The sequence below is a fragment of the Neofelis nebulosa genome, chromosome 10, assembly GCF_028018385.1.
Source record: "Neofelis nebulosa isolate mNeoNeb1 chromosome 10, mNeoNeb1.pri, whole genome shotgun sequence".
NCBI lineage: Eukaryota > Metazoa > Chordata > Mammalia > Carnivora > Felidae > Neofelis > Neofelis nebulosa.
The window spans coordinates 81,748,832-81,893,010 of record NC_080791.1 but is presented as its reverse complement, the minus strand read 5'-3'; the positions used below and the strand labels follow the sequence as shown (position 1 = coordinate 81,893,010).

Genomic DNA, 144,179 nt, shown 5'->3' with positions numbered 1-144,179 from the left:
ATATTCAATAAATTTTCCCAAAGGGATCTATCTCTCCCCTGCATTATTTATCTCCCATACTATGATGGTGTTGTTTTCTATGTACAGCTGGAAACTCCAAATTTCTTTAAATCCTGCTGGCTTTGGATAGGCCCATCATGTTCTATTTGAGGCTAATCTAGTAAGGGAAAGAATGTTAGATTATCCAGGGCCATTGGTTCAGCCTCCGATGGAGTGATCATAGGTCTTGGCTGAGATGAAGGGAATTGATGATCCTGTCCTGGCTGGAATTATTGATGGAGGACTTGAGTTGCCCAAGCTGACCCTTTGGCCTTCAAATCTGGTGTAACATAGAAAGCCACTCCGAGAGCCGTCGTTCTTCATGGCAGTGTCAGGAGCCTTCTGTTTGAACATCTGACTTGTTTGGAGCCCTACAAGAGAGACAAGGCGTACTCTGAGAGAGATGATGTTTACCATGAGTGTGAAAGAAGATTGATGGAAAGTCCCAGCTTATCTAAAACACAGGGGCAAGGCCTTGAGATAACAATGTACTGTTTCAAAAGCATCTATGTCCAGAAAGAGGAATTTGCAAGGCACCAAAGCATGGCCATTGTGGCATGAATAGGGTCTTCCTAACCACTGCCTAACCGTGGAATGTCTATTTTGGAAAGTCTAACTATACTTCTAGGAAAGGAATTTATATAGTACTTATGAGCCTAAAATCTTAACAATTGGTAATAGCAAAGCGAGATAGTCTTGGTTTGGGAGAAAATGAGGTAAAATATAAAGGGGGAGATTTACTTATGAATACCCCCTCCCCGCTTGCTAATAATAAGTATCAACTTAAGGGCTTACTGTTTGAAATGCTTTCATATAGACTTAACAACAACCTTGATTTTATCATCCCCTTTCACAGATAAGGAAACTGAGGGCTAGAAAAGCTAAATAACTTGCCTACAACCCAGAGGTGCTCGCACTAGTTCTCATACATATACAGGTGAAGGAGATCTTGACTGAGTAAGATCGATGAACGTGCGTGTTAACTGAGAACCTCTCTCTATACTGTTAAGAGCAAGAGGCCAATTCGTAGTCTGCTAGGTAAATAGCATAATTTCTCTCAAAAGTGCAATACCAATAATAGCAAATAGCCAATCCTGGTGAATTTTGTGAAAACACTAAAGATTCATTTCTGTATGTTTTTCATCTTCACCCACTACCCTGAACAGTAGTAACTGGTGAAGTTGTTACTGGTGAAAAACAATGCCAACGCTCTATCAGATTTTCAGTTTACAAAGTATTACTGTCAATTTTGCTAACTTTGACTTCCAGAGCACCACAGTAGATGCATACTTTCAGGAAAGACTTTCAACTGAAAACAAAGGAAAAACTTGTTTTGCTTATTCCTCAGTTCACCCAGGACATTCCAGTTCATTAAGGTTTCTCTGTATTATGTTGATACATTTCAAGGAACAGAAAGGACAGTGTGGCCGGGCAAAGTGAGTGCCAGGAGAGTGGCAGATGAGGCTGGAGAGGTGTCATTACCAGGTCATAGTGTGCTTTGTGAGCCTTGCAAAGGATCTGGGGTTTTCTTACAATTCAAAGCGATTAGAGCCAGAGAGTGACAGGAGCTGATGTATAATTTTAAAGAATAACCCTGGCTGCTTTTTGTAATTAATATTTGTATAGTTAATGCATTGGGAGGGACCTGAAGAGGCCATGGCATCTTAGACTTGGGTGGGTGGCAATGGTGATGTAGAAAAGTGAATGGATTTTAGAAATATTTTGGAATTATGGGATTTGGTGATGGATTGGATGTGGGACGGTGAGGGAGAAATAAGAGTCAAGGATGACTCAGGTTTCCTGGCTTGAGCAACTGGATAGATAATGGTGACATTTGTTGAAATAGAGAAGACTGCCAGAGTAGAAGCTTGAAGAAGATAATCAAGTGTTTAATATGGATACATTAAGCAGAAATCCAAGCACAGGCATACAATAAGCAGCTAGAGGAATGGATTAGGGGGTCAAAAGAGCTATCTGAAATGGAGATATAAATATGAGAATCATTGGCATATGGATGGTCTTTGAAGCTTTGGGAATGAATAAAAGCCCTTGTGATTAAAATGTCAAACGGGAAGAAAAAGACTCACCACTGTGCTTTGAGGACTCCAATACTACCAGTCTAGTGGAGGAGGCAGAACCAATAAAGGAAACTGAGACGAAGCTACCAGAATGGAAACTAAAGGAAAAATGTATCAAAAAGGAGGGAGTGGCCAGTTACATCAGTTTGGATGAAGTAAGGTGAAATATGCATTTACCAGGGAAAACCATATGCCATGAGTAGTCTCAAGATGAGAGAACTTGGGAAGGTCGCAGGACATATATTGGGCAAATCTTTAGAGTTTTCTGTTAGCTTGTAGAGCATAAAAGCTGTTTTACATTCCTTTTTAAAATGGCTGGTGGGGGGGGATGCCTGGGTGGCTCAGTTGGTTAAGCATCTAATTTCGACTCAGGTCATGATCTCAGTTTGTGGGTTTGAGCCCCACATCCGGCTCTGTGCTGACAGCTCAGAGCCTGGAGCCTGCTTCAGAGTCTGTGTCTCCTTCTCTCTCTGCTCCTCTCCCACTTGCGGTCAGTCTCTCTCACTCTCAAAAATAAATAAACATTTGGGGCGCCTGGGTGGCGCAGTCGGTTAAGCGTCCGACTTCAGCCAGGTCACGATCTCGCGGTCCGTGAGTTCGAGCCCCGCGTCAGGCTCTGAGCTGATGGCTCAGAGCCTGGAGCCTGTTTCCGATTCTGTGTCTCCCTCTCTCTCTGCCCCTCCCCCGTTCATGCTCTGTCTCTCTCTGTCCCAAAAATAAATAAAAAACGTTGAAAAAAAATTAAAAAAAAAAAATAAATAAATAAATAAATAAACATTAAAAAAATAAAAAATAATAAAATGGCTAGGTTATTAATATGGTGGGGGTAGGACTTGAAGAAGTCAGAATTCCTTATCCAATTGAAATCTAGTTGACAACTCATACAGAATACAAATTTCTTAGTAGCAACATGCATCATAGTTAAGGAAGGGAGTTAATTGAGGGAACATTCTTTGCAGGACCTAAAGCAGTGCAGACAGGGCAGAATAGATTGTCTTTATGGTCACAACAGAATTATTAGGCACTTTTTTCATTGTCAGTTAATAGACTCTTTTGAAAACAGATCTAAAAGGGGAATTTAGAGAAAAACGAAAGGTTGTATTAAGCTTTAAAGGCCAGATTGTGCTTTTGGGATTCAGACCAGGAACTGAGATTCTCTTTAAGAACAAGGGAAGGAGAGTATCATCTTCTTATGTGATTGATACCAAGATTTCCCTTCAGGTGAATTTGAAAATAGGCTGAGCAAACCTGCTTTACCCAATTTAGGCTTTCTTTGAGGTTGAAAAAAAAAATCTGAAGACTGAAATAGAACAGGAGATTGTATCCAAAGGAGATTAAGAGATCTTTGGCAATCACTGCAGCGCATCAGAGGAATGCATGTTGGAGTTGGAGAGACAGAGAGAATAGGGGACAGCTCACAGAGAGAGAGAGAGCATAGCACTGGAGTTAAGTGAATGAGACCACATGCTGGAACTTTCCCTGTAGAGTAGCTTTATTTATGGAGGACAACATAGTTTCTCTGATTAGGTCCCAGACTTTTCCCCAGCATCCTTCAAGTCAAGAAAATAAGACACATGGGAAGGAAAAGAGTTAAGGACGTGGGTGGTTTTATTTGTTGTGCAGAGCATTCAAAGAGAACTTCTCGTCAGTTCAGGGTGAAGTTAACATCTCCCTCAGGAGATAAGAGTATAAGTACCAATCAGAACCCTTCCATTGCAACATAAGAAAATAAGAAAATGTAGCTTTTATGAGCATCCAAGACAGGCCTGGATGTTGGATTCTGGTGCCACCATTTACATCAAGACATTCAACAACATTAAATTAATTCATTTGTTCAACAAATCTTTATTGAGTGTCTACCATATGCCAGGCATTATGCTGAATGCTAGAGACACAGGTTAGAGTGAAGCAGAGTCCCTGACCTCATTGTGTATACATCCTAGAAGAAAGCACAGAAAATGAACAAGCAAACAGAAAATGATATAATTTCAGTTAGTGATAAGAGATGGGAAGAAAAACATAGCAGAATTATGTGATAGAGAATGCCTTGTCAGGGAAGAATGCCTGTATATGGAATCGATGGAATTTTACTGTGCAATCAAAAAAGATCTCTCTGAGAAGATGATATTTGTAGTGAGATAAGGAGGCAACCATACAGATCTGGGGAGGGAACATACCAGGCTCACAAAGCTGCAACTACAAAGACCTCAGCAAGTTTGAGGAAGGAAAAGAAAGTCCATGTGGCTGGAGCTTAGTGAGGGGAAAGAGAACACGGTAGACAACATGTTTAGAGAAATAAGCAGGGACTAGATTGATCAGAGGCTTGAAGGCCAATGATAAAGGTCTTAGATTTTGTTCTAAGTGCAATGGGAAGCCATTGAGGGGTTAGAGCAAAGGAGTATCATGGTTTAGATTAAAAGAACATACTGAGGAGAATAAGGAGAATGGATTGAGGTACACAGAGCAAGGACATGGAACTCTATTAGGAAGCTATTGCTGTAGAGATCCAGGCAAGAAAGAAGGTATGGTAGCTTGAACTAGGGAGGAGCTGAAGTAGAGCATCTGATCTGGCAAAGGCTTAGTGTCCAGTCTTTTCAACATAGAATGTATAAAGCCATAGAGTTCAGATGAAGGAGAGAAGGGCTGGTCAGGGACAGCAGAGGACTGGACAGGTAGAAATCTATACCTCTCTGGCCTTCCTTTCAACCAGGGCTTGATCAAGGTCTGGGACATCCTGGACAGGCTGATAATGTTGCATTCCTTTAAAGAGAGTATCTTTACATTTTTGTTCACCATTTAGAGGTGAAAGAGAGCCTTGCCTTTTGGATAATATAGGAGGTAATGATAGTTAGCCTCTTTTCTGTTGTTACAAGAAATTCAGCTCTGACCCCAAACTTACAAAGTGGCTAGTCAAATAAAACCCAATGTCACAGGCCCTATACAGCTTAGGAAGTAGTTTAGCAATTTTAAACCCTTAATTAATTAATTAATTAATTAATTTTATAAGCTAATCAATTTTATTTTTTTATTTTTCAAATTTTTATTTAACTTCTAGGTAGCTAACATATAGTGTAATATTGTTTTCAGGAGCAGAATTTAGTGATTCATCACTTACATATAGCATCCAGTGCTCAACACAAATGTCCTCCTTAATGCCCATCACCCATTTAACCCACTCCCCCACCCACTTTCCTCCATCAACCCTCAGTTTGTTCTCTATCATCAAGAGTCTCTTATGGTTTGTTTTCCTCTCTCTCTCTCTTTTTCCCTTCCCATATGTTCATCTGTTTTGTTTCTTAAATTCCACATATGAATGAAATCATATGGTATTTGTCTTTCTCTGACTAACTGATTTTGCTTAGCATAATACACTCTAGCTCCATTCATGCCATTGCAAATGACAAGATTTCATTCTTTTTGGATGGCTGAGTAATATTCCATTGTATATATTTACCGCATTTCCTTTATCCATTCATCAGTTGATGAACATTTGGTTTCTCTCCATAGTTTGGCTATTGTTGATAATGCTGCTATAAACATCGGGGTGCATGTACCCCTTTGAATCTGTATTTTTGTATCTTTTGGTAAATACCTAGTAGTGCAATTGCTGGATCATAGAGTAGTTTATTTTTCACTTTTTGAGGAACCTCCACACTGTTTCTCAGAGTGGCTACGCCAGATTGCATTCCCACCAACAGTGCAAGAGGGCTTCCCTTTCTCTGCATCCTCACCTACACCTATTGTTTCTTGTGTTGTTAATTTTAGCCATTCTAACAGGTGTGAAGTGCTCTCTCAATGTGGTTTTGATTTGTATTTCCCTGATGATGAGTAATATTGAGCATCTTTTTATGCATCTGTTAGCCATCTGGATATCTTCTTTGGAAAAGTGTCTATTCATGTCTTCTGCTCATTTCTTAACTGGATTATTTGTTTTTTGGGTGTTGAGTCTGATAAGTTCTTTATAGATTTTGGATACTAATCCTTTAACAGATATGTCACTTGCAAATATCTTCTCTCATTCTCTAGGCTGCCTTTTAGCTTTGTTGATTGATTCCTTTGCTGTGCAGAAGCCTTTATCTTGATGAAGTCCCAAAAGTTCATTTTTGCTATCGTTTCCCTTGCCTCTAGTGACGTGTCTAGTAAGAAGTTGCTCCAGCCAAGGTCAAAGAGGTTGCTGCCTGTGTTCTCCTCTAGGATTTCGATAGTTTCCTGTCTCGCATTTAGGTCTTTCATCCATTTTGAATTTATTTTTGTGTTGAAACCCTTAATTTAAGGGAAGTACACCTTGTGGTGGGGGAGGGAGGTCTCACTCCCATCTCTTGTGTTTTCCATATTGTTTCTTCCAATAACATGCCGTATTGCCAGAAAGAATTCTGGAAAACAGTTTTTGCATCTGGTTACATTTCTAGTGTTTACAATCATCCTTTTAGATTCTCTTTCCTCCCCTCAAATGGAAAACCCTTTAATTCAATTTTACCTTTAGCCATGGTACCCCCCACCCCCCTACACTCATCTCTCTTATATATTGGAATTGGACCCAAGGTTGAATATTACTTAAAAGGGTTTCAATGCCAAAAATCATTGGGAAATCGTTAATCTAATTTAGTCTAATCACACCTGAAAGCTAAGAAAATTGAAGCTGAGAAAATTGAGGCTTGGAGACAGAAAGTGACTTCCCCAAGATTGTACATGGAGTTAGTGTCTAAGCTAGAGAATCTCCTCTGTGCTAGATATTCTTCCTGCTAACATACAGACGTTTGAATAAGCTCCCTTCAAAACAAACAAACAAACAAACAGACAAACACACCACTATTGGAGTATGGCCCAGATTTATTTTGAGAAGAGTATAGGAATTTCACAAATAACCACCTCCTCTTCTGAGGTAATAATCCCAAGCTCCTAGGCATAATTCATCATGGTACTAACAGAGCTAAAGGAAGCAAAGTCCAGGGAAGAATTCTATAGTAAGGCCCCTCCTTATAAGTAGACACACAGAAAACACAGGGCTTGAAAGCTGGGTGCTACTTTCTCCAGGGAAAAATATGGCTCTCTTTTGTTCCCTGAAGGGACTAAGGTTGGCTAGAAACCCATACACTGCCTTGGACTTGGGATTGTCCCAGGGACAGAGATAATCACTGGGGATTTGGTAACCCAGGGTCACAACTGAGTAGAGTTGCAGTGCTTTCAGCGGTGTGTTGGTAAACGATTAACACTTGGCTCTGGGTGGGAGGGAGAAGCCTGGAGTTTAGTGTTTACCAATTGTGTGCTGCAAATTCTCCCACAGTGGTCAATTTCATGCTGCCAAGGTAATGTCACTGAATGCAAGTGGGGAAAAGTTGTGCAAAGTTAGCTCTTGAGAGCCTGTGCTACTGACTCCAGCATACCACTCAGCACTTTCCTCAATTCCATCTCTGCTTCTGGCTTCTACTACAAACCACTGAGAACTGACAGCTGGAGCTGTAGGCTCAATTGTCACAGCCTCTTCTGCAGTCACAAGAGAGCATGTGGAGAGCTGGGCCTCCCTCCTTACAAGTAGGCAGCAGCCTCTACTTTTTCTGAGGTGGGTCTGGCTGAACCCTCTTGACATATCCCCAGTGTCTCCATCCATGCCTAGGGTTCTGACATTTATAAATAAATTTTTCCTTCTCTTCCTAGAGTCCTCTAAGAAAGCAGGATTTCTTAGATTTTGAGTGGTAAGTCTCTAGCACTTTGGCAGGAGCATATTTGCCAGAATGGAGAGAGATGCTGAACTTGAAGGGTGTAGAGAGGAACCAAAGAGCTAAAAAGGTCATGGGAAAGTTCCAGAGATGGTCTGGAATCAGTGTTCTCATTCCTCACAGTATGCTGATTTAATGAGGCCTCCAACTGAGTAGGGGAGGAGGCTACTTAAATTCTTCTTACCCTAAAGTCCTCAGGTAAAGCCCATGGTTAAAAGACTTTCCCTGTCCTAAGGGAAGGCATTTTTGATTGCCTTGGAAAAAGGAGGCTATAGGACAGTTCTGAAAGATTCCATAACACCTATACCAGAGACCAAATAAATTCCAGATGACATTAAATGTAAAAAAGCAAAACCTTCAAATGTTTACAAGAAAACATAGGACATAGGGGAGAAAAGGATTTCTTAAATAAATAAGATTCAAAAAGTACTTAAGGAAAAAGAAAAGAGATACATTCTACCACATTAAAATTAACTTACGTTCTTCAAAGGACCCATTAAAAAAAGATAGACTTCTAATTGGGAAAAGATATTTGTGACATAGTAAACTATCAAAGGATTCATACAGAAAATAACCTCTGCAAAGCTATATCACAAATGCAAACAAATAGTTAAAAGAGAAATGGGCAAATTACATGAACAAGCAATTCATAGAAGAGGAAACAAATGACCAACAGTCATACTCAATCTCATTAATAGTCAATATTGTATGCTGTCTATTGTATTCCAACTAGATTGGCCAATATTTTAAAAAATGTGACTACCAAGTGTTGCATAAGGTGTGGAGTAGTGAGGGGTGCCTGGGTGGCTCAGTGAGTTGAACCTCAGACTCTTGACTTCAGCTCAGGTCATGATCCCAGGGTTGTGGGATCAAGCCCTGTGTTGGGCTCTGCACTGAGTGTGGAACCTGCTTAAGATTCTCTCTCTCTCTCTCTCTCTGTCTCTCTCTCTCTCTCTCTCTCTCTCTCTCTGTCTCTCTCTCTCCCTGTTTCCCTCTCCCCTACTTGTGCTCTCTTTCTTAAATAAAAGTGGACTAATGAGACATAAAAACTGCTGATTGGTGGAGAAATTGGTGCAATTGCTTTAGTGAACAATCTGATGCTATCTTGAAACTTAAAGATAAACACAATTATAGTTCAGCAACTTCACTTTAAGTATACCCTCTAGAACAGGCTTTTTTTTCAACTTTGGTATTAATAACATTTGGGGCCGGATGATTTTTATTTTTGTTCAGAGCTGTACTGTGCATTTTAGGCTGTTTATTGGCATTCTTAACTCCTATCCACTAGCCAGTATCAGCTTTCTGTCTTATACCCATTCCCCTGGTTGTGACAACAACAAAAAAAGGTATCCAGAGATTGACAAATGTCACCTAAGGGGCAAACTTGCCCTGATTGAGAATTACCACTCTAGAGAAATTGTTGTATGCTTGTAGCAGGAAATATGCAAAAAATGTTCATGGTGGAATTATTGTCAACAACAACAATGAAATTATTCAGTGAAATGAATATCTGGAGATTATTATTAATCAACAATAGAATGGATAAATAATTGTGGTACATCCACACAATGGAATACTGTATAGTAGTGAAGATGAGTGGACTACAACTTTGGAAATCATTAAAATATAATTTGGGGTAAAAAAAATCAAACTGCAGAAGAATAAAAACTGATGATTCCATTTGCATAGCACTTAAAAACAAGTGAAACAATAACAAAAAAATGCAATGTCCAAGGATATATACATATACAGTAAAGCTCTGAAGAGAAACAAAGGGAATGAGAGAAAAAGCAAAATTGAAGATAGTAGATTATTCTCAGCAGGGAAAGAGAGAGGCATCATGAGAGAGGGCACACAAGTAACTTCTGTTTCTTAAATTAGGGGTAGATTATGGATGTTTATCATATTTTAAGCATTGCTAATTGTGTGTATTGCATATATTCTTTTATAGGTAGCAATAAGTGCACAAGAACAAACTGAAAAAAGAAGAAATCATGGGATATTTTTAGAAGGAGAGACCTACTGTGCCAGAATATCTAGCTGAACCAGCCAGGAGAACCAACCAGGTAGGGGAACCAGCCACAGCTTTCAGAACACAAAGCATGCGGATGCTTGTCTTCTGTCCACTCACCACTGCTGGATTGATTTGTGTCAAGGCTTCCATGATCTGAAAACTTACTCCTTGTCACTTAGCTGAATGACTTTGACCAGGTCCTCTTCCTTCTGTCAGCTTTAGTTTCCCCAAAGAGAAAAAAAAAGTGAGGACTGGATTGCAAATCAGAGTTCGTGAGTACCTATATATCTTATTCCATTCTGTGCCCATGGAAAACATGAATAATCACAACACTCATTTTAAGTTAGGAAGAGACCTCCCAATTGCTTTCAATATAACTGTCATCAATTGGCCACATGTAGCAATAGAGAGGAAATCTCTACTTTTAATATTTTATTTTGAAAGTTCCTTCATTGTTTGTCATTCTCTGCATCCCTTCCCTCCCATTCCATATTTAGTCACCCTAATTAGTTTGGGAGCTCTTTAAAGGATGGGACTATGTCTCATTTCCCTGGTACTCCCCTATACCTTGTGTTTAGTGGACACTAGAGTTTCAGTAAAAACTGGATGGCTGGAAGGCATCGTTCTTCCATCTTTTGCACCATTCATATCCCAGATCAAGAAAGAAGCAGATCATTTAGAGCCCAGTAAACGGATTCTGGCTGTTGATGAACTAAATCCACTCAACATACTAGGTCACATTCAAAAGGACCAGCATGTACTTTCTGCTGGAGATTTGTGAAAAAGACAAAGGAAGTTGGAGAAGCCATGTGCAGGAATAGGAGAAAAGATGGGTTCAAAACTGAGCTGAGAGGTTGTGGTATGAGTGGGGCTAATATTAAAGGGGGGAAAAGATAATAGAAATGGCCTCAGGCTGAGTAAGTAAAATTCTCTGTTGACTTTGCCAATTCATATAATCTCTTGGAGCTGCACTTCATCTGTTAACTCTACCAAACAAAGGAGATGGTTTCCTTAATTCTCTGATTCCAATTTGATTGAAATTGAAGTGGTGAGCCAGAGAGCCAAAAACCCAGGAGGATATTTTACAACCAAACACTGCACGCCCTCCAGTGGTAGAAGACCAATAACTCAGTGAAAACGGAGACCTGAATTTTTGCTTAAAATTGATTTTGGAAGTATTACATAAGGCTTTTCTTTTGGTCTCAACTGGATACTTAGGATTCTATACAGATTTTTCAAAAATGCTATAATGCTGTGGAAGAGTGTTATTGTAATGTTATCAATAACCAGAATATCATAACTGAAATTAATCATAAAAATAATTTATCCAAGTTTTCATTACACCTAAGAAATTAAGTTCAAGAGGTAAAGGGACAGGTCTGTATCGTGGCCTCTATCTTCTGACTCCCCGTTCAGTGCTTGTACAACTCTACTTCTTGTGTTCCCTATAGCAGTAGTTTTTGAACATTTGTCATGGGCATGACACTGTGTTGGGCATTATTGGGGATAATGATAACAGTGTTCAATTACTGAGCCTTACTCTTTGCGGAGCACTATTCTAAGTGCGTCCCATTTATTTCTTATTAATTCTCACAACAACCTTATGAGATCATATAATTATCCTTATTGTGTAGATGAGGAAACTGAGGCTCAAAGGATATTAAGGTGTTACTAAAAGAAGTAAATGATACGTCTCTGCCCTCAAGCCATTTACAGCCTAGGTGGAAAGACAAGCTTGCTTATCTGTGCTGGAAGGAAAGATACATCTATAATTAGCTGTGGCTAATTTGTCTAGGACACAGAGTTTTGCAGCTAGGACACTAAGGCCTGAGACAGGAGGTGGGTTTTCTCAGTGGATTTCTTTGTAATGTTGATGGATGGGACTCACATTGGCACTTAAGCTCAAGGGTGACCAACAGGTGTCAGCTCACATAATTATTCCTGTGGAGTAGCATCTGCCCTGCATAGTGCTATATCCCGTGGTTGTATCTCAACTCAGGAGGAATATATGTCCGAACAACTAGTGATCTCTGCTATGGATAAGGGATGAGGGCAGTTGATGTGATGTCACATAATTGCCATAATTGCTCCAAATGAGCTAAATTCTACAAAGCTTACACGTTCTACAGTATTGTCTGCAGTCACAGAAGCAAGGGCATCACTTGGGAGCTTTATAGAAATGCAGAAACTCAGGCCCCATTCCAGACCTATTGAAAGAGAATCTTCATCGTAATCAAAGCCTGAGGTAACTTGTATGCTGCTATAAAGCTTGTTTACACAAACATTTGTAAATGTGGCATTTCAGGTGACAGGGCCTGCATTCTGCTGCATTGATTCCATGACGTTATGTGTTTCTTTTCTCCCCTTTTAAAAATTGTATTTTCAAATGATCATACAGTAAAATGGACTTATTTTTGCTGTACAGTCCTATGAACTTTAACACATGTACAGATTTATGAACTACCATCACAGGATGCAATACCATTCAATCATCATAAAAAACTTTCTCATGCTGTTTCTCTACAGGCACACTCTGCCCCTAATCCTGAATCCCTGGTGATCACTGATGTATTCTCTGTCATCTTCTAGATGGTTCCCAATTTATGATGCTTTGATTTAGAATTTTTAACCTTATGATATGAGAAAGCAACACATTCAGTGGAAACTGTACTTTGAATTTTGAATTTGGAACTTTTGCTGGGCTAGTGGTATGGGGTACGATCCTCTCTGGTGATGCTGGGCTGGGCCGTGAGCCTCAGCAACTGGTCAGCCACGTGACCATCAATTTACTTACAACCATCCAGTACCCATACAACTTTTCTGTTTTTCACTTTAAGTATAGTATTCAATAAATTACCTGAGATATTCCACACTTTATTATAAAATAGGCTTTGTACCAGATGACCGCGCCCAACTACAGGCTAACTTAAGTGTTCCGAACATGTTAAAGTTAGACTAGTCGAAGCTATGATGTTTGGTAGGGTAGGTGCATTAAAGTGCATTGTTCAACTTACAATGGGTTTATCAGGAAGTAACCCCATCCTGAGTCAAGGAAGGTCTGTAGTTTGTGTTTTTGGGAATGTCACATAAATGGAACCATACTGTGTGTCACTTTTGAGACTGGTTTCTTTCATTCGGTGTGCCTTTCATAATTGGGTTTTAGTAGCTTTTTTTTCTTTCTTTGTTTCCCAGCTGTAAAGACAATATTAAATTCTGTGAGTCCATAGAAAAGGCGATTTCTCATGTAAATGTTAAGATTCTCAATTACTCTAGGAATATATAAATATATTCATGTCTATGCTCTTTCAAGTGTGATACTGTGTACTGAGCTTACTTCCTAGACACTCAATCTGATGTCTTGAGTTAAATTATCACTTGGTGTGTGCTCTACTTCATGTAATGCATACTCATATTCCCTTTATGAGGCTAACATTTCCTTCATTTTTCTTTTTAAAATAATATTTTTAAAGAATGGTATTCCTTAACTGTCTTTGTAAATCACGTTTTGGATGGAACTCTTAAGTATCTATCTGCCCCATCCCACCAGACATTACAAAAGGGAACAAAATCAAACAATATGTTTTAAAAACCATGTTTTGAAACAAAGTATGTTTTGAAACAAAGGGCTCTAAAGGCTTCTCCTTATAAGGAGAAACACAACAATGACAACAACGGTGAAACTTTTGAAACTCTTCCCTAGAATGGAATCTTCTCCATCATACTCATGCTTCGTGCTGGCAAATGAGTCTCCCATCCATCCTTTGTTAGAAATCACCAGCCCTGGAAGAAGTCAGGCCAGGTGTTGTTACTATCTTTGTGCGGATAAAGAAGGTGAAGAAGACTGGACAGGCAGGGGAGTAGTCCAAGGTTACACAGCTGGCTGGGCTGGAGCCAGAATCAGAATCCAGAACTTTGGGTTCTTCTATGCTCATGAGGCATCTGGTATTGCAGGCTTTTGTTCTATTAGGTACTCACAAAAACCTCGTTAGATCAATTACGTGCCCCAAACAGGAGCAATCTCTTCTCTTATGACAGTGAAAGTTTTTTGTTTATGGTAATCTTCTAAAACTTCATGAATATTTTGATAGTGATTCTATTCCATCATGTTTTGTTAGATTCTAGCCACACAGAGCAATCTGGTTTGAGGATGTAATTCCTTTGCAGTTACAATCACACAAGTAGACACTTCTATTTCCAGAGAGTAAAACTAGGAAGACCAAAGTCATTTTCTAGTTCAATTCTCCTGCTTCCCATTTTAGAGCTTCCAAGGACAGAGCCTTATGAAGCAAAATTTCTTAGAAAATGAGATAGCCTTCTTTTCTCCCTTAGAACTGCCTCTTGACACCTTTCTGATCAGGTTTATTGGGACACCTTAAAATCCAGGAAATGAATATTTCAGTGGAAGTGGCTATAATTTTAGCTCACATCTTCAGGGACACTTTGTATGGCATTTAATCTGAAATGTGCTGTACATCTGTAATTTGGGAGCCAGTTTTTTTTCTGAGTCACAGAAACCAAAGCTGAGGGCCTCTTTGAACTTGATTAGTGAGTACCAGAATGGAAGCAGCCAATGATTAGCCCTCATGCCTATATCTTGCTTTCTATTCTCTCAGCCACCTTTCTACCCATCCTCACAGCATTCTCTGCTATACCTCTAATTAACAGTGCCCAGATGCAATGGGGCACTCCTGCAGGATAACCTGTCACCATGTCATGCTGCAGAAGCCTATCCAGTGTGAGCAGCAGCTCAGAATTCCTTAATTAACAAGGCTGATGTGGGGTTGTAAACACAGCTGTGGGCTGCTGGCTCCACAGACCTGCCTGTGTACAGCAAGTAAGGCAATGTCAGGTGGTAACATGGCTTCATTGTCCTGGGCCTCCTTAACTGAACTTGACAGAATATCCTTGGCAGGGGAGCCAACAGCAACATACCAGTCTCTCCAGAGGTACCCAGAGGCAGGGCTCTTTTTGCTTGGAGTTTCTATCCTTAGAGACAATCTAATGATGAAAGAGAGTCTTGGAGAAGAGGGGGGAAAGAGCAACAGCTTATTTACAAAAGGGAATATTTTCCAGTCATTAAGCTTTTATTTTTAGTGAATCCCCCAAGAGGGGACTTCGATACTGACCTCTTCTTCCCAGCTCTGTTAGTAGTGATTACTTACCTTTCACCCCAAACTGGGCTATGACAACTTTCTCTGTGGAAGAGACACCCTCGTCCCTTTAGCAGACAAAGTTGTTTGACATATGAGAACGACAGCACCTTATTCTCCAGAGAGCCAGAGTGTACAAAATACTTCCATACCTGCCTTTTCAGAAGAACCCATTTAAGCCTCACCAGTCCCAGTTTACCGATGAAGAAACTGAGGTTTGGAGAAGTTAAGCAACTTGCACAAGGTTGTGTAAGAAGCCAGTGACTGGGCTAAAACTAGAATGGAATCTTTAGTCTCCACACTCTGTGCCCTTTCCACTGCCTCCTAGAAGCCCTGCCAGATCTTCTGAGAGAGGCAGCAACTCATAATGAAGTCTGACTGTTGGCCTGAGGGGTTGGAATCCCTCAGCCTGCCTCGGGAACCCAGGCCCAGCCTTGATGGCCAGCACTTCCTGTGTCAGTGTTCGGACCAACACTCAGAGCTCACGGACTGTGCGTTCCAGTAACAGAAAAGGGAAAAACATGTGAGGCAGCTTGTTTGTAATTAAAAAAGAGAAGAAAACAGGAAAATAAGTGAACTCACAAGCAGGCCAAAGATGAGTTCCTTCCTGATGAGTTCCTTCTTGCTCCTGGCAGAGAGTTTTCCGTTTATGAGGCCCGCGAGATGTCCATTGCTGCTAGAATTTCTAATACTGGGTTCTTTAACAATTCAACCTGACCACCAGTCCATGTACTGGTCAAGCAGCACACAGACACACACACAATTGTCCTTTGCAAACAACAGATGCACTATTCTAATATGTATCATTATACTAATTATATATATGGTAATATAAATGGTTCTTCTGATCAGGTCTGTTGGGACATTATAGGGCTCCCAAACTGTAATATGTGCAGCCACGGTTTGCAAAGCACAGCGGTAGAGGTTAAAGGGTATCAGAAATGACTAAACCAGGCTCCTTGCTTTTGACTTGCTTCCAGTCTTGTGGGAAAGTCTGAACTGTTGCAAACAACGTTTTGAAATACGAGGCAGAATGAAGTAAGAGCTATAACTGAATGAAACATTAAGTGCTATATGAGCCGGAGGAGGGAGAACTTTTTCCAATAGGATAATGGAAGACTTCAGGTAGAGAAGGGATTTGTGGTCGGCTTTGAAGGACAGTAGGATTGAGACAGAAAAAAGGCAGGAAAGGCATTCTGGGCTCAGGGCTCAGGGGAGCATAGGCTGGGAAGTCCACAAAGTTCTGTTTCACCAGAGGATGAGTATAAGGTGAAGGACCTGTGAACGGCTAGAAGCAGAGGAAAGGGACCAGGCATAAAAAAGGGTTATAAATTGAGGTGGGATTTTTAATTTTTTTTACGTTTTTATTTTTATTTTTTTATTTTTGAGAGAAAGAGCAAGGTGGGGAGGGGCAGAGAGAGAAGGGAGAGAGAGAATCCCAAGCAGGCTCCGCACTGTCCGCGCAGAGCCCAATGTGGGGCTTGAACTCAAGAACCGTGAGATCGTGACCTGAGCTGAAACCAATAGTCAGATGCTTAACTGACTGAGCTGCCCAGGTGCCCTGCGGTGGGATGTTTAATGGTTTTATGTCCAGGGGCCTGGAAAAATTTAGATCTGCTCTACCAGTCATTCCTCCTCCCAATCGATTTTCCAGTGGAAATAGAGTCAAGGAGGAATTACAGCGAAATGGGAATCTAATTAGCCCTGAAAGTACCCAATAATCCTCCATGTGGAGTTTTGGGGAAAGCGCTGACTTTAGCTTGAAGCCTAAGTTGGGCTTTAAGTTTCAAAGAGTTGAGTCTGAATCCTTCTGACCAGCTCTATTATATAGAATGACAAGGGCCAGCATGCTTAGGCATGCATATGGAGATACAGTCTCCCAACCACACGGAGAAGGTAATGGGTTTGTACCTTAAACATACAGTAATCTGATCCCACAGAAAATGTGACATGAAAAATGACCTAGAATTTTGATCAGTCAGATTAGTAACTCTTCCTCTCTTGAAAGGTGAGGGAAGTAGCTAGAAAGGGGTGACAGAGGTTTTCATGGTATGAGGAGAGGGGCGGGAACAATCCTTCTTCTACAGGCGGGGAAGTGGATGAAGCTCCATGAACCAGGAGGACACAGGTTCTGGTTGGCAGAGCAAAATGGGAGGGCTCTGGTCCTAGCAAACAGTCAGGAACTGGTAAAATTGATGGAGTGCATGAGCCAGAAAAAAGGTGATGGTTAGAGGACCAAGGGATTGATAGGAAATGAGGAGCAGGGCAAGACAAGTAGGAGAAGGCACAAATGATATTAACAACAAAGCACATGGAAACAGTGTTGGCCAAATGCTCTGTTAGCATTTTGAGATCAAGTCCCTGGTGAACTCAAGCAATGATGACTACAAATAGTCAACTTGGTAGTAATGGAGTGGGGGGGTTTGGAGAGACCTTGTCTATGTCAGTGGGAGGTAGAGACTTCAGCCCCTCACAAGGGGCTTCAGCTCTCTCACAAGAGCTCATCTGCCATATCACATACTCGTGTGTTGCATTAAATGCTGTTTTTCCCAAAGAGGGATTTCCATGCTTTGCAGTGTTTGGAAACTATTGGCATGGCAACAAATATTGGATTGGAATTAATTCAGCAAACAAGGGTTTTCGTCCCAATTCTGCTATTTCAGCTTGATGGCTTTGAACAATAATAAAAACTATAATAATGACCGGATGGTCACTAACTGAGAGTGGGCTAAGCTGTGGGTTAGGGACTGTATGTCGTAAGTACCTTACATGTTCTCCTTCACTGAATCCTCACAATAATTCTGTGCCATAGGAATATTATTCCAATTTCACAGTTGAGGAAAGTGAGATGCAGAAAGGTAACTTGCTCAAAGAGATACATAGCTGGTGCCAAACCCAGGCCTCAAACCCAGGTCTGTCTGATATCAAGGACAATGATCTTACAGGACTCATGCTACCACTCTGTATGTCTTTCACTCCCACCTATAACAGGTAAATGAGGTTCCCTGTCTATCCCCACAGAGTATGGCCAAGGATCAAATGGATGAATCTGGGTGAAGAAAACAAAGTGAACTATAGGTGCTTTATTTTATTTATTAAAAATATTTTTTAATGTTTATTTTTGAGAGAAAGAGACAGAGTGCGAGTGGGGGAGGGGCAGAGAGAGAGGGAAACACAAAACTGAAGCAGGCTCCAGGCTCCAAGCTGTCAGCACGGAGCCTAACGCGGGGCTTGAACTCACAGGCCTTGAGTTCATGACCTCAGCTGAAGTTGGACACTTGACCAACTGAGCCATGCAGGTGTCCCAAAAGTGCTTTAAAAGGAAGTAGTACCCTATTCAAAGTCTGGTGCCTTTAAATATTTATTGAATGAATACATCTTAATTGGGAATGAAATTTCTCTGTATCTCTATCCACCTATTAAAAAATTTCTTTTTTGGTCCTAATTGTGTGAACAAGAGGTATTTCCTAAGCCACAGGAAAACTATCTTTTAGAAAATCTTTTAGTGGAAGAGCTTCCTCCCCAAGTTTGATTGGTTTTAGAGGATCAGAAAATGATTGACCTGAGGCTGCTCTTCATGAAAGGAGTCACAAAAGAGCTGTGTCTCATTGAGCATAATGTATGCTAAGCATTATTGTTATCTCAAATCCTCACATGTGGACATTATTATTTTCGTTTTATAGGTGAGGGAACTCAGCCTTCATGAGGTTGAGAGATTCACCCAAATTTATCCAGCTCAAAGGGCAATCATGAAGCCTGAAAATATTGGATACCTTGGAATAGAAATACAGCTTTGGAGCCACAGCTTGAAAATGACTTTCACTCCCTACAAAAAAAAAAAAAAAGAAAAAGAAAAAGAAAAAGAAAATGGGTACCACTGCCTATTAGAAAAGCATTTCCCAAAAGTGTGGATGAATATGAATAGTTTTAGCAGCCCTGTGACCCTGAAGAGTGAGGGCTGGTTACTCCCTGGAGCCCGGGTATCGTCTCCAGCTTGTCTCAGTAGCCCATGGCACTCACACCCTCCTGGCGAGGATCTTGTTTTCCTCCCCAACACAGGCGGGCTGGAGCTTTTCTGATAGTGTTTAACTTCAGCAAGTCTGCACGCGCCTCTGATCTAGTGTTGAAACAAAGCACCAGTGAGGGAGGCCTAGTTTAGAATGAGTCAGTCTGATGCCCTGTTTCTTGTTAAGCACTATTCCCCCCTCCGGGTATGTACTTTTCCCCACCCGTCAAACTCGGTCAACACAAGTCTGGGCTTTCCTCTCCCCACGAAGGCAAACATTGACAAGAGCAGGAAGGGAAAAAAAGTCCATGGCTGGAATTAAAACTCTGTGCTTTTAGGAGGAGGATCAAGAGCCCTTCACCTTGCCAAACATTATTTGAATTTTGTAGAACAAACACTGGAGTTTAAGTTACATCCTCGAATTCAATATTTGGCATAGGATAGTAATCGTTGGTGATTTCTCCCACTTGGTGTAGCGGTTAATTGCTTTGAGATAAAGTGACAGACCCTATCAGAGGATTTTAAGCATTCATTTGCTTTGCATCACCCTTTTTTAACTAGTGAAGAAACGGATTAATTTCTTCACCCAGGACTTTATAGCTACACGAAGAGTCGGCTGTGTCAAACTGAGGGGCTCCTATTTTGTGTTAGAGTGCCTTTGCAACTACGTTAGACCTAACCATTTTTGTTGGTATCAGTAGCCACTGAAATAAAGCTATGTGTCTTGGGTCAGCTTGCAAACACATTCTTAAACATCGATCTGCTAGGAACTAATAGTTTTTACTGTTGCTAAATATTCTGCTTCATTTCACCACCACTTCTAATGCTTTGGATAGTCCTCTGGAGTCTGCTTGGGTTTGTATCTGGGCTGTGCCACATACTCGCTCTATTATCTTAGGAAATTGTATTGACCACTCTGCATCTCAATTTCCCTCTCCATAAAATGAGGCTACTAGTAACACCCACCTAACAGAGTTATTGACAGAGTCAGGTGAGACTATACATATACTGAGGTCAGAACAGTTGCCGGGCACATAGTAAAAGCCCAATAAATATCAGGTGTCACTATTTCATGAGGGCTTAGGAAATTTAAGGTTTGGTTAGGTCACTAACCAGCCTCTTACTCTCTGTGCCTCAGTTTACCCATCTGTGAGATAAAATTCTTGTTGCTTTGCCATTCCAAATTGAACGAATTTACTTACATGCTGAGCAATATAGACACTTACTCATTTGCTAATTTATTCACTGATGAATATTCATGTAGGGCCAACTATGGCAGGTAAAGTGAGTAAGACAAAGGAGTTCCCTGTTTTCAAGGAGTTTTTAGCCTGTGGAGGACACAAAAAATTATACAAGCAGTCACAATAAGGATGATAATTACTAGGAGAGTTGCATATGGGCTGCTGGGGGTGTGTACAGCAGGGGTAACTCAATAGTTTGAGGGTGGAAGGGGTTAAGGAAGACTTCTTAGAAATGATAATAAGCTAAAACCCAGGGGAGGAATAGGAGTTAACCAGGCAAAGAGAGAAAGAGTGTTCTAGAGAGTGAGAGCAGGACACGTGAATGCCCAGAGATCAGAGACAGCAAGAGAATAAAGTGTCTCTACTGTATCTCATCTACTTGGAGACCCGTTGATTTTAAGATAAGCCCTTATTTTATATACTCCCAAGAACAAGAAAAACCTACCAGTTAAATATGGCATAAGGTTTTCTTATAACTTAGGGTTTAAATACTATTTGAAAGAGACTTTTAAAAAAATTCTTAGGACCCTTCTACTCTGCCATCTTCACAGGCTCTGCATTTTTAAAATTCTTAACTGGACATATATTTTATCAAATAGCACTCTATCAAATAGAGCAAAATAATATATATGTAAAATAATTTACTTTCAGCCTTCCTAAAACTTTTAGAGTCAGATTCTTTTGAAAGGTATTTTTTTTAATGTTTATTTATTTTTGAGAGAGAGAGATACAGAGTGTGAATGGGGAGGGGCAAAGAGAGAGGGAGACACAGAATCTGAAACAGGCTCCAGGCTCTGAGCTGTCAGCATAGTGCCCAACGCGGGTGGGCACCAACCACAATTTCATGACCTGAGCTGAAGTTGGACGCTTAATCCACTGAGCCACCCAGGCGTCCCTTGAAAGGTATTTTTAAATCAGATGTATTGATGTGAAGCATTTCCACACAATAAGGTCAAGACAATTGGTGATGCAGCATTTCTTAAAAGAATTCATGGAAGAACTGAGAGGCACTGGGGGTGGGGTCTTAGGTTGGGATTGCATATCTGGAAGTAGCCTACTTCTGAGTCTCCTTGGGTAATGTTGCTAAATGCTTCAGATTCACCACCTCCCCCACAATCTCCTCGTAACACTTGGTACCTAGGAGTTAAAAGGGTGGTCCACTGTTGCTTCTGGGATTTTCTTCCAAACGAACACAAGTTCAGATGGTTTTGAAGCTGGTACTTTTCATGTTTGTGCATGCAAGGCCAGAACCATTAGTTAACAACTGTTGCCTGTTCTACAATGATTTTCAGATATATCCCAATCTCGGGGGGCTGCTGTGATGTGAAATGTGCATCTCCAAGGATTATGAAATATGGCTGAAGCAGAGAGAAAGAGAGAGAGAGAGAGAGAGAGAGAGAGAGAGAGAGAGTTGTGTGTTGCAGGGAGCACGGTGAGGTGAGCAAGTGATAGCCTGTGGCCAGTCCAAACATCTTAAGGCATTTTGACTTTATCTTAGTCTTAGTTAAGCTAATAAGGATATCAAGCAGAAGAATGATAACCTTTGCTGCCAAGCGTAAAATAGATTGGACAGGAGCAGATCCAAGGAAGAGGCTGTAGAGGACTCTGGCTCCTGCTACGTGGGAGAACTTGGCAACTTTTGGTGGGGGCTTCAGCCACAGAGACTGCTAATCCAGGATGGCCAGCTCTTCCCCAATTCCCCAGGAAAAAGTTGTGTCCCAGGGAGAAGTTCAAACACAGAAAGACCCTTAGCTTTTGACTTTGAATGAATATCCTAGCTAGCTGAAACTGATCCCTTTAGGAACTGAATTCTCTTTTAGATGAGAAACTCTTTCAATTCAATATAAATTTGGGGCGCCTGGGTGGCGCAGTCGGTTAAGCGTCCGACTTCAGCCAGGTCACGATCTCGCGGTCCGTGAGTTCGAGCCCCGCGTCAGGCTCTGGGCTGATGGCTCGGAGCCTGGAGCCTGTTTCCGATTCTGTGTCTCCCTCTCTCTCTGCCCCTCCCCCGGTCATGCTCTGTCTCTCTCTGTCCCAAAAATAAATAAAAAGCGTTGGAAAAAAAAAAAAAATAAAAAAAAAAAATATATAAATTTAGACATCTTTATTCCGGGGCCTAAAAATATAATCTAATCTTTTTCAACTGAGTGCTATCACTAAGGATACCAATATTCTTTGAACAACAACAAAAAGAATATCAATATTAATTAATGAATGGAGTAGCAATGTCATGAGTTCTAAAAGGCTATTGAGTTGTATAAAGCAATTTTCCCCTGTATGTTTTCCCAATGATAACACCTAAGACTTCTTCTTCTTGCTATGGTTTTCGAAGGCTGTTTGCATCCATGATCTCACTGATCCTCACAGCATTCTGTGTGTCAAGTCAGGTCCTCCTGGGAGCAGATGGCAAGATGAAATTAGAAGTGTGAGAGATTTACTGAGGGACATGCATGTGAACAATGAAGGGGAAAGAGAGCAGGGGTGGGCAGGGAGAGCCTTCATGTACAATACAGGTCTGACATCCCTGGAAGAACCAGAGGAGGAAGGAGACAGGTGGGAAGAGGCTCAGACTGCAATATAGCTCTGGGTATGTCTCTACTGGGCTGATGGGGAGCTCCTGAACAGAGTGCTTGCTAGAAAAATCCTGTGACAAAGCAGAAAATGTGTAGTTCTAGTTCCACTACCATACTCAGTCACTGGCTAGGAGCAGCCTGGAGAGGGTGTGGTCCTGGCATAAATGCTATCATAGATGGTCAAAATGTGGCATCTGGAAGCTGCTAGCTAACTGTACTCCTCCTGGCAGTTTTCCTCTTTAGTAAGAGAGATCTTCGCAGCAATCGTCCATGGCTACCACAACCTATGAAGCAGGCAAATTATGTACCATTAACCCTGTTTTAATGAAGTTTCAGATAGTTAAACATGTTCAGTGTGATAGTGACAGATTCTGAGGATTCCTGGTTGTCTTGTTGAGGATATTTGTAAAGTATTTTTGAAAACCCTGGCGTGGTAGATGGTCTTCAAAGATGACCACCATCTATTACTTCTATTCTTGTAGGTCAATCTGCCTCTCATATCCAGAGGTGGAATCTCTTGCCTTTCCCCTTGAATCTTGCTGGCTCTCTGCCTCGCTTTGACCAATAGAATCTGAAGTGTTGTTCTGCAGTCTTTCAGAGGACAAGCAGCTTCTTCTCTTCCTTCTTAGAAGCCAGATACCATGTAAGTAGTTTGACTATAACCTCATTCCAATTATAGAACTGGAGAAAACACCATTTAGAACCAAACTGAGAAGTGTTCTACTAAATAACTGGCTAGTACTTCTCCAAAGTGTCAAGACCATGAAAGACAGGGCTGATGAACTGTTATAGGTTAGAAGAGAATAAGAGGAAACAACTACACAATGTGGAATCCTGGCTAGGATCTTGGGATAGAAAAAGATCATTAGTAGATCACCTGGTGAAGTTCGATAATGTCTGCCATTTAGTTAATAGTATCATACCATGTTAGCCTTGATGATGTATTAAGGATGTGTAGGAAGTTAACGTTAGTGGAACCAGATAATGGGTATATAGGAACTCTCCATACTGTTTTTGTTACACAAATTTTCAGGGTGATGCGTAAGGCATCAGTAGATACCTGGAACATCAGAATGGAGGCAGCAGCTCAGATAATCCCCACAGAGTTCCTCTTAAGTTGAGACTGTTAGAAAAAAAGGACTGATCTCAAGACTGAGGAGCTGGTGTCTTTTTCTGTGATGTTATCTGAGGGGGATGAATGACCTTTGACTTCCAAACAACCTCTCCATTTGTCTATCTTGAAGCTGAAATTCTTCTGGTAATTCATTAATTTAAGGCAACTACCATAAAAGATATCTTGTGTAACAGCAATTCTTGGAGATCAACCATGAAAGAAGAACATTTGGTAAAATGTATGGGAAACAATTGCACAGTTTATCTACTTCTTGAAGATTATCTATGAACCTTAATAAATGAAAAGTTTTGAGAAATTCTCCAGTAAAGAAATTTATGTAACTTTATTTAGCCTAGCATTTATTCCTCAAATTTATTCAGTCACAGAATCCTAAATGTGTGCATGCAAAAATTTTCCTGCAAAAGAGCCTTTAGGGAATGCCAGATGAAGGCATCATAAACTGCAAAGGATTTTAAGTGGCAAAAATGAACCCCCTTTCCCTAGAAGGAATAAAAAGGAGGCTGAATGTCAAAATTACTGTAAAAAGTTCTCTCACATTAGGAGATAGTTCAAACTCAATAACCTATAAATATTCTCTCCTACTTCACAGATCTGTCAGGTAGTAGAAGGATGTGTGTTAGTCAACATTCTTAATTATAAATAACAAAATCCACTCTAGGAAAGGGATTTATTATGGGACATGAATAAGTTTATTAAACTTAAGTGAGGGCCAGGGAACATGTTTTGATGCTATGCAGCTAGAAGACTATGGCAAGTGGAAGCCCCCAACTGATATATAAAGTCAACTAGAAGAAATCCTATTGCCAGAGATGTCCAGCTCTTATCACCTATGATGCCAGAAACTTACTCATAGCTACCCAGAAGAGCTGAGTGCCCCAGAAGACCCTGTCTTGTGGAGTGTACATCATGTGGTGTCTTGTGTCATCTTGTCATCTTGTGTCACGTGTGCTTTCCTGGGATTGAGAGGATGTGTTTCTTCACAGAGTGTAAGTCTTGAATATCCCAGCTGCAAATGATTCTGGGAAATGTAGTTTTTCCCATTTTCTAGAAGTTCTAGTACAGGAAGGCACACAAAAAGAGTTTTTGAACAGGTGTTGAGTAAACCAATTTGCAGCATTAGCCACAGCATGCTACATTTACTCATTTTTCATTTGGCATTTGCAAACATGAGATTGTTTTAAAATCATGATTGTCACTCTTTTTCCATCTCTACCCAGGCCATTAAACTATTATGTAAACATGAAACATGGCAGCAATGATAAAACCTAGAACTGTAATAATGATAATTATACATAATAATATCATCATAAAATAATAATAAAATCCATTATTAAAAATATGTACAATATAGTATTAATTTTTTAAACATTTATTCATTTTTTGAGAGACAGAGAAAGACAGAGCATGAGCAGGGGAGGGGCAGAGAGAGAGGGAGACACAGAATCTGAAGCAGGCTCCAGGTTCTGAGCTGTCAGCACAGAGCCCAATGTGGGGCTTGAACTCATGAACTGTGAGCTCATGACCTGCACCGAAGTTGGACACTTAGCCAACTGAGCCACCCAGGTCCTCCACATACAATATAGTATTAATGACCAGTCAAGTATTGTAGTTACACTAAACTTCAAAACTGTGGCAGTGGAACTCAATGCTGATGAAATTCATCATCAGAGTAAAACAAAAATTCAGTATTATAATGGCAATACAACTTAATATTCTAAATAGCCTGAATAATATGGGTTGAACCTCAATATTTGAAATTTGTTCTTTTTCTCTTAGCAGTTAAGAACTTGCGTTCTAGAATCTGAGTGTCTGGTTCTACCCTGAGTTTCTGACATTATGTTAGTTACTTAAGCAATTTAGTTCTCATTCTCATTATGAATTGGAGATAATAGTGGTTATCTCCCTCATAGGGATGGTGTGAGAATTAAATGGGAAAAATCAGGAGAGTGCCCTGCTCACAGTAAGCAACATATAAACATTAGGTTATAGTTAGGGGAGAGTGGGGGAATGTCAATGAAACTCATTCTCTACTTTCCTTGAGATAGGAAGCCTGTGTCTATAATCTAGTAATCTATGATAGATTCTCTGACATCTCTCTACTTAGCTATTTTCTGATGAGCTACCCATCACTACTTAGTGAGATGGCCACCCACTTTGAGTTTGGGATTGGTCCCACTTACATGCATGGAGTTTGGGAACTACATTCTGTCATAGAGCCATGAGGTCCTTTCTGGCTCTCTGGTTTTAAGGACTAAACTTCTCCAGAGCTCAGGGGTCTGCCAATACCTTTAACTACCCTTCCTTGATTGTGGTTTTACAAAGAGAGACAAGGGCTTTGGGACCAGTCACAGTTGGATCCAAATACAATATTCATCCCTTATTAGCTGTGTGTCAGTAGGCAAACTATTTCACCTCTGTGAACCGTGTGTTCCCATGCAAAATGATATATTTTTAAAAATTTTTATTTAAATTTTAGTTGACATATAGTGTAATCTTGCTTTCAGGAGTAGAATTTAGTGACTCATCACTTACATATGTGAAATGGCGTTAATAATACTTTTCTCCAAAGATTGCTATGAAAAACAACAAAGGGATGGTGCACAGCACAGTTCTTAGCACACAGCAGGTGCTTTGTAGCTAATATGCTACCCCCTCTGCACTGTGTTGTCTGCACTCTGTCCCATAGTGCCATTATTCTTTGTTTTAATAACGTGTGGGGGGCGGGGGGAGGATGGACCTTGAATTTGTTATGACCCCAGGAAACCCCTAGATGTTGAGATTTTTCTTTCAGTTCAAAAGAAAAAATATTCAGCTTGTCCCCTGTGTGTTTCTTTCCCTAGAAGTGGAACTCAGCTAAAATTCTGGGAACAGAGAGTTCAGGTTAATGGGTTCTGCTTGAGAGGTTTTTCTGTGCCTCTCCATTGAGCAGGTTGTTCCAGATCTCTTGTTCAGGCAAATACCTTACTTATTTTTTACTTAATAGGTTAGCAACTACATTTTCCTTAGGGCCTGTAGAGACTTTGTACAACTTTTGAGACTTTACATTGAATCTTGGTATAATTGTACAATCTTAATATAACCTCAGCACAATTGTTATGGTAGTGCTGGCATTTACTATTTGGACTGTCAGGCAGAGACTGTGGAGTATTAGAAATAGGTTTAAGGCCCAGGCTGTGGGACACAGAGAAAATGATAGCTGAGCCTCTTGCTGTGCCTTGGAAGGGTACACTAATGTCCCTACCTCTTTGGTGGCTAGACAGAGCCTATGGTGGTTGGTCCCCCAAAGATGATTTCTTATGGTTGCCAATGCCTAAAATGTGCTGCATAAATAGTATCCTTTTCTATTTGTGCCTTAATATGACGAAATTTGAGTTTTTTGTCTGTAAAATGATTATAACATTAGTATCTACCCCATAGAATGCTATAAGGATGAAAATAGTTAATATTTATAAAATGTTTAGAACAGGACCTATGACATAGCAAGTACTATATGCAAGCAATTATTATGTATATTACAGATGATATAACTATCATATATAAAGGGGGATTCATAAATATTTATTTTGTACTTTGGATAATAATCGGATACAGGCATATCTCAAAGATATTGAGGGTTTGATTCCAGACTACCACAATAAAGCAAATATTGCAATAAATCAAGTCAAATCAACTTTTTGGTTTCTCAGTGTATATAAAAGTTATGTTTATTCTATAGTGTAGTTTATTAAATATGCACAGCATTGTCTTTTAAAAACTATGTATATACCTTAAGTTAAAAAATTATTGCTAAAAAATGATAGCCATCATCTGAGCTTTCAGTGAGTTATAATCACTGATCACAGAGGACCATAACAAATGTAATAATGAAAAAGTTTGAAATATTGCAAGAATTACCAAAATGTGACACAGAGACACAGAGTGAACATGCTGTTGGAAACATGGTGCTGATAGACTTGCTTAACTCAGGGGTGACACACACCTTCAATTTGTAAAAAAGGCAATGGGCTGTGAAACACAGAAGTGCAGGGCGGTAAAATGAGGTTACTGCATTATGTTACTTTGTTCCTCAAACTGTTCCTTCTCCACTGGGAACTTTTTCAAGTTGACTCCTGTTTACCTTTGGTGTGCCTCCATTATTTTGTTTTGTGAGCACTTCTTTACTTTTTGGCATTGCAAGATTCTCCAGATTCACTTTGTATTTCCCCTGCACTAGCTCTGGAATTGTCCATTTCACCAAGGAGCCGTAGTTTCTTTTATTGAAGAATGGTACTAGAAACCAATAAACATTTCTCCAAAGAAGACCTACAAATGGCCAACAGATACAGGAAGAGATGCTCAGCATCACTCATCAACAGGGAAATGCACATCAAAACAGCAATGAGATATCACCTCACACCCATCAGAATGGCTAAAATCAAGAAGACAAGAAACAATAAATGTTGATGAGGATGTGGAGAAAAGGATGACTGTGCACTCTTGATGGGAATGTAACTTGGTGTAGCCCTTGTGGACAACAGTATGGAGGTTTCAAAAAAAAATTAAAAATAGAAATATCATATGATCCAACAATTTCCTATTCTGTTTTTACCCAGGGAAAATGAAAGCACTAACTTGAAACGATACATGCACCTCTGTGTTTATTGTAGCATTGCTTACAATATCCAAAGACATGGAAGCAACCTAAATTTCCATCAATAGAGGAGTAGATAAAAAAAAAATGTATGTGTGTGTATAAAATTACACAGTCATAAGAAAGGTTGAGATAGTGTCTTTGGGACAACATGGATGGACATAAAGGGTATTATGCTAAGTGGAATTGAAATAAATCAGACTGAGGAAGACAAATACTAGATTCCACTCATAAATGGAATCTTAAAAATGAGTAAACAAAAAGCAGAATCCAAACTATAAATACAGAGAACAAACTGATGGTTGCCAGAGGAGAGGGAGTGAGGTGTTGGACAAAATGGATGAAGGGAAGAGAGAGATACAGGCTTCCAGGTATGGGATAATTAAGTCACGGGAATAAAAAGCAGAGCATAAGGAATACAATCAACAATGTTGTAATAACAATGTGATGAGACAAAGGGTAGCTATCTTCGTGGTGAACATAGCAGAATGTATAACTCATCAAATCACTAAGTTGTACATCTGAAACTAATGTAATATTGTCAACTATACTCATAAAATATGTCAAAAATGGTCATAATAAATAATAAATATCAAAATAAAATAAACGATAAAATGTCGAAAATGTAAAAATAGTAAATTAAGATAATTAGCTTCTGTTTTGTTACAACTTGTGTAAGCCATATGACTACATTAACTTTAATAGAAAATTTGAGAAGAGAAGTATATAAAAAAAGAGGAAACCAAGATGGGGGTGATGGGTGAGCCATTAGATTTTGATTCAAATACTTCTGCTATGTTCATATCTGTTAAATGAAACAGAATTGAGTTGGTTAGGGAGGCCCTATAGGTCAGGGCATAGTATAATATCAAGCCAGGGTCAATGAAAAGAGAGTGTTTACTAGAGCTTGAGAATACTTCAGAGGGAACCCTGCTTAGGGGAACCAGCAGAAGATCTGAGCACGTGTTTATGCACAGCATAATGCGGGGTGATCCCACAGTAGTGCTCCCATGTGAATGATTCCTGCCTTGTTCGGTATTGCTTTAAGTCTTTCATTCTGTTACACTGTCTACCGCTGTGTGAGAAATTCCTCCAAAATTTAGTGGTCCAAAAGGACAATTATTTTATTATCTCTCTTGGTTTCTGTGAATTAATGATTTGGGGAAAAGTTCTGATGGATGGCTCCAGAGTCTTTCATTCAATTTTGGTCAATTAGTGCCTGTACTAGAGCAGTAGGTGTCTATAGCATCTGGGGACCAGCCGGATATCTCTCTTTGTATAGCCTCAGGGCTTCTCCATGTGACCTAGTTTGGTTTCTTTATAGCATGGCAGCCTCAGAACCGGTGGACTGCTTACAGGGTAACTGAGGGTCCCAGGGCAGACACTTCAGTGAACAAAGTAGAGGGAACCTCACCCTTTCTGACCTAGCTTTGGAATTTACTTCCACTCCATTCTATTGGTGCTGAGTCCTAAACCACTCAGATTCAAGGAAAAGGGACATAGACTCGCCTTTCAATGGGAAGAGAGCCAATGTTACATTTAGCAAGAGTCTCTGGCATGAGAGCTATTGTTTTGGTCTTCTTTGGGGAAAAAAAATCCTGCCACACACAATCACCACAGCTATGCTGCTAAGATTTCTAGCATTTGAAAATAGTAAGCTCATAAAAGTAGGAATCTGTTGCCTTAAAACTGACAGGCCTTTAACTGGTAATTTTCTGAATCTCTCTCCATTAATTTTCACATGCTCATGGGTTTTTAGAACTCCTTTGCTACTCACTATCATTCGTCTGCTTTCCTGGGTCATGTTTTCTGATTCTCCCTTGAGGGGCATATAGATTTTCTTTAAAAACGCTGTTTGCTCTCAGTGTAGCTGAAAGGAAACATGTCAGATAAAAGAAGCACGTAGAGAGAAATGACACAAATGAATAATGGGAAACACAAAAGGGAACCACAGTCATGGGGAAGCAGAGTCAGTGGTATTGTATGATGTGCAAAAGCATGCAAAGAACGGACTAGAAAACATTGATGAGTGAGTGTAAGGAAATTTTAAAGAATGGGGAAGACTACCAGTGCTAAGAATTGTCACAAACCTGGTATTGATGGGATAGTGAACCTAGAGGTTGGTGATGGGTTTTGGAGACATCCTTAAATCATCAAAATTGTGTGAAAAATTACATATAAAATGGGAGAAGAAGGTCCATAGCACTTATCAGAACCACAAAGGTATATGTGGTCAAAGGAACTTTAAAATACACTGATAACGAATGTCAGAAGCTCATATGGGGAAGTACTTAATCAGAGTCACATGCTGATAGGAGCAGGGAGCTCTGGCCACCTGAGGTCACTCGTTGAGGGCCAGGAACTAAATATCCTGATTGATATTTGTCTCATTTTGGTCATACTCTTCCTCCCAGTCCTGTGACGCACCATGCATGCAAACCTGTGTGTGCATCAGCTTTTCTCATTGTCCATCCATTCATTCTCCTGTTGTTCTTACTGAGATGTATCCTATAGCCCCTCCTTTGGCAAATGCCATCACCCACTCTATTCTACAACTGGGCTTTCTCAGCATACCTGAAACCCGACATGCGCACACACACACACACACACACACACACACACACACACACACACCTTCGTTTCTCTTGGTCATTAGGAATCATTTTTCCTTTTCTTCTATGTGCAACAAGATAAATTGTATATGAGACCTCCATGAATGGAGAAGACACAGCAAAATCTGGAGGCTAAGAAATCTACAGTTCTTGGTGACAGAGGGACCAGGTTCAGTGGGCTCAGAGCAAACCTTGCCAGCAACAAGAGGAAATTGTTTCTCTATCTTCATCAAGTCTGTGAAAGGAAATGGTGTGTGTAGACTGTGGGGTAATTTCTAGTGAAAACCACTAGATGGAGTTCCTGCCTAAAGAACACACTGGGATCGGGCACTCCAGTTTGCACTCCAGTTTTCTCCTCTAGATGAAAATGTGTGCTGGGGGGCGCCCGGTGAACCCCCAGTTTATCTAAAAGGCTTTACAATCTTGTCTTCTTGTGGAACACACTTTCAAACTGCTTTCTCCATTTTCTTACTCAGGAATTGCCCCAAATACGGGTCATTTGGTGCCACATGGTTTATTATGCCTTGACCACTATAGGAGTGTTTACTTTTCCAATGATTCTTTCCCTTTGAATGCCTGAGCAGCCTGTGTTGTTGTCTTTTTTTTTTTTTTTTTCCATTTCATGAACTTTAAGTCCTGTCTGTCCTGTGAAGAGCTTTTTGTTCCTTGAAAGAAAACCTTGCAAATACAGGTAATTCTCCCAGTATGGGTTTTGAGTGCAAAGAGGGCAATAAATAAACCTTGACAAATCTGGAGCTAGCTAACTTCTCTTTCTGGGGGTTGAGTTTTTCTGACTGATACCAATTACCCCATAGCTAAGGAACTTGGGACAGATTTTATTTTTATTACAAGGATTACTAGAAGCAAGTGTGCATTTATTCTGCAAATAAAACTCCATTAATTTAAACATATGATAGATCGATTTAATGAGTTATGAACTCACAAATATTTGACATTTTTGCCAACAAAAAGCTTCACGCTTGAGATTTATGAGTGAACTGACAATTCACAGGGTTTGCCTGTTTCCCTTTGTGTGTAAAGAAGCAGCAACTTTGCTTTTCCAAGCAGCACTTGACAAAGAATGATTTGTTCCTAGCTAAGCCAGATGGAGAATTAGGTTACACCAATGTTAGCCTTGGGAAATCTGGATACCAAGTAGCCTCTGAATCCCTCTTGGCTAGGTTGACCAAGGTCAAGTGGCTGAAAGAAAATTGGAGGCTGAAGACCTTTGTTTCTTTCCAGGGTCTTTGATGCTCTGTTAGCTCCCCCTTTAGCTCTACATTTCTTACAGTCAGTAGCAGGGTCCATGTTTATCACTTTGCCTGCTTGCTTCTACCCCTTGGTCAAGACGAGGAAGAGCACAACATTGGCCTACCATCCCAGATGACTAGACCAGGTGATTCCAGCGGGATATCCCAGGATAGCCTAAAGTATTTTTTAGTATTCAAAACACAGGAAATTTAATACAGGTAATTGGTTATACAAGTGATGGAAGAGCTGCAAAGCTCAAGAGGGCAAGAAGGCAACCCAGGACTAACAATAGCAAGAAGTCCTTACTACCTCTGGGCTTGAAGGGACAAGGGAGAAGGTGTTTTGACCTGAACCCAGTGGCCAGGATCACCAAGCAGAGCCTGGAACCAGAGAAGCCCTGACAGCAGTAACTGGAGCCACGGGAAAGACGCGTTCCCTCCCTGAGACACCACCCTGGCAGAGCAACAGGGGGAGGTATCCCTGCTTTCCCCTTCATTGACTCTCTCCAGTCTTTCAATAATGCCTTCCATTGGCCAAATTCACCAGAAGCCAGCTGACAGGGACCCTGGGAAATACATCCTATAGGGGCCAGGCCCCTGGGTATGGAGCAAAGCAGAGGAAGGGCAAATGTGTCCAGGAAAAGTACAACAGGTGAACATCTCACCAAGTAAGACCAATCCAGTGTTTTCTTCCAGGAATTAGGATGGGCTATGGAAACTACTGTCAGTTGCTTTTGAGTATTGTAGCCAGGAGGTCCTATGGAGCTAGAGCTGTGGTTTCCTGCTACGTTTCTGTTTTTGCTAAAGGGGAGGAAACCAGCATGGAGACAGTAGAGAGGAGGAGAGGGGCCAAGTGAGGGAGAAGGCAATAGGAATGTGTATCTAAGAGGATGAAGGAGAAGCAGAGTTGCTGATGGTCTTAAGGTGCTGGGAGGTAAAAGTAGGAAGTCAGGGCCTGCTGAGGACTGAACACTTCAAATAAAAGACAAAGTATGGGAGGAAGTGAATAATGCTTGGAATATCTCTTTCATAGGGGAGAGTCTTTTGATGGGGCTTCTGATTTTACTTAGGTATGTTTATATTCTATTCCAAAATGGGATGAAAACAAGAAGGCCTACAATTTTTAGCATCCAAATTTTGTGACATATTTAAAATAATTATATAATTTTTTGGATAACTGTTGCCTTATAATAAAATACTTATTAAATAAATATCTTTATTTATAAATAAATAACAGCCAAAAGAGAATATCTTTGGGCACATTTGGGCTGAATTTTTATACACTTAAATCCAAGAAAATATAGAAAAAAGCTAATATCTTCTATTTAGCAGATCTTGCTCGCAGTTTTCTAAGAAACTCAGCACCTGTGGAGAAGGTTTTTTTTGTTGTTGTTGTTTTTTTTAATGTTTATTTATTTTTTAATTTTTTTTTAACGTTTATTTATTTTTGAGACAGAGCATGAATGGGGGAGGGTCAGAGAGAGGGAGACACAGAATCTGAAACAGGCTCCAGGCTCTGAGCTGTCAGCACAGAGCCCGACGTGGGGCCCGAACTCACGGACCACGAGATCATGACCTGAGCTGAAGTCGGCCGCTTAACCGACTGAGCCACCAGGCGCCCCTAATGTTTATTTATTTTTGAGAGAGAGACAGAGTGTGCAGGGGAGGGGCAGAGAGAGAGACACACACACAGAATCTGAAGCAGGCTCCAGGTTCTGAGATGTTAGCACAGAGTCCCACACGGGGCTCAAACCCATGAGATTTGAGATCATGACCTGAGCCAAAGTCTGACGCTTAACCCACTGAGCCACCCAGGTGCCCCTTAAATTGTTTTTATGTTTATTATTTTTTGAGAGAGCGACAGAGAATGAGTGGGGGAGGAGCAGCAAGAGAGGGAAACCTGGAATCCAAAGCAGGTTCCAGGCTCTGAGCTGTCAGCACAGAGCCTGACATGGGGCTTGAACCCACAAACTGTGAGATCGTCACCTGAGCCGAAGTTACTTAACCAACTGAGACACTTAACCAACTGAGCCACCCAGACACCCTAAGAAGGTATTTTTTAATTAAATATATAATAGTCTACTAAGAAGAGTCAGTTAAAGGTATCAAGTTATTAACCATAAAATGTAATTTTGAAGTTTGCAGACAATTTTATGAAAAACTTAAAGATAATATTACATAAAACAAAGCATTCAGTAGCATACCAGTGACACAGGACTAGACACAGGTATATGTTCCAAAAATACTCTGCTCATTTTCTTTTTTTTTTTTTTTTTTTAATGTTTTACTTATTTATTTTCAGAGAAAGAGAGCGAGCAGGGGAGGGGCAGAGCCTAAGGGGGCACTCAAACTCAAGAACCGTGAGATCATGACCTAAGCTGAAATCAAGTCAGATGCTTAACTGACTGAGCCACGCAGGTGCCCACTGTTCATTTTTTTTAATGTTCACTTAAAGAAGAGTTAAGAGCTGTTCAGTGTACACAGACATATGTCATTTTAACTTTTTAAAGCAAATTAAAAATTGTTTTAAAATGAATCTATTTTGTAGATCCAGTAATACAATAGAACTAGTTTGTTGATCAGTAAATAAGTATTTTTTTATATTTTAAATATAAATATAAATATATATAAATATTTAAATATATATAAATATTTAAATATATAAATATAAATATAAATATAAATATATTTTAATATCTTTTATATTTTAAATAAGTATTATTTTTATATAAACTAAACTAATAGTTTAGTTTATTATTATTAAGTTTGTTGTTATTTATTTTAAGAGAGAGAGTGCAAGTTGGGGAGGGGCAGAGGGAGAGAGAGAGAATTGCAAGCAGTCTCCATATTGTCAGAGCAGAGCCTGATGTGGGGCTCGATCCCATGAACCATGAGATCATGACCTGAGCTGAAATCAAGAGTTGGATGCTTAACTGACTGAGCCACCCTGATGCCCCATGATAAGTGCTAAAAACAAATAATCAGATGTGCTTTTCCAAAGAAAGTCCTTGGAGCAGTCAGACTCAGAGTGTTCTTTGCGGAATCAGCTCCCCAGCAGTGCCTCTGAGGGGAAGACGGAGCCTCTCACCTCTTACTCCCCTTAGTACGTCCTTGTAGACACTTTGTCTCCCCAGTAGGAGGACTTAAGCCCCTAGTTCTCAGTGAGACTCTATATTGTACTTCATGTTAATTCTCCCTGAGAAGCAGACTGCTAGTAACTCTTACTAACATTTCAGAAATTACCCGTAGAACAAACTGGTAGGTCCCTGGAGGAGAAAACATTGTACACTTTCTTGCTTGGACTGTGTGTTACTCCTGTAGATAATGTCATTACTCTTTCCAACGATGTAAGTTAGATAAGCAGAACAGATAAAACAACAACAACAAAAAATAACCTGAGTAGAAAACAAAAAAGAATATTAAAACAACAAAATTATAAAAACAGGATAAAATAATCAAATAAAATTAAATAGTGATAAATCCCTAAAGAGAAAGAAGACAAGAAAGCAGTATGAATAATAAAAATACAGAGTAAATACAGGAAAAGAGTAAAAATGAAAGGAATAAAAGATTCAAAGAATAAATCAAGCTAAAAGGAGATGAAAGTAAGTACAGGTTTGATTTATAAAAACTAAATCAGCTGAAGATTAGATGAAGGCTTGGCAGCATTAAGTGTTCTTTGTCTCGCCCTGTCATGCGAAAATAATCTTGGTCTTACTGGCTAAGCCAGACCTGTAAATTCTAGAGACTCGCTGGACTCCAGAAAGAACTCTAGGGCAGAGGGCCTTCGGTTCTACAGGATTAATGCCAGAATGCAACTTAAATCTATGAAGAGAACCCTTTTCTGACGCCTATTTAGATAACAGATCATGGTACAGTAGTTGGTTCCTGAGAAGGACAATCTAGTCCATTCTCCTTTGTATAGTTTTGCGAACTAGAGCCTATGCTGAAGAAAACACTATAATTTCAGTGATGGGGGTGGATTAGATGGAGGCATAGGGACCTTTTTTGGCAATACTGTCTGATTAGGAAGACTGTCCAATTAAAGATCCTACCTTCGGCACCTTCTTAAACAATCCTTTTGCTTGCACCTGAAATTTGGGAATTGACACAAGTTTGCCTGATGTGCCTGATGATCAGTTGGCTCACTTGGGATCCATTTCCTGGGCTGACTAGATCGGTTGTAGCAAGCTGAACTGCACAGCTGAGATGTGTCCAAGAACAGTGGTTTCTCATCAAGGACACAGGAAGCCCTGTTGGCCTGGGATGACTCAAGGCTGATGCAGAGGAGGGGAGGGGAGAAGAGACCTGCAGAACCTGTGGCTGGAGCAGAACCTGTTTCATGGAGCAGATGGAGAAAACTCCAAAAGGGGGAAGAACGTTGCAGAGTAGACCATGCTCTCAGCCTCTCAGGTGGTGCCAGGAAAAGCTGTCCCCAGAAAAGGGGCCCAAGCACAGAGCTGGCTGTGGGTCAGGGCATCTGTGGTAAGACCCAGGGGCCTTCAGACCTCTTCACTCCTGCCAGTTCTGGAGTGAGGGATTGTAGTCATTTCCTATTGCTGCTGCAACAAATCTCCACAAACTGAGTGGCTTAAAACAACACAGATTTATGATCTTACAGTTCTGGAGGTCAGAAGCCTGAAATGAATCATATGGGGCTAAAATCAAGGTATTGGCAGGGTGAATTCCTTTTGGAGCTTCTAGGGGAGAGTACATTTCTTGTCTTTTCTAGCTTCTGAGATGTCCCTGCATTTTTTGGTTTCTGGTTTCTCTATCTTCCAGCAAGGTAGTGTCTCCAAATCTCCCCCTTTTCCATTTCTATTTCCCATGAGAACTTTCTCTTCTAACCCTCCTGCTTTGCTCTTATAGGAGCCTTCGTGATTACATGGGGTCCACTTGGACAATCCAGGATAATCTCATCTCAAAATCCTTAAATTAATCAGAGCTGCAAAATCTCCTTTGTCACGCAAGCTAACACATTCACAGATTCAGGGGAATAAGATGTGGACATCTTGGGGCACCAGGGTGGCTCAGTTGGTTAAGAGTCCGACTGGCTCAGGTCATGATCTCGTGGTTCGTGGGGTCGAGCCCCTTGTTAGGCTCTGTGCTGGCAGCTCAGAGCCCGGACCTTGCTTTGGATTCTGTGTCTCCCTCTCTCTCTCTGCCCCTCCCCCTGCTCATGCTCTGTGTCTCTCTCTCAAAAATGAATAACATCTTTGGGGGGTCATTACCACAAGCTTCTATCCCCTGTCATGTCAGGAGATGGCAAGGCACAGTGTCTCGCAGAAGCACCCACATTGAAAATGCCTGCTCTTCAGCTCCTGGTCCTCACCTCTCCTGCTGGGAGCTGAAGGCAGGCGCTGCCTCGAGACTTCATTAAAGAATGAGTGATTGAGCCAGTTGCTTTAGGGCCAACCATGGGACTTCCACTTTCTCTTGCAGTTCTCTGCAACTTAGGCCTCTGGTTACTTGAGAAGAACAGAGCTGAAGGTTGACTATAAAACTTTTAGTACCAGACATGCTCATTGAGCGATTGTATACTCAGTACTTATTGAGTACTGAACACTAGGCTGGGGAATAGAACCTCATTGGTGAATAAGACTGATTACTCCCAGATTTTATTGAGTATGTTTATTTATTGTCTCCCCACATGCTAGAATCTAAGCTACCTTAGAGCTCAGATTTTGTATTATTTACTACTCAATGCTGATGCCAATTTTCTGAGGTGAGGATGGTAACTTCTCAACAAATTTTTGCTGAATTTGGAAAGATGCGGTTTTGACCTTAGTGACTAGTTCAATATGATGGACAAGAGGCTGGCAAATTCTGCCCCTTAGGCCAAGTCTCATCCACTACTTGTGTTGGTAAATAAAGTTTTTTTTATTTTGGTTTTAATTTTTTAAAAATGTTTATTCATTTTTGAGAGAGAGAGAGAGCATCAGTAGGGGAGGGGCAGAAGGGGAGGATGGACAGAGGATCCAAAGTGGGTTCTGCACTGACAATCAGCGAGTCCGATGCAGGGCTTGAACTTATGAACCGTGAGATCATGACCTGAGCTGAAGTCAGACGCTCAACTGACTGAGGCACCTAGGCATCCCTGTAAATAAAATTTTAGTGAAATACTGCCATATCCATTTACTCACATATTGTCCTTGGCCATTTTGTGCTACAATGGTGGAGTTGAGTGGCTACAACAGACTGAACAGGTTGCAATTTGGGGCTAAAATATTTACTATCTGGCCCTCTACAGAGAAAGTTTGCCATCCTCTGGGCTGACAGATAAAAAAATGGTAACTACTTTGACTATAATAAGATCTGTCATAGGAAATATAAGATGCCTTTGGTTATTCTTGGAAGGTCTCATGTTCCCAAGGTCATGTTTTTAGAGAGGCCCTTTACAGTATCAGTCATCTGTCCATAGTGGTTGTCATGAAGAACCCATTGTCTTCATGGTCTCTGCAGGTTTGCCATTTTGATCACTCATGAGAATTTTTGTTGAGGTGGCAACTCTAGTGTTTAGGACCTAGATTCCCTGGAGAGGCCAATCTGCCTTCCCATCCAACATCTCTCTATCTTTCTGCTGTACTGTTGAGGCAGGGCTTGTGTCTCTACTGTTAACAAATGTCTTCCTTCCCTGCAATGTCTTACAATTGTTTCCTATGACCTCATAACTTCTCTCTTTCCCTTATCTTCCAGAGAGTCTAACATAATCTATTGTCTTCAAAAGGTTTAGACATTTACAAAACACTTAACACTTCTAATTTTTTTCTCATCAGAATCCCTAAGGCAAGAAATCACAAAGTTTGGTTACTAGTTTAGAAAAGGTATTAGGTGGAGATGGTGATAACAAATATTGATATTTTAGGAAATTATCTTACCTTACTTGCATTGCTAAGCAGTTGGACTATATTCTGAAGGCAAATTTTAAAGATAATCAAAAGAGAATTGTTTTAAGGAGGAAAGTGACAGGATTAGAATGGGGATGATACTCAATATTTAACAAGTGGTGTATGCAATAACCACTCCAATAACTGTCATGGCAATATGGGTACATAGCGGCTGAGAATCAGCTGGATTTGTGTATTGGACGTTGATCTAGCTGTCAAGGGCAGAGTAGACAGGACACGTCCCTCTAAGATTAGAGGGAGGCTAGGGAGGAGAGTACTACATTAGTGTAGGAAAGAGATGAGGAGGCCTCTACTTGGAGAGTTGCAATGGGAATGGAGGGCCAGGGCACATAATCCAACTTGATTTTAGATGTGGAAGCAAAGGGATTAGGTGAATGATAGATGCTGACACTGAAGGAGAGGGAAAGGCATGGATTTCTCATGGGGCTTGGGTGAGGGGGTGGCTGATGGAGCTCTTCACTCAGTTAGGAGACAAGGTAGAGAAGCAAGTGTGGAGAGGGGAGAAGATGTGAAATTAACTTGGCTGGGGATCATACCTTCTGGCTTATGTCTGGAACCTTCTTTTAATTGCCTAGTAAATGACTTAGGCATCCCAGGAAAGAGAAGACCCCTTTAGCAGGACTGGCAGGCATCTCTGTATCAAGGGAACCATTTTGTTTTATGCAAGTCCAGCCCAGGAGGCTTGAAAGGGGGATGTAAATATGTACTAAGTCATTTTTTTGGTCATACTGCCAGCATTTCTGTATGTATTAAATATGTATTAAATATGTATAAATATTAAATATGTATTAAATATGTATTAAATGTGGAGTCCTCTAGTCTGATATCTTTCTCCTCTATTTTAGGTCCAGATAGTTCTCTGTGGCATTTAAGATCATATAAAATCACACACACACACAAAACCCTTTTACATTCTGATTCTATTAAGAGTTATGTTTCCTACCTTCCTTCCTTCCTTCCTTCCTTCCTTCCTTCCTTCCTTCCTTCCTTCCTTCCTTCTGTTCTTTCTTTCTTTCTTTCTTTCTTTCTTTCTTTCTTTCTTTCTTTCTTTCTTTCTTTCTTTCTTTCTTTCTTTCTTTCTTTCTTCAAAATGAGTTTTGCAAACCCTGTAAAATGCAACACATACTGGTTTCATTTACTGTGATTCTGCACAAAGAGATTTCCTGACAGGACAATGTCGATAAGGCATATGGCAAAATTGACATTTGGCCTCTATTTCATTCTAACCCCAAATACCATGAATAATCCCTCTCCCATAAGGACAGGATCTGATAGCAGTAAAATGGTCATTTTTAGACTATCAAAGTATAATCTGCCATAGAAGCAGAAGGCACAGTTATAAAAAGAGAATATGTAAAAGTGTTTTCTTCTCCCTCAGTTCTCCCTCTTCTCCATCCTATCTTTCTCCTCCTCCTCCCCCACTTCCTTCTCTTCCTCCTCTTCCTTATTCTCATGTGAGTAAGCACTGATGACTATACAGTAGCCTAAATACCCTTCTCTGCCTAGAATTCCCAAAATAGAAAATAAGGAGAGGTTAAGGGTTGCATTTATGATGGAAACTGTTCAAAACATATCCAAGTACAATTTGGTTTTTGATTCAGTCCAAATTCTTTTTCATTTAAGTAGTTGGATCCAACTTAGCATCTCTTCAGAGAGAAAAAAAATATTCAAAAGTAAATCCTTTTGGTAATTGAGCAATACTAGAGCCCTCTGTCTTTGTCTTTCCATTAGATCCATAGCCAGAGAATAGATGTGCTGAACATGTCAATGTGCTCTTGTAGACAGTTGATTTTTGTTTTTTTCTAATTAACAAACTAAATGTTTTTAGAGAAGTTTCAGGTTCAACAGGAAAATGGAGCTGAGAGTACAAAGAATTACTGTCCATTCCCCATACTTACACATGAACAACCTCCTATACCACAAGTGGTACATTTCTTATAATCCATGAACTGACATGGACTCATCATCATTCAAAGTCCATAGTTTACATCAGGACTCACTCCTGGTGTTGTATATTCTATGGGTTTTGACAAGTGTATAATCTGCCACTGGAGTATCACACAGAAAACTTTTGCTGCCCTGAAAATCCTCTTCCAGAAATACCTTCACAGACTCAACCAGAAATAATATTTTACTAGTTGTCTGGACACCCTGAGCTCAGTCAAGCTGACACATAAAATTAATGATTATGACAATATTTGCTTCAACATGTATGTCTATTTTAAAGACATTAAGAAAAACTTATTTTTTTTTAACTTACTCTTTTTACAATTTTGGATATTTTTTGCTCATTCTTAAACACCTATGTTTATCTATGCTATCAAATCCGTTTAGACTGAAGAACGTCTTTTAGTATTTCTTATGTGGATTTGCTGGCAAGCTATTCTCTTAGTTTATTTTATATCAAAGTGCACTTTTTCACTTTCATTCTTGAAGGATATGTTCATTGGATATAGAGTTCTATGTTGACAGTGTTCTTTTAGCAACATAAAGATGTGGTTCTACTGTTCTTTTTTGGTCCTCATAATATTTGATAAGAAGTTTATTATTTGAGTAACTCATGTCCCTTTATGTAATATGTTTATCTCTGGTTGCTTTCAATGTTTTCTCTTCATCTTTGGTTTCAGCAGTTTGACTATGATATGCCTAGATGTGATTTTTATTCATACTTTTTTCTGTTTAGTGTTTGCTGTGATCTCTGGATCAGTATATGTATCCTTCACTATATTTAGGAATTTTTCAGTATTCTTTCTTCAAATATATATTTTTTTCCATTCTCCCTTTTCTCCTTTTGGATTGAAATGACCCATGTGCTATACATTTCCTAGTTCTTCACATTTGAATAATTTTGGATTGTTAATTTGTGTGTCAGGACCCTGCATACTGTTCTAATCCTCCAAAGAGTGTTGATATTTTTGTTCTAGCAGGCAACTGACTTGGGTGAAACTCAAACTGGAGAGTCTGTGTTAACTGTGGTGCAAGTTTAAATCTCAGCTAATTCTTTTGGTTCTAGGTGACTTATTTGAATGTGTCCAGCACATGTAATTCAGAGTTCTTATGCATAATTTGGGCCCCCCTCCTTCTTTAGACTTCTCCCATCTGAGATTGCTTCTTCACTTTCTGGTGCCTGTGGTCTCTCTGGGCTCCACCACTCAGATCATCAGGTGAGCAGGATGGAGGGATTTCTAACAGAAGGTTAGTTGCCCTGCATCACATTGTGACTGCAACTTGTACACAGGCCAAAGAAGCAGAAATGGAAAAACTCATCCTATTCCAATTTCTTCTCCCAGGCTTGGATATCCCTTCAAAATTTGCTTGTCTTTTTCACTCTCCAGAGACTTAAAGTAGCTTTTCTTTTTTCCTCCTGTGTACCCATGTTTATGGCCATCTGTTAAAGAACCATCTTTTTATGGGGCTTACTCCACCGTAGAGAAATGTCTCTTCCCTCCAATTTGACTACGTTATGTTTTTCATTTCTTTTTTTCAAGCGTTTACTAGCTCCTGTAGCAGGTTCTGGGAGCATTGAGTCACAAGACGTTGAAGCTGAAATACAGACTTTGGAGTAGAAAGACTGAGTTAGTACAGTGACTCTCCACCTTAGTCACTCAATGACTGTGGGCAAGATATTTACCGTCTGTTTCTTTACGTGCTAAGAAATAATTGAAAAACAGAATGTGGAATGCTAAGCAGTGACTTTCACATTGGAGGTACTCAGTTTATGCTAGTTTCTCTCACTTTTGGCAGCTCCATCATCTAAAGGAGATTACAAATATAAGATAAATACAATGCAAAGTGAAATAACTTTTGACAGAGGGCTATACAGAGGAGCAATGAAGGAGCATCTCTTGCAGTAGGAAAGAAATGGAACAGCTTTCTGAAGCTGAGTTGTTATTTAAAAAATAATTTGTAGTTTTTTATGTTTACTGTATATTATCACTTGTTAAATATTGTGTGAATATTTTCTTTCAGTCCATCATCTGATTTTTGTCTTCATTTATGTTGATGTTTGTTGTATAGAAGTTTTACACTTTTGTGAGACCCAATCTTCCCTTTATCTTCTAGGTTTCATATTTTGTGAATGAAGTCTTCCCTACTCCCTAATTATAAAATGCTCTCTGATAGTTCTTATTATATGTTCATATTTTGTGCATTTCTATTAACTGCAAGTCTATCTGAAGTTTATTTTCATGTAGACAGTGAGGTCTTGTGATGGGGACGGTCTGAAATTAATGCTTTCAAAATGGATGTCCAATAGTTTTCTAATGTTGGAAAGAATATCTTTCCCTATTGACATGAAATGTCACTTTTATAATAAATAAAATCATAGATATGTTTCTGGACTCTACCTTATATCATGATAGAGTCATCTATTCTTGTGCCAATACCATGGTTTCTGTTACTACAACATAGTTTGCTTTGACATCTGGTAGGGTAGACAGTCCTTGTTCTTTCTTTACTCTGTTTTTAACGTTCTTTGCCATTATTACATATTTTATCTTTTACATAAATTTTAGAATATCTTGTCATAGTTCATAAATGATCCGGTTGGAATTATGGTCCTAATTTCATTTTCTTATGAATTAATTAACTGGAACAGAATTGACATATTTATAACACTGAACTTTTCTACCCAGGACCATGGTATCTCTACATTGTTTAGGTGTTTTGAAGTGCATTAGTAGAGTTAACATTGTTTTTTATCTGAACTGTTCACCTTTGTTGCTAGATTTATTTATTCTTATACATCCTAAGTTTTCTTTTAAATTGCTTCCTCTAATTGGTATTGCCAATCTTGTTTTGGCAAGATTTTATTGATCTCAGAGAAACTGATTTGTTTGAATCATACAGGATTCTGTTATGCTGAATAATATGGTAGCATTCATTCTAAGTAGAAAAAAGTGCTAGATTTAGAATCGCAATTGGGATTGTGTCCCACTATTTATTATATATAAATCACTTAACACTTTTGTTGTTCTCAGTTCTTATGTGTAAAATGGGAATATTACTTTTAACTTCATACATAGTCATTATAAGTGTCCAGTGAGATGGAATTTGGGAATATCCTCTATATTGATGTAGGTGATAAGTAGAATTCTTACTTTTACTAAACCTTTGGATAAAAGGTGAAAGTCAACACCTTTTATGGATTTAAGAAGCTCTGAAAGATTCCTGTCATTGAAATATCCCTGCATGCTACAATATCCTTGAAAGTTAAAGAAAAATAAGTGATGAATCACGGGAATCTACCCCCTAAACCAAGAGCACACAGTATACACTGAATGTTAGCCACCTTGACAATAGATTATATTTAAAAAAAAAGAAAAAGAAAAAATAAAAATTAAAAAAAGAAACTTAAAGAAAAATAAAATGTCAGAAAACTTTTTCTAAAGCCCATTAGAGACACTGCATAAGTATATTTTGAGAGTTCCAGGTTGTAGAATATTTCTCATTTATTGGGCACCTTTTATGCATGAGTTACAGCACTGAGCACTTTACACGTTACCTAAATCCACAAGGTAGATATTATTACCACCATCTTAAAAATTCTTTCCTTTCTCCTTTCAAACTTACTGAAAATTTGCAATAGTAAAAAGGATTTTTGTATAATTTTAACTCAGATTGTCTGAAAGTTAACATTGTATATTTATATAAATATATTTATTATATTTGCCTTTTCTTTCCTCCACCTCCACATATTTAACCTGTAATTTTTATTATTGTATTGCTATTTCTCAAACTTTAGAGAAAGAATAAATTGCAGGTTTAATACCTTATTGCTCTTGAATACTTGAAGAACTCTCTCCTACAAAACCATTGGACAATTGTTAGAATCAAATAATATCTATATAACACTACTATTCAAATCCAGACCCCACTTAAATTTTGGTTCATTGTCTCAACAATGTCTTTGTAAGCACATCCATTTTTTTCTTCTCTAAGATCTAGGAACACCTGCTGCATTTATTTGTCGTATCTTTTTAGTCTTCTTTAACCAGGAAGAGTTTCTCATTTTTTTTCTTTGTCATTCATGACCTTGATGTTTTTGAGCAGTACTGGCAAGTTACTTTGTAGCATGTTCTTCAGTTTGGATTATCTGATGCTTTTCCATGTTTGGATAAATATTATACACTTTTTTCCTTTGGCAAGAATAGCACAATGACGCTGTGTTGTTCTTCTTCCTATACGGAAGCGGATGGTGTCTATTTGAACCACCACTTTTGATGTTGACTTTTATTAGTTGGTTAAGATGGTGTCTGCAAGATTTCTCTACATTAAAGTTCACTGATAAGTACTTTGTACTTATTCATTAATACATAATTATATTAATAAGTAATTAATAAGTATTTGGTAGGCAGCTACCTTGAGACTATGTAAATATCCTGTTCCTCAACAAATTTCACCCACTAGTTTCAATATTCATTGATGATTTTTATCCGAATTAGTCATTACTACCATAGCAGTTTAACTCTGTTATCTCTTCTACATTGTTCACAGTTATGCTACTGAAAGGTGGAGATTTCCATTCAACTCCATCTACTTCTTTATATTAGTATTGACTCTGGAATTATTCTTTATACATTCTGTAGCTAAAGTCTTTTATTTGATGCTCAAATTGTTCCATATTTGCTCAGTGGAATCCCTTCAAGCTGGCTCTCATTTATTTTTAGAATTTTGGTTATATTGAGGCTGATTTTTGCCATCCTATTTTATTATTTTTTTAATTTACTATATTGTCTTTTTGTTTAATCTAATCTCCCTAATGATGAATTTCCTAATCCATTCTTAGCTGAATTCATCTGGCTGTTTGTCTTGTATATTATATTCTATTTCAACAACTGTGTTTTTCACATCTGTTGTCTTCCTTTTTAAATAAATTTAATAAAATTAATATTTAAATATTTAATAAAAATTTTAATAAATTTTTATTATTGCCTCATATTACTATTATCTTTCCTTATCTCCTTAATGATACATTTTCATGTTTATTTTAAATCATTGGCCCCTCCATTCTTGCTGGTTCTTTACCTGCTGCCTCTCTTTCATAGTGGTTATATCCTTAGGTGACTTGTTATTTTGTGGTGTGAGATCACATTGCCCTAAAGGTAACCATTACTCTGGAAATGAGTATTAATTAAGGGCCAAGTCCAGGCCCTGGTTTCTGTCCACCTCGGCAAATGTTAAGGAGGGGAGAAACCACAGCACTACTGCTGATCATTCTCATTTACTGTCACTCTGCCAGATAACTTCTCTTTTAACTCTTAGGAAAAAATAGCATGGTGAGGAGGTGATTGCTATAGCTTGTAATATTGCCAATCCTGGGGATTTTGGAAGTGGAAGGGTAGGATCTGGGCAGTGGTATCCATTTTCTACAATTCTTCACCTTGTTAAGCCTTTTGAACTGCCTTGATTTTACCTAGCTGACTCACGTGGCTCTGGCTATCATTGTTGATTTGGGTGCTGAAAAGAATGGGCCATGCTTTCCCCAAGGTTAACAAGCCTAAGACAAGAAGAGAATTAAAAAGATTTTCTTCAGTTTATCTCTTCACTGCTTTCCAGATCATTTCTGGCCCATGCCGCATTTACCCATTTCCTACATAACCTGGTCAAGACAGCCATTGTTGTCTCCAGGGTTTCTCATGTTTTCTTGATGATTCTGGGAATCCATATTTCACACTTATGCCTGTGGTTTTATCAGGTTTGACATTTGGCAGGGAGCCAGCAGCAGCCCCTGCTGGTTTGTACTCAGACAAAAACGTTGCAAAAATTGTTCTGTATAGTCAAATGGCTATAATTTCTATTTTATAACTTTTGGGGTTTTAGTGCAGATTGTACATGCAGTCTCCTAGTTTATCTTCAGGATTTTATTCTTTTAAAAAAAATGGAAGTCATTCATGCGTCTGTAATTTATTTTTATGGATGGTGTAAGATTAGGATGGGGAGATTTCTATTTTTATTTTTTCAGAAGGATAGCCCACTATGTCATTATCACATAATAAATAATTCATCCTTTTACTTAAGAATTGACCTACCATATTTCTCATACAATAAATTCTTTTACACGGTAGGTTTTATTTCTGGATTCTGTATTTCATTTCACTGATCTGTTTGGCTATTTCAGCACCAATACCATAATCAATGGATTAAAGCCATTAAACAAATGGCTTTGTTGTTAAGCTCTTGTTCACTAGCTGTTCTGCTGTTGTTACTCTCAGGATTCATTCTGTCACTGAGGATGAGACACCTATCCAGAGTCACCAGTGCTGGATATGGCTCCCTATCTTAATTGGAAATACTTGTCGAATCACTTTTTGTGTATGCCAAAATATAAAAGGTAAAATTTTCTAGAAATCAGCATCCAGTGTAAGAGTAGTCTGGTTTGGTTGGCTTATTAGACAGGTAAATCATACTCTTTTCTATTTTTCTTTTTAAATACCATACTGTTTTTAAAGATCATCTTAAAAGGCGACATAATTGATGGTTGCTGTTAAAGGAAAGCAAATGGCATCTTAGGTAGTCTTAAGAGGTTTCCAGTTGGGGTGCCTGGGTGGCTCAGTCAGTTAAGCGTCCAACTTCAGCTCAGGTCATGATCTCATGGTTTGTGAGTTTGAGCCCCCTTTGGGCTCTCTGCTGTCAGGGCAGGGCCCACTTTGGACCCTGTTCTCTCTCTCTCTCTCTCTCTCTCTCTCTCTCTCTCTGTTCCTGCCCCCTCCACCCATTCTTTCTCTCTTTCTCAAAAATAAATAAACATTGAAAGAAAAAGAATTTTCCAGTTGGATCTTTGTTCAATTTCTTCAGCAGATCATCCCAATAGGGAACAGCTTGGTGATGGTTTCAGATGTGGATTTCAGACTTGAGATCAGGTCTTCCTTTGGTTCATGGGAAAGAAGGTACATTATTCATCACCACCAATACTTTCGGTTGTATCCAAGAAAAAATACAGGACTTTCCATGGGTTGTTAAATGTTAGCTTTCATCAGAGTTTCATTTGAATCCTTGTTGAATCCAGTATTTCAAAGACCCTGCCTAAAATTTGAAAGCAAATTGTATAGGGGAAAAATAGAAACCACTAAATAAGTTTTCTTTTTATGTGCATATTTATATCCATTGCATCTTTTTTTTCCCATCTGGCCCTGCCCCACCTGGTCCAAGAAATAGGTCTCTCTATGCATGACTTAACTCAAAACAAAGTAGGACTGCAATTTTGCCCCAGTGTATTAAAATGAAAATGCTGTGGTTTATGTCTTACTATGAAACCACGTATCTATATGCATTGCATCTTCTGTACACTTTTCCCCACCACCAGCTGAGGAATTAGGTCTCTCTGTGTATGATTTAACCCAGAACAACTCTGGTGGTAAGATCTGTAATTCTGCATAAATGTATTAAAGGGGAAACCTTGTGATTTATGTCTTTAAATATATAATGGACACTATGCAGCTGGGTCAGCATTCTGATATTTCTTGGAGGGAAATCATAGCAGTATTTGGGTTCATCAAGCATCATTGACAGTGATTGTTTCCACATGGCTTCCTGAGAATGTAAAGCTTAAGCAGGGCCACTGCTTACCTCATACATAAATAAGCCAAAAGCACCCTTTTTGCACTCGTTGTAAATGTTTTCTCATTATATTCATTTAAGCAATTTGAGAACATTTATAACCAGCATCTTCCTGGACACATCATATGATGACCATTGGAAATGCCACTTTCTCCAAATATAAAAAGAAGGAAAAAACATCTTCTCTTCTACCTACCAAATGTGGAATTTGAATAATTTTCAAAAGAAAAAAATCTATACCCAAAGGTGATACTTTGCTTGTTTAATCAATAACTGTTCATTGGGAATTTCCTGACTCCCAAGTATGCTGCGTATTGTGAATATAACAATGTCCAGGGTGGAAAAAAGATCCCAGATAATTAATTATGCAGAAAACCCTTTGATTATAGCGATGGTAAATGCTTCCAGGGAAGTTTGTAAGGACAGTGTGTGGTGGGCAACAAGCTGAGGAAGAAATATGACTTTCCAGGGCTGATGGCACTCTCTAGTTGCTGACTCCTAGTAATATACAATAGAGTAAGAAGACCGTCTCTAGGGTGCCTCTTTTTGCTACTGATGTACCAAAGGAAAAGAAAGGAAGTCTTGAGTAAGGAGAATGCAGCAGTTCATGGCTGTAAAAGGTCCCTGAGGCCTTTTTTGTCAGGACTGGAACACTTCATTTGGTGATCAGAACATTGTTCCTCAAAGTGTGGTCCATGGGGCACCTGCAACCACATCCCTGGGATGCTTGTTAAATGTCAAGATTTGTAGACCTACAGAGAAAGACAAATATCATACAACTTCACTTGTATGAGAACTTTAAAGACACAGAACAGATGAACACAAGGGACAGGAAGCAAAAGTAATATAAAAACAGGGAGGGGGACAAAACATAAGAGAATCTTAAATATGGAGAACAAACAGAGGGTTACCGGAGGGGTTCTGGGAGGGGGGATGGGCTAAATGGGTAAGGGACATTAAGGACTCTACTCCTGAAATCATTGTTGCACTATATGCTAACTAACTTGGATGTAAATTAAGAAAAAAAAAAGATTTGTAGATCTAGCCCACTGGAACCAAATGGAAGTATATCAGGAGTCAGCATTTTAATTAAACAAGGTTCCAGATTGTTTCCCACCCGCACTCCATAATTTGAGAGCTCTTATACCGATTTAGATTCTCATGTGTATTAAATCCTCAAATGACCTTTGTGTCTTTTCACTTTTGTTTCTGAATCAATTCTAGGATAACTTCCCTTGAAGTGTAAAGTAAATCCATTGGTCAAACATTTGGAAATAGCAAGTAGCCAACCTAATTCCGCTTGAAATTGAAATATTTATAGCATAGAAAAGTGGAAAGAGAACTGAACTAGAAACCCAAACTTGTGTTTGACTTCTGGCTCTGTCACTCACTATATATGGTCATGGAAAGTAATTTCTCTTCTCCATTCTGTTTGCTTGTTCATAAAATGATCAGCATTTTCCAAACTTTGATCAATGGAGTATCACCTTAAAAACAGTATCACCTACACTATTAGGAATATTTTTCTCTTAGGTTAAGGTTTATTTTTTAAAAAGTTTTACACCATTACTATAAATGGAAAACCAATCATCACTTATTATAATTAGAAAGTCCTAACTATAAAATATATAACAATTAAAAAATTTTAAAGTCTATTCCTGAAGCTCCAAAATAATTGAGCCCACTATTAATGGTATTGTTATGATCCTTTGGGAAACAGTTAATTAAATACTATTTAAGACCATTTTCTCTGGGTGCCTGGGTGGCTCAGTGGGTTAAGTGTCCAACTCTTGATTTTGGCTCTGGTCCTAATCCCAGCATCCAACTCTTGATTTTGGCTCAGGTCATGATCTCACACTTTCGTGGTTTCGAGCCCTGCATCAAGGCTCTGCACTGAACATGGAATCTGCTTAAGATTCTCTCTCTCTTTCCTTCTGCCCCTCTCCCTTGCTCGCAAGCTCTCTCTCTCTCTCTCTCTCTCTCTCTCTCTCTCCTTCTCTCTCTCTTTCTCAAACTCAATAAATAAAAGACTTCTCTGTCTTATAAATTGAAGTGTTTATTGTAATATCATGCAAATGGTTATTTCATTATTTCTGGGAGAAAAAAAGTTCAAACTTAGAAAGCAATTTCTGAAAAATCAACCATCAGTGATTATCAGGCAAAAATTCTATAATAAAAGCTAGGGAAAAAATGATCCTTTTTCCTCAAAAGAAATGACATTTAATGTTACTCAAATATTTAATTAAATGCTTGCAACAAGCACATAGAATTTAAGCAAGAAATATCTTCCTTAATAACATCTTCTAACTCCATCTGTTTTTTTTTCAAATAATTAAAACTAGAATGGAATTAGAAAAAAATATGACAGTTTTAACAGAAATGAAATTCCAAATCTGTTCACAGTATACTTATTGTACATTGTTTTTTCTCAGCTTTATTGAGATATAATTGACATATACTATTGTATAAATTTAAGATATACAGTATTTTGATTTGATGGATTTATGTATTGCAAGATGATTACTACCATAGTGTTAACTAACACTTTTATTATGTCACATAATTACCATTTCTTTTTGTGGTAAGAATATTTAAGATAGGATCTCCCAGTAAATTGCAAGTACATCATACAATATTGTTATGTATAGTCATAGCATAGTCATGAGATCCCCAGAACTTATTCATCTTCTACCTGGAAGTTTGTACCCTTTGACCAATGTCTCCCCATTTCCCCCATCCTCTGGCCCCTGGTAACCACTTCCTATTTCTATGAATTTGGTCTTTTTAGATTCCACATATAAATGAGATCACACAGTATTTGTCTTTCTTTTCTGACTTATTTCAAGTCATGGCCCTCAAGATCCATTCATGCTATCACAAGTGGCAGGATTTCCTTCTTTCTCATGGCTACATAATATTGTGTTGTGCATATAATATATATATATATGTGTGTGTGTGTGTGTGTGTGTGTGTGTGTGTGTGTGTATACACACACACACACATACATGTTTATACATACTATATAAATGCAACAGAATATTATACATTATAGCTTTTAAAACAATTTTTTAATGTTTATTTTTGAAAGAAAGAGACACAGAGTGTGAGTGGAGAAAGGGCAGAGAAAGAGGGAGACACAGAATCTGAAGCAGGCTCCAGGCTCTGAGCTGTCAGCACAGAGCCCAACACTGGGCTCAGACTCAGGAATGGTGAGATCATGACCTGAGCTGAAGTTGGATGCTCAACTGACTGAGCCACCCAGGTGCCTCATATACAGTATAGGTTTAAAAAAATTTTTTTTAAGTTTATTTATTTATTTTGAGAGAGAAAGGCAGAGTGCCAGTAGGGAAGGGGCAGAGAGAGGGGGAGAATCTCTGAGTTGTCAGCTCAGAGCCCTACATGGGGCTCAAACCCATGAAACTGTGAGATCATGACATGAGCCAAAATCAAGAGTCAGACACTCAGCTGACTGAACCACTCAGGCACCCCTGTATGATAGTTTTTATACATTATTATATATTATGATATATGTGGATATATATGATATATGTGGATCATCCTTATCTGTTCATCCATTCATGGACTCTTATGTTGTTTCCATACTTTGGCTATTGTAAATAATGCTGCAGTGACCATGGGAGTGCAGATGTCTTTGATATACTGTTTTTATTTTCTTTGCATAGATACCCAGAAGTGGAATTATTGAATCCTATGGTAGTTCTATTTTTAAATTTTGAGGAACCTTGACACTGTTTTCTATAGTGATGGTGCCAATTTACATTCCCACTTAAAAATAAAAGAATAGTTGTTTTCTTTTTAGGGGATACATATTACTTATGAAAATCTGTTGGGATTCTGACCCTTTGACTCAGGAAAATGTGCACACACATATCACACACACACACACAAATACGCATATACTTTTACATATAATTTCAGAGTGTTTATGAAATCCCTAAAGTCAAAACCCTGGACCTAGGAGCCCATGAAAGAGAGCAGAAGACCCCTTGTATTTCTAATGACTGGCATATGATATCAGCAGGTTAATACTGAAAAACATGGGGAAAAAAAAACCATGAGAAACACTCAGTGCTACCTACTTGTATTACATTCAAGTTCTAGCTGTCTCATGGTCCTTAGGTATTCTGTTCTATTTTTTTTTTTCAGTCTTTTTTCTCTTTGCTTTTAATTTTTGGAAATTTCTATTTTCATATTCTCAAGCTCAGATAGTCTTTCCTCAGGTGTATCCACTCTACTTATAAGCCCATCAATGACATTCTTCATTTCTATTACGGCTGTTTTTGATCTCTAGCATTTCTTTTTGATTCTTGCTTAGAATTTCCCCCTTCCTTCTTATATTATCCATTTGTTGTTGCATGCTGTCTACTTTTCTATTAAAGATCTTAGCATGTTAATCATAGATCTTTAGAATTCCTGGTCTGATAATTCCAACACACCTGCCATCTCTGACTCTAGTTCTGAGACTTGTTCAGTCTCTTCAAACTCTGTTTTTGTTTGTTTGTTTGTTTCTTTCTTTCTTTATTTTAGTAAGTCTTGTAATTTTTTGTGGAAAGGTGAACATGATTTATGAGGTAAAAAGAACTGTGGTAAATTGGCCTTTAATAAGGTAGGGATAAAGTATAAGCGGGAGGGTAAGTGTTCTATAATCCCATGATTAGGTCTCAGTTGTTTGGTGAGCTTGTGCCCATGGACTGTGAACTTCACTGCTTCCCAATTTGTTCTCCTCTTTAGGTGGTCCAGGATGACTGAGAAGGTCTAGAGTAGTATATTTATATCTTCCAAGTAGGTTTAGGCTTTCACATAGTCCCAGCAGATTAAGCACTGGTAAAATAATTTATCTAGAAGATGGTTCTTTTTCAGAAAACAGAATACATTGGCACATTTCAGTACAGTTCACTTTCCTTCACCCTGTGGGCACAACAGGAATTTATTTATTTTTTCTGGTGTTCACTATGTGGACCAGGCAGGGCTCCTGGAGGTAAAACTCACAAAAGTAAGAGGTCATTCCTATGACTGGGTGTCCCTGGTGGTTTTATCTCTTAGGCTTGTCCATCTTGAGCCTTCAGCAGTTTGCCAGTTATAGTTCAGGTCTTCCTATCTTGGTACTGGTTCCTGTGGAAGTTTCTACTCTGGCAAGTTGTGATTCTCTGTATTTGTCTTCTGTCTGTACATTTTTCAGGGAAGTGGTTTCCTCTATGACATCACTTGTCTGATGGATCTAAAAAGAGGTGTTGAGTTTTCAGTTTATTTACCTTTTTTACTTGCTGTGAGGATGGAGCAAGGACTTCGAAGTTTCCAGTCCATGTTGGACTAGAAACTGGAAGTTCCCTGTCAGAGTATTTTAAATGGTGAACAGACCAATTCTGGTAGAGGCTGGGAAAGCTTTTGAGGCTAAAATTTGGTATGTACCTAGATAAAATGTGTTACACAGTAGAGGAGGGGAAAGCAATGAGGTCCTGCCTCACACAAAAAATTGAGACTTTTTTGGGTGACTGAGATCTTGAGGATGTGACCTGATTTCATCTAGGATGTGAAGAAGAGTACTCAAAGAAGCAACTACCATAGTTCCCCTCATTTATTCCACAAACATTTAGGCACTGGGGAGACACAAATGAAAATGTCTCTGCTTAAAGAGTTTACAATATATTGGACACTGTTGGTTGGCTACCTCGCTTCTAGACTCATGGCTCTTTATTTCTTCGAGGGCACCATGCTGCCTTTCATGTGAGAGTTCTTACTCTATTTGCTCTGAGAGGCATGCTCTCCCTTACCCCTTCACCTAGACAAGTCTCTCCTCTCTACTGTAGACACTGGTGGTTGCCCGCACACCATTTAACCTTCATCTCCATTCCGAGGTTTTAGTTATTCACTCCTTCTCTACACAGCCATGTGCACCAGTGATAGAAACCACTCCTCCAGCCCAAGGGAAGGTCCATTGTCATGGATATACCATTTCCTTTTGCCAATAGTTAGTTTAGGAGAGTGTATCTGACCTAATTCTGGTTGAGAAGGCATGAGGAGAAGCCTGTCAGAGGGGTTCTAGGAAAGGTTTCTATTCTTCCAAGAAAGACATAAGAAAAGTCATGTCTGAACACAAGGCCTGGAACTTCCGTAGTCATTCCACCAGCTTTCCCAGTGGATGAAGCACACGTATGAAGGAAGACAGAGCCAAGATAACTACACAGAGGTGGGACTAGAGGTATAAAATGTGAGAGGGCTTCTGGACTTCATGTTTTGTGAGATAAAAAATTTCCTTATTGCTGGATTTAGAGTTTCTGTTAATTGAGGCCAAAGTACCATCATTGCATATCATTTTTCATCAAACAGCTCAAAAGCTGCTTCTTCAGTGAAGCCTTCCCTGAGTCTCACTTTCTTCATATCAGTCCTGTCCTCTTATTTTATGCTCCTGTAGCTTCTTGGACTTCCCCCCTCTAGCATTTGCTATAATTCAAAATTATTTATTTCTGTGATTATTTGATCAATGCCTGATATTCCCACTGGACCATTAGCTCTAAGAGAGCCCTTATGTCCATCTTGCTCACCCCTGTCTTACCAGTGCACTGACTAGTGTCTGGTGCATAATCATGCTCATGAATATCACTAGAATGAGTGGGTAAATATACAAACCTGTATGTAAGCCTCAGTGGGAGCCAGGAGGAAAAGGGTGCTTAAGCAGGAGATCAGGAAAGATTTCACAAGGAAGGTGAAATTTAACCTGAATTTTGAAGGAGGAGGAGGAATTTTCTAGACTTAAAAGGCAGTGGGGAAGAGTATTCCAGGCAGCTGTAGAGATAGAGAGGTATGCTCCAAGCCGTTCAGTCCAACCAAATCACATTTTCATTGCAAGAGATTTCAGCTCAAATGTGTCCTCAAAATAATATTTATCATAAAGGGATATTTTTTTGCCTATAAAATATCTATTATTTCTTAGTTTAAATTCTTGAACAGTGAAATTACCCTCAGCGTCCATCAGTTTCTCCATAGAATTCCTTCTTTTGCATAAATTCCCTGTACCAATATTCTCTTGCTCACCTTTTAGTGGTTGGCTAGAGGGAGCAATAAGAGACCAGTGAAGATACTTTGTGACCTGTCATTCTAGTGATCTGTGAACTTATTCCGATTAACCAGCCAAGCAGCTAATATTCTCCAAGTCAAATCAGAGCAATGGAACAGAAAGCAAGAATCCCCACTGCCAAATACGGGTAAATTCCAATCCAAGTTACCTCAGATCTATTATGAGTTTGGGGGAAAGTCAAATCTTTAGACTATTATATCCAGGAAACCCAATCATCCTTAGTCGGCACCAGCTGCCGTAGCCCATAATATGTCATGTCCTATATAACACTTCAGAAATTGTTGCAACCGCATCCAATCCTTCTGTCCTTCCTTTCCAGGGCAGAAATAATTTTTGACAGAGAAGGAAACATCTAGGCCATGGGGTGCTGCCTTGGAATGCTGTCTTCTAGCAACAAAATATGATATGTAAGAGGTCTAGCTGAGTTTGAATATAAGCCACTGCAGATTCTTTATGTTTGGAGTGTAACTGATTCCACAAACTAGGCCAGTATCATTAGCTTATCATTCTACCATGAGGCTTGTGACCTTGGTCACAATCGCTAAATGTCTCCGGGGAAACAAGTGATGATTTCATCCACCATCTATATACTTTCCAAGTGGAGCACTCCAATCCCAGGGTCTATCCTGAGCTGTGTGTGTATATATACATTCAGCTGCCAAGTGGACTAACTCAGGGGCCATTCAAATTCAGTCCGTTCAAAACTGGATTTGTTTTCTTGCCCACAAGCTTGCTTCTGCTGTTGTGGTTTTTCTCTCCTTGTACTTGGAATCACTGTTAATGTATCTCTCCCAAGTAGCAACCCAGGAGACATCCTAGACATCTCCCTCCTTGATGCATCCCACGGCACTTAAAGTTCCTCAGTCTTCTAGATTTGGCTTCTTAATATCTCTCCTCTCCTTGTCCCTCTTCCAAGAATTCTCATTCAATCCTTTCTAATTTCTCATCCGGCTTCTTGCAGTAAGTAGATTTACAACCTCATAAGTGGATTTATGGCCTCTAGTCTTGCTCATTTACAATTCCCTCCACAATGTAGCCAAATGGATCTTTAATCAATATTTGCTAAAGTCACTTTATTGCTTAAAAACCTTTAAATGGCTCCTCACTGGTTTCAAGATAAAATATCAGATCTTTATTGCAACATACATTTCAACATTTCATGACTTGGTCCTGTCCCTGCATCCAGCTTCATATATCTCTTCTTACCCTAACCTATGCTCTTCTTCTACAGCCTCTGTTATTTTAACTAATAATGGTTACCATCTGTTGAATACTTACTTTCAGTTAGAAACTATGCTAAATGCTTTACATCAGTATTTCTCAAACTTCTCTGATGAGGCATATCACCCAGGATCCTTGATAAAACCAACAGTTTCTGGGCCTTATCCAAGACCCACTGAATTATGATATTTAAGGAATGAGTCTAGGAAGTTATATTAAAACACACACACACATTCACAGAACTAGAACAAACAACTCTAAAATTTGTATGGAATCACTAAAGGCCAAAGGGCCAAAGCAACCTTGAAAAAGAAAAGCAAAGCTGGAGGCATCGCAATTCCAGACTGCAAGTTATATTACAAGGCTGTAGTGATCAAGATAGTATGGCACAAAAATAGACACATAGATCAATGGAACAGAATAGAAGACCCAGAAATAATCCCACAACTATATGGTCAATTAATCTTTGACAAAGCAGGAAAGACTATGCAATGGGAAAAAGACAGTCTCTTCAACAATGGTGTTGGAAAAACTGGATAGCAACATACAAAAGAAATAAACTGGATAATTTTTTACACCATACACAAAAATAAATTAAAAATAAATTAAAGGGCTAAATGTGAGACCTGAAACCATAAAAATCCTAACAGAAGACATAGATAGTAACTCCTTTGACATTAGCCATAGCAACTTCTTTCTAGATATGTTCCCTGAGGCAAAAGAAACAAAAGCAAAAATAAACTATTGGGACTACACCAAAACAAAAAGCTTTTTCATAGAGAAGGAAACAATCAACAAAACTAAAAGGCAACCTACTGGATGGGAAAAGGTATTTACAAATGACATATCTGATAAAGGGCTAGTATTCAAAATATATGAAGAACTCAAAACTCAACACCCAAAAGCCAAATAATGCGATTAAAAAAAAAAGGCAAAAGACACGAACAGACATTTCTCCAAAGAAGACATACAGATGGCTAACAGACACATGAAAAGATGCTCAACATCACTTACCATCAGGGAAATGCAAATCAAAACCTCAATGAGATATCACCTCACATCTGCCAGAATGGCTAAAATCAAAAACACAAGAAATAGCAGGTGTCAGCAAGGTTGTGGAGGAAAAGGAACCCTCGTGCACTGTTGGTGGGAATGTAAACTAATATAGCCACTGCGGAAAACAGTATGGAGGGTCCTCAAAAAGTTAAAAATAGAGCCACTCTATGATCCACCAATCGCACTATTGGGTATTTACCTAAATAATACAAGAATACTAACTCAGAGGGATATGTGCACCTCTATGTTTATAATGGCATTATTTACAATAGCCAAGGTATGGAAGCAGCCTAAGTATACAAAGTAGTATAAGTATACAAAGAAGATGTGATATATATATATACATATGTGTATATATAGGTATATATATGTATATATGTGTGTGTGTATATATATGTACATATATATATATTCAGCCATAAAAAAGAGTGAAATCTTGCCAGTTACAATGACATGGATAGAGCTAGAGAGTATAATGCTAAGCAAAATACATCAGTCAGAGAAAGACAAACACCATATCATTTCATTCATATGTGGAATTTAAGAAACAAAACAAATGATCAAAGGAAAAAAGAGAGAGACACAAATCAAGAAACAGATCCTTAACCATAGAGAAGAAACTATACCACAGGGGAAGTGGGCAGGCGGATGGGTTGAATAGGTGATGGGGACTTGTTGTGATGAGTGATGTATCGAAGTGCTGAATCACTGTATTGTACACCTGAAACTAATATAACTAATATGTTAACTGAAATTACAATAAAAACTTAAAAATCCAGAAAAGATGTGGTATACACACACACACACACACATACACACACACACACACCATGCTGACTTATCATTTGAGAAGTTTGGGAAAATACTTTACATGAATTTTCATTTAATCCTCATAAAAAGTTAATGGGACAAGAACCATTACTAGTGTCATTTGTAGATAGAAAAACTAGGGTTTAAGGGAAGATATTATTTGTTCATGTACACATAGTTAACTGATTGTCATCATTATAGTTTGAACTTAGGCATCCAATCCCAGAATTTACACCACTGCTATTCCATGATTTTTCACTTTTAGTCAATACATGCGCTCTGTTCACTCTCAGTTCTTTGTGCCTCTTCTGCCCTTTGACTTGGAGAGTTATGCTCCCTTTTTTGCCTGAAAAACTATGATTAATACCCATTTAACTCAGACTGAAGCTTTGATTAATCAACCCAGTCTGGCTCTGTTGCCTTCGTATGAACCATTCTGTTAATATAGCACTTCATCATCTATATCCTTATCTGTTTCCCTACCAGACTATAAACAGTCACATCTCGAGTCCTTCTGTGTCCTAACTCTAGCAGAGTGCATGATATATAGCAGGTATGTGATAAATATCAGCTGAATGAATTAAAGTATAATAAGTCATGTTAGGGGCTCCCGGGTGGCTCAGTAGGTTAAACGTCTGACTCTTGATTTCCGCTCAGGTCATGATCTCACAGTTCGTGAGATAAAGCCCTGCATCTGGTTCTGCACTGACAGCATGGAGTCTGTTTGGGATTCTCTCTCTCCCTTCTCTCTTTCTCTCTCAAAATAAATAAACAAGCAAGCAAACAAGCAAACATTAAAAAAATCACATTAGCCTGGCAGTACCTGGGGTTTAGATGCTGTAAATGAATGAAGCCAGGGTCACTCCAGAAAATTATTTTTAGAATAATTTAGAATTATTCATAGAATAAGGCCATGGCTCTATTGAGCTTGACTGTTTTCGTTCTAGGAGTGTCTTAAGAGAGATGGGATTGAAAACCCAACCCATTTCTTTTGAAGTTCAAAGACATTAATCATATGTGATATATTACTGTAGCCCTGATCAAGACCACATGATAGGAAAGGACAATGAAGGCCCCAGAAAAAGGCAGTGTTGTCAGGGAAAGCGGAGTCTAGGCTGTTGATATGGACTCAAAACCAGAGTTTGGAGAACCAGTGGGGAGTTGTGACAAGGGCTCACAGCACCTGTGATCTAGCCTCCCAGTGCCGTGGACACCCTGTGAGTGTGAAGTAGAAAGAACACATGGATGGAAGTAGTACTTTCACTTGTTCTTTTTTTTTTTTTTTCTAATGTTTATTCATTTTGGAGAGACAGAGAAGGGGGGAGAGAGAGTATGTGCATGTGAGTGGAGGAGGGGCAGAGAGAGAGAGAGAGAGAGAGAGAGGGAGACAGAGGATCTGAAGCAGGCTCTCACTGACAGCAATGAGCCCGATGTGGGGCTCAAACTCACGAACCGTGAGATCATGACCTGATCTGAAGTCCAATCCTCAACCAACTGAGCTACCCAGGTATCCTCTTTCACTTGGTCTTAATGCAACAGGTGGAGTTCCGTGGTGTTGACAGTCATTAATACTTTCCAAATAGGAAGCCTGGTTAGGTCCCCAACAATATAGACTAAAAATCTATGTATTGATTTCAGCAAATGGTAATGCTGAGGCTCCCCTTTCAGCAGCAGTAGGGAAAGGACTGGTCTCAACATAAGTGGCATTTCCATGGCTAGCCATGACGTCTGTGTTCCACCACTGGGGACAAGGAGTGACCATACAGGAAGGCAAGACCAGCAGGGGAAGCTGTCCTGAGATTAGCAGACACTGTATCTGTGTATGAGTGTTGCATGCACTTTAGTTAGACCTTTCCTAGTTATTAGTTGAAGGCAAGGAATGAGAACTGATTCACAGACAGGTGTAAGCTATACTGGCAATCCTTAGGAGTGCTGACTCAGGACAAGAGAAACATAGGCAGACTAGATTTCCCCTTCATTTGACATGTTTGGGTTTGGTGTCATAATTTAGTTGTTAAAGAAAATGTTTGGATCAGAGGTTGTTGAGGTCTGAAAACCTGGATAACAGAAATCTATAATAAAAGTGAATAAAACAGATCTTCAAAAATATGAAGCCTTACCCCAATCATGCTAAGGACAGTCACATGCAGTCATGAAAATTGAGACTGCACAGAAAACAGAGAAGGAACATGTTTTATTTGAGACAAGTTTTATTTGAAACACAAGCTTTATTTGAAACAAAAGCTTTATTTAAAAAGGGATTTATTTGAAAAAGCTTTATTTGATACAAAACTATTTGTAGGCATTCTGGAGCCTCTCATATACAGGCAAAAGAAATTAGATCATATATGCAATAGAGCAGAAGAAATGCTTTACTTGGAAAGGAAAAAACACTGCTAAAACATCTAAAATGTTGGCATTGTATATGATTATGAGAAAAGGAAAACCCTTCTGATAAAGAGGGCACGTTCATGAAAGAAATTAATATGTAAATGACGTAGATCATAGTCTGTGAAGACAACCTTGCCATATCTTACAAAATACACTCATTGGAATCTTACTGAAATTGTAGACAGGAGATTCAGTTTGTGTTCTGGATACACTGCCTTAAGATACGAAGCCTTGACATTACTACATCCCAGTCGGCATAAGCTCCTTCCAGATGGCGGGATATCTCAGTTCCTGCTTCATAGCTACATCGGCCATGAAGTAAGCGCCAGTTATCAAAAGTAATCACATCACCTAGACAAAACATTTTTTCAATATGAATAATCATGTGTTTCAATGATTTGCAGAGCTAGAAAATATAAAATGCAAAATAACATGGATACTTTGTTCACATCAAGAAATAGTATGTTTCTTTTTTCCTGTTGTTTTTGATGTTTGTTTTATTTGTTTCAAATTTTTATTTAAATAAAAATGAAAAAGTTAACATATATCATAATATTGGTTTCAGGAATAGAATTTAGTGATTCATCACTTCCATATAATACCTGGTGCTCATCACAAGTGCCCTCCTTAATCCGCATCACCTACTTAACCTGGCGCCCCACCCACCTCCCCTCCAGCAACATTCATTTTGTTCTCTCTAGTTGAGAGTCTGCTTCTCTCTTTCCCCCTATGTTCTTCTGTTTTGTTTCTTCAATTCCACATACAAGTGAAATCATATGGTATTTGTCTTTCTCTGACTGAAAATTGTACATTCATTTTTTCACACAATCAGATCATTGAATGCAAACTGCTTTAGACCTTTTGACATTTATAGTCCAGGCTTCTGTAGACACTTTTATAATTTTTACTAAAATATTATCTTTAAAAAATGTTTATTTATTTATTTTGAGAAAGAGAGTGCACACGCACATGCACAGATGAGCGGGGGAGGGGCAGAGACAAAGAATCCCAAGCAGGGTCTGCACCGTCAGCACAGAGCCAGATGAGGGGCTCCATCAATCCCACAACCCTGAGATCATGAACCTGAGCCCAAATCAAGAGTCAGACACTCAACCAACTGAGCCACACAGGTGTCCCTAAAAAATTATCTTCGTGTAAAACTTTGAATTGCTCTTTGTGGTTGTTATTTAGCTCTTACTTAGAAATATTTCTTTCCAAACCAATTTGACAATAAATTTCATATATTGGAAAAAAAGAAGAAATATTTCTTTCCAGTTTAACAGCTTCAAATAATTACAAGGATAGTGACTTGGTCTGTCTTCTATGTTCCTAGTATTTTGTGTACATTATTTCTAAGCCTCATAAAAATACTGAAAAGGGTGTTCCATCTTTTCATTTGAGAAAACCGAGGCTCCAGGAAGTTGAGAGATTTGCCTAAAACTACACAGCCATTAAATGGTAGAGCTTCAATTCCAACTTCTATTTTTTGGTATTTTTCTCTCATGATATTTCCATTTTATATGTTACTGCTCTTAAAATCAACCTGATGTGACTGCCTATCAGTGGATTTATAGAGGTTTCCAATATTACTTTATTATGCCAAAGATCAATTAAAAAGCTAATTATGATTAGAATCTTCCCCTCAGCCAAATCAACAGCAGAGAGAAATTCTGTTTTTTATGATAGATATTAAAACCTCAAGTTTGAGATCACTTCACTGAGTCAAGGTGGTCCAGAACAAACACCATGCTCTCTATTCCTTTATTTTAAGTAGCTGGACTACTTCAAAAAAATTGTTTTAAAGTTTATTTATTTTTGAGAGACAGAGAGAGACAGATCATGAGCAGGGGAGGGGCAGAGAGAGAGGGAGACACAGAATCCGAAGCAGGCTCCAGGCTCTGAGCTGTCAGCACAGAGCTCTAACCCGGGAGCCGTGAGATCCTGACCCGAGCCGAAGTCAGATGCTTAACTGACCAAGCCACCCAGGTGTCCATGGCTGGGCTACTTCAAGTACACTTCATTTCAGGTAGCACTATCTCTGCCAGAGCAAATAAGCTAAATGAGTGAACATTAATCCTCTACTTTAGAGAGAATCAAGGGATAATTTTATTTGTTTTCCAGGGTAGAAGAATTAAGACTCAGTTTGTATTGACAGGCTATCAGGATAGAAAACCTAAGTCATCAGTCTTGACATCAGAAGTGAGATTTCATTTGGTTTATAGCTTCTCTCTCATGTATTTATTCTTTATTTTTTAAAAAAAATTTTTTTTTCAACGTTTTTTTATTTTTTATTTTTTTTATTTTGGGGACAGAGAGAGACAGAGCATGAACGGGGGAGGGGCAGAGAGAGAGGGAGACACAGAATCGGAAACAGGCTCCAGGCTCTGAGCCATCAGCCCAGAGCCTGACGCGGGGCTCGAACTCACGGACCGTGAGATCGTGACCTGGCTGAAGTCGGACGCTTAACCGACTGCGCCACCCAGGCGCCCCCCATGTATTTATTCTTTAGGTTGGAGGTTATTAAATTTGGTGTGATTAAAGATTACCTATGAGTCTGCTAGAAATGAATATTTTTAGGGGCGCCTGGGTGGCTCAGGCAGTTGAATGTCTGACTTCGGCTTAGTTCATGGTCTCGTGCTTCGTGAGTTTGAGCCCCACATCCAGCTTGCTGCTGTCAGCCTGTCAGCGCAAAGCCGGCTTGGGATCCTCTGTCCCCCTCTCTCTCCCCTTTCCCCGCTTGCACTCTCCCAAAAATACATAAATATTTTGAAAAAGAAAAGAATATTTTTTAGTCTGAAGAGGCAATAGAGCAGTGGTTGGGGCCAGGAGTCTGCTATTTAATCCAGCTGGCTGCTCGCAAAGATTGTTATAAGTGTTCCACATGCCATATATGAGAGAAACTGCTCTAGATCTTGCTCTAAATAGTTAAGGTTGAAGAAAATCCCTGTGTTGAGTTTGAGAAAATGTGTTCACTGACCTGGATTCATCTTGAAAGTAACCTTGTATTCTTTACAGTTCATGAGGTCAACAAACTCCTTCAGAGCAGCATAAAAAGGCTGAACTCTTTCAACAGGTACATCAAATACAGTGTCTCTGGTTGCATTATTGAAGTTGATGCGGATCACTTGGTCTTTATCATCTAATCTATTTTTTAAAGAGAAAAAAGTTAAAATATATAAGCCATGAAGTATTTATTTACATTTCTGAGGGTCAGTTTGTCTTGGGAGATGTGTCTGAAATACAGTATTAATGAATCCAGAAACATGTACAGAAGGTATTGAGGTTATCTGTGGTACAGTATACTCATTTGCTGTTTATTCATTCATTTAAGTTTTTTTCTTTTTTTTTTAAATTTTTTTTTTTTCAACGTTTTTTATTTATTTTTGGGACAGAGAGAGACAGAGCATGAACGGGGGAGGGGCAGAGAGAGAGGGAGACACAGAATCGGAAACAGGCTCCAGGCTCTGAGCCATCAGCTCAGAGCCTGACGCGGGGCTCGAACTCACGGACCGCGAGATCGTGACCTGGCTGAAGTCGGACGCTTAACCGACTGCGCCACCCAGGCGCCCCTAAGTTTTTTTCTTTTAATTTTAAATCCAGTATAGTTATACAGTGTTCTATTAATTGCAGGTGTATGATATAGTGATTCAACACTTCTGTACATAGTGCTCATCAAGATACGTGTACTCTTTTTTTTTTTTAAGTTTACTTATTCACTCTGAGAGAGAGAGAGAGAGGGAGAGAAAGAGAGAGGGAGAGTGTGCACAAGCAGGGGAGGGTCAGAGAGAGAGGGAGAGAGAATCCCATGCAGGCTCTGCACGTTAGTACAAAGCCCAATGTGGGACTTGAACTCATGAGCTGTGAGATCATGACCCGATACAAAGTCAGATGCTTAACCAACTGAGCCACTCAGGTGCCTCAAAATATGTGCACTCTTAAACCCCCTCACTTATTTCACCCCTCCTCTAGTAATAGCAATTTGTTCTTTATAGCCAAGAGTCTGTTTCTTGGTTTGTCTTTCTTTTTTTTTCCCTTTGTTTTGTTTCTTAAATTCTACATAGGAGTGAAATCAGATAGTATTTGTCTTTCTCTGACTTATTTCGCTTAGCATTGTGCTCTCTGTAGCTCTATCTATGTTGCAAATGGCAAGATAGCATTCTTTTTTATGGCTGAGAAATACTCCATTATATATACACACATACATCACCTCTTTATCACACCTGGGCTGCTTCCACATTTTGGCTATTTTAAGTAATGCTGCAATAAACACTAGGATGCAGTGTATTAATGTTTTTGTATTTCTTTGGGTAAATATTCAGTAGTGGAATTACTGGATCATATGTTAGTTCTATTTTTAATTTTTTGAGGAAGCTCCACAGTGTTTTCCACAGTGGCTGTACCAGTTTGCATTCCCACCAACAGTGCATGAGGGTTCCCTTTTCTCCACATCCTCGCCAACACTTATTGTATCTTATGCTTTTGATTTTAGCCATTCTGACAGGTGTGACGTAACATCTCACTGTGGTTATGGTTTGCATTTCCCTGAATATTAGTGATGTTGAGCATCTGTTCATTTTGGAGATCCATTTAGCAGGTGTTTTTTGAAATCTTACTACATAAGTGCCTGAATGTTTCAAATTAATTTAAAATAAATGTTACTGAAAGATTCCAGTTAAAAAGTTGTTTTTTTTTTTATGTTTAGGAAAATGAATTCATTCTTCATTCTTTAAAATAGTAGCTTTTATGTATTAGAATATTTTTATGTTACAAGTTCATGGGTCAACCACTTTAAGGTTTTTAAGTATGATTTTATTGAAGCATGACTGGGAAGAAAAATCTATTTTCTAAAAGTTTGAAATGCAGTGTTCTAATTCCATCCCTAGTTTATAGATCGGGAAACTAAGACACAGTGAAAAGAAGAATCTAGCCTAAGATATGTTGTTTGTATCTCTCTATACACTATTTATCTTAGTATATAGGCTTCTAGAAGGCCAATACTCTAACTCATTTAGTGTTGTATTCTCAGCGAGCCTGGACATAATAGGCAGTTAATAAATATTCACTGCATATGCTACTGTCTATATTTTTTTCAGTGTCTTGGGACAGTACCAAGGTTTTTTTTAGTATTTTGGAGATAGTATATTGTGATCACTCTATCCTTCCTTAGAATATGGATCATGATCATGACAATGTAAGATAATACTACTTTTGATATAAGAATAGATACCATTATTTCTGCATTTAAGCTATTCTGGTTAGAATTGGCACAAGATGAGCATTGTCTAGACACAGAAACAAAAGGAAGAGATTTTTTTTTTTAAGTTTTTTGGGAAGGTGAACTTTCAGCTAGTCCTAAAGCATTGACCAACTCTCTCATTTGTTTATATAGAAATAGGAAGGATGGATGAAAACTGAAGGTGGGCAAGGAAGGTGGCCAAGTATGGAGGGGTGTTCCTGGGCCAGCCCGGGAGGTGGTACTATGAGCCTATATGTGACTGGGACCCAGACCTGATGGGTCAAATCAAACAGACTAGCATGTGTGCCAGAGCTTGGTGACACTGCTTTGGGGTCTAGATCACACTTAGCTGACCAATCACACAGAGTGAACTGTTAACAACAAATCAGGGTACAGGAGGAAAATGTGACTGCCTATAATATCCAAATTGTAGCTCTCTGGGTCCCTGTGCTTTGTGACTCAGATTAATATTTAATCCTTTTGGCCAAAGGCAATTGTAATAGCAAACTCTAAGAATGGGTCATTAGCTGCAACTCTTTGCGTTTTGATAGTGATAGAAAACTACCTATTGGACCCACACTGGGGAAAAAAGTGAAAGAAAGGAATTGGTTTTCAGTAAGGCTCTTGGACTCTTAAAACGAGAATTCACATATACTGATTAAAAAACAGGAGTGCTGGGTGGGTCAGTCAGTTGGGCATCCTACTACAGCTCAGGTCATGATCTCACAGTTCAGTTCATGAGATCGAGCCCCGCGTTGGGCTGTGTGCTGACAGCCCAGAGCCTGGAGCCTGCTTCGGATTCTGTGTCTCCCTCCCTCTCTGCCCCTCCCCTGCTAACGTGCTCTCTCTGTCTCTCAAAAATGAATAAACATTAAAAAACTTTTTCTAAATAAATAAATTTTAAAAAAACCAAATATGACTGAATAGGCAAGGAGAGACCTTCTTCCTTCCCCCATCCTCTCCACACAGGTAAAGAATATTCTGTGGCTTGCAGGCTGCAGCTTTATGAACAGAGAATCAAGGAAAAGGTCCATCAGCAGAAGACTATAGACCTCCAGGTTTGAGTGGCACAAAGGGCAGTTCTTGACCTTTCAATTGCCCTGTTCGAGTTTACATTGCGGGTTTCAGACCCTTTCAAAGTTTCTGAGAACATTTTGTCTTTTATTCTTATCTGTGAGAATTGCCCCTGATCCTCTTTCCCTCCTCTCTCCCAGTTTTATTCTTGGTACATACAATGATAACACCCTTTGTGCCATCCTCTGTGTCACTGACAAGGATGTCACAACTTTGAACCTTCTTGGACGTCTTCCACCCAAGCCAGTCTGGTGATCTGTTTCTTTTTCACTAACACTGTAATTCCTTGATGGAAATGGTTGTGCTAGCAATGAGCTCTCCCTTTTAGAGTCCATGTGTGTATCCTCACCTATCAGTGAAAGGAATTTTGTGACTCATTAATTTAAGAAAAACCAGAACTGTATGCCCCATGGACCATTGTATTACACTTTCATTTCTTTATTTCACATATATAGATAATAATAATCAATATTGTCTCTTTCTCTCTGTCTCTTTTCATTCACCTGGTGTTTACTCTGTCTAAAAAAAGACACAAATTCATTATTTAGCATTTTTAGCAATGACATGAGGGGAAACAGAAAGCAAACTTAGTTATGAGTCTAGAGAAGACATTATTCTAACGATTGAACAATGTTAGAGGAGATGATTGGTTGACATCTTGAAGATCAACCTAAAATGTCACAGTAAGCAGGAAATTCTGCATGGCACCACAGAATGAAAGGGAGGTCCCAATTCAGGGTTACATGCTGAGGAAGTGTAAAAGGCCCCCATCGATGAGGAGTAACTGGCTATAGACTAGTGATATGTAAAAGGTAAACATTTAAACGTAAACCAGCATCATGGCAACTACAGATCAGCAAAAGCAAAATGTCATCAGTGATGCCAATAAAAGAGCCCAGTAAAAGGACTCAGAGAATCATCTCCCGCACTCAGAGGTGGTGCCATGATTACTCCTCATTAGTTTCAATAGTCGGTCTCACTGAGAGATGTGATATTTGATGGGATTTTTTGAATTTGTTGTGGGTAAGTCATTGTGGTATTGCCCACCACATCACATTTTATTAGGATCTGCAAGAACAATTTATTTCTCACTTAGAACTATGTTGAATCTTGGGAATTGTTTATGTTCCCTCCTAACTTTGGTCTATAGAAACTCACAGCTGAAACTGAAATCTATCATGAGTAGATGTGTTGGACTTTCTAGAATTTTGGCTAGTTAAAATTTATTCTGCCCTTTTCAGAGCCAGGCACAGTGATAAAGCAGTCTATCCATTGTCTCTATAATTCCCATTTCGATTATGTGTGGTAGGCATTAAGATTACTCCCTTTTTACCAGAAAAGAGACAGCTTAGCAAGCCTAAGTCACTAGAGCATGATCACCGCACTAACAAGCCAAGGAGTGGGAATGGTGTTCATGCGACTGAACTTGTAATCACTAGGATGCAGTAGTGTAGCTTAATCTGATCCTTATAATTTTTTTCCTAGTTTATTTGTTTATTTGTTATTATACTGCCTTGCACCTAACTCTGCCAGCAGCCTGCGAGATCTTTTTGTACTAGATAGAACATATACATCTCGAAAGAGTTAAAAATTTAACCGTGAGGAAAATTAAATTAATCCAAACACTCCATAGACAAAGTTCCTCAATTAATTGAAAACCCTATTTGTTTCACCTCCTGTTGTTAAAAATACATTTTTAAGTGGATTAACGTTAATCACTTGATATTCCCAAGGGATATCCCCAAGACCTTGAAAACGGCCAAATTCTGGAATTTTACTATAAAAAACAACAAAGCCAAATTGCGATTCAGATGACATATACTCAACTAATGTCACTTACTTACTAAGGGTTATTTGTTCTTTTGTTTGTTTTGCCTCCATCCTCTAGCCTGCAATTATATTCACAACAAAACTGAAATCTGTTATGGGTTTTTAAGGCAATTTTTGAATAGTTAAAACTGACCTGTTAAAACTAAGACTCCAACAGTCATTTCTTCTCTTTCCCACTGTGATGACCTGACCACTCAGAGAACGTTATTCTGAACTACAATTTATTTTTGATGGCTGTCTTTCTCTGAAACCCTTCATCCAATCTGTCAGGAAAATATGCTGTTTCAACCTGCAAAATACATCCATAAGCAGACACTTCTCCACACTGCCACTACCACCATATGGTCACTCATGTTCCAGTTACCCTCACCTCCAGCCTGCTGTCCTGCAGCAGCTTCCTGACTGGTCTTCCTGTTCCTGCCTTTGCCCTTCTCCACTGTATTCAGCACAGCAGCCAGGGTGATCCATTCAAAATATACATAAATTTATCTAAGTATAAGTGTCTCTCTTATGGTCAAAATCTTGCAGCAGCTCCCTATTTCACTAAGAGGGAAAGGCAATATGTTTTTAAACAATGGATAACAAGGCTCTATATGAGCTTAGCTCCCATCTGACCTCCTCTCTTAACATTGCTCCACACGGGCCTCCTTGCTGTCCCTTGAACACATCAGATGTGTTCTTAAGGTCTTTAGGACATTTGGTCTAGCTGTTTCTGGAAACTGCTCCTCTTTTGAGCAAACTCCTTCACTCCTCTAAGTTTTTGCTCAACTATCACCTACTCAGTAAAGCTTTTCCTCACCACATACTAAATACGCAAGTTCCATCATCCCTAAGTCTTTGGTTCTGCAGATTCCCCTTATTCTACCCTACTACACCTGTTTTCTTAAGTACTTAAAAAATGTTTTAATGATCATTGCAATTCACTCGTTTGTTTTCAAATCTCTAATTTTCTCTTCCCCCGATAGACTTGAAACTACATGAGGGCAGGAATCTTTGTTTTGTCCACAGATGTATCCCAACTACCAAGAAGAGTGGCTGCCTTTAATAAAAACTTGTTGGATGAATAAATGAAGGTCACATGTTTATACAAGAGAGATGAGCTAGGATATTGGGGATTTGATTATTCAGTGACTTAATTGTCATATTATTTGTCTGTTTCTCCTAAAAGAAGAATGCAGACTCAACCCTAAAATTGGAAACACCCCCAAATTCATGAACTGAGATTTGATTAAATAAATCCTATCTTAGAAACACAAGGTAAGATAATTCTTGAATAAAAGGATAAATTTGTGGCCTTTGTAAGTAAATCCTTGGAAAAATTATGAGGAAATAATGTTAAATGAAAAAAATAACAAAATCTTCTATATAGGGAAATATGATTTTGGTTGGCATTGATTTAGGCAGACATTTCTGGTTTTTTTTAATCAGCTCGTGAGGTTCAGGTGAGACTGACTCTGCTCCAGAGATGAACACGTAATCCAGAATGGCCAGTTGGAATTTTCTGATTTTCTGGCCATGGCAATTGCCTCAAGGATGGACTTAATTACAAATTGGGCAGTGGGTTGTCTAGTTTTGTTACAGCTATTGGGAAATGAGGACTTTCTGTGTGTGTGATTACCAGCTCTAAAAACAATGAAAATGTAGGGATTCTATTGACATCTTTGAAAATTAGGCCAACACAGAGGACGGCAAAGCTATAAGATGAAGAAAAAAGAGATCAATATCAGATGATGTTGTTTAACATCAGATGATGTTTGATCTACCTAATTTGAGTTATATTCTTTCCCTTCTGGCTGAAAGGATTTTGACTAGTACAATCCTAACTCAATATAATTCTGTAGAACTTGTATTTAAAATAAAAAAATCAAGTGTAGGGGCGCCTGTGTGGCTCAGTCAGTTAAGCATCTGACTTGGTTTCAGCTCAGGTCATGGTCTCGCATTTCATGCATTTGAAATCCGCATCGGACTCTGTGCTGACAGTGCAGAGCCTGCTTGGGATTCTCTTTCTCAATCCCTCTCTCTCTCTGCCCCTCCCCCACTTGCTCTCTCTCAAAATGAATAAATGTAAAAAAAGTTTTTAAAAATCAAGTGTATATAGTCTTAGTTATTTCTCTTATATTAATCAGCAAGAGATTTCATGGAATTTGATCAAGATTTTTTTTTTTTTCAACGTTTTTTTTTTTTTTTTTTTTTTTTTTTTTTATTTATTTTTGGGACAGAGAGAGACATAGCATGAACGGGGGAGGGGCAGAGAGAGAGGGAGACACAGAACCGGAAACAGGCTCCAGGCTCCGAGCCATCAGCCCAGAGCCTGACGCGGGGCTCGAACTCACGGACCGCGAGATCGTGACCTGGCTGAAGTCGGACGCTTAACCGACTGCGCCACCCAGGCGCCCCGATCAAGATTTTTTTATGATGAGAATATTCTTTTTTCTTCTTTTTCCCTCTAAAATTGGATTAAACTGTTAACAAAAAGTAAAGCTCTGGAGTTAATCAAAGCTCTTCTGTTTAAGCTTTACATTTAGGTTAATGAAGATTTTGCAGTCAGCTGTTTAACTGCTATGAGAAATGTATAAATAATACTTACTCTATAATCTTGTGTTTGGATTGTACAGAGAAATCACAGTAATCCACTCCAATGTCTGTAAAGTCCACGAAAGTGGAAGACAAAATCTGGAATGCTCGAGGATTTTTTTCCTTGAGCTTTCGGCATACATTAAACCCATCTACAATTTCTGAATCACCCCCCGTGACTGTTTGTTTTATGCAGTGCAGAAGCTGAACCTGTGAAAAGAAATAGAGAAATGTCTTTTAAAATGATAAACACACTTTTTGACACTGTTAAAGATTCAGACAGATATGAATGCACTAAAGTCAACAAAACTTTTAAATCTCTTTTGTGTCAGCAGGCAAAGGGATTGGAGAGAAAAAGTTGCTTTTAATCAACACCCTATAGTTCAAACATTGTTTCAGCTTGAGACATGAACACAGGCATAATAATTTTCATTTGTAAACAAAAAGCACATATCATAATGGCTACAGGGAGTGAACACTTCATATTGGAATATTTATGTACTTCATATTGGCTTTACGGAGGTGGTGGGATTTAAACTGGGAAAAGAAGGCTGGATACAGTTTTGGACAGTTAGAGGGGCACCTGGGTGGCTCAGTCAGTTGGGCTCCTGACTTCCGCTCAGGTCATGATCTCACAGTTTGTGGGTTCAAGCCCCATGTTGGGCTCTATGCTGACAGCTCAGAGCCTGGAGCTTGCTTCAGACTGTTTCTCCCTCTCTCTCTGCTCCTCCCCTGCTTGCGCTCTGTCTCTCTCTCTCTCAAAAATAAAATAAGCATTAAATAAAATTTTGAAAAGATTTTGGATAGCTAGAGCAGAATGGAGAAAGCAAATCACATGCAGTGATCATGGATATGCAAAAATGCACGCTGCACAGGATATCAAAATGTTTGGCTGCAATAGGGGGTCATGACTGAAAAGAATGTCACGACTGAAAAGAATAGACCCAGTTGAAAAGGTAACTGAAGCCCTCATCATGGCGTCTTGAATGTCAGATGAAGAATATTGGGCTTTCTCTTGGGTACAGAGGGGAATTGTTAAAGGCTTGTGAATATGGATGTAAGGTAGCCAAGACTGAGTTGAAGAATATTAGTCTGGGGGTGCACGTAGGATAAATTTTTTTAAAGGGGGGAGTTAGTGAGAAAGTTACTCCTTAAGAATTTAATGAGACAGTTCAGGTATAAGGATACAAAGGGAATGGAGGTTAGGTGGGGCTATGAGAATGAATAACCCCAAGAAACACTGGGAATAAGAAACCAAAACGATAGTTATTTTTACTAAGATTTAGGGAGAAATGTTTGACATTATTTATTTTGAAAAGCAAAAAATAGTAAAATTTTAAAATATCATTTTTTGAATGGAGTTTATATGACTCCTTTTGGTAAGTTAGCATGTGTGAATGATTTTGAATACCTAATTTAGACTCAGCTTTTCTGCTAAAAGAAACGAACACTAGTTAGCTGTGAAAACTTCATTCTAATTTAAATAAAAGTAAGAATCAAGTCTGACAGTTCTTGTAGAAAGAAAGAGGCAAATATGATCAAACATCAAGACCAGGAGAAGCATGAGTGGGAAAAATATCCATTTTGCTTGGTTATTTCCATAGATGGTCTAGAACGGGGCTATCCATTCAAACTTTCTGCAGTGATGGAAATGTTCTTTCTGCACTGCCCAATACAGTAGACTCCAGTCCCACATGGCTGTTGTGTACTTGAAATGTGGTCAGTGTGACTGAGGAAACTGCATTTTAAATTTTATTTCATCTTAATTTAAATTAAAATTTAAATGATCACATATGGCTGGTGACTACTGTATGGGATAGTGCAGATCCAGAACACAAATCCTGCTTTCTTTCCCCAAAAGGCACAGATCTCACTATTTTAAATCTTATACATACTTGTTCTCAAATTATAGTTGTACGTTTATCAATTCCTTACAACAGTCCTTAGAATTTGATACTTTCATCTCCATTTTATGGTTGAAGAAACTGACACCCAGAAGTGAAAAAGCTGGGCAGCTAGTAAGAACATAGCTACTACCTGGTAACACTGACATTCAAACCTTGATCTATTTGCTTCAAAATCTTCATAAAGCAAGTCCTTTCCTATAAAAGGGGAAATCCCTTTACAGGACTCTTAATAATTCAGTATCGTGTGGTGTGTGTATGTATGTGCTTTGTAAACTTAAATTCCCATTTCAGGTTGACAATGCCCTTTTTTCTGATGTTAGGGGAGCACTAGTCTAAATTAATAATGGTTCTGCCTTTAAATTGATGCCAATTTGTAGGCTTGAAAAAGTATGTACATAAGCTGACCAAGTCATCTTAGAAAACCATTTCATCACCAGGGCTATGAAGGGTCAAGCAGCATGATTAACGAGGGAGAAATGAAGACACCAACCTCAAGTCTACCAAACTCTAAAAAGGCAAAATAATGGCAGACCTCTCTCTTTGAGAGAATCAGTGTTCTTTCAATCTTAGGTTTTGCCATATGAAGTCACAGAATATTTCAAATATAAATCTTTAAAACAGATCAACCGATGTCTTTTACATAGATCCAATCTTAAGAAAGAAAAAAGATGACTGATGCTGCCAGACAACACTTCCACGGCTAATTCAAAAGGTAAATAGGTGCCTGATGTGTATAAAATCCAATTTTATTTCATGTAAGTCACTCAGGACCAAAAACATTTTCTTTCTAAATGTTACTTTATGGCAGCATGTGACTTTTGGCCAAAGACAGTGAGCAAAGGAACATCCGTTTCATTAAAGATGTGTCTCCTTATCTCTGCCCCACATGATCCAAACTGATGAAACTCCACTTTCAACAGGTAACTTACTATTCAGATCATTTCATCTGCACTGAAAAGAAAAGCGACTTATTCTATATGTCATAAAAAACCTCAAACTTTCGTACAAAGACCCCTGAATGATTCAAAATGGAAACTTGAACAATAGCACAAACAGGTGCCTACAATCTAATTGTTCCCGTACTACAATCTAGACATTTTAGGAATCATCTTTCATTTGAAAATCTTCTGTCAGGTCTTTTATCCTTGGATGTTTCACTTGCTGACAGAGACAGGTACAACTCTGCGGTGTTTCTCTGCCTCTTTATAGCATGCCTATGAAGTCTCTGTTACATGAAAGGTGCTGGGTTAATCTCAAGATACAGAAAAGTGTAAGATTCAGTTCCTGTATTTGACGAGTTTTTAATGTATGACAAAGTCTATGCTCATCACATTATACCAATTATGGTAATTAGAAAGTCCAACTCAAGACCAGCATGGTGTGGTGAAAAACTATACAGAGGCCTGGATTAAGTTTCAAGTGTTCTATTAGTCAGATGTCACCCTGTGAAAGCATTTAACCTTGCTGTGTGTCATTTTGCCCTCATTTCATTATTCCAACATAAAAAGGCATAATCGTCTCCCTTACAGAATGTTAGGAGGGATCAAAATAATATAAGTAAAAATACTTTGAAAAAGTATAAAATGCTATGAAAATGTCAAGCATTATATTATACTTCAAGAATATTTGTAAATCACTTAAAAATGTGATTGTGTAATGACTTTTCCTTAGGCTTTCAATTGTAACCCAGCAATAAAACCTGAACTCATAAAAACTAGCAGATAATTTAAAAATTAAAATAGAATCTTTAGTTTTCTAGTGTAATCTTTTAATCTTTATTGCATCCAACTTCTCCAACCTGTCTTTGGTTGATGAACTGAGCTGATTAGTTTGGCTTTTAATCCCAAGTTTTAGGGAATCTCTGGGAAACATTTAGAACAAATCACATTGTATGTCTTCACTGGCCCCTCATCTCCACCCAAAAGGTGACTATAGGACTCCTGTCACTGTCATCATTTTGTCCAAAAAAATCATGTGGTGTTTTACAGTCAACAAAATAATTTAAAACACGTGAAATTAAATACTAAAACTAGCGGGGCGCCTGGGTGGCTCAGTCGGTTGGGCGTCTGACTTCGGCTCAGGTCATGATCTCATCGTTTGTGGGTTCGAGCCCCGCATCGGGCTCTGTGCTGACAGCTCAGAGCCTGGAGCCTGTTTCAGATTCTGTGTCTCTGTCTCTCTCTGACCCTCCCCCGCTCAAGCTCTGTCTCTGTCTCTCTCAAAAATAAATAAACATTAAAGAGAAATTGAAAAAAAAAATACTAAAACTAGCTTAGTTAACACTGGCGAGGGAAATGGGTTAACTAGGGCACGGAGAAAACTTGTTCAGTTAACATGATGAAGAAAAACAGATTAATTTTGATTTTGGCCCATTTTGCCTTCACTGGCTAGAGAATTGCTCAAAATGTCCACTTCTGCTTACCTTTGAAGATACAGATTTCTGTGTGGATATTTCATTTAATCTCATTTAGCTATAAAAATAGGAACAAGATATCTTTCAAAGGTATCGTTCTGACCATTTATTTCTTGGTTTAACAAAACGATGCTTTTGTAAATATGTTGCTGGTTTAGTAGAATGGCAATTTTGTAAAAATGCAGTGGCAGAACATCCTTCCAGAAATTGTCCTGGAGGGTTTGTGGCTCCATGCTAAGCATCTCCCTCCTTGAGGAGCAATCCGATACACGGGAGAGTAGATGGTTTCCAAATACAGTAAAACCTTGGTTTGCGAGCATAATTCATTCCAGAAACATGCTTGTAATCCAAAGCATTTGTATATCAAAGCGAATTTTAAGAACCATTGGCTCACTTGTGGTCATGTGACATTTGGCATCACGTACTACTCATATTGCAAGACATGCTTGTTTATCAAGTTAAAATTTATTAGAAATCTTTGCTCATCTTGCAGAACAGTTGCAGAACAAGTTATTTGCAATCCAAGGTTTTACTGTACAGCCATGGTTATTCTGCTCCTTGCATTCCCACGCCTTTGTAGTGAGTATTTGCAGCTCATAAAAGGTGGGGTTTACTTCCTCACCTTTTGAAGGTAGGCTAAACTTATGATTTCTTTAGATTAATAAAACATGGCAGAGGTGACATTGCACTGATGACTAATGTAGATCTCAAGAGGCCTTCATGTTTTGGCTTGCTCTCTGAAAATTTACATAAGCCTGGGCTAGCCGGCTGGTGGATAGCAGATTAAGTAGAGCAGAGGCAAGACACCTTAGGTTTTCCACACAGGTCAACCAGTTCTTAGCCAGCCCAACAGCAGAACTGTCCAGCTGGACATAGCCTGAATTATAAAAACATGTGCTAAGTAAATGGCTATTCGTTTAAGCCATTAAATTATGAAGTGGTTTTTACGCAGCAATCATTAACTGATACAAATGATGGCCATGTGACTTTATGGGAAAACCCTCAATTTTATTCCCTGGTTTTATTTTCTCTTTTAAGTCTCTTGGGAACAGGAAATATGCAAAAAGACCTCAAGATGCACTGCTATCATAAAATTTGTCTAGGCAAAGCAAAATGTGCCAATAATTATTTCCAGAAAGAAACAAAGAAATTTTTTTTTAAAATACATGAAAATCTTCTCTCCCTTGGGAATGTTAGGCTATTCAAGATTTAGGTATAGACATTTTGTTTGGATTGTGCTTGAAGAAAGATCTACATAAGACAGATTAGTTAGTGAAATATATGGACTTGTAGACTCAAAATATAGAAGGATATTGGTCCTTGGCCTGCCTTGTGGAAAATATGTTGAGGCTCACCTTACCCCAGGTGGATGATGGAGGGCTGGATAATCAGTGTGAAAGCTTAGCTTCCCGGTTGTGTAAGCCACATTGTTTGCGTCAATTTTGTCTTGCACTTGCCAAGTATGTCTGTAAAATACAAGAAACATATGTTTAAACGGGCTGTCACCAAGCCAGAGGAAATGTGTTAGAATGAACTGGATACATAGGGGAAATGGAAACTTTTCATTTTATGAAATAATTACCATAATGATGTGAGCCAGGAAGAGAGCTCGACCTTTCCTTGTCCAAAGTAACCATTTCAGAATATGCATCTCCTCCCTTCTTTTCCCTTCTCCGAAGAAAAATACATTTACACCTTAGTCTCTCCCACAGAGTTCATTGTAGGTTATGTTTTTTAATAGCTAAATGCATTTAAAAAGCATTTATTAAAGTGAAATTCACAGAACATAAAATGAACCATTTTATGTGTTTTTTTTCTTAAGTTTATTTATTTTGAGAGATTGAGTGAGCAGCAGAGGGGGCAGAGAGAGATGGAGAGAGAGAATGTCAAGCAGCTCCGTGCTGTCATCACAGAGCCTGGAGTGGGGCTTAATACCATGAACTGTGAGATCATGACCTGAGCTGAAATCAAGAGTCAGATCCTCAACTGAGTCATGCAGCTGCCCCAAAATAAACTATTAAAGTGGACAATTCAGTGGCCCTTAGGACATTCACAATATTGGTAACTATTACTTTTGTTTATCTAGTTTCAAAACATTTCCATAGCTCCACATTGAAACCTCTTACCCGTTACAAATTTTCTTTCCATTCTGCCCTTCTCTCAGTCACTGGCAAACACCATATCATAAATCTATCTTTAAGTTTTTGGAGAGCTGCCAAACTATTTTCCATAGTGGTTGGACCACTTTACTTTCCCACTAGCAGTATGTGAGTGTTCCAATTTCTTCACATCCTCATCAACACTTGTCATTTTCTAGTTTTTGTTGTTCTTGCTGCTTCTGTTGTTATTTTTAACCATCTTAGTGGGTGTAAAGTGGTATTTCATAGTTTTGATGTGTATTTTCCTAATGGTTAATGATGTTGAGCATCTTTTCATGTGCTTGTTGGCTGTTTGTATATTTACTTTGGAGAAATGCTTGTTCAAGTCCTTTGCCCATTTTTAAATTGAGTGTTGTGTTTTGTTTTGTTTTTTTTTAAATTTGTACAAGTACTTTATATAGCCTGGATACTAGAGACCCTTAACAGACATATGATTTACAACTATTTTTACCCCTTCTATAGATTGTCTTTTTATTTTCTTAGAAATGATATTTGATGCTCAAAAGTTTTAAATTTTGATGAAGACCAATTCATCTATTTTTGTTGTTGTGTTTTTGGTGTTGTTTCTAAGAATCCATTTCCCAATCCAAGGTCATGAAAATTTATCCTAAATTTTCTTCAATGAATTTTATGGTTTTATATCCAGGTCCTTGATCTCTTTGAGTTAATTTTTGTATGATGTGTGAGGAAAGGGGCCAACTTCGTTCTTCTGCATGTGCATATACTGTTGTCTCAGCACCATTTTTTGAAGGGACTGTTCTTTCCTCATTAAAAGGGTTCAGCATCTTTGTTAAAAATCAATTAGCCATGGATGTATGGGCTTACTTCTGGACTCTCAGTTCTGTTCCATTAGTCTATATGTCTATTCTTATTTCAGCACCACAATATATTGATTACTGTAGGTTTGTAGTAAGTTTGTTTGTTTGTTTGTAGTTTGTTTGTTTGTTTTTTATTGGTTTTTTTATTGGTAGTAAGTTTTGAAATCAGGAAATATGAATCCTCCAACTTTGTTCTTGTTTTTTTAGGATTGTTTTGGCTATTCAGAGCCCCTTGCAATTTCATATGAATTTGAACATTGCTTTTCCATTTCTACAAGAAGGCTATTGGAATTTTGGTAAGCATTACATTGAATCTGTAGATTACCTTGGTAATAATCACATCTTAATATTTTGTCTTCCAATTCATGAATGTGGGATGTCTTTCAATTTATTAGGTCTTTTTAAATTTCCTTCAGTGTTTTGTAGCTTTCATTTTACAAGTCTTCCACCTCCTTGGTTAAAATGATTCCTAGGTATTTTATTCTGGATGTTATTGTAAATGAATTTTTTTTTTAAATTTCTTTCTCAGATTGTTCACTGCTAGTGTATATAAACACAACTGATTTCTGTGTATTGGTCTTATATTCTGAAACCTTGCTGAATTCATTAAATACCTCTAATAGCTCTGTGTGTGTGTGTGTGTGCACATATGCACGCATATTCTATGAGGTTTTCTATATATCGGATCATGCTATCTATGAAGAGAGATAAATATACTTATTCCTTTCTCATTTGGATACCTTTATTTCTATTTTTTGCCTAACTGTCCTGCCCCAAACTTCCAGTACAATATTGAATAGCAGTGTGAAAAACAGCACTCTTCTCTTGTTCCTGATCTACAGGGAACATAATTAATTTTTATTTTATTTTATTTTATTTAATAAATTTTTAATTACACTCGGATAACTATTACTCAGATCAGGAAATATAACTTTAAGCTTATATGTCCTATCCCAACCAGAATCTCACCTCTCTCTTCTTCAAAGTAACTACATCCATAACTTCTGTATTTATCATTTCTTTGCATTTCTGTATATTTTTACCCTTGCATATGCACCCTCAGACACTATGTTTAATATTTCCCATTAACAACAATTGTTAAGTCTTTCAAGTCTCTTAATCAGGTTTCCCCTCCAGCCTGTTCTTAAAATTTATTGTTTGAAGAACTTGGGAACTTGACCTATAGAGTTCCTCACAGTCTTGTCTTTGCTGATTGCATATCATGGTGTAGTTCAACATGCTTCCCTGTCCTCTGTGTTTCTAGAAAATTGGCAATTAAGTGCAGAGGCTTGGGCAAACTCTATTTTCTCTCTTTTGCAAAACTACAGATGATACTGTGCTCTTTTATTCCAAGATACAGAATTTTGAGATGTCTTTCTTTTTGTGATGTTTGTACACACTTATGCTCAGTAGCTAGATCCACTAAAGTTATTGGGGGTCTCAAATAGTGAAATACCAAATTAATAATTTCTTTTTTATTTATCAGTTGGAATACTCTTAAAAAGATCTATCTACTTTCCTTCATCTAGTATTTGGTTACTCTATGTAATAGCTTACTTAGCGATAATGAGATAAATACTTGATTCCTTCCCTTTATTTACCATTTTATAATGTGATGGATTAGTTTTCTCTCACTCCAAGATGAATAATTAGTTTTTTTTGAAAATAATACTATTGATGAAAATATATTAAAACTAGATAGAGGTAATGGCTTCACAACATTGTCAACGTACTAAATGACACAGGACTGTGTCAATTAACTTTAAAATTGTTAATTTTATGTTATGTCAGTTTTACCTCCGGTACAAAAAAAAATAGCTTGGCTTAAAAGTTAAAAAGAAAGTTAGTAAAAGAACTAAGGATTACTTGCAACTCTGTGGCCAGAAAATAAACCAATATTCAGATTTTGTAAGGCTTTTCCTTTGGAAGATTGAGGCCATGTGTAATTAGAAGCAAGCTGTATTTTAAAATAAGCCAAAGCTGGTGTGAAAATTGTGTCACTATATATGCACATCATTTTATTGCTGTTATAATGTCTATTTATTAATTTATGTTCACATTTATTAAATCATTTTTCAATAAATATATGTTGAACAACTACTCTATTCCAGGCATAGTTTTAGCATTAGAGATATAGCAGGAAACAGGGAGTAAGAGAGACAAATAAACAAGTAATTACCAAATGCAGTAACAGAGATGAGTGCTATGAAGAAAATAAAGCAAGGTAAAGAGGTAAGGATATTGGGGGCCAGGAGAACATCATGGCAGGGATAATGCTTTGGGGGGTGCTCCAGAAGACCTAGAAGAAAAGAAGAAATGTGAATTTCTGGGAGATGTGTTTTAGAAAGAGGAATCTGAAGTGAAAGGTAGGATTTCTTCCCCAAGTTCTGGGATTGAGGATGAAACTAGCTATTTGGCTCTGTGTTTTTTTGTTTGTTTTTTTTTTTTTTTAATTTTTTCCATTAAAATTTAAAATGGAAAGGCTGGTAAATCTTTCAGCAAAGTTTAAAGTACCATCTATATGTGGCCATAAGCTGGAAAGAGACCCAGTGAAAGAAGAGGAGTATATATAGCCTGCTGCAATTCATTTCAAATATGAGTCAGACAATCCATTATACTGTAGTGACTACAGCCAGGAAATACATGTTCTCTATGAATTCATGTCACTCCATGACCCATACCTAATATAGATTCTGGCTCTTGTCACCATCAGCATTCCAAGAATAATCAACATGTAGTAAAGGACTTAAGGATGCTAAAAAAGGAGTTTTATCAAATTGTAGAATATATAATATCTTCTAAGAAGATGATGCTTTTGACATTGTGAGTAGGAAATGACTATATTTAGATTTTCTTTTCAAGAGTGCTGATGGTTTTGCATTGATTCACCTACATTCCCTTTTCTGTTTTCTCCTATGATCAGGGGTAAACTAACTGAAATTCATGCAGCCAAGAGCTGGCTGAGATTCAAGGTGAACGCATTAGCCAGGGAACAGATCTTTTCTTTGTTTGACATTAACTGGCTGTAGAACAGGGATGGGGCCTGTGACTTGGCATCATCAAAGCAGTTCTCCAGCCTTCTGTGCTAACTGGCAGAGGATGATAAACATTTTTCAGTCTTAAAGTGTCTTAGGCACGGTATGGGATGTGTAGCCTAAAAGTCTATATGCGCACGTAATGATAAATCCCAGGAAAGGAGCTTGCCAATTCCAATCATAAAACATTCTCATAATAGTTATAGCATAAGTCTGGAAAAATCCTAGAAATGTCATTTGGTCTACCTTTCTACCTCCGTATAGAAATGAATCAGGCCAAGAAGGCTGCTGCTGATTGTTTATGATCCTAAATTTTCACGTATCCTTCTCAAATCCAAAGGAAAACACAGCAGAAACAAATGCAAATGTGACCCATTGGCCTGTGGAGAAACTGTTTTAAAAGCTCACTTGTGGGACCTTAGTGAGATGAGTGTGTATTTACATGCATCTTTCATTAGAAATAGATTCCGGTGTTCTTCCAAGTAAAACAACTCGAGCAGATTATCAGGAACCATCATGACTGAGGCAGAGATGAAGCACCAGGTTTCTCTAAAACTAGAGGTAGGCTCAGCATAGCATCTTAATCCATTGATATAGACTTGCCTGGTGTTGTGCAAGGACAGGTCATTGAAACTGTGCACACAATCCTGCTTTTGCCAGAGATGCTATTTTAAACAAATCTATCTATTTCCACTGAGCTACTTGTGTCATTCTCAGAATTGGACAAACCAAACACAGACTCTTAACTACAGAGAACAAACTGGTGGTTACCAGTGGGGGAGGGTGAAAGAGGTGAAGGGGATTAAGAACACAGTTATCAGGATGAGCACTGAGTGATGTACAGAACTGTTGAATCACTATATTGTACACCTGAAACTCATATAGCACTGCATGTTAACTATACTGGAATTTAGTTCCAGATAAAAGAAATTTCTTTTATATTTTCCATTTAAGGATTTTGTCAAAAGCTTCTGAACATTAAAATTGTGACTTTTCGAGACTTATTTTGTGGGCTTGGTTTGAATACTAATTCACTAGATCCATCCAAGTTAGATGGCCAGTCATAGATATTCATGATATTTCATCATGTTTTATGACAAATTTGAATCTTTTTGTGTGTATAGAATGCTTACATATTGTTTTTGCTAGATTTGTTCTTTATAGCATTGGTGACAGATTTTATAATCTTTTGGTTCGTGGCACACTCTTGGAATATCATGCTGGATTTATTAGTAATCTTTTTCTTTTTTAAAGTTCTACTTATATGAAAAGATGCTCTACCAGTGCGACCTGGACTTATCACCAACAGCTACAATCTCTAGTCTCAACCCACTGCAAGCTGGTCTCCTCAGGCAATAGAAGAATGCCTTCTTTTGATTATTATTACTTGTCCTGTTGGATATAAAACATAATGCTCATATATGTTATTTTTTTTACATTTTTTAAATGTTTATTTTTGAGAGAGAGAGAGAGAGACAGAGACAGAGCATGAGCAGGGGAGGGGCAGAGAGAGAGGGAGACACAGAATCCAAAGCAGGCTCCACTCTCTGAGCTGTCAGCACAGAGCCTGATGTGGGACTTGAACCCACAAACCATGAGATCATGACTTGAGCCAAAGTCAATGTCTTAACCAAGTGAGCCACCCAGGGGCCCCATGTTAATTTTTTTTGAAGTTTTAACATAGAAAATTAAATTTCTAATTTATAGTCATCCAAATAAAGATTATATACTATGTAATATTTCTATTTGTAGTTGTGACACATGCACAGATGACTTCCCAGATGCAGTCATTCTGCAGAGCTTCAGATACTTATTTTTCCATGATCACTTGTTAGATACACACAATGGCCAGGAATTGAGGGAGTGAAAAGGACAGACATGGTACTTGCACCTCATGGAATGTGCAGTCTGTGGGGAAGGAAAATTATTGTGATTTATCTTTCAAAGCTAAAGTACAAGGTCTTATGAGAATAAAGAAGGGAAGATTAAGTGGAGACCTGAAGATTGAGTAGGATTTAATTTACCCAGAAGGGCAAAGATCATTGTGGGGGGGAGAAATAGTATGTGAAAAGGCCCAGTGGAGGGAGAGAAAATGGCCTATCAGAGGAAGTGAAAGAAGTCCAATATGGGCTGGAATGGAGTTTGCTCTGTGGCTGTTGTTGGCTTTGCTTCAAATTTCTGCTTCCCTTGTTGTCCTGTAAAGTCTTACAAAAAGTCTCATTACATTAGGGAACTGAGTTGAAACATACCCTTTATCTCATAGCATTTAACCCACTGCCAAAAATATTTGTTGAATGAAGGCATGGACTGTAAAACAGTAAATTGTGTTACTTTCCTGGTTGTCTGGCTATTAACTTTAATCTTGACCTAAGTCATATGTTTTAGGTGTATTTAAATTATGAATAATTTGGCCACCAATCATAAAGCTTTCTTCTGAGAAAAAGACTCCAAATTAAACAGTACAGGGACAGTAAGGACAAAGGAGAATGAAGTTCCAGATAAAAGTAAAGGAGAGAAACCAGGGAATCTTAGAATGTTATTAGCCACAGTTTGGAAATACAGCTTAAAACCATAACAAAAAGTTTCTGAATCCTATCTCTTTTTAATAATTAAGGAAAATTCACATAAAAATTAGCAACATCAAATGATTAAGGTTTAATGTCATAAAGTTATTTTAAGAAAAAGAATGCATAAGGGTGCCTGGGTGGTTCAGTTGGTTAAGTGTCCGACTTTGGTTCAGGTCATGATCTCCCTGCTCGTGAGTTCAAGCCCCACATCGGGCTCTGTGCTGACAGCTCATAGCCTGGAGCCTGCTTTGGATTCTGTGTCTCCCTCTCTCTCCGCCCCTCCTCTGCTTGCGCTCTGTCTCTCTCTGTCTCTCTCTCTCAAAAATAAACATTAAGAAATTTTTTAAATAAAGAAAAAGAATGAGTAGCAAAATAACATACCTACAGATAATACATACCAGAAGGACATGCCCTCCAAAGATAAAAAATATCCTAGTTTTTCCATTTCTAATTTCTATTTTCTATTTACAGCTACTTCTGTTGAGTCCAGAACACATTGATGAAATGATACAATGTATGAAAAAGTAACTTAATCAGATATAGAAACTCAAATATGAGATGATATATTCAGAAAGGAAAAGTCTTAAAAATCATTAAAAATGAAAACTAAGCTAGAAGAAATGCCCTATTGAATAAGCACAACAGATAACACCTTTGGATAATTAGAACATATAAAAGAGAAAAACATGAATATCAAAAAAGACAAGAGATAAAGATTTGAGAGAAAGTAATACATTAAAAGGAACAGGCACAGAAGGTTTAATATATACATAATGAGTCCTCAAAAGAAGAAACCCAAAGTAGAGAACAAATATTAAGAGCTATGATTTTAAAACAACTTGAAATAAAAAAAAATATGTGAAACTGCACATTGAGAGACCAAACCAGACATTGCCTGGAAGAGTTGTCCCAGAACAACCAACACTAAAAGAGTCTGTAAAATGACTGGTCTTTAAAGGGAAAAATCTTTTGGGCATCCAAGTAAAAATATCAAATTATTCATAAGAAAAAGAAAATGAGATTACCAATAAAACCGTAGTGACATATTAAAGATTCTGTGAGCCAAGAACTTTATATTTAGCCAAACTGATTTTCAAGTATAAAGACCTTAAATTGCTGTCAACATGCAAGAATTTAGAGAATATTGTTCTCATGGGTCCTTCCTGAGGAATTTACAAGAGAATGGGATTCAGACAACCCAAATGAACAGAGAGATATGTTCACATGGCCCTGGTGCTAAGTAGTAAATTTTATTTACTAATAGAATTAATAGAGAATTTAAAAAAAATATATAAAAAATCTAAAAAATTGGGAAACTACTGTTAACTGCTGCACATTTTGGTGATAATACTCTATCAGGAAAACAAGATAGTGAATACCATAGAATTCAGGAGAGCTTTTGGGGAAAGAATTTTTCTTTCAGGAAAGATTTTTCAGGAAAGAATTTGGGAAGAAAGAGGGGTTTGTGATCCTTTGGGGTATGTGGATGGGTTCTGGAGTGACTGGTAATGTTCTACTTCTTGACCTGCATGGTGTTTCAAGAGTGTTTGGCTTATAAAATTTTATTAAGCTATACATTTGTTTTGTGTGATTTTTCTATGTCTGTATTATATTTCACCATGAGAAATGAAATTTATTTTTAATTTATTTTGAAAGGTTAATACTCCCAATAATAAAAATAAAGACAGATAGTGATAGAAAGGTAACAAGTACCTCTATAAACATAGAGAAAAATGTTATAGCAATTTCCTCCAAGGTTCTGAAGGCTTTCATCATGAAAAACTAAGAATGCAATGCATTGCTAAAAAAAAAAAAAGTTTATGAGAATTCCACCTTAAGCACATTTAGTGGTTTTCTGGGGGGGGGGGGGGGTGTTAGGTCAAATTGTGCTTAATTTATTTCATCAGAACAAGATCTAGATGCTAGTTTAGATTTTTGATGTGAAAGATTAAAATATAAACTTTATCTTTTCTTGCCACAAGTTCTCTGATTCCTTGTTAACTGTCACTTTCCCTTTGCATAAACAGTTGGCTATAATTTGAATTTAATAGAGGGTATGGGAATAAATATTCCGGTGCTGTTGTCATGACTTAGTTTGACAAATTTCTGTATACCCCCGTTAAATTATTCCCTTGCATCTGAGCTGTAAATGAGTAGAAGCCACATTTGATAGTTAGTAATTAGTTAATCATTATTACGGCCTTAAGAATTATGGGGGGATGCTGGGTAAACTGCCATAGGAGTACAGTGCAAAGGAAAGACTCCAGAGTGTTGAATCAGGTAAACCTGGGTTTGAAGCCTGATTCTTCTGCCTCAGTTTCCTTATCTCTAAAATGGGGGTAATGGTGCTTACTGGAATTGCAAAGGTTCAAGATAATGACTCTAAAGCATTGAGTTCAATACTTAGCATGTAAAAGGTGCTTCATAGACAATTATTTTCCCCGTTCCATTACTAGCTGCCTGTCCTGGATACTCGGGATAACCAAGGAGGTAAGGGATGTGGCCGGGTGGGGGGGGGGGGGGGGTCAGGGCTGTGGAGAAGCAAGTGGCTTGTTAGGGTCTCAAAATTTCCTCAAGTGATTTCGAGGGGAGCATGAGACACAGAAATTATTTTTCCTTTCATTCATGAGATGACCTCATACTCAAGTGGTTTTGTTGGCAGCAACTTTAATTACTGCGAAATTGAATATTACAAAGGGAACCCCAGGGACTGTCTCTTGGCTGATAACGTAAGCTGGGGTTCACAATGGCCCAGAGAACAGAGACTGTTACTTTGCTTGGGAAACCCTAATGCTCACAAGAATACATATTTTAACGGTTCTCTCCCCTCTATTTAAACACGATGATGGTCAGTACTAAATCTAAACAACTCAAGAAGAAATCCCAGTGTGAATTTTTTACCAAGAAGGATGGAGGTACTACAACTAGTTTCAGAACTAAGACAGGTTTCCTTTGTTTTCTTCCCAAGTCTAAATTACTTTTTAGGTTGATTTTTCATAACTCAGAAGCCATTTTTATTCAAGAAGCGCTATGTGGTTTTCTCCAGCAATTTCTTGGCTAGAAACTTCACCAAAATGGGTAAACTTGTTTCGTTTTGTTTCGTTTTCTTTCCCTGTTTAGTCCCCACACTTCACAAATGTTTTCTGGTAACATGTGTATCAAGTAAGTAGCTGTTTCAAAGTCAGGTTTGGAGGGAGTGCTAATGGTAGGAGCGATTTCTAAGGGGCCAGCTGCCAAGGAATAATCATATTTTTCACTCATACACCCTCAATCTTTAATACAACCGAATGTGTGAAATGCTGCTGGGCTGGCTTACAGAAATGCTAGCAGAAATCCAGTGAATGCTGGAAAGGATATATTCTTGTACTCCCCAGAGGCCATTTCAATATTGTTAATTCTTAACTGGCCTGGCTGGTGTATTTGACAAACAGCCCACTAGAAACATTTTAGGCTTGACATTATGTTATTCATCTGATGAAGCCTGTATGCAAGAACTGGGCAGCAGTTGTAGCCTCTTACATTTTTCCAGCAAACTTTCATCTAAAGGTTTCAAAGGGCATGCCAGGTATTAAAATAGTCCTGTAGAAAGAGAGAAGCAAGTCCTCAGGAGAGGAGAATCATAGAGCTCCAGGAAATTACATGAAAAGCTTAGATCACCTTCTCCCCTACAAATAGCCAGTGGTGGAGCCATGATTCAATTCTGATTCTCTATTGGTCCTATGGGCAGCTCTCTGGGCAGTAATGTAATACAGATGCTGCAGGGTGTTGAGTCCTCAGTTCTCCCCTTAATTTTTGGAATGAAGTGTTCCAAAGTATTTATTTAAATATTTCCACTACAACATGTGACTGTATAAGTTTTATTCAATAATTATGCAGCTTCCATGCTGGTCTCCACAAGATAAAATTTGACTACCACCAAGATCCTTAAGTTTCTTTTATCCCTTTTCTTCATTGTCTCTGCCTATGTTATTCCTTATGTTGGTGTTTCAGAAAAACATATTTTTCATTTTCACCTCATTATTCTTATTTGTCTAATCCCTGCTACATGTGTTAATGCAACTTGCTTATGCCAGCAAATAAAGCATTCTTAGAAAGAAGAAAAGCTGAAACTTCTGGACTGTATTCTGGAAAGAAGGCAGTTTTGTTAGCTAAGGGTGAAATTTGTATTCTCTTCTGCTTAACTTCCTGATGAAGAAGGGTCACTCAGAATTGCTCACAAGGTTAATTTTCTAACTAAATACCGACAATGCTAAGAAACAACTTTTGTCATCTTGGCCAAATGAATTGCTCAATATCTTAGCATACATTCCCTTTTATTAAAATTTCCTGGGTGATCACTGTATGTCAGGCACTGAGCTAGTACTGAAGATATAACCGTGATTAGGCCACCATTTCAGCCTTCAAGGAGCTCAAAATGACAGTGACAATGGCCATGAGCTATGCAAGCCTTATTTTCAAAGATTATCCTGGGTGCTAGTTACAAGCAGAATACCTACTTAATGCCCAATACTGGTCGTAAATATTTTTAAAAAATGCACACTGAATCCCTTCCTTCTTTGTGTGTGTCACACACACACACACACACACACACACACACACACACACACCCCATTACATGTAAATATGATGTGAATAATAAAACCCTGACCTAGCCAATTTATTTTGTTGTTCCACCAATTGGAAAAGGAATATTTTTGGAGTATGATTTTGCCCTTTCAGGGAAAACTGGTGGTTGCCAGAGGGGAGGTGAGTGGGGAAGCGCGAAATAGATAAGGGGGATTAAGAGTACACTTATTGTGATGAGCATTGAGTAATGTATAGAATTGCTTATATTGTACACCTGAAATGAATATAACACTGTATATTAATTATACATAATTTTTTAAATGACTAAATAAAAATTTAGAAAAAAATATTCAGGAAGGTATTTTTATTGATTTGGGGAGAAAGTTCAGGTACATGAGATGAGGCTTTTGGCCCCACTCTATAAAACTATATCGATCCAAATTAAAGGTTTAAATACAGGATTTGGATTTGACTTAACAAAATAATGACAAGCATCTGAGAAAATATAGATGTGGAAATGACATATACTTTTGTCCTCAAAGCTATTACCATTTTGATTTAGTATTTGAACATAATTTTAGGATTATGAAGTGCTGAATAATTATTGCATTTATCTGCTGCTTTATGTATTTTTTAAAACATCCAGGTGTTCATCAATCATTAAGCATTTATTCCTTACCTCCCATATGGTGAAACTGTGCAAAATACTGGAATCTACTGTTTGTTTGGTTTTTTTTATATACCCCACTAACGCTTTAACAATTGGGAGAAGAGCTAAGAACAAAAAATAGATTTTATAATTCTTACTTTAGACCCATGCAATTCAAGTTCTCTAAACTATTTGGATGGAATCCTATTTGAATGGCAAAGTGCTAGGTGGATATTTGTTTCCCAAGCGGGGCATGTCTAATGTAGCACCACCCTATTATTATTTTTGGCATCTAAGCAAGAGTGGAAACCAGGATCTTTGAGAAATCTACACGGAATGCAAAGTTGCCCTTTAACCTTCCTCTCCCTGCTTTCCTTTCTCTATCCTTCTCCTATTTCTGGCAGTCCCCTCTCTCCATTATTTATTGCCTTCATTTATTCATTCCATTCACTCACTCACCTGCCAGTTACTTTTTCAAACAAGAGTAAGGCACTTTGCCAGTGGAGAAACAAAGCTATGAAAAAGAGGGACCATGTTTAAGGCAACTACTACTGATTGTTATAAAGAGAAGTCGTGTCCAGGCACTACCACAGTACAAAGAAGAACATGAAAAATGCCACTTCATGTACATAATTGTGAGAGTTGGGAGGATAGAAAGCACCCAAGCTCTATACCAACAGAGACCCGCCTTCTCTTAAAGTACCCCTGCTCTCAACCAAAGGTTTTCACCTTTGCTACACATGAGAATCGCCTGTAAAGTTTTAAAAAGTCCTGGTACTCAGATCACATCCAAATCCTGTTTTGAAAAATCTCTGGAGACTGGACCCAAATGTCAGCATTTTTTAAATTGGTTATACCAATGTGCAACCTCAGTGGAGAATTATTGCTCTAAATATCCCTTCTTTTAAATCCCATGTTACAGAAACTTTAATATCGCTTTCCACATGATTGTGGGAAGGAGCAAAAAAGGAAAATAACTTGAGGAAAACACTTACTTTTCTTATCCTCTTAATAAAAATCAAACAAGCAAACAAATACAAACAAAGCAACAATAGCAAAACTGTCCTCTTCTGTAAGTTCTTGAGGTAAAGAATAAAAAATTACCAACAAAAACAACAACAACAACAACAACAATAGAGATCTTGGTAAGCAGTTGTAGATGTAGCAGTGAGGTGGGCAGAAAGGCATTTCTTAGCATGTGGTATAGCTTGAGAGCTTCAGGAGACAGATGTGACCTCTGCACAGAGGATGAGGTGGAATAGGGCTAACCCTGCCTGGTTAGATGCAAAGGTCTTGGACAAACAAAGTGTAACAGTAGCAGAAGGTCTGATCTGTTTTTGACAACCAACTTTGAATATTTATTTCAATAAATTTCACAATGTTAGATCAGCGGCCAAATTATCAAGCCTTTTTAGGATTTGTAACAACAAAACAAAACGAAATGTAAGTTATGAATCAGGACAAAGAATCTGACCCTAAATGTGAGGGATGGGGGTGAGTATTAGAAAACTATAACAAAGACCACTCCCCCCCGCCCCGGATTTGGCTGCAGTTGTGCAATTATGAAATGGGTTGCATAGATACAAAAAGTGTCTTGTCACTAAATAAAAATTGAGTAAAAGAACATAGAAGAGATCTAGTTTGAAGTGTTCTCTTTATGTCTGGTGCCTAAAAGCATCCTTTGCGTGTTCTAGCTTTATATCATCAATAGTGAGGTGGATTAGGAAGCCCGTGGATAAAACAGACCCCAGTTATAACTCTGGTTTTTTTGGTTTTGTTTTGTTTTTTTTACTACCTGTGAAAACTTGGGTTATAGTTGAATTCTCTGAGCTTCAGTTTCCTTATTGGTGTACAGGTGGATAATATCTGTGTCAGAAAATTATCAACATTAAAAAAAGAACAAATATTGGGTTGAGGTTCTTAATAATTTCAAGGCTTTTCCACCTCTTTCCTTTGTCTTTTGTTACTGATATAATCTCTAGAACAGCTTAAATTCTTGTAGATGTAGGGGAGAGAACAATCTTGAAGTAATTTTGCTAATGGTGGAAGTAAATTCTTGGGGTGGGGGTGGAGGCTGGGTCTTCTAAGCCTAAACATGATAGAGTCTTCTGCCATGATTCAACTTTTCTTTTTAAGTTTATTTATTTATTTTGAGAGAGAGAGAGAGAGACAGCAGGGAAGGGACAGAGAGAGAGGGAGGGAGAGAATCCCAAGCAGGCTCCACGCTGTCAGCACAGAGCCCAACATGGGGCTCAAACTCATGAACCTGTGAGTTCATGACCTAAGCCGAAATCAAGAGTCAGACGTTTGACCAGCTGAGCAACCCAGGTTCCCCTGCTGTGAATCAACTTGATCAAATCAGTGGGGGCAAGTGGTGGGATATTTTTGAATCCTCTGTTTATCTACATCTGTAGAGTCTTGCAAGAGGATCTTACTCTAGATTAGGGATGGCAAACTCAAGGGCAGGCAGGGCCCTTGTAGGTCTGAGGTGGGGGTGGGGGTGGGGGTGGGGGTCGGAATTTGTGCAACTGAAGAGTGAGAACATGCTCCCTTCAAGCAGATGGTTGCCATGTAGGGATTTAGTCTCAGTTGTTGCCAGATTTGATTTTTCAAGAAAAGTCAGATCCATATTTAATGTACAATCTCCCAGTTTTTAAGTGTTGACAACGAATTCTATTTTCTTTCAACATCCTGTGGGCCAAATAAAACATATCTGAATACAGCCTGTGTGCTACCAGTTTTGCAACCTTTGGATTTTGAAGGTTCTTTTTGCTCCCAATGTGCTCTGCTCAAGCAGAGCCCAAGAGCAATTGTATACATCACAGGAAGGGTTCACCCTACAGATTAGAAATACAGTAATATCCCCACTTGCACCAAAGTGTTTCCTGTTGTGAGTGTTTCTTATCCATAATTAATGTTACCTCCCAGGTAATTCTTATGCAAACAGCTTCTTGTTTCAAAGTTAAAGTCAGTTACATTTCCTGTTACTTGCTGAAGTGCATAGACCTAATTTTCTGCAGGTTACTTTTATCTTTTTTTTTTTAACACATGTGGTGGGCGGCTTTAAATTCCCCAGGGCCCTACTTTATTTTGCACTGAGTCTTGGGTGGTAAAACTTTAATGAACTTTCAGTATTTATAAAAATCTTGGAGAAACACAGTCTTCCATCCCACCTGCTGTGAACTGAATTGTGCCCTCCCCCAAATCCCATGGTGAAGCCCTAACCACCAATATGAGTGTATTTGGAGAAAGAGCCTTTAAGGAGGTGAATAAAGTTAAATGAAGTTATAAGGCTGGGGCTCTTCTTCACCAGGACTGGTGTCCTTATAAGAAGAGGAATAGACACCAACAATGCAGGTACAGAGAGGAAAGGCCATCTCCAAGTCACAAAGAGAGCTCTCACCGGAAACCAAACCTGCCAGCACCTTGATCTTAGACTTCTGGCTTTCAGAACTGGGAGGAAATAAATTTCTGTTGTTTAAGCGACCCAGTCTATGGTATTCTGTTAGGGCAGCCCTAGCAAACTAACACACCATCCATCACTAGCCTGTCTTTGATGTCTGATGTCTTTGGGCTGTTAGGATCCCTTAAGATTTCAGTTATTCTCAGGGAAATCCCACTTTTAGATTCGTCTTTTCATCTGACTTCCTGTTCATGGCATTGTGGAAATTTTGTATCTCCAGTCAAAAGTGTCCCCCTTCTGGGAAATATATCAAACTTTACATATAACGGCAGAATACAGACTATTTGGTGACTCACCCATAAAATGTAAGGTAAAGGAAACCAATCCTTTTCCCAAGTTTTAAAACTTCTCCTCGTTTGTCAGATGCTCCTGTGAGTCGTACTATGCCTACTTTCTTGAGGCTGGAGAGCCACTTGTATGCATGTTCATCATTTTTTAAAACATCTTCAAAATCCAGTGTAGGTAGCTGGAGCTCTGAGCCCCAGTACTGACATTCTGTGAACAAGAAAAGAAAGAAACCAGGTGGGGTTACATTGTGTTTATATAAAATGAGAATCTCCGAGAAGGGGCTAGTTCATTGAAGCTGACCTTTGATTTATCATGGAATTTACAGAATTTCAGTCATATTAGGAATACCCAGGCTACCAGATTTTCTTCCCTGGAGACATGCCAATCTACTATATACCTCCTGCCTACCATTGCCTGACCCATGACAGGTATTCACTATACCTCATGTGTTGAGGGAATGTTTAACTTGTGGATAGCTCTTGATCTGTATGTCCTTAGGGCTTCTCTGCCTGGACTCTGCTTGGAAATAATGCGGAAATATTGTGTGTTTTAATCACCAAGTAGCATTGCTCAGCTCCAAATAAATGATAAAATCTGAATGATGGACTTAGAACAGCATATGCATATTTCTGGAGGTGGGAGGAGTGTTTGCCTTGGTAGGTACAACTCCTTCTTCCTCTTACTTCACTTGATAAGAAGCTTTCTCTGAGGCCAAATCATTCTTTGGAGTCAACAAAAACAGTCCATAGGGACGAAAAAGTGAAAGGTGTGGTCATAGGATGTATAAAAGATGCATTTTATGTAGACCCTTTGATGATAATGCCACACCAGATAAAGTCAAATCCCTCATGATCAAATGCTCATAAAAAATGTTTACTTAAGAAACAGAAAGGAAAACAAAGGGAAGAAAATAATTTGCTTGCCAACCAGGCTCTCCTAAAGGAGGCGGAACGCAAAGATGTCATTTTGCCAAGGGAAATAACTCAGATATTAGCAACTGCATTCAGGAAATACCCAACTCTAGTTAATCCATTTGATTTCTTCATTTTTGGAAGAAAGTGTTTGCCTTAGGAAGGCAAACCTTCCTAACAAGTGACAGAATGAGATCTTACTATCTCAATTATCATCCTGAGCAATGCCTCAATCTTGTAACTGGGGGAACATATGTCACGTTACAGAAAACAACCCCAAAGCCGCCACTTGAAGAATGAGGAATGGGTCAATGTTCCCGTGCAGTAGGTGTAGACTGGAAATCATTCCCCCTTTGATGTCAACATGGCTGTTTCTGCAGACACAGGGATTTCTTAGGAGTCACATGGTACTTTACAAGTGAAAAGGTCCCAGCAGGTTCAGGAGGTCACTTCCTGAACTTCCACCAGCTAGTTAGCCACCAGCTAAACAGCCACATGCAGCTGGTACCGTGTGAGAGAGGACATGAACAGGGGGAAGAACACAGAGGCAGAGGGGCCTGGGTTTCCATCATTGGGTTGCATCTTGCCAGCTAGTTTCTTAGCGTCTTTTCTGAACTGCCACCTCTCGAGTTACAAAATGCCCATGGTTACATCTACCTTGCAGGTCATTTGTTGACCACGCAGTGAGATAATGCAAGTAGCCTCGTTCAGTGCCTGGCACATAGCAGACCAGTGCTGCTACTACCACCAATGATAATAGCCAACATTTGCTGAGTACTTTCAAGATGGAGGGCACAGTGCTGGGTGCTTCCCATATATTATTTCTTTTAATGTCCACAATATAAATATGCAATAGATGCTTTCAGCATTCCCAAACTATAGAAGAGGGAGCAAAGATCCAAGTCATGCAGAGCTAATGATTTGCAGAGCTGGTTAGTCAGATCCAGGCGACAAATTCCAAAGTCTGTAATTTTAACAACTACACATAAAATAAACAAGTGATGCCTTAAAATGCTGTTGTCGCATATGAGAGAACAGATGTGTGAATGTCTATTGCTTATTCTGTCCCTTATAAAGGAAATCTACTAGATAAAAAAGAAAGGAAAGCATGTTACAATTAGGACCACGTTGTCTGAACTTGTTTAAGCACTGGTGTTTAAAAGTAAACCCTGAATGTAACACTGAGTGTTAATTATGCTGGAATTAAAAAAAAAAAAAGTTAAAGATAAACTTTGGCTCCTAGTCCCGATTTTAAATGCAGCAAAAAACATGATGAGTAGGTTTCATGGCACAACACTACAACATTGCTGTCCATCTTTTGTGAAATGAACCAAGAATTAAAAACCAGCTAGCTTCTCTTCTTTAACGTATGCCAGTGCATTTCAGGGGTCCACGCTGGTTTGCTTTTACTTAAGGCCATTATCACTTTCCAGAGAATGTCAGCAATGGTGTATCAGGGAAATATAATACATAGAGATTGAAAAAGACATTTTCACAAGATGTAAATGTTTTAAAAACTTTGAGTTCGCATTTTGACTACTTTGTGGTTTCAAGGAGGATCTCCTTAGGGCACACACTATGTACATCTCTATACATTTATAGTATGTTTTAATGAGTTTTTGTTTCTACAGGAGTCATTTTCCCACTACAGAATCACCCACACACATGCACAGCTGCACATCCAAACACACACTATTCTTTGTTTTAAAAGCACAGGATGAGTTATGTTCTTTCAGTAAATATGTTGTTACTCTTTACATGTATAAAATTAACCATATTCACACTGGGACTCCAGTAGGAAGCAAGGCTGACTACACATAGCGTATCCTCCACAATTTCAGATTTATAAGAGTTGACTATCAGAAGGTGGTTACAATGCCTTTTAAGTTCTGCAAAGTTCACAATTTTCCAACTATAGCTCTCATCCTGGCACGCCCTAGAAAGTGCTTTACAAAAATCAGCAACCAGGGGCTACAGCTCATTATAGAACCTATGTTCTACTGTGAGCCACTCATACACTCAGTCTGCTAAGTGTGATTTTTCAGAGATAACACGGTGACCAACCAGTTTCTAAATTCATCATAGCATCCACGATATAAAATACTCTACTTTGCAGGGAGAACCACATTTCAATAAATCCACCTAAAATCGTTTCATGATATCTGCACAGAAACTTTAACATTGAAAACCCAGTTTAAAAGTGTTTCCCCAGTCTCTCCCAACTACAAAACATAACTACAGGGGACTCCGGAGAAAATACGTTTGACTAGAGTAAATCATTTGTCAGGTGAATACATTAAAAGCAAATTTAAATTTCACACTTGGATCTGGATACATAAACGGTATGGAAAATGACGGAATATTTAAGGCATGAACCACCCTTTCTAATTTAACTTATGGCCTTACTAATAAATACTTCCTTGAACATGTGCTTCACACATCATAAAATTTATGAACCAAGCTCCATGCTGGCTTTCAAGGAACCATTTGTACAAGGTTTCCTTTTCACAGGGAGGCATCGCATTCCTGGATCCTGAGTTGTATTTCAAAAAAAGGAAAAGACACAAAGAAGCTCTTTAGTTAAAGATTCATGAGTACAGCATGCTGGGTTGCAATGTGTTATTTGGAGTTTAGAACCTTCTGTCCACCTGCACTGACCTGTGCTTTTGGCTCTGAAATAGCTCGTCTAATAGGCTGAAGATCAGTCAAACTCTTACTATCTTTTCCTGTAAATACTTGGCAGGGGCCCAGCCAAAACCAAAATCTGACCCCAGTAGAGGAAAAGTACCTCGGTGGAACTAGGACTTTGAGTCTCTTTTCTGTGCTAAGGGGATCCTGCGCCTTTAGACATTATTTTATTTCTTGTCGGGTGAACTTGACAGGTCTCAAGAATCTGATCACTTGTCCTCTCAGACTGAGATCTTCCAGAAGCTGACCTGAGATGAGGATTTGAATGCAAGCAATGTATTAAGGAGGTATCCTGTGGAAGAACTAATAGAGGGGGAAGCAAGATAGAGAAGGAAGCCTCTGGAAACCACTAAAACTTTTTTTAAGTGTATTTATTTATTTTGAGAGAGACGGAGACCCAGAGAGAGACAGAACATGCAGGCGAGAAGCAAAGAGGAAGAGAGAATATCCCAAGCAGGCTCCACATCACCAGTGCAGAACCCGACGTGGGGCTTGGGCTCACAAACCACGAGATCATGACCCGAGCCCAAGTCAAACGCTCAACTGAGGAGCCACCCAGGCGCCCCAGAAAACCATTTCAATGAATGGTTAAGGGAACTGCTGGCCCTCATGGCAATACTGTAGATGATACTGCACAGTCATCCCACCCAGGGGCAAGGAAGCTGGGGTGTGCAGGCTACCCATGGCCACGCCTCATTGGCTGCTTCTCTAGGCATTCACTTCTGGGTCTTTCTGGCCTTCTCTGTGTGTTAGCCAAGCACGTTCCTCAGGCAGAGAAAGGCCTCTAGCAGAGTGTCAGGGTGGCGGTTGTGCACTAGAAGGTGGCAGGTGTGCATGAGAAGAGCACTGAGGGTCTGTGGCGGGGCACTCTGTGATGCCCTCCTTTGGGGTCTGTAAGAATGGGCTCGAAGGCTGTCTTCTGTGGTCCCTTGCCATTAAAACACACCTCAGTCACAGTGCTTACCACATTATGGTGAAATAAGCTTGCACTTACTCAACACATATTTGTTGAAAGCCTAGCTATGCAAAAGAGATCACATTTAGTGAATAAAAATAGATGTGATTGCTGCCCTTGGGAGGGAAAAAGTGACTAAGCAAGGAAGCAAACAAACACCTAAAAGTAAACATTGTCGCAAGTGCTATGGAGGTAACAAACGGGGTGAATGTCTTTTGGTAAACAGTTACCGGGAGCAGGATGGGGAGCAATTTTAGACCTGGCAGTTAAGGAATGTCTCACAGAAGAGATGTTACTTAAGTCAGAGCCCAGGGGGTGAAAGAAGGCAGTTATGCAAAGGGCAGGGAGAAAAGAATCCCAGTGGGAGGGACAGTAGGAAGAGGGGGAATCTCTAATCTTGTTGGGGGAGCTCAGAGTTACTGGGCCTAGAATCCAAGCAAAGGGGAGGGTAACAGATTAAATGGAAAAATAAGCAAGGGTCCCTCACGCAGGACTTCTCTCTCTCTTTCACTAGATTGCAAATTCCTTGCAAGGGACAGAGAGCATGTCCTATATGTTTATTTCCTCACCACTACTGCCCCCTTCTCTCCCCTCCCCCAACCCCAGCATATAGCCCAAGGCTGGCACTCAGTAGATTTTCAGAAAACTAATATGTTCTGTGTCCTAAACAAACCTTTGCCTTTTTTCCCTTTTGCTTATTTTCTAATGAGGACTAGAGACTGGGAGCAACCCCTGAAAGTTGACTGTGTCTGAGTACTCTTTAGAATTTTAAAAGATGGAGAAATCCATAAAACCTTTTCCCTAGGTGATAATCCCACCAAACTCGAAAAGTGTCCCCAAGGATGTATGAAACATGCTTCTACACAAGTTTATGTTGCTTGAAAGGAGAGAAATACGTTTTTGTTTTGGATCATTAGGTACCTGGTACCTGGTATATTCTATATGCTCAGCCCTATGACAACAGTGACCTTCTAGTTGGAGAAACCAAGAACACATAAAACCAGGCAGGGACACTAAAAGGCCGGGTGTGGGGAGTACTTGAAAATAGAGCTAACGTTTATTGAGCCCTTATGATTCCAGACACTCTCGTAAGCACTCTGTATGGATTAATTCATATAATCCTTACAACAACCCCATCGCAGAGGTTCTAGTATTATTCCCATTTTATAGATGAGGGGACAGGTCTAAGGATTTTCGATAATTTGTGCAATATCTCACAGCTCATACATGTCAGAGCTGGGAGGCCACACAAATAATTTGATTACAGATATTCCAGAATTCAGTTTTACCCTCTGCTCTTGCTGTGACTGTCCCCTCCGACATGCCTGAAAAGGTTCTGGAAAACCATCTTGATCCCTTTCAATTATGTACACTGCACGCATCTTCCTGTGGAGAAACCCATACTGGTTCCAGACGGCTCCAGCTGTCACAAGCTGCTTCTTTATGCTGAGGCACAGTCTACCTTTGTCGCCTTGCTTTTAGGTGCTAACTCTGTGCTCCATAATCACACAGTATATGACAGTCTTGGAGATGCATACAAAGACAGCTACTGTGCTAAGTTTTTCTAAGCCCAAATAGCTTTTCTATTCCCCAGGTTTTTCAAGTTTTATGGCTTCTGAGCCCTGCCCCTAGGCTCTCTGCTCTCCAATGTACGATGTGTTCTGAGTTTGCTGATGCTCTCCACCAGGACTGGTGTCTTGAATCAGACGCAATACCATAGATGTGGTCTGGCCCATATCTGCATGGTGGGCTCACTACCACATTTGCATTCACGTGAGCCAAATCCAATGAATCCTTTTTGGCTGTCTCAACCCTGTTAACTCCAATCAACTTTTCAGTCAGCGCAAATGTGTAAAAATTGTCTGTCAGTGATGTCTTCATTTTCTGAAGCTAGCTCACTGAGAATGTGTGAAGCACAGGTAGAGATGAAGATACAGGTCTAATTTGATAGGGACGTTGTGTCAGAGTTAATAGCTCGAGGTCTGAAGGTGACAGACCTGGATTCAGTTCTGAATTCTGATACTTCCCATCTACAAGCACTTCAGAAAGTGATACATTCTCAGGGCATTTGGGTGGCTCAGTCAGTTAAGCATCTGACTTCAGCTTGGGTCATGGTCTCACATTTCATGGGTTCAAGCCCCATGTCAGGCTCTGTGCTGATGAGAGCCTGCTTTTGATCCCCTTTCTCCCTCTCTGCCCCTCCCCCCCCCCACTTGTGCCCTCTCTCTCTCTCTGTCAAAATAAGTAAATAAGCTTAAAAAAAAAAAAAAGGAAGTAATATACTCTCTCAGCTCAATTACTTCGTCTGGAAAATACAGGATGAAAATGACCTGCAGGGTTGTTATGAAATTTGAATGATATGCTATCTATGAACAATTTAACATGGTGTACCTGATTAAATCTGCATATGAACTAGAGCAGCCAGATGTGAACGTGGCTGAAGGAACACACACCACGATGACTGATCTTATTGCATGTCCCTAATGTCTGCTTAACTCTCTTACTAGCTGATCATTTCTCACATTCTCTAACCTCAAACCTTCCACTCCCTCCTCCCACTTAGGCTCAGCTGTCAGCTTTGCCTTTTATTTCAGTGGAAAAATAGAACTCCGAAGAGGACTTCCAAATATTTCCACCACCATAGGCACCAACCAGCCCGTGTCCATGTCCTTATGGCACGTGATGTGTTGTAGATATATTTGTAAATTTACCAATGTGTATTACATATATATATTACATCTATATTTGTAAACTTGTCTTTCTCTACCAGACTGTCAACTCCCTATAGACGGAGTCTTTGTTTTGTTCACCACTTCATCTCCAGCACCTAGAACAGTACCTGTTCTAAAACGTAGAAGACACATATTTGCTGAATGAATTCATAGTACATGGTGGGTGTTCAATAAATGACATCTTTATTAATATTAGTTATTTCCCAAGATTAGTTATTCCCCAGCTGGCTAGTGGGGAAGAGAGTCAAACACACAGATAATGACCATTCAGTGCAATAATTGCAGTGACACAGAGATAGGAGCCCACATGAATCGCAGCCACCATACGCACAGGTGAGAGTGATAGAATGGTATTTCATAGAACAGATACTCTTTAGTCAAATCTTGACTCCGCTATGTATTGTCTCTTTGACTTTGGACTATTTAATTTCTATTGTTTTCCCCTTGTGTAAAATAGTTATAATGATGCTGCCTTTGTGAGGTTGTTGCTAGGACCAAATAGAGCAATAAATATTAGGTGCTGAGCTCAGTACCTGACACAGAGCAGTGCTTTTAAAAATGTAAAGAAGGAAGATTGGTGAAAGACTAGGAGCAGAGATAGAGGAAGAAGAGGGTGTATGATGTTGGTAGTTTAGACAGAGGGTTGGCGGTGGAGGCAGTGAGATGTGGATGGATTCTAGATTATTTTGATAATAGGGCTCATGGGTTTTCTCGATAGATTGGGTGTGTAGTAAAAGAGACAGAGGAGTCAAGGGTGATCCTGCTGCCAGAGAACTGGCGTTGCCTCAACTAAGATGGGAAAGAGTGGAGCAGGATTCTGTAAGACCATTTGCTCCCATCAGGGGGGCTGTCTTTCCTCTGGCTTCCTCACCTTTTCCTTATTGCTCCAAGGAAATCACTTTATAAATTCCCTTTTGGTTGTCCATCATTTATTTGACCTGATCAATTTATTCTGGGCTAGAAGCTCCTATTATGTCCTATCGAAGATAGAGCTTAGAGATTCTGTGCTTCTTTCCTGTATGAACACATTGTTCTCTTTAGATTCCTTCCCTTTATCTTCATTACTGAGATTATCTACTTTTATTTTTTATTTAAAAAAATTTTTTAATGTTTATTTATTTTTGAGAGATAGACAGAGCACAAGTGGGGAAGGGGTAGAGAGAGAAGGAGACACAGAATCTGAAGCAGGCTTCAGGCTCTGAGCTGTCAGCACAGAGCCTGACATGGGGCTCAAACTCACAAACCACGAGATCATGACCTGAGCCAAAGTCAGATGCTCAACTGACTGAGCCACCCAGGCACCCTGAGATTATCTACTTTTCAATGGTCATGAAATTGTAGCTAGTTTGGATCAGGGATTTTTTTTTTTTCATCAAAGGATCTAGTTCGTACATGGAATATAATATATCTGCTGATGGCTGGCATTTTCCTCTGTAGCAACCCTTAGCTAATAGATAACAGCCACTTTCTTCCAATTTCGCTGATCACCTCAGCTTCAGTAAACATTTCTACATCCCTGATTGGAATTAAGTTGATAGTTGCTCAGTCTTTTCACTGTCTTCCTTAAATTTATTTAAATGAAACTATCTGCCAGGTAGATGAAATTTTGGCTCAGACTTCAAACCAATGTCTGAGCGATTAAAATCCTTTTCGTGGCAACAGTTCACCTCCAAGCCACTCTTATGTGTTTAGTCAGGAATAAGACATGATTATTCTCTATGTAAGGGGAACTCAAGCATAAGACTTTGTCATGCCACTATTGTTTATTTCCCCTTCTGTCCTTACCCAAATACTCTTTGCTACACCTCTGCTCCTATGTTCATGGCTGACTAAACTGGAGAAAAAAGGGAACAAGTACTTACATTTTATCATTTATTCTTCACATTCCAAAACTGAGAGTTATTGCTTTCTTTTTGTTTTGTTTTGTTTTACATTTTTTAAATGTTTATTTATATTTTGAGAGAGAGAGAGAGAGGCAGACTGCAAGTGGAGGAGGGGCAGAGAGAGCGAGGGAGAGACAGACTAGGAAGCAGGCTCCAGGTTCTGAGCTGCCAGCACAGAGCCCGATTCAGGGCCTGAACCCACCAACCGTGAGATCATGACCTGAGCCGACGTCAGACGAACAACCAACTGAGCCAACCAGGTGCCCCTGGTTTTTTGTTTGTTTTGTTTTCTTTTTTTTACATATGGAAAAAGTGAAGTTCAGGTCATTTATGAAACTAAGTCAAGTCATACAGCAGAGAGTCAAAGCCAGCTTTGCTGACTCCAAAGCCAGTTCTCATTACGTAACACAGTGTTGTTTCACAGGTGAAGAGTGGTCTCGACATACCACACTTCATTTTCTGTCTTGACAAATTCTAACAGAACTGTTTTTGAAAAATGTGTAGGCTTCCATTGTTATGTTACAGGCTTGCATTTTAGTATTGCCGGGGAAATAATGTCTATTTTCTGGGCTTTCCTTCTCATCTGTAGTTTGTAATTTGGCTTAGGGATAATATAAACAGAGGTTGGAATTGTTGGCAAAGGGATTCACTGGGATGTGAGGTGGGTCTTGCAGAATGAATGGGTGAAGTCTGTCCAGACAGGAAGAATGGAATAAGTGATGGAGGAAACAGTCAGGGCTTGGACAAAAGTAGGGATCTACATGGATGTGGAGGGGCACCAGATTGTGGGATGTAGGCTTAAGAGTTTATCGTGCTGCAGTGAGACATGGGAGCAAGGGGGAAGGGAGATGAAGGTAGGCATCAGGAAGAACACCTTGCAGGGCTGTGCAAGGTGGGTGTGAATAGAGGCCATGTTGTTTCAGTAAGCAGGCCATGAGATAATAAAAAGCTCCAACTAAGCTGTTGGCAAGAGGGACAACCTATGTAATTCCTTCCCCCATAACCTGTTGAGTATCAGTCTTCTCTGGGCAAGCGGGCAATGTGCATAGAAACCTGATGGCCAGTGGAAGAAAAGGAGAAAGAATTTCAATAACAGAATTCTGCATTGTTTTTCTTTTCCTTTTTCTTTCTTTTTGTAAACTGATGTACTGTTCAAGAGGGTCAAGCCCCTCTCAGGGATGTTCTCTAGTTATTTATAGCTGCTTTTGAGAGAACAATGTGAAGATGAAGTGAGTATATATATAAAGTGCAACATTGCTTTTCACCCAACCTGGCACCACTTAAGAAGGTGAGTAGGTACCATTTCTATCTACAGATGAAGATTTAGAGCTATGGAAAAGTAAGTGGCTCAAAATCACAGACCTAACAAGGCCTAATAGGGTCAAGAGCACTCATATTTTAGTGCTATGTTGCTCTTTTGATTAAGACCAAAGTTACAGATTGAGAAAAATACAAAATTTTGACAAAAATAATAAAGTTAAAGAATCCACTGAATGGAGTAGAGCTTAAAAATTATTATTTTTTAATTTACTAAGTTAGAAGTTAGACAAATTAACAGAATGTATAAATAGCAACATCATTTTTTGACATCTTTTTTTTCCTATAGGGATAAGACAATTGAAAAAACATCAATCAAATTTTTTTCCACTGACATATTTGAAAGTTTGGGATTGGAATTTCAAAAAAGAAATTTTTTGTGTGTGGTATTTAATTTCTCAAAATATTTTTAAAATTCTGAATGCTAGGTGATTGCTTTCATGTTTATTTAATAGAGAAATTAAATATAATTTAATAGATTTTTAATGTGATGATATTTCAAGGAAGAAATTTAAGTATAATGAAGATATCTATTATCCCAAAACTAATGTTTTGTGTTTCAATGTTCTGTCATCTTGAAGAAGCGAAGTGGAACCAGAAGTGAGAAGTAATAGTTTTTTAATCATTTGCCCTATCTTTTTTTTTGATGGGCAAATCTTCCAATGTGTAGGCACTAGCAAAGAGGATAGGTTAAGTATATAACTTATGTGTAGGTTTGGCAAAAGTGAGCCTGGCATATGAAGCAATCTAATTTCACTTCTTGAAATTATCACCATTTGGAATTTTCTAAATTTATAAATTCAAAATTTGCAGTCCAACTGCCATATGTTATAAAATTTACTCCTGGGCTATAAGAAAAAAACAAGCCTAGTTTGTGAGAAACTGAAGCTGTCACTCATTGAAGAAAGTCCACTCTACTTTTACTGTCTTTGAAAAAAAAAAAAAAAAGAAGAAATAAATGTACTTTAGTGTAATAACAGAAAATCCCTTTTCCAAGAGTAAAAAACGTTAGTATATTTTCCTTAATTTTGGAGAAAATATGAAAAGGAAATAGACTGTAATCACTCTTCCTTAAGATGCATTTGCTTTAGGCTCTTAAATACATGCTCAGACCTTTTCAAGGCTTTGAGACACCAGCTTTTTAAGGTCCTGCTCAGCATTAACATTAGCTGATGCAAGGAGGCTTCATTTTATGAAGTGGTTAACTAACTAAAAAATGATTTTTTTAAAAAAGAATATAATTAGTATTTTTTATCTAAGAATTTTTTTAATATTTATCTATTTTTGAGAGAGAGACAGAGGGTGAGTGCGGGGTGTGCAGAGATAGAAGGAGACACAGAATCCGAAGCAGGCTCCAGGCTCTGAGCTGTCAGCACAGAGCCCGACTGGGGGCTCAAACCAATAAACCGTGAGATCATGACCTGAGACAAAATCGGATGCTTAACCGACTGAGCCACCCAGGCACCCCTTATCTAAGAATTTTTAAAAGTCATAAAAGAACATACAGCCTTTTAAAAAACGTTCTGTAACATATCCAGTTGTAAAATAGACTTATCTTGAATATTTACCTCTGAGGATGTGATTATGTGTTTTCTTGCTGGAAGTATGGATAGAGATAAGAAAAGGCGAAAGGAAGGAGACCTTAAAGTTCAGAAGTGAAAACTGACACTAGGCAGAAGGCTGTGGGAACAATGTCTGGACCAGTGGCATCGGCTGCATCTAGGGCACCAGGCTCTTCTCAAGCAAGGAGGCTCCTGTCTTGGACTCGCTGACAGGACAAGGGCAGCTCCATCCCATGTAGGGACTTTAGACTCTTTAGACATGATGCCCAAATTTATCAGGTACAGTGCAGAAATCGAGGGGGATAATAAATGGTATGTAATCCAGAGAACACATTGGAAGACATCAATATGGCACAGAGGACAAATGAAGTGAAGTACACAGACGTTCAAGACACCTGTATTCATTTTATAAAAATCCCAAAGACATTTCTCTGAAAGTCAGTAGGTCCATGGGCAAAACAGAATAGAGACTCTTCTTAAACATATGAAGACTTTGAGTGTGTCTCCCACCTGTGTGTCAGAGTGTGAGCCTGGGTAAGGGCAGGAAGGGAATGTTGACTAGGTCTTTCTTTGGGAAGGAAAGGCATTTGGGTACCTGATGTGGTGGGCTGATCATTCTGATGCAGCTGTTTTTTAACAGAGCTGTTCTGAAGCCACTTACCTGGCAGCCCAGATACAGTGGGGACATTCTAAGGCAGCCTGAAGAAACAAGCTCCCAGCCCTTTTTATAATTACCAAGTAATATATGAAGCAAAGACCCTCACTCCATCCCTGACTTACACTGCAGACTCCTACCCCTGGGGGTTCAGGAATGGCCAAACTATGGGGCAAGATTTAGGGACGGGGTGAATTGTCAGTTGGGAGTTAGACACACTTGTTGTGTTCACTACTTGCCAAGTAAAAAAAATAGTGATCTTTGCTTTTTTGACAAATCTCTGTAAAAATAGCCTCTGCACCTGACCTACTCTGTTCTTTTTGCCATAATAAAAATCTTCATCTTCAAGGAAACACATGACCGTCTGCAAGAAAAGGGGAGCTCTGCTTCCCCCCCCCCCCCCCCCCCCCGCCTTGTGAAAGGCATAGAGGTTCTACACGGTCCTGACAGTTACAGAGAGTTTTGACTCCCTTTTGTGGAATGTTCCTTTTGAAACAAAAGAGGGGCTGATGGCTATAGACTGATGGCAGATAGCTATGGCCTGGTTAAACGGACAGGTAAAGACTTGCTCTGCTGTATCAAATTGAGGGGAAATGTTCTTTTCTGATTGTGCAATGTACTCAGTCCCTGAGCTGCTGAGAAAAGTGAGTGGCCTGCTTCCATTGAAAAAAAGATTTTCTTCAAATTACAATCTTTTAAACCTCAATTTGAAATAACAAATATTATTAAAGTCAGAGAATAGTGTACAAATATTTCAGTACAAATTCAAAGAGGTAGGAAAATGAGTACTCATTCCAAAACTGAATGTTAATGGAAAGAACAAATATTTAGGTTCATATATGAAAGGTCGTGCTATATATAGATTTTTCCCATTTCAGTCTTATCAATTATATTCTGGGAATTTTGCATCTTGAAGTTAAACACAAAAATTAGTGTATAATTATTTCTTTTTCTTATGTTGATTTATTTTTGAGAGAAAGAGCTCAAGCCAAGTAGGGTAGAGAGAGAGGGAGACACAGAATCTGAAGCAGGCTCCAGGCTCTGAGCTGTCAGCACAGAGCCCAATGCAGGGCTCAAACTCACGAGTTGTGAGATCATGACCTGAGCCGAAGTTGGATGCTTACCAACTGAGCCACCCAGGCCCCCTAATGTATAATCATTTCAATTTTACATGGAAGCTAAAATACAATTACATTTTTTTTAGTTTATTTATTTATTTTGAGACAGAGAGAGAGACAGAGAGCCTGCTCTTGTGTGTCAGCTGGGGAGGGACAGAGAGAGAGAATCTCAAGCAGGCTTAATACTGTCAGCGCAGAACCTGATGCAGGGCTCCATCTCATGAACTGTGAGATCATGACCTGAACCAAAATCAAGAGTAAGATGCTTAACCAATGGAGCCATCCAAGAGCCCTTAAAATACAATTACCTTAATAAAAATCTTCATATTTCCAATGTTTTATTACAGTTTTCAATTTTCATGCATTTGTCTGGAAACATTTACACGCTAGGCTTCAGCTTTTAAATTGGTGGAGAATTGAGAACAAGTTCAGGAACCTCTTGTCCTACAGGTCAATATATGTTTCTCTTAAATACAAATTCTTCCCCATCATCTCTGCTACTTCCCTAGGCTAAGTTCTCAGTGCTTTTTGTAGGACTGTTTCTATATCGTGCTATGGTTACCCTCCTCCCTGTCACTCCCCACTCCAGTCTACCCAATACAGATGACCATGACCAAACATTTCTGATAAAGATATAATCATTCCACTCTCTTTTGTAAGATAGATAGAAACCAAGGACCAAAGGGGCTACTGGGGGAGGGGAAAGCAAAATCACAGAAAGAGGAAGATAAGAAGACAGTCATGAGCTTTGTAAGCATTTGAGAAATTATATACATTTGGTCAAAATCGGAATGGATATAACTCTGAATATGTAAAATGCATCTGAAAGAAAATAAAGCAAACTTCTTAAACTTATAAAGATATTAAACTCATTTCTCTGGCTGTATAGGAAGAAAATCAGCCTGGGAAATGAATGGAAAGGAATACACCTGATTTCTATGTTGTGAAAATGTCCTTGCGGAATGGTTTTGGACTGAGCTCCTTAGTAGGGCACTGAGGCCGCTTCATGATTAGGCCCCTTCCCTATTCCCTGTGGCTTTAATGATTTTAACTTCACCACTATTAAACTAACTGGTGTTTCCTAAGGCTACCCTGCTATTTCACACTTCCATGATTTTCTACATGCCCTTTTCTCTGTCAAGAATTTCCTTGCTGTCTTTGCCTGACAAACTGATTCTTTAAAATCCAGCTCACATATTCCTGGCTTCAAGGATTATGTTTTTGTCTCTTCAGATTCCTTCCTCTGTGTTATGATTAACCTTCTTTGCATGCTTTCTTGCACTGAAATAATGGATTGTACTTATTTCTTTTCATGGCTAGGGTCCCCCTCCTAGACATGATAAATCCTCAAGGACAGAATCGGTGTCTTTTTTTTTTTTTTTAACTTGGTATTTCCTTAAGGAGCTTCCTGAACAAAATAGATGCCCAATATATGTGCAACCGGATCAAAATTTATGATGGAATGACTATTATCCACATCTTCCTTCCAGCTGTGGCTGTCCATTGACAAGAGTCTTTTCTGGCTGATCATCATGTCTTCATTTTCGAGTTTGACAGCTAATGCCAAGGGAAGATCAAGGAAAAGTGGTTTGCATCTTGATTCCAGATTTTAAAAGTCTTTTCTAACTCTAAGGAAAGAGCAGAAGAGGTAACATGGCCACTGAGGATGAAAAACAAAATCCTTCCACAAGTGTAACAGAGTTTGTTTACATGTTCTGGAGTATAAATGTTTGAAAATAAGTGATGGCAGTTCAATAAGGTGTCAAATTCTACAGGCAAAGAGCCAGAGAAGCAATACTCCAAAAATGGCCCATTGCTTTCTCCTTTACCCCACCAACTGCACAGCTCAGGGAGATATTTTAAAAATCTGATCTTGTTTTAAACCATTAAAGTATTTTCCAGTGTCTAAATAGCAGCCAGTTCTCCTTATATTATTCATGACTGCTGCTGTCAGTGTGACTGGGTTTTTCCACAACTTAACTGAGTGTAGTATCATTTCCACTTTGCTACTGCCTGATAGTACTGAGAAATATAAGCTATAAAACTGCATTCGTCAAGAAATATTAATGGAGGAGGGTGGCTGTGTCTTTTTACAATGCTTAAAAGCCTAAGTTGTAATAATAAAAAGTTGGCTTTTATTCCCTGAAATAATCAAAAGAAGAACTTGAAGGAAATGAAAGCAAAATCCAACAGGATTACAAAATTAGGGCAGAGTGAAGGAAAAATATTTTGAGTACCAGAAGAAATCTAAAATAAATAAAAAATAATAATACATTTGTGAAACTGCTATTTGACCCAGACAATTGCTACTCAGTTATGTAACTGGAGACTCCTTGAAGTCTCTGTACAATACTCTCACTGGGGAAAGGCAGGATAAACATCTTTTTCTGGATACCTATCTGGATTCCACCAGCTAGCTGGGCTACATAAAGAAGACAGTGGATTCCTGGTGGTTTAGACAGAAAGCACCAGAGCAAAACCTTGTCAGTTGTCTGAATGATGAGATAAGGCCATGGAGGAACCTAGTTCTTTTTTTTTTTTAAATGGTTTTATTTATTTTTGAGACAGAGAGAGACAGAGCATGAGCAGGAGAGCGGCAGAGAGAGAGGGAGACACAGAATCTGAAGCAGGCTCCGGGCTCTGAGCTGTCAGCACAGAGCCTGACGCAGGGCTCGAACTCACAGACTGTGAGATCATGACCTGAGCCGAAGTTGGATGCTTAACCGACTGAGCCACCCAGGCGCCCCAGAGGAACCTAGTTCTTGACAACACCGGTCTATGCCTGAACAGGAAGGGAACAGTATCATGCCCTATTTTTTTTTTTTTTAAGTTCATTTATTTATTTGAGAGAGGCAGAGACAGTGCAAGTGGGGGAGGGGCAGAGAGAGGAGAGAGAGAGAGAGAGAGAGAGAGAGAGAGAGAGAGAGAGAATCCTAAGCAGCTTCATGCTGCCAGCACAGAGCCTGACACAGGGCTGGAACTCAAGAAACCACAAGACCATGACCTGAAAGGAAACCAAGAGTTGGACGCTTAACCAACTGAGCCATTCAGGTGCCCTCATGAACTATTGATAACCATAGAACAAGGTGAAACTGTGTGGTTCAAGCTAATTAATTAGTAACATCTCCACACCCAGTAAACTGTTGCAAATCTCTCATTTAAAACCACCTATTATACATGTTTGAGAATTTCAGATCTGAAAGGAGTCAGGTGAAATCTCTGTTTTGGTGTCACAGATTTCAACAGGGCCAGTCCAATATATCTAGTTAACAGTAGAAAAGAAAGTTCAAGGATAATTGCCTTGTTAGTGTATTTGTAGAAGTCAAGTTCTACTAAATATATAAGAATCATGATATTTTTAGAATCTGCCTTTGACTCACTTAGTTTATGATACAAATCTTCAAACCATACAGAGAGCAAATAATTAACTTTCTACCTGTATTAAGTACTTCTTTTATTCTGTCTCTCAGCTCAAGAATGAAGCCTTTTTCCACCGAATCCAACAATTGCAGATTTTCAGAACATTTTTGTGGTCACAGATTCTCTTGAGACCCATTGAACTCTCCCCACACAGATTTGCTGTGTACATGCATGCACACACACACATGCTCCCATGCACACTCAACACTGTGCACATAATTTCATTGGGCTCTGGGATCACATAATTTTATCTGTGGATACCAGGTTAGGAGTTCCTGTTGTGTTGGTTTTGTGTTGTTCTGGCTTTAGATAAAATTAAGAAGGGCAAGACTGCCTTTGGTTCATCCCTCTCCTTTGCCGTGGACACTCAGTGTCTCATGTCTTGTGTGCCAGGTTTCACATTAGAGGACAAGGGTACAAGTATGCTGTACTTTGCCTTTTTCTGCCTCTTTTGAATGTCCAGAACTCCTCTATATTTTCTTTCATCTCTACCCAAACGATCGGTGTTTGGTAAATCATTAAACATACTGCCTAAATTATAATAATGTTTTAACCAAGGCACAAGGGTTTATATTTGCTTCTGAGAAAATATCTTACCATAAGAGTTTTAAAAGACATTGAAGACCATGGCAAGATTACCTGGCAAAAATAATTCTCTTTGGAGTTTTTCTCTGGCCTGCTGTGAAAAGCATCTTTTCTTCAGCCAGTCAGCTTCAAATTCACTGTAATGCTCATTTGGCCACGTGATATAAACCTTATAACACAGAAAGCAGATATCACCTATATGTATATTATGCTTCTATGTACTTTGGTTCATTATTGCTCTGTTTTTTAATGTTAATTTAAGATAAGCAGGGGATCCACCTAGCCCTTACTTCTTTTACTTTTTACTTTATTTTTATTTTCACTTATGTACTCACACGCATACAATACTCTTTTGGAAGACAGGAGAACTGAAAGCCAAAGTGATACATCTGAGCTCTGAGGCCCCTTAAATATCACAGAAAAAGTAAAATGTGATTCGATCTGAAGTTCTTGTTCTGTATCTCCTAAATCTGTTGTTTCCAAAATTTCTGTGATGACTTAAAGTGAGCTATCACTGAATTTAATATTCCATCCAAGAGTATCAGAACGAGGAAATGATGAGGAGGAGGCAGATCATAATAATAAATGACAACAGCACTCTGAGTGCATCCTGTGTAACGAACACTACAGGCATAACTCCTCTAGTCCTCATACAACTCTAGAAAGAAGGTACTACTCTTATTCACATTTTCCAAGCGAGGAATGTCTGAGTAAATATTTCTAAGGTCACACAGCTGGCAAGCGGTGAACCCTGGGAGTAAAGTCCTTCAGTTCAGATAAAGACAAGAGGGGGAAGAGCCATGAGCTAGCTGTCACATTTGCTTTTCTGAGAACTATCCTCGTCACTTTGGAAGAGAGAAACACAGGCTGGTGGTCACATCTACTTGGTGGTTTTGAGAGCTTTGTTTTCCAGAGTTCTAGAGCAAGCCTTGCATATCAACTCACTCATTTGACTAAAACTACAGTCGTCGATACAAGTTTTTCAGTGTTCACTGCATGCCGGACACTGTGTTAAACATTTTTACCCATATTACCTCACTGAATTCTCATGTAATCTCTACAAACAAGTTCTGTCAGTATCCCTATTTTACAGATGAATAAACAGAGGCCCAGAAGCACTCTTGTTATTATAGAGATAGTTTGATTGTGTCTTCGGGGCTGTTCACGAAATTCCTTCACGGAAGGAATAATGAGCAATACTGTAAGTTTTATTAAAAACAGTAGTAGTGATAAAACTACGAACAACAATAACAGAAGCTTCCATCTACTGAGCATGCTTGCTTTGCCCCGAGCACTACACAAACATGGTTCTCTGTGTAGTTATAGACATGATCAAATAAAACATAATCCCTTCTTTAAGTTATTGGACAGTAGCCCCTTCAATGAACTGGGGAGATAAAGGAGAGATAATTTAGAGATAATTACCTTTTTTCTATCAAACGTCAAGCCTTTAATACCAATGTTCACATCAAGAGCTTCGATGAGAAGTTTCCGTGCTTTTGCAGAATCCAGGTAGCAATCGGGGCACTGGCAATTGTCTCTCAGCCATACAGCAGGGTAGAGAGACTCCGCACCGTCATGCCAGAAGATCTGCAACAAGTGAGCCCCATCCACCACTTCTGCCTTTTGGATGGCACAGTGCATGTTTCTGGTTCTTGCAGGTAAATCCTGTCAGCTGCCTGCTGTGACAAATCTGCATTAAAAGGAACCTCAGGCGGCTCAAGTCTGAACTTGACTTCTAAGAGTGTGAACAATTCAAGTGGACTCTGGCTCCTGCTGTTCAGTCAGCTGCCAGAGTCTGCGGCTTGACTGATCAATGCTGGGACCTTTGTTCTGATGAGAGTATCTCGTATGCTGTAAACAGAAACACAGTGACTAAAAGTACATAAGATAAACATGCTGAATCAGGATCCAGATGAAAAGAATTCCTTGTTTCTTCCAGAAATTTTAGATAATAAGTTCAGAACCAGTGACATAGGCACTTTGATAATTATGTTTGCATGAAAGCTCTGAAAATTTTTTTACAGGAGAAAAACGCTCCACAAATTGGAAGTATAACTAATCATATCTGTGCTATTTTAACTGACATCCAATTACACAAGCCTTTTGCAAAAAAAAAGTTTTTTTATGATACTAAATTAGTAAACTTGGTCTACTGAGGGAAATTTTAATGCAATTATTGATTTTAACAGATAATCTGTTACATATAATCTGGTACATTGTGCCATTTCTATCCTGCCATTTACTTTTTTACTAATACAATTCATTTTCTAAGTGCAGTATAAACGTTCCCAGGCTCTGCAGGCTTCCCATTCTCATCTTGCTTGATTTGTTCTCTGGGATTTTCTGTTTTGATATAATGTGCCTCGATATTTTGGCTCATTTAATCTAAACCTTTACTGAGTATTTTTATGAACCTTCACTTTACTTTGGAATACATGACTTCTTTTTAGTAAGAAACACACCAAATTTGAGGACATGAAGTATGTATAGGAAAGGGAAAGAAGCGAAAAGAGGCACAAGGTATTATGGACTGAGTACATCAGCGTTGATTACGATTCCATCAATGACCACATATTTGGCTTTCAGAAATTGTGTCAGTGCTCTGAATTTCACTTTCTTCATACATTATTTTCCAGGACTCTAAACTTACATGGGAGAAATAGAACTTACATGGACAATGTAGAATTTATGTGGAAAAAGTAGACCTTCTTAACTTGTTCCATATAACGATTAGCCTATCATTAGTAGAAGGTGACATGTGATGATAGAAAGAAGACTTCATTGCCTTGGGATGAAGGGGAGGCACACACACATACACACTCATACACAGAGTGGCTGTGTAACAATTCCCTTCTAAGTACCAGGCATTGCAATAGGCACCGGAGGGTTCAATGACAAGCAGAATAAAATATGAAATACAGAAAATAGCTCTCTTTATTCATTCTTATATATACAGTTAAACTTATTCAAATAATACTAATCTTCTTTTTAAAAACATTTATTTATCTATTTGTTTGTTTGTTTATTTAGTGTGTGTGTGAGAGAGAGAGACCATGAGCGGGGGAGAAGGGCAGAAAGGGAGAAAGAGAGAGAGAGAGAGAGGGAGAGAGAATCTTAAGCAGGCTCCATGCTCAACACAAGCCTGACTTGGGGCTCAACCTTATGACAGTGAGATCATGACCTGAGCCAAAACCCAAAGTCGGATGCTTAACTGGACTGAGCCACCCAGACACTCCATAAGCATCTTCTTTGTGTCTGATATGCTGCACCAGAAAGTTCAAAGATTACCATGAAGTTCCAGAGTTCAAGAAGAAGTGAGATGATTATGAAAGTAAACAAGAAAATACGGCTTGGTCCAAATGGCACTAAGAGCTGTCTGAGAGGTTCCGGGACGCTTGCTTAGAGAAGACGTCTATTTGAGGAAGTCTTACAGGATGTGATCAATGCTTCTGAATGCATACTAATTCCTTGTTCCTCTAGACACCCATATGGAGATGTGGCCACGTTTACCAGACATGTGGTTATACCAAGTCTTCTTCTCTTTACAAGGCTATGTTTTATCAGTGGGTGGCAAGCAGATGAGAGATAGAGAAGATTCTGGTTTCAAAGCAAATAAACACCAACCTGGATGATGGAATGTCCACAGGCAAAACAAAGCAGGAGAAAATGCATATATGTATGCTAATTTGTTTACCTTGTTATTTATTCTTTTTGCTACTTAACCTGATCTATTTATAAACTGATGGATTATTCATTTGCTAAAATTACTTGCCAAGAATCAAAGGCAAAAGGTACCTCAAAATATCAACACACACAAAATAAACATATGTAGCTTTCAAGCTCACCCTCTTTATACTGAGAACATAGCTATCTTTTAAAATACATTTTTCATATTGGTCCTGGCTTGATTTTTCAAAACAGCACAGGATGTATTTATCCCCCTGAAATAGTTCTTCAATTACAATGGACCATAATCAAGTGCCTTTTCATCCCTTCTCTTCTCTAAATCTACTCAACTTTTCAGCCTTTGCTTTATAATATGTGATCTCTAGATTATGTACTTTTCAGGGTGCATGGTCACTTTCCAGTTTACAAATGTCCTTCAAAATGTGTGACTTCGAATTATACAATAAAGAACAGATAGGATATTTCTAGTATAAAAAAGAAAAATTAATACCTTAATGAAGAAAGAAGGTTGTTTTTCTTTTTCTTTCTTTCTTTCTTTCCTTTTTTTTTTTTTTTTTTTTTTTTTTTTGCCTTGAGAGTTTGGAAGCATAGTGGCAATTGTTTACAGGATCTTACAAAAGAATAGCTAGTTTGGTTGTACAATAAGAATATTGGTTTTAATTATATTGATGGTAAGATTACAATATTAGTAAGAGTTTACATTTACCAAATGCCTTCTTCATGCCACTCATATTTGAAGTGCTTTACATACAATGACTCATTGAATATTCATTACAACTCAGTGAAAAATGTACTGCAATTACCTGAATAAGCCACAGAAAAAAGAGGTTAGGGGATATCAGCATACCGATGATAGTAGAACCCGTCTTATGTTCTCCAAGGGAGTAAGACAATTAAGAAAAAAATAAATCCGCTTCATTTATGTTTATCATCAAAATTCCATGTATGTTGGTGTATACTCGAGACCCAACTCATTTTCCAAAATGTGTTCATTAATGAGTTTGAAAATGTTGTGGTTCAAAGGATTTTTATAAAACTAGAACTTGATACATTGATTCTTAATGGATACATTGTTTGAAGGGCACATTTTCCACCATAATAAACATTGTCCCTGTGCTTAAAGATGGCACTATGCCCATATCCCACTTACTGTTGAAGTGGTAACACCTACAGACATCTGTACCGACAAACACTAATTACATTCCAACCTGCCATTTGAAGCTTTCCACCTCTCTCTTTTTTCTTTCCTTCTTCTACTTAACACGTTTGAACTGGAGAGGAAAAAGCACACTTCCAGATATAGGGAAATCTGACTCTTTTCCCCCAGCCTGCTTGGCCAAATGGGTATCCTGAGGAGGGTTATTTCAAGAGAGTAGGTGTCATCAGGACCAGGGGCTGATGGGAGTTGCCCGAGGCACATGGGAGAGTGTGGAAGAACTGGAAAAACTTGGGTGTTGCTGAAGGTAAGTTGTTTGGGTATCTGTGAAGGAACCTGTTGGGTCATTTCTACTCTTCACTATCCTTTTCTCAGTTTGTGACACATGTGAATGATAATCTAAACAAAAGCAGGGAGAAATGGGAAAATGGTTTCCCTCTTTAACTTATCTTGGTTTATTTCAACCTCTATTACAGCAAATGCAATGAACATTCAAAAAGAAAGAAATATCAAGGATCATCAGTGTTTAAAGGCAAATTCTTTCTGAAACTTAGACGTTTGTACATGAGTGGAATTTGTTGAAATTTGTTTTTCCATTTAGCCCACTTGACCTGTTAAAATTGAGCCCTTTTTAAGTTAAGCATCATGGACATGTAGTTATTTGATAAATAATTGTGTTTCTCTGAAGAAAAAAAAAGGAAAAGTAAATATTCCTAGCCATAGATATAGATATAGATATATAGGTATACTCTTTGTTAAATTCATGAATATATGCTAAAGTCATGAATATATGCTAAAGTCATTTTTGCTAAATTAAGGAGCACCTATAAAACAAAAATGTTTATTTGTTTTAGGACTAAATTATTACTGAGCTTCTCCTCATTCACAATTATACTTTGGTTTATGAAGTATCAGACTGGTTTTGGCGGGAAGGAGTAGATTTGCTTGTCCTGAAAAACAGATTTTGGATAAGGGGGATTTCAGTCTGAAAGAATAGATTTCTTTTAACTTAATCCAATCACTTGGTGTGTGTGTGTGTGTGTGTGTGTGTGTGTGTGTGTTCCTTTCTAGCTGACTCACCATATTTTTCCCCTTCAGAGTTATAGAAGTTTATTTGGGACTCCTGTTTGGCACAACATAACTGTCTGTTTTAGAGATTATCCTACTTCAGCAATGGGTGTGGTTTTTGTCTTTTTAAAATTTTTATAAATTTGAGTTTTGTCAGCTCGTTTTCTCCAGCAATGTTTGGAAACTTGAGAAAGTAGCTCTGAAAGTTATTTTATGCATTGATCTTGGAATTAAAAGAACCTGGAACTAGAACTCTCAGAGCCTGAAAGAAACAACTTGTGATATAGGTGGGCTAAGTGCCCTCATCTGAAATGCAAGGACAATGGAAGCTCAGAGATACTGAGTGTGATTTGTCCAAGCCCACAAGGCTGGCTAGTGGGAGAGGTTGCTCCAAACCTGGGTTTGCCAGTTCACTGTGCACATATAAACATTTTCTAGTTCTAATAAAAGAGAGTGCAAAAATTCCTTGAACACTAATTACAGCTAATTTGAATCATAGGTTTTGGATAGGATTCTCAGGAAGTTGATGCAGAACCTTCATAGTTACTCTACATAAAATTTAAATTGATAGAAATTAATATGTCTGAGAAGCCAGATTCATATATTGGATTACTCACCCCTAAAATAAAACACTATAATTTTTTACTATTTTTCATAATAGAAGGAAAGAATACAGTGGACTTATGTTATCGAATGTCAGTATCTGTTAATTTCCATCTTCCCTTCTTTAGTTAAGTCATCAGACCTGCTATCAGATAGTAGGATTCTCTCCGGTGTTTGACCTCCTGATTCTAGGTAAGTAAGATCAGAAAATAATCAAAATGCAAGAAATATGCAAATTGCATGACAGAGAGAGAATTTGTGTGTGTGTGTGTGCGTTGTATGCATAAAACTATTTATTTTGCACTTATTATGTTATAGCCCCTCTGCTGATGCTTTCAATTACATTAACCTTATTTAATTCTTATTTAATTCATGAAACTATGAATTTAGTGCTATCACTTCTATTTTACAGGTGACCTTGAGCTTGGACAAGTGAGGTAACTGACTTGAAAGCAGAGGAAATAGTAACTTGACCACTACTCAGTACTACATCATGGAGAATCTGTGGCTGAATAATTTTCCAGGCAATAATTTTAAGTTACCAAAAATGTGTTATTAAAATAGTAGCCAAATCTCAAGTTTGTTGGTTGTTAGTTGACCTCACCATCCGACATTTCATCACTGCAAGAAGAGGACAGAAAGTTTTCCAGACATTACACCATAAAGGCTTAGAAGGTATTACTATTATTTTCTATATCAACCTTTAAATCATAAAACTAAACTCATTTCCACTTGGTAAGGTAGAGGCTGACCAGACTGTGAGTGTTTGAGTGTCTGAACTTTAGTATCATTTGAATACATGCCCACTCTACTCATTACACTCGCTACCTAAGAGTCTTCAACTTGTTTTTTATTTGTTTTTAACTTGATTTAGTGAGTGGCTGAGCTGCTTAATAATTCATGAATAGACTCCTGTGAGTAATGAATTCTATAAAGTCATCAGGAAAAACAGTCCCCATTCTCTTAAGTAGGTTTACCATTCTGCCTGCTATCTTGTTTAAAGTATCAAATTTTGTGCAAACACTTCCTTCCTAAGTTATAAAAAGGAAAACTTTTTAATAAAAAGCTTCACTCTGGTAGCATTGCCACATTCAGACTGATACTTGTACATCAAAGTGTTTGTTTGCTGATATAATGTATATTTTTCTGGATCTAGATTTTATGACTGCTAAACCTTTGGACCAGAACATATATTCATTATGAGAAGTCCTATGTTTTATAATAAAATCAATTCAAGATACCTGTCATATCTCTTCTTGAGCTACATTCAAAAGCAAAACAATTGAAAGCACACACAAAGTTCAGTCTTAATTGATCAGTATTCTAGAAAAGCATGTTACATTCAGCTTTTTGGACTTCACGAAGGGCCAAGGTATATAATATGCAGTCCCTGCCTTTGGGTTGGATTGTGGATTATTCAGTGAATATTTCCAAATCCAGCCAGAACGTTCCCTTTCCCACCACCCAGCCTGTTTTTTAGACAGTATGCTCTCTGTCCCCTCTGTGTGCTTTCTGGATCAGCTTAGGGACTGTAAAGTAACTTGACTACTAGACTAAGCCAAACATAATTGGGAAAGGAAAGCTGCCAAGAAGCAATCAGATCCCCTGCATTCCAAAATCAAGCCTATTCCAAATGCCTGATGGACCATCCCCATCGCAGCCCACACGGCTGTAAGTCACATGTGCCTGGATTTTCAATTGGATGCCCCCTACCTCCACCCCAATCCACAGACCTGAAGCTCTTCAAATAAGGCAAAGATGAGCTCAGTCATACCTGTTCTCAGATGTGCTTTAGGCGCCAAATCATGCAAAATTTACCGAGGAAAGAAAAAGTCAGCTTTGATCCTCAATGTCTTTTGGGGGAGGGAGCCTCCTGGTAACCAGCACATCCCAGATTGATCTGCCTGCAGTTTCCCTACGTCTGACATCTGATGTAGTGCTATTACTTGGGAGCCTTTCTTTCTGCTCCTGGCGGCTCCACAGAAGCCCTGCCCCCGGACACAGCTGAGGTTTGCAAATGAGGAAGGATGTCCCAACCTGAAGGTGTAGCAACTCCTGAAGGGAGCTGGGAAGGAGAAAAAGAGAGAGAGAGAGAGAGAGAGAGAGAGAGAGAGAGAGAGACGGAAGGGAAAGAAGGAAGGAGGGAAGGGAAGGGAAGGGAAGGGAAGGGAAGGGAAGGGAAGGAAAGGAAAGGAAAGGAAAGGAAAGGAAAGGAAAGGAAAGGAAAGGAAAGGAAAGGAAAGAGCTTTTATGACCTAGAGGAGAAGCAGTTAGAAAGAGAAAGTACTTGAACACCTATTAGTGCCTGAAACCACAAAACCCCCAGACTCAGTGCAAAGCATTGCCTTAGTTCAGAGTTTTCCTGATAGAAGGAAAAGCAGTTCTCACCTGTCTGGTCTCCTGACCCTGAGCCAGCAGCAGCAACCAAAGCAAGTGAAGGAGACTCCTGTCTCATCTGTTCAAACTGACAGCTCTTTTACTCTAAAAGTCACTTGGAGAAAAGACATTGAGATGAACATTTAACAGGGAGGAGCTACTAGCGCCCACCTCAGCAGAGGTGAGGTGATGTCTACTTGCCCATAGAATATTCCATTTGAGCCTCTTTGGAGGGAGCTTGACTATTTCAGGGGGTGGGGAGGAAGGTTGGGATGGGTCCCCTTAAGCCTGATGCCCTTCTTCCTCCGCAGTTTTGGCTGAAATGAACAGTAGCTGCCAGAGACCCTGGGGCTTTTCTGAAGGCACCTGGTTGCCCAGTGACTTGACTCACAATTACACAGGCCTGAGGGCAACAAAAGGAAAGGCCGGGGTGAGCAGTGTGCCAGGGACCCAAAGCCTGGCTGCCAAGCATTCAGATGGAGAGTGCCCAGTGCAGGGGGAGGGCTGGTGGACGAGTCTCAAGTCCTAGTTCCTGACGGGGAAGAGAGGCCATTAGAAGAAAGTCTACAGAGGACAACTGAAATCCAAGGGAGAGACACTTGAGCCCTGGGCCTTTGTCCCACAAAACCACCCTTCTCGAAAGACACCGAAGCAGCCTCAGCATGCAACTTGTTGCTTCTTGCCTGAAGGACTCTCACAGTGGTGAGACAGGCACGAACAAAAGAGCTAACCATGGAGAGAGAAAACGCAGCCCAACTCTCCCATGGCCTCTGCTGTGGTTTCTTGCCCAGGACAACTGCCCTTTCCAGAACTGCAGTGTTCCCTTCCTCAGTGATGCCCTGTCGGCGACTTCCACAGTAAAATGTAAACGGTGTCTCTTCATTTGTCATCCCCTCCTCCATCTTCCTTCTTCCTTTCCCCCAAGTCTCTGGGTCAAATTACTGACACCCAGCGTCCAGTGAAAATAACAGCAAGTTTTATTCCCAAGTATGGGAGGAGAGTATGTGCATATGGCATGCCCTCATAAATGTTGCCAGCATTTTAAACCCACGGTAACTGAGGTTATATGTATGCCAGAAGCAATCAGTTCATTATATTTTAAACATTCAGATGACATCATAGATGCAGATTCAACTAATTTCACATTTTGTGCTTTCATAACCATCACTGGAGTAAATTAGGTAAATTCTATTCCAGCTTTAAGAAAGTTGTGGAAAAAAAATGTGTTGCATATACATGGCTTCTTATAGAAGAGGAAAACAAAACCAAAACAAACCTATCAATGATTCAAGTTTTGGTTTGTTTTTTAAGTTTATTTATTTTGGGAGAGACAGAGACAGCACGAGCAGGGGAGGGGCAGAGAGAGAGGCACAGGGAGAATCCCAAGCAGGCTCTGTGCTGCCAGTGCAAAGCCAGACATGGGGCTCAAACTCATGAAACTGTGACATCATGACCTGAGCTGAAACCAAGAGTCAGAGAGTAGGATGCTCAACTGACTTAGCCACCCAGGTGCCTTAACAGTTCAAATTTTAAATCCTGCACATAAAGAATTAATTCCCACATCAGACACAAACAACAAACAAATCCTACTCTTGACGATGTGAAACCTCTTTAAGATGAAAAAAATACAACGAGCATTTCTCAGAGGACTTTCTCCTATCTGTTTTAATGTTTCATAGTCTTCAGCTTGCTTTCACATGTGGCTGCTTACTGTACTATCCTGGAAGCGGCAAACCATATCAAATTCTGGATTTCAGATGGAGAAAATGAGACCATGATGGTTCATGAGCTATAGAAGGTGACCAAATGTGCAAGAGACACCATTGGTACCAGAGCCAGAAATGTGGACACTTTGCCCATGTGTTTCTGGTTTTTTTTTTTTTCAGATTTAAGAAAAGTTTATTTTTAAAATTAACTCCATGCTAAGTACGGCTAATTGAACTTACGTGTAGCCAATGCGTTACACATTAGAAACACTGAAATAGAAGATGAGTGTGCACAAACAAAAGATGCTCTGGATTTCTTGAAAGCCTTCTTCGGTATTGCCCCAACAGAAAGATGGGAGGAAACTGTGAAAGATCTGACTCAGAGATTTGAAGGTGGGTGGTGTTTCCAGAGGAGGAAGTCTGGTGACTCCAGGGGCAGCCTACTTATATTGTACCATATTTAACACACCGTGATGCTCAGGGAGTTGTCTTGGGCTTGAGAAGATCTTCTAGATGGCAGGACTAGTTAGCTTCAGTGAAATCTAGTACCTCTGGGAAAATTTTGCTGCTTACAAATTTCCTATTTTGAAGAAGGAAAACCAGTAAGATTTACAAAGAATACTTACCGTACAAATAGGTGGTAGATAGCAGTGTTCTTTTGGTTTCAATTTTAGTAATTTTCTAGAGGTTTAAAAAGTACAAGACAGGTTTTAATATTAAAATATACTGTAATTTATATTTAATTTTATATGAAGAAGGCAAACAAAATGGCCCATAATCCCACTGCCCTCACATGATTAAGAAAAATATAGAAAGATTAAATGAAAAGTAAGTCTTTCTTCTCCTTCTTTCAAATTCCTTTCCCAAATGTCATTTCTGTTTAATTTTTTTTTGGCCTGTATTCAAATATTTACTATAGAGATGTGTAACCCAGTGGTGTGCCGTTAAATACTGAACAACCCATTCTCAGTGCCCACGTGGTCCTAATCCTCAGGTAAATAACAAAAATGTTTTTTTTTTTTAATGTTTATTTATTTTTGAGACAGAGAGAGACAGAGCATGAACGAGGGAGGGTCAGAGAGAGAGGGAGACACAGAATCTGAAGCAGGCTCCAGTCTGTGAGCTGTCAGCACAGAGCCCGATGTGGGGCTCGAACTCACGGACTGTGAGATCATGACCTGAGCCTAAGTCGGCCGCTTAACCGACTGAGCCACCCAGGCGCCCCAATAACAAAAATGTTTTCATCAACCATGGTGAAAGGTCCCATGAGCAAGGAGCGAGCCCAGTCTAGAAATTGCAAAATGATTCAGCCAGGTAGGTATAAGGAACATTTGCATTGAGTGGGAAGCTGTCCTCAGTCTGTCCGATAACAAATACTGTGATGATAAATAAATATTAATAATCATTTAGCTAACTAAAATAAATAGCTAGGCTCTGAATTTTTAGTCATTCGGTTTCTAAGAACTTAGTAATTTCTGAGTAAATAATAAGCTGCCAATAAATGGCAAATATTAATTTTTTTTTTTACTTGGGCTGAAGAAAAGGGTGGTAATATAGCCAATTTGATCTTGGGGATAATTTGTTTTAAATAATTAAATGATTATGTTTCCTCTTAGTGGAACATGAACTCCATGAGGGCTTTGGACTCCTGTATTCAGTACTGCTCTTAGAACAGGCAATCGTGGCCTGTGTTTTGGGGAGCTCTACTCTGGCCCTCCTTCATCAGTACTACTCCCCATGCGTGATCCATCTGTGAGACCAAGGGACACACCCAGAACCTGCACCAACCCCTCCATTCTAGATAATGCTTTGCAAGCACAGGCCCTGAAATTTCACACCAGCAAAGACTTGTGCCTACTTCTAGTGTCTGTGAGTATTCCCTTCTCTTTCTCCAGGCCACTGAAGTTGCACCGTGGCCCTGGTGTGTACTCACATAGACCAGTGGGATGAGCCAGGAGCAGCTGTGTTATGGTGTAAAGAGAGATGGATTTGAGATGTGTATTCTGGAGTATCCACACAGTCTCCCTCCCTGTGCAGGATGAATCTTGGGGTAGGATGAGAAGTGGAGGGGTCTGTGGCTCTAGAGTCTAGGGACTGGCCTTCCCTCCCTTCCCAAATTCTGGTACGGAACAAGGCATCTGGGAATTCTATTAGTTTTGTTGTTTCAAATTTTTATTTAAATTCTAGTTAGTTAACATATAGTATAATATGGCAACAGGGAATTCTAAATTCAAGCTTGGACTTCTACGTTATTATGAAGATATATTTTTCAAGGTTGGAGGACGGAACATATTTTATTCAACAGTTAGATTGTTAAAAGCGATGGTAAGTGTTGAACAAGATACCCTCTGAAAACAACCACCACCACTACCCAATATGTAGCATTTGCCATTTGATGTAGTGCATATATCTTCCTGTCATGACCAATTTCAAGGTGCAACATTTCACAGATGCAACATTACTGCACGTGAATTTGGGAAGAGACGCATCCAGTTGGCTCTTAGCAGCTGGCTGATAGAAAGCTGGATCCAGAACATCACTGTTTATAATTTTCAATATTTAGACATAGAGTATAGGGGTTTCAATGTATACTCTCATCCCTGGCCCTCCAAATGTTAATGATGCAACCTAGTACACAGAAAAGTGCTGGCATGTCGTCGACCTCTTGAATAAAAAGTCCTATTAGTTGTGTGACTTTAAGTAAGCCGTTAATCTATAAAGTAATCTGTACTTTACAGAGTTCTTGACCAAACTATACAGTTCATGTAAAAGCATCTGGCATAGTTCTTGGCACCTTCTATATAATCAATAAATGCTGTTGAAATAATGAATAATTGGCATTCAATAAATGTTAACATCTTTTTTATTATCATATTTGGGAAAAATTCAAATTTTTTTTTAATTTTAAGCCATTCTTAGGTGTTTGTAATTTTCTGCAGTTGTCTCTTGGTCAAGACAAATGCCCATTTCTTTCAGGGTTTTTCTTGGAGAACCCTTTGAGATAGACATCTCGTTTTATCCAGTTCCCAAGGGAACAGTGCTCACACAATGTTACTCATTTTAGCAAGTTTGGTAAAATTCCATTTGGCTACAAGTCTGTTATCTGAGCCTACAGGAGAAAGGCTGTGTTTTCCTATGCTCTAACTTTGTTCTCAGCTGTATTTTGTATCCTGCTATAGTGGAGAGAAAAAATGGCTTCGAATTAATACTTAAGATTTAGTCATTCCATATGTTATCCTCAGCGAGGGATATGTTGAGTTTTCAAGGTGAACATTTGAGAAATAGGAAGTATAAAGGATTCAGCAGTGGTATTCTCCTCCTCACCTGCTTGGTTAATTGCATGAAGCTTAACGATGAGTGATAATTTCTACTTGAGAAGGTTGTCACCCATGAACATATTCCATTGGTTGGTAATTGATACACTTAGTATAAGCATCGTTTCTTTTCAGTAATCCTTAAATAGCAGGTATCTTATTTCTCATGAGGATGTTTGCTTTCTCCTAAAATATTTCAGTATTGCTACCATGTGTTCAATGAGCCATTTGTCCCCCTTCTCAACATTTTTAGCAGTGAGACATTTTTTTTTCTCTTCACAGTGCCACAAATAGTTTTTCATTTTACCTACAAATTCCCGCAAAAAAAATTTGCTTAGCTGAATTCTGTTTCTATAACTTCAAAACTTTGGAAAGAAATCTCTCGTAAACATAGAAAAGATCTTGTCTGGGAATCTTCCTTTATACTACTAAAAATCAGTTCTTTCTCCAAAAAAGAGTGTTCTATAATCATATCACAACAGAGTGGAAAACTCATCTGATAGGCTGTTAATGACAGCACAGTTTCATCGATAAAAATATCAACTTAAAGGCAGAGCTCAGGAAAATCATCAGTATATGTAGAGTATAATTAGCCATTTAGAAGAATCTTAGACATATTCTGATCTAACAATCTTATTTTCTAGATCGTTACACTGAAACATGTCTAAGCTAAAAACATTACCAACCCAGATATCATCAGGGGACACTTTTGAGATTTTCAGTTGTATATTAGTGAGAATAGATTGGGTTATTGTGCATAAATTACAGCAAAAACTTGGTAGCTTAAGACAACTGAGGAAGGGGTATTTGCCCCTTGACATGACATGCCCATCATGGTTGGGTAGTGAGATGTGCTCCATGAGCTCAAGGATCAAGATTGATGAGATTCTGAAACATCACCAGATGCTGTGGCAGAGGAACAGTAAGAATGGCTAATCATGCCTAGAATTGAAAGAGACTCCCACCTGGGAATGTCACCTGTCAGTTCACCCATTTCACCAGTTAAGCAAGTCATTAGTCATGTATCCCTTCAAGGAGGTAGGGAGCTGCAATCCAACTTTGTTATTGGAAGGAGGAAACTGGAATATTTGTGAACAGCCCCAATGTCTGCAAATCCTTACTACTCCTACAGTTAAGATAATTTTCAAATGTGTGAACTCAGACATAGATAATAAACATGGAATATACTAAGGCATAATAAGACTTTAAAAGAGATGTTTAGAGAATGCAGTTGTAACAATTAATTCTAGAAAATTATAACGGCATTTAATGGCTAATTGGCTGAAAAGTTTCTTCCATCTCTCACCTGACTAAATTAGTAAGACCCAAGCAGTTGCAGGATAAATGATGTTAAGATATCTAAGGAAAGGATCAGTAGGAAGGTGAGGGAACATTAGAAAACAGAAGTTCAAAGGGGAAAGCTGATACCCTCCTTCCAGCACCACCAAGGGATTTGGCAATACAGATGGATGCATTAGTGTCTGCTAACACATCCCAATAACATTTGAGACCCACACATAGTTCTTGCTCAATAAGCCATTTTTACATCAAATTTTAACTTTCGTGGATTTCTTTTTTCTTAGAGGAAGAGAATGGACTTCTCAGGCTAATATGAATATTTAACATTGGAAGTTAAGGGTTCTTATTCTAATTCAACAAGTTGATCTCTAGTTTATAAGCTTTAGTTGAGGCAACCTCACTAAGTCTTATCAACTCTGGGAGACTGATACTTCTGGATCTACATGGCTAATAATTGATTGTGGGAAATTCACTTTGGAAATCCTACTGGATAAGACCCTTGACTCACCAATCAGGTAACCTGGCAACATCTGACCTCCTGCCTCAACCATTCCTCACCCTCCCAAAGATGTTACCCTCCAAGTGTGATGTGAAAGGTGCTAGTTAACGTGCCTTCTTTTTTTTTTTTTTTTTTTTTTTTTTTTTTTTCAACGTTTTATTTTATTTTTTGGGACAGAGAGAGACAGAGCATGAACGGGGGAGGGACAGAGAGAGAGGGAGACACAGAATCGGAAACAGGCTCCAGGCTCTGAGCCATCAGCCCAGAGCCTGACGCGGGGCTCGAACTCACAGACCGTGAGATCGTGACCTGGCTGAAGTCGGACGCTTAACCGACTGCGCCACCCAGGCGCCCCTAACGTGCCTTCTTAATATGATCTCCATTCTGCCCAAAGTCAGTCCAATAGTGGTGTTACTGGGTGGTGAACTGCACAATTCCTTGGTCCTTGTCTTCTCCAAGGAAAGAATTCAGTGGACTCAATAGAAAGTTGAAGCAGCTAAGGTTTTGTTTGGCAAACCAAAAGTACAACCTAGAGCCATAGGAGGGGGCTGACCCAGGGTGGGTAGCAGCCGGCTGAGTTCTGCATTGAGTGTGTGTGTGTGTGTCTGTGTGTGTGTGTTTTAACGTTTTTATTTTTGAGACAGAGAGAGACAAAGCATGAATGGGGGAGGGTCAGAGAGAGGGAGACACAGAATCCCAAACAGGCTCCAGGCTCTGAGCTGTCAGCACAGAGCTCAACGCAGGGCTCGAACCCACGGATGCGAGATCATGACCTGAGCCAAAGTCGGCCACCCAACCGACTGAGCCACCCAGGCGCCCCTGTGTGTGTGTGTGTGTGTGTGTGTGTGTGTGTGTGTGTGTGTGTGTTTTAAGGGGATCTATTTGTTCTCCTCCTTCCTATCTTATTGTCATACCACCCTCTGGATCCATCCCAGTTTCCTCCTTCCAGCCTTTGGTGCAGGGTCCCGTCTGCCATCTTCCCATGAGCACCTAAAGCGCAACTCATGGGGGGTGGGGCTAAAACCTCCATGGAAGCAATATTATAATGATAGCATAATAGTCTTGGGGTTACTAGAGGACACCGGTTTCCTTAAGTGCGCATGCTCCAAAGTTGGGCCAGTCCCTGCAGCCCCTATCTCCTGCTTATCAGCTGTGCTAAACCTCAGAAGGGTTTGGTCTAAGGGAGATGGGTAGACACTGGACAGAGATTGGGTGGTCGCTGGTAATCCCCCATCTGCCATACTCCCTTCTCCCTTCCTGCTCCTGTCCATCTAACTGCCTACTCTAGTCGATGTGCCATTGACTGCCAGACACAGCATCTCCTCGTTAAGATTGAGTCTGGAAATTTCCTGAGATCTTTTAAAACATAACTGTCCTTTGAGAAAAATTCTACTTTGTCACTAATGTTTACTAAGCCTTTCTCATGGAGCAGACACTTTGGTCACTGTTTTATGCTTTATTTTGTCTAATCTTCACAAAACTCAGTGAAGTAAATGCTGTTATTCCCACTTTACAGATGAGTAAACTGAAGCTCAAAAGCTTGGTAACTTGTCAAAATTACCAAACTAGTAATTAGGAAGGGTAATAGGATTCAAATGCAGTTCTGAGTTCAAAATCGGAGCTTCTCATTACTATGTAGCAATGTAGAGGCTAAAATACAAAATACAAAGTGACTACAATAATCACTTACTCACTTATTCAACAAGCCTGTTTAAGAGCACACTATGAACTCTTCCAGATGCTCCTCAAGGAGTTATTATTCCATTGAGGAACACAGGCAATAAGCAAAGAAATTAATGGGATAATTTCAGTTAGTGGTAAGTGCTATGAAAATACTAAAAAGGGTAATAGGATGGAGAGAAATTTTACTGAAAGGATATTAGTGTGCTGGTCAACGAAAGCTTCCTCCCACCCTTCCTTCCTTCCTTCCTTTCTCAATCTCTCTCCCTTCCTTCCTTCCTTCCTTCCTTCCTTCCTTCCTTCCTTCCTTTCCTTCTTTTTTAATTTTATGGAGAAAATACTCAAGCTGAGACCTGAATGATGAAACAGAACCAGCCTTTGGGAGAAAGTGAAAAACATTCCAGGCAGAGAGAACAGGACAGGAGAGAGTGTGAGAACATTTCAGGTAGGGGGAAGAGCAATGCAAAAATGTTTGAGATAGAGGTCAGGGTGGTCAGGCACTTGAGGAACCGGGATACCCTTGCAGATGCACAGATAAAGGGTAGAGTGGGAAAAGACAAAGTTAGACAGATGGGCAGGACTCAGTTAAGACAGAAAAGAGGGAAGTGGAGCCTGGTTGGCTCAGTCTTTCGAATGTCTTAACTCTTGATTTCCTGCATTGTTAGGCTACGCATTGAGCATGGAGCCTCGTGGCTCACATGCTCTTTTTCTCAAAAAAAAAAAAAAAAGGCAGAAAAGCAACAAACAACATCTACTCTTGGATGCAAGTAAAAGGCTCAAGAAGGAAAAGGTAAGGAGTCTTGCAGGCAGAAGTATGTATACAAATATATATCTACAGTAAAACCTTGGTTTGGTTTGTGAGCATAATTTGTTCTGGAAACATGCTTGTAATCCAAAGCACTTGTATATCAAAGCAAATTTTCCCATAACGAAATAATGGAAGTTCCGATGATTCATTAAACAACCCAAAAACATTCATATATAAAAATGATTATAATACTGTAATATAACACAAAATAATAAAGAAAAATAAACAGATTAACCTGCCCTTATCTTTGAAAACCTCCGTGGCTGGTGTGAAGGAGACAAGACAGAGGAGGGTTATTGTGTAGGCTGACTTTCACTATCACTAATGGAATCACTGCTTTCTATAGGCTCAATGGAATCTCTTTCTTTTTGTACAACTTTAACGAGGATCCTATCCAGTAAAACTTGCTTTTGCCTTCTTTTGAGGATTTCACAGAAATGTGGCATTGCATTGTCATTAAACAGATTCAATTGCTTACACTGCTACAGTCTTGTTTGGGTGGTTGTTTTCTACAAAATTTTGCACTGTTTCTCACATTTTACACATCCCCCTAATATCATTTGAAGTGAGGGATTCCTTTGTTTTTTTTTCTCCTCTTCCTCTGCAGATGAGATGCAGTCATAGACTTTCTTATAAAATCTTGCAATTTTTGTCACTCCCATACCTCGTTCATACGTATCGATGATTTACCTGTTAACTTCCACAGTAATTCTCTCCTTCTTACCGCTTTTCTTTTCAATTTTTTTCTGCATGGGGGCCATTGTATACATTTGCATGGATGTTGACTGCAGTGCAGTATTAATAAACTCTTGTCATATACTGTATTTGATGTAACTGGCAATAAAGCCTCAGAGGAAAGGGTCTATATCTGCAGGCAGCCTGACCTAGAATGAAGCAAATCATTTCTAAGCTTACTCTTGTATGGAAAAGCAAAGGACCGTCCATAGGTGCTTTGAAGTGACAAAAAATACACCAGTGCCAGTTGTGGGCACCTTCCAACGTTCTGAAAAATCACTGATTTCTGCTAAAAATCACTGATTTCTGATTTGAGACCAAGCATCCAAGCATGGGAGATGATCACCCACAGTCCCACAGTGAGAGAATGAGAAAGAACCATTGGCTCAGGTGTGATCATGTAATGTTTGATGTCACATGCTACTCGTATTGCAAGACATCACTTGTTTATCAAGTTAAAAGTTATTAGAAATGTGTGCTTGTCTTACGGAGCACTCACAGAACAAGTTACTCACAATCCAAGGTTTTACCAGATTTCTTTCTAGGGGCAAGCACTGCTCCCAGTAATTTATCTTCTGAGGCCCAGAGACATATACTACATTTGGTTTCAGATATGCAAATCTTTGTATTCCTTCAAACACCTGTTGGAACACAAGATGGGGAGAGACTGTCTATAGTACTGACTGCAGTTAGGTCCAGCAAACATTCTGGCAAAGAGCTGGGCCTCGGCCACCCCCACCCCCACCAAAAGTTAGTGCTTAGAATTTTTACATTTAGAAGGATATGTAACAAACTGATGGCTGCTGAGGTTAACTCAAAAAGCTGGAAACAGGACAAAATGAATGCTACCTCTGAGTACGTAAACTGATAAACTGTTGCCTTCCCAAGATTATCAAATGGTTCTCAAACTAATATTGTAACATTGGTAACATTGGTCTGAATCCTATAGGCACACCTTGAAAATAATGGATTTCTTTTGATTCTCAATACAAAGGTTCAAGTGATCTCAATGGTGGACCGTGTCTTTTATTCTTTAGATTCTAGGAGGCCCAGTAGGGCCCAAGGAACTCTCCATGCTGTTTTCTGGTAAGTGTATTTCCTGCGTGAACCCTTTCTGGAAACCAGCAATCAAATTACTTCAACAAAGTAACAGATAACTCTATTTGCTGAAATGTTGTTTAACAAATGGAATACTCTCCAGACTGTTTGAATACCTCAACAAAATGCTTAAACATATGCCTGGGAAAATGGATTTAGGATTTGATAATATGCTGTGGAAGATGAATTTAGAATGTGACTGGAAAAAAAAATGCTACATTGAAATCTCTTCAAGAACATGGTCCAAATGTGTGTAATCCATGGGCAAACTTGCACTTGGGAAAGCATATTAATGTCTTTTGCTCACTTGAAACTAGATCCTAAATCTTATATTCTTATCCAGATGTATTTACAATACTTTTTATTTTTTCTTAGCTTTATAGGGTTCTTTGTTTTTCTTTCATGATCATTTTTCCAATTAGCTCAAGAGGCCCTGATTGCATTTTTGGCATAAAGGAGTGTAACTCCTTACTCACTGCATGATTTGGGCAGTGGGAGAAGAGGACACACTGTTTATATAAAGCATTTGAGAAATGATTTATCTGTTAATTATTTGTCTCATCATATATCAATTACTCAAAATATTCAGTATTTTACTACTTCAGAGAATATGTCATCTTGAGTATCAAAAGTCACCAAAAAAATGCTTCATCCAGACATGTGTACTTGATTTGCAAATATAGGAGTAAATTTTAATTTTGAGATGCATTTAGATAGATAAACTGGAGATATAAAAACATGTCATTGGAGAAGTTGTTTTACTCTTCTCATAAATTACTTAAAAGATTAGGTTGGTCCATTAATGGCTTTTTAAAAAGAAATGATAAACCCAGAGTTCTGAGACTGAAAGCCTCTTGAAATACAAGTGGAGATCTGGAACTCATTTGTTTTAGAGTACATCAGCATTACTTGGCTCCTCTCATGTGCCTAGTCACAGATGTATCTAGGGCGAGATTTTTAAAGATTTCATCCCACTGTAATTAAGAAGAGGATTATTATTATCAACTGCCTTATCAATAAACAATTTTAAAATGTTTTTATTCATAACTTACTATGTTTGATATATTACTCAGTTAAGTAACAGTAATGAAAATGTCAAGCACACAAGAACTGTGGTGTATCTCATGACTATACTAACTTATTTCTTATGGAGGATGGAAATAAAAGATAAGCCGTAAATAGAGATTATGGCCACATAGTTCTGGAGAATAAAGATCTTTGCTTTATATTTAAAGAAACATTTTTATCTGTGCCACTTTATTATAAAATCTTATATGATCATAAAATTTTATTTATTTATTTTTTTTATCTCTCTATACATATATTTTATTTTATTTTATTTTTTAATATATGAAATTTACTGTCAAATTGGTTTCCATACAACACCCAGTGCTCATCCCAAAAGGTGCCCTCTTCAATACCCATCACCCACCTTCCCCTCCCTCCCACCCCCCATCAACCCTCAGTTTGTTCTCAGTTTTTAACAGTCTCTTATGCTTTGGCTCTCTCCCACTCTAACCTCTTTTTTTTTTTTTTTTTCCTTCCCCTCCCCCATGGGTTTCTGTTATGTTTCTCAGGATCCACATAAGAGTGAAACCACATGGTATCTGTCTTTCTCTGTATGGCTTATTTCACTTAGCATCACACTCTCCAGTTCCATCCACATTGCTACAAAAGGCCATATTTCATTTTTTCTCATTGCCACGTAGTATTCCATTGTGTATATAAACCACAATTTCTTTATCCATTCATCAGTTGATGGACATATGATCATAAAATTTTAATATACAACTAACATTCTCTCTTTATTCCCTTCTCCTCAAACTAGTTTATAAGAGAGAATCATGGTAACACTTCGCAGAATATTTTTCCAGATTTTAAATGTTTATTTAGGCTTATATAAAGGTGGCCTATACACACACACACACACACACACATACACGCATTTATACAGAGGCATGGGTAAGTTCATGTGTATACATAGGAAATAAGATCATATTACATATAGTTGTGTAACTTACTTTTTCTCTTATGTTGTGGAAACCTTTCCATGTGTGCACACATAGTAATACGTTACTACTGTTTTCAACCACTGATATTGAAACAATGATATTCCCTCTCCCCCCCCCCCCCCCCCCCCGGTTTGGTAAAACTGGAAAGGGTTATTCAGGCCTGCCCTTAGGAGAACATGGAAAAAAAGGCCCTCTTATACCCAGTGGGAGGGAATGTAAATAGTGATGGTATGAATAGTTACAACAGCTTTCCAGGTAATTATGGCAGTGTATAACAAAGTCTTAATGTGCAATACCTTTGGCCCAGAAATTCCTTTTCTAGTTCTCTAGTTTGTAGAAATAATCTCTCATATGCACTACGATATATGGAAAGATATGTTCATGGCAGCAAACTCTGAACTGAAAAAAAATTGAAAGAATATAAAACCTAATGCTTATCAGTATAATAGAATGGCTGGACTAAGTCATATCTATCCATTTATTTCTCACATAGTGCCAGTTGCCTGGGCTCTAGCTGTTCTAGACTGAGCTTGGCTGTAGTTCATGAGTTGGATTCATGCCCTCTACATGTGTCTCCCTTCTCTTTTGGACCAGTGACCAACTGAGGCATATTCTTCTCATGGCGAAAGGCAGGAATGAAAAAGGGCCAGCCAACCCACATAAATCTTGTTTAAGTTCTTGCTTATGCCAACTCTGCCAACATTCCATATGCCAAAGCAAGTACCATGGCCAAGCCCTACATGAATGGGAAGGATTCATGCTATTCTCTTCCGACCTATGGAGGAGGTCAAGGGAGAATGAGTGACCATTTGAAAATAATCTGATGTCTAGTATGTTACTAATCCAAACTATTTTAGACAGATCCAATATGTTTCCAGTGAATTTTAGATACAAAGAAGTGCAATCCAGTCTAGCTGAATTTAAAGCCTCCATGACATACTCAACTTACTACTTTGTCCTACTCTTTTGCATCCAATTTCAGACTGACCCAAGGCAAAGATCTCTTCTCTCTCTTCCTTTTCTTGGTCTCTCTAGAATGGAAGAAGATGGAATAGGACAAGTATCTCTAATGTAGCAGGTCACTTCAATTCTACATGTCTGTGGTAGTTTCTGAGTCTCTGACTAAGACCCGCTGGCTGCTGATCCCCGTGTATGGTAAACATGCAATGTTGATTCTATTGTGGGATGCAAGAGGGCCCTTTGAGGTTTCCTTATTGCCTAGTTTTCTAATAAGAGATTCTTTCTGCTTTACTTTCTTAAAACCATTCAGTTTGTGCTCCTGGCAGTTTATCCTATAGCTTTTTGATGCTCTTGATATCTTACTAGGTGCTCAGCCATCTTGGGTGTGTTAGTTTTCTGTTCAACTGCCTTTTACAATATCCACTTAACCTTGAAAATTTCACACACCTTTGGAAGTCTCACCATTGATGAGCTTATCTGCATGCTGCTATCTTTCCTTAGTCCCTTTCTCCTGCTGAAATAGGCATATTAGCATCTGTATTGCTTAAGCATAGGTCCAAACTGAGGAATAAGATGACAATTCCACGCTGCTGCAGGCACCCCCAGGCTCTATCGTGGTTCCCTGAGTGCCCTCTTCACTTGGTTTGGGGTCAGATTAGGAGGCACCATCCCCTAGCCCAATGACTCCTTACTCCCATACACCTCTGGCTCTTTCTCTTTATTTAGTCTGGAGGTTGTGGGGAATGGGGAGAGGAAGATGAATTCATGTAGCTGAGATAAAGTTGGATTTGGAAGAACCATGTCTATCGTTTCTAAGTAAGTCTTAGAGTCTGGCTCAACTTTGGTTTTCATTCAAATGTTTTTTTTTTTTTTTTTTTTTTTTTGTCAGCATTGGGTCTTAGGAGTCAATTCTAAGGAAATGGGAAAAATTCCATACAATTCCATATTACATGGTATAGGTGAAATGGATTTGCAGTCAAGAGCAGCTATGCCACTAGGGAAATTGTTAATCCTACAAGATATAACTTGACTGCCATGGAAAGATCCTGTATTGGTTAAAAATACACACCCTTAAAATTCTAAATCAATGGGAGTCTAGGGATAAGTGCTGTTTCCATAAGAGAATATCTTAGCCTTTTCTATTATCAGTTCAGCTGTCAGGCACCTTGTGTCTTGGTGGGCCAGAATCGGGTAGATAATTGGAACCAGCTTGAGATGCCAAGTGGAAAGTTATCCCTTATAATCACCATATATAGTACCAGCTATAGTCTTTCCAGCAGAAAAATTCTCATCAAAATAAGGAAATCGTTATTCTTTCCAACACATTGTGGATAACATTATTGATGTAAGCTAGACTTCTGACTACCTGTCATGATGGAGAGGAATAGGGGTGCTGGAATGAGAGAAATCCACATCATAATCCTTATCTACTACTTCCTAGCTCTGTGACTTTAGGCAGTTAACCTTTCTAAGTTCGGTATCTGCATCTAAAAATTACAGATCTTAATAACTACCAGATGACATCATTGTGGTTAAATGGTGCAATGTATATAAAGCCCTTAGCACTCAGTGTGTGCTTAACAAATGGTTACTATTATTATTTAGAAAAGTATGAAAGCAGATGACTGATTGAATTAGTAGGACATGTACATGCTTGGCTGGAGAATATCTGCTACTATCTCCTAGTAACTTAAACTGTAGAAATGTTTAAATTTGTTCGAAAAACCCTCTCTTTTTACAACTCTTAATTTTGAAGAACCTGCAATTAATATTGATTATTCTTTCTTTAAAAATATTGATTATTCTGGGGCGCCTGGGTGGCGCAGTCGGTTGAGCGTCCGACTTCAGCCAGGTCACGATCTCGCGATCCGTGAGTTCGAGCCCCGCGTCAGGCTCCGGGCTGATGGCTCAGAGCCTGGAACCTGCTTCCGATTCTGTGTCTCCCTCTCTCTCTGCCCCTCCCCCGTTCATGCTCTGTCTCTCTCTGTCCCAAAAATAAAAAAAAAATAAAAAAAATATTGATTATTCTTGAATGTATTAGACTCTAATTGACTATCTGGCCAAAAGTAAATAAGTAAATAAATAAAAGGAAAATTCTATGCTTTGTGAAGCAATTCTCAGGAAAGGTGGTCTTGGATGACAATCAACATATACTGACTTTCGGTGTTATGATTGTTTCCGTTTTTAATTATATTCCTGTGTTCATTCCAATGCATGCACACACACAGCCTCAGTCAATGTAGTTTATTCCCTGAGTTACTAAGTCAGGGATGGCTAGCTCTTTGTATAGTGCAAGTTGCTTCATGGGCATCCATGGATTCAAGAATAATGAAGAAGCACTTCACACAGCTTTGCTTGGGGTATGTTTTTCACACTCTAGTAAACTCACTACTTTAGTCCAGGAAGCACATGTGCCCTAGCATCACAGAACTTGTTGCTCATGACCTGCCATTATCATGTGATAATTCAAAGTCATTTTTGCTCTATGGCATTATTTTCACAAGCAACAACCTATATTACGTTGGGCAGACCATGAGGTTTGGAGCCTATAGTGGAAGTTACAAGCTGTCCACTCAATTTCCCTCTTCCTACATTTACCAGACTCCCTACAGTTAAGTGTGCTTATGTGGCATTTTCTCAAATGCAACTTGAGTATGAATAAGGAATATCACTCTAAACCTGGCCTATATAACCCCCTAGTGTGTTCTTTCATTTTCTCTCATACATACAATAGTAAGGATCTAGAAAGTTATGGAGCCACAGGAGGAAGGAATTTAGGCCAAATGATGACTCAGTGATGTGACTCAAATGATGTGCCTGGGACCCTTATGTGAATGAGAAGTAAATACCTACTGTGGTAAGCCACCGATAGTTTGGGGGTTAGTGTCACCGCAGCTTAATCAAACTAACACATAATCAATAGAGTTACATCCAAATCTGATATTTAACTTTTATTAGATACATAGGGTTGGGCTATTCACTTATCCTCTCTGAGCCTGTTATTTTGTGTAAAATGTGGATATAAAAGTAGCTACACCACAAATTATTATTAGGATTTTAGATAAGGTATATTAACCACCTAAGTTAAAGCTATATAAAGCCATTTTTCCTTTTGTTTTGCCTCCAGGAGCACAGGTTTGGATTAATCATAGTCTTTAGCCACAAAGTACTCTCATCACTGGCTCACGAATGGTTGTCCTTATTTGGCTGTTTGCTTCTTTGTTTATACTTATTTGTTTTTTAAAAATACAACTACTTAAACATTCACCACTCAATATAAGAACTAGAATTTTGCTTGAAAGTCCCCTTTGGCTACTCCATTAGGGGTAGGTCACAGTTATCTAGCATGGCCAGATGTCAGATGATAGAAGATTGTTCTTTGGTTGTAGGGCTTTTAATCTGTACAGTTAAGTCTACTCCAGCTCCTCTCCCAATGTGATTAGAGTCCAAAGTAAAATAGCAAAGTGACATAACAGAACCTTTAGCTTAATAGATGGTACCATCAACCTCTCTCTCACAGTGATCAGGTCAAATTCCCTATCTACCACTTGCAAGCGCATAATGATGTGAGTGAATGGCAGAATTTGCCACATGACATGAGTGTTCATGTTTGCAGAATCACCGTCCATCATGGGGCATAATCAGTGTGCTGGGGTCAAACCCTTGAGGTTAACCAGTAGTGGTGTCACCTTAGGTACTTGACCGATGCTGGTTTCCATGGTGCTTTGTAGGAGGCCAGCTCCATTTCTGGGAGATCAGCTTGCAGTGGATTGGTCTTTAAAAGTTAATCTTTACCTCTCAATCCTATTCATCTAAAATTTTCCCAATATTTGGTAATTGTCAAACATTAACATTTTTATTTTTATTATTTTGCCAGTCAACAGGGTCTAAAGTGGCATTTTATATTGTAATTTGTATTTTCCCAATATCTGGTGAAATTAAATCTCTCTTTGCACATATATTGATTGGTAATATGTTTCCTTTAACTCCAAGTACTTGCTTATGAATTTGGTCATTTGTTATTGTGTTATTTGTGCTTTCCTTATGATTTCCAAATGTTCTTTATGTATCGTTATTAATCTTTTATTGGTTATACATGTTAAAAATATCTTCTTCCAGTTTATTATACAAATTTTCATTTTCTTTAATGTGTCTTCTCATTAGTAAGTGGTCTTGATTTTAATGTAAATTCATCCATTTGTTTTCCCCTATATTGGCGCATTTTGTGTCTTAAGAAACCCTTCTCTACTTTAAGGTCAGAAGGAAATTCACCTATATTCCCTACTAAAATGTTCCGTTTTCTGACATTTAGATCTTTAATCCATCTGGAATTATTTTTGTGGGGCTGGCAGAAATCTAATTTTATTTTTTCCTATATGGATAACAATTTGTAGTGGCTTTTCTATTACATCATTGGTAATCTCTGGAATTTGAGTTTGACATTCTAGGGTTAAACTCATGCATGGACAGAATGGACCACCACATCCTTTCTTCCCTGAGACAGACAAAGTCCCCATTATTACCCTACCGAGATGGGGAAGGTTCTCTCCTCACCAATTCTTTTTTTTTTTTTTCTTTAGAAAACCTGATTTGACGTTCTTTCTTACATTTTTCTTAGTGGCAAAATTATTTGATTTGCTTTGTTCTAAGCCATTTCTCTTAAGGAAGTTCTTTCAGGGTGATTTCCGTGGACCTGGCCATATATTATTGTCCCCCCAAACCTCCCTTCCTGTCATTAAGTGTTATATGTCTTAAGTGTCACGTCTCCTTCAGTGCAGGTTTCATCATTGACATTCAAGGGTCACTTTGAAGAAAGTATAGGCTTTAGTGTTCCACACAGTTGGGAAAGAACATACTGGGTTTTGAGTGAAAGGCTGCTGAGCTGGTTTTGTGTGCATGGCATACATGTACCCAATAGAAGGGGCAGTGTTTACTGGGTTCTGTGGCCTTATTGATGAAATCCAGATCTCTGTGGTTAGCAAGAACTCGTGGTTTTCAATGACAGTTCTCTTCAGGGAGAGAGGTTCATTCTCAGGAAGGAGTAAAAATACTACTTGACAAAGTTAACATATAGTCTTGTTTTGGTAAACTTTCGAGCCACATAAATACTGGCTTTTTTTTTTTCCATCAAAGTCGATTCTTATTATTTTTAAACTGTGTCTTACTGAGTAAGTTTCTTAAGAGGAAGAGTTTCCCAGGATCACAACTGCAATCTCTCATTTTTATTTAACAGACTTTTGCACAATTGGCAAGTAGAATTGATATAATCCTCGATAAGGGAGTTACTATAGAAACCCAGTAACATAGAGAGAAAACATTTTATTTTCTGTGCTTCAGAAGGGAAAAACCAATCCACGTTATTATCCGCAATTCCTATTCGGCATACATTCCTTCATCTGATTCTGCAAACCAATGTTGCTGTTGAGTCAGAGTCTGTGGTTAAACCGAAGGCTCAAGCTAACAGTGCGGTCCCTTACAGTCACTTCACAATGACACACTGCCGACAAACATAGGCAGTTACTTTGGAACAACATTACTTGTAGATCCGTGCCAGAACTCCTAGTAATAGAGCAACACATAATTTGTCCACGAAGTGTTTAACTAAAGAGTTGCTGAAATCTCATTTGTCAAGATTCCGGAATGTGATCTTGTGAGCACAATTTTCTGAATGGTGGTGAAATATTCTAGTTTCATAGTTGCTATGGGTTTGAGAAAACCCTGTTCAATTCATGTCAATTCAATTCAATCCAACTATAGTGGCTGAATCCCTAATACACAATAGGTTGATTGTACTGACTTTATTGAGCACCTATAAGTAGACGGCACTGTGCCAGGGAGGTAATGAGAGGCCATTTTGCTGCTTTCATAAGGAGACTAAGAACTTATTGACAGCAAGCAATAAAAATCCCTTTGACTACCTTAAGCAAATGGATTTAGTAGAATTTCAGGAGATCATAGCATTAGAATTATTTTGTCTGTCATTTATAATGCCCATATGAACAAATCACCATATAAAAAAATTTATATAGCTACAAATGACTTAAATGTACACTTGTCATTGTGCACTTGTCCTTTTCTCCATATATTCATTTTTGTAATATGTATGACAAAATAAACATCAATAGTTTATAATGAGCACCTGGGTAGCTCAGTAGGTTAAGTGTCCAACTGTTCACTTCAGCCCAAATTATGGTTCTCATGGTTCATGAGATCAAGCCCCACATTGGAGTCCATACTGACAGCACAGATCCTGCTTGGGATTCTCTCTTTCCTTTCATCTCTTTGCTCCTCTCCCATGTACACACCCTTTCTCTGTCTCTCTTACTCTCTCAAAATAAATAAATAAACCTAAAAATTTTGTAAAAACAATTTTGAGTGTATGCATCCTTGTTTATACCTTTTGGAATCCAGATAAAAAATTTGAGAAAACATGGGTAATGGTGTATCAATGTTATTACCCTTGAAATAGCTTGAGTAATATTACTGAAGATCTAATGAGCATGGGACATGTTGTAGAAAATTAGTCTTTTGTGGTTTTCTTCTGTGAAAAATCTCTTGATTTGTACCATACATTAAGCATTTATATTTGGTTTGTCTCAGAGCTAGTGAGATTGCTAGATAGGAGTACTTGAATAAAGTGTTGAAATATTCAGCAAGCTGGAATCTACAGTTTTGATAAATCCCATAGTTGGCAATGGAGTTGTATTAGAGATCACTGATTTCTAGTGCAAAAGGATTACCTAACCAAGGCTTCAAATTCAAGATATTTATCAAAAGTGTCCTCAAATGCAATAAAAGTGTTAGCGCATTTTTTAAAAAGGTTGTAAAAAGATAAGGCTTAAGAATGATAGAAACCAATGTATAACCAAATAATATAATATGATATAACCTAATGTAATATACATTGTAATAGATATAATAGATAATATAGTATATAAATTGTGAACTATAATATATGAAGTATAATGTATAATATACTTTGCATTTATTGTGTATGTGTGTGTATATATATACTGACATATATATACACATATAGATTAACATATATATATATATATATATATATATATATATATCAATCTACATACATCAATCCAGAGGCCTAAAATGCAGTAAGCTTGGACCATTTGACAAATATCTATATTATTCTGTATGCTGGTGATATTGCAGTGACTGTCACTCTGTTCTCCCCTATCATAGGAATGGCTGCCCCTGAAAACCCAAAATCTTCTGATTGACTGAGATTTGATCATAGTCTTATATTGGCTGAACCAGAGTCTGGTCCACAGTTGGAGGTAGGTATTTTCAAGCCAGGAATTACCTTTCCACCAACTTTAAATACAATGGGGAGAAGGTAATTTCCCTCAAAGAAATTGGCTGACCATTGAGAGGAGAGATTATGTTGGGAACTGCCTACTGCAGACAAGATGAACATTGTCAATGTTGCATAGAGAAGAAGGAAGATGAGGACCAATAAGGGACCACTGAATTCAGAGATGAATTAAAAGACCATTATTCTTGGTGAAAGATGAGGGTAACCATGAAGGACTCTCAACACACAGGAAGTGAAATAGGATGGCCACAGGGAGTTAAACTATAAAACAGACACTAAGTTTGATGGATAAAAGATGGGCAGAGTTATGTTGAGAGAGACAGATTCCTGGCCAGGCCAGTAAGACAGGATTGAAACCTGACTGAAGGCATTACCTTATCAAAGGAAAGAATGTGTCATTCAGAGGGGATGTTGGCTAACAAAGGAGAAGCAGAGAGACACAAGCCAGAGAAGCTAGCTAGTGCCCAGATTAGATGATATAAACATCCACTTTTCACAGGCAGATACCTCCTTATCCTGGAAGCAGACACACTGGAGTCATTAAACATTCCAATCACCAGAGTTGACTATAAGACATCCAGTTCTTTGCCTACCAAGGTACCTTCTGATAAATTGGCTTTCATGTGGCTTTTCTACTGGGAAAGAACACACAACAGAAAAAATTGTTCTATTTCTCTTTCTAAACACATATCCTGGGTTATACATTCACATCAGCAGGAGTCATCATCCCAAACATAATTAACTCTGAGAAACTGATAAAACCAAGTTTATGAGTAACTTTTGAGAAATGAGTTTCAGTGAAGAGACGGCTGGCTAAAGCCAGACTTCAGGGGGTTAAAGCGTGAAAATGTCTTAATAATAACACTCGTGTATACTTTTGTAGTGTCTTAAAGTTTGCAGAACACTTTCACTTATGTTATCTCATTTCACTATTTTGTGAGGGAAGCAAGAATTTCAAAACCCACTTGAGAGTAGGGATGTTGGCATTTAGAGATTATATGATTTTCACATGAGAAGTGTGGAGAAAGACCTATATCTTCAACCATGTAGTGTTTTCCCTTTGCTCTATATTTCCTATAATTTCTTAAGCATTGTGGTGATCACTGTGGGATTGTAAAAGGTGGGTGAGACACCATTCAGTTTGCTCAAAGAGCAAACAGTGGGATAAAGCTACGTGCTTACATATTTTATTTTGTGTTTAAGCTTTAAGAGGGAACAAATCAGTTATTTGCTAACCCAATATAAGCACCAGAGTTATGATGGAGAATAGGCACAGATGATCTTGGCTCTCAACAACCCTTCAAATATAGAAGGTATTGGGTGTCTACTTCCTCTTTGCTTTGAGGTCGAGGGGCTTAGAACACCATATTATTGAATGTGTTTGACTATACATAGTCCCAGGGACATTGTATGAATTATTTCACAAAATTCTCTTGACCACTTTATAAGAGAACTTTGCTAAATCAAAATCTTTTGAGGAGGCTGTCAGCTCACTTATCATTTTCTTTGCAGACGTCTCTTTCCCTGGACAAACTATAAACTCCATGAGGGCAACTGCTAGCTGTCTTGCATGGAACCTAGCATGGAAGGTGTTCCGTAATATTTCTTGAATTGAATGGAAAGAACTTGTCTTTTAGAGATAAATAGTTCAAGTTCCCAATTTCTAGAGATTGCAAGTGGTGAATCAAGATTCAAACAAAAATCCAAATGAGCCCAGAGTCTGTGTTTACTTGTTGAACTGAATCTTGTCTCTCAATATATTGAGTTATAGTATCTTTCTGTTCAAACTCAACTCAGAGTTCTATAACCATGAATTTCCCTTCCATTTATGCTAACAATTTATCTATTCTTCTGCTAAAACAGACAAAACTAAGCTTTGAACAAAGATCAAAGGAATGATTTAAAGAAAAATTTAAAAACAGATAGAAACCCAAGATGCATGTATATTTTCA

The 144,179-nt window shown here is 38.7% G+C and overlaps 1 protein-coding gene and 2 long non-coding RNA genes across 5 annotated transcripts; 1 reads left to right on the top strand and 2 right to left on the bottom strand.

Moving 5' to 3' along the window:
• Positions 1-49,158: 49,158 nt before the first annotated feature.
• LOC131488743 (uncharacterized) lies at positions 49,159-58,306 on the bottom strand. Its single transcript, XR_009250277.1, has 2 exons — positions 58,243-58,306; positions 49,159-49,663 (listed from the first exon to the last, which is right to left on the bottom strand). It is a non-coding gene; the product is annotated as an uncharacterized LOC131488743 (long non-coding RNA).
• A 2,980-nt stretch (positions 58,307-61,286) lies between these two features.
• Positions 61,287-121,030, bottom strand: BBOX1 (gamma-butyrobetaine hydroxylase 1). 3 transcript variants are annotated; one of them, XM_058688497.1, is made up of 8 exons: positions 120,796-121,030; positions 113,316-113,744; positions 111,945-112,059; positions 94,073-94,271; positions 77,880-77,985; positions 72,213-72,409; positions 64,463-64,629; positions 61,287-61,836 (listed from the first exon to the last, which is right to left on the bottom strand). In XM_058688497.1, the coding sequence occupies exons 2-8, from the start codon at positions 113,532-113,534 to the stop codon at positions 61,676-61,678; spliced, it is 1,164 nt and encodes a 387-aa protein (XP_058544480.1). In that variant the 5' UTR covers positions 113,535-113,744; positions 120,796-121,030; the 3' UTR covers positions 61,287-61,675. The 3 variants fall into 3 exon arrangements, with proteins under 3 accessions (XP_058544480.1, XP_058544481.1, XP_058544482.1); XM_058688498.1 differs by lacking the exon at positions 120,796-121,030 and adding an exon at positions 120,182-120,359; XM_058688499.1 differs by lacking the exon at positions 120,796-121,030 and adding an exon at positions 120,182-120,359 and having other exon boundaries at positions 113,316-113,569.
• LOC131487621 (uncharacterized) lies at positions 116,865-118,985 on the top strand. Its single transcript, XR_009249850.1, has 2 exons — positions 116,865-117,043; positions 118,820-118,985. It is a non-coding gene; the product is annotated as an uncharacterized LOC131487621 (long non-coding RNA).
• Positions 121,031-144,179: the final 23,149 nt, after the last annotated feature.

Coding starts and splice junctions, on each gene's coding strand:
- BBOX1 (XM_058688497.1), bottom strand. CDS start 113,534: ATGCACTGTGCCATCCAAAAGGCAGAAGTGGTGGATGGGGCTCACTTG. Junction 72,410..77,879: donor CCCTCCATCATCCACCTGGG/GTAAGGTGAGCC, acceptor TTCTTTTCACAG/GTTCAGCTTCTGCACTGCAT. Junction 61,837..64,462: donor TACTTTCAAGATGAATCCAG/GTCAGTGAACAC, acceptor TGTTTTGTCTAG/GTGATGTGATTACTTTTGAT.